Raw genomic sequence first — 144,179 nt, forward strand, 5'->3', positions numbered from 1 at the left:
ATTTTGTTTTGTGTTGTTATAAGCTAAATCCAAATCTATATAGAACAAACCATCTATTGTAAGTATAAATCATATTTAAAATTTAAAAAGTCTTTTTCATTATTATAAAACTTTTAATTTTGTTAACTAATTATCTAGTAATAGCACTATACATTTTTAATTTTAATTTGAATTCAATTATAATTTTTTGCATTATTGTATTTTCTTAAGTTGTCCATCGTCTTATGTTTATTTTATTTTACAGGCCTGAAGATCCCTTAGGGGAGAAACATTGTTGCCTTTGTAAATAAATAAATTTAAAAATTAACTTTGTCTCCAAAACCAAAATTGTCGAGACCTGTTGTGCCCAAGGAATAATCCTTGCATATATATATATATATATATATATATATAGAAACAAGTTGGTTAACTATATAAAATAAGTTTTTCTACACAGAGCACACCTTAAGGGCTTTTTTATAAAAAAGTTTATTACAAGACGTAAAAACTTGCAGAACTCAAGTTTTGTGCCTACGCACTCCTCAACTGCAAAACAAGTTCAAAATAAAGTACAACAAAACAAAACATTCAAACGAAAGTTTAAAATTTAAGCATAAATACATTATGACGTAATTTTAAAACTGTTAAAAATCTTGCAAAACGGCTTGTGCAAAAATTAACTTCCCAATCGACAATAAACTGGCCAAAATTCATAAAACTTCAGTAAGTGACTACAAATTTGAATAGAAAATTGAATAAGATATAACTAAGAAAAAAAGTTAAATAAAGAAAAAAAAAAGAATTTCAAATTAATATAAGATGAAATTAAAACTTATTAAATTTCAAAAGCGATTTTTTTATTTGTCTACAAGACAATACAAACTCGCTTCTTTTATTTAGGCATCTCTTATCTTTTAGTGCATATACAACGGCTGTTGCTTCTTTGAGACACAGCCTACATTTCGAGCGATTGCTGTCAGCTATAGGCTGTGCTCTTTTTATAATTTCCAAAGGGTATTCCAAAGTCAATGCCGCTGCGCTTTAAGCCAAAAACATACTTTAAAAGCTCAGTGTCATTTTCATGTATGCTGCCTTTAAAGTATTTTTTATGATTGGCATACCTGAATCTGAACTGAGTCGAGCACAGGCCGACGTAGAACCTCGTTTCAACGCCAGAGTTAACTGTAGCCCTGTAAAGTGTATTAATAATTTACATTTGTTCGCCCTTGTAATAATGCAGAGGAAAGAAAGCAATGCAACTGCAGAGATAAATGCATGGTGGATGGCAATTGTAAATTAACAAATGTCATCTATAGAGCGAAGCTAATAACATCGGAGAAAAGTAAGCAGAATGTTGGGTCATCAGGTTTATCGTTTAAAAGTAGGTACAAACGGCATAAATGTTCTTAAAACAACAGTAAATACAGACTAGAAACTACGCTTTCGAAATATACTTTTGATTTGAAAGATAGAAATAAAGATTTTAGCTTTAACCGGAAAAATAAGCACGAACAAAAAACAAATTCAATTTAAAACATGGCTGAACTCTCTGCAATATTAAAAAACACGAGATCTCAAAACCAAACTAAAATCTAGCTTTATTTAGTGACGTAACAATCCTTAATTTTTTTTCTTATTTTGTTGTACATTTAGATTTATGTTTTAAGATACTATGATAATAAACAAACTGAAGAGCTGTTCTGTCTAACAAAACAGTGAAACAATTGTATTTGTAAAACGTAGGGTTTTATTAATGTATATAATTTATTGCAAGAATTTTTATTTAAAAACAATATTACATTTGAAGAGTACATATACTAAACAAGAAAAAATCAAAATTTAATACTAAATTTGGCTGCAGACTTTGCAACTTAGAAAAATTCGAAATTGATAAATCAGACAAAACTATATACTTAAACTATATATTTCTAAACAAGAAAAGCGAAAGACAAAACATATGCACTCATTACCAAAAATAATTTCAGCAAAATTAAACCTAAATAAATTTTAAATCAAAGTAAAATTAAGTCGCGTATACGAGCAGTTTAAAACATTTTTCTAATACATACAGCCTTTTATTTCCATACTTAAAAAATTTTAGTAGAAATTACCAAAATTTTTTCAAAATGCACAAACTCTTAAACCATCATGGAAAACTCTCTGCAACATGAAAAAACACGAGATCTCAAAATCAAATCTAGCTTTGAATAGACGAAATGAACTTTTTAGTAACTGTAAACATTTTTTCAACGTTTATGCTAACTTAGTGTGTCTTATACTTTTTAAATATATGTTTAGTGACGTAACAATCCTTAAAGTTACTTTTGCTTAATTTCATGTACATTTTTGATTATGTTTTAAAATACTATTGTAATAAACTAGCCGAAGAGCTGTTTTGTCTAATAGAACAGTGAAAAATTTGTATTAATAAAACGTAGTGTTGTATTAATGGGTAGGTGTCAGAAAAGCACGGCCTCACTTTAGCATGGGTCTTCACCAGTGGCGTCGCGTGATCTTTTTGTTAGGGGGTGCTGCAAATTAAAATTGTCAAATTAAAAGAGGTTTCGCGTGGGGTGGAACGCTGGAGCTGTAGCTTCACCTAAAAAAATGAAAAATTATGCTAATCTTTTATTTATTTTAGAGTTTAAGCCTTTAAACATGCTGCTTTAAATGAGCCCCTGTTTTAGCTGTACAACCCAAACTACGTCAAAGTAACTTTATTTGAAAATTGAGAAATTGAGCTTTAAAATGATATAGCTTTTTCTGCTTATATCTTGAAAAATAAGAAACTTATGATATCATGAATTTGTACAAAAAATGTAGCCAAATAAGTACATGAACGTCGTTAATTTCCCTGCTGAATTAGTTTTTTTTTCAAATTTATATATTTGATGTTCAAAATATTCGTATAATTGGAGCTGCAAGCTCAATCTGTATCAGCTGCATCTTAAATGTATACAAGTTTTCAATACAAAAAATAATGAAAAGTTGAATTCTGGAGCTGCATGAACTTTCAGCACCATGTGAATTTAATCATGATTGTTGTTTAAAATTTATTACAACGCCAGAACAATAAGACAAGTTGGACTCTAGCAGAAGAAACTCGAGAAGGGAATACTCAAGCAGAGGCAACACGAACAGGAACAACTCGAACTGGGTAACTCGAGCAGGAGCAACTCGAGCAGAGAAAACTCGAGCAGGGAAAACTCGAGCAGAAGCAACTCGAGCAGGAGCAATTCGAGCAGGAAAATTTCGAGCAGGAAAAACTCGAGCAGCGGCAACTCGAGAAGGAATATACTCGAGCAGTAGCAACTTGAGCAGAAACAACTCGAGCAGGGGCAACTTCGTTTTTTTAAGTTACTTGCATGTTTTTTTTGCTTTTTGTTACTAGTTAGACAAGTAATAAAATTAGGTTAGTAAACTTATAATTGTTCAAATACAGAAACTTACATGGACATAAATAAGAATAAAAATACCTATAGTTGTTAAACAAGGGTGATGATATACAAAGGTATGAAACTTGTGTTTTATTTTATTTTATTGATTATTTAATTACACAAATATGTTCAATTTTTTTTTTCTGAAAATTTTGCTGTTTCTTCATATTACCTTTATGATTTTAATCTAAATATTTTAAACTAGGGGATTTTTTAATTTGACAATTTTAATTTGCAACACCCACTAACAAAAAGATCACGCGATGCCACTATACATAGATAAGTTTAATTACACAAAATTAAACTTTAGCCTGGAAAAGCAAGTTCAGCATCTAAACGCTTCCTTAGCCAATTGTTTTATTTAATGAAAAGCAAACTTATAAGTACATTAACAAAACTATATAAAATTAGATACTACGTAATAAAAGAATAAGAAGTATATTTCAAACAACATTTTGCAACATTATCAACGGGAGCATGACTATTAAAATTCGGACAAACTTAATTCATAAATTTTTTTTAAAGGGCCACAATTCTAGTAGTAATATATATTTTAAGAAATTAAAAAACGTATGTAGGTTTTATTAATATCTACAAGCTATTTCTTCCTTTTTAATAAATTTTTGAGATATGAATAAAATAAGTTTTTAAGTATAATAATTTTAAAATATCTCATAAAGTATTTATTTTTGCAAAAAAGAAAAAATTGCTTGTAGAAATTAATAATACCAAAACAAATAATTTTAATTTTTTCAAACATATAATACTTTTTGAGATATGGTATCTTAAACATTTTTTTAAGAATTTGAGTAGACGGAATTTGAATTGTCATGTAACCATTGTCAACACAGTTTTAAAATAAATTGTTTTAGGTAATGGAAACAGCCACTTTGTAATTCATTCTTTTTGTTTAAAGATTCTGATTTTTTAAGGTTTAAAATTTCTTTTTTTTTTCGCGTTGCATAATTTACATTCATTTTTTAAACTGCATTTTTTTTTCGTAATATTTCCCAAGAAATTTTAAAGTTAGATTTATCATTTCTAAGTTCCTATATGTATTGCGATAAAGTTGTAGCGTTGCCAATTTAAAAACTGTACTTATGTTTTATGTAGCGATCTTTAAATGACAATCCTTTTGTAAATACATATAATATTTTTGAATTCAATTTTTTTAACTTAATCAATTTTTACTGAGCCTGTTTGGAAGGGTTTTAAAATAGTCTATTTTAAAATGCGACTTAAGATAAAATAAAAGTTTTTTTACGTAGCTTTTTGCTACAATCATTAGCTAAATAAATCATAAATTACTGCTCAAATGTAAAATACAGGAATTAACAAAAAAAATTATGACGTAATCTTGAGTTTTGTCCATGGCGTGTTTTATGAAAAATTCTAACTTTGTTCCAAACTAACAACTAAAGTCTACTTAAATAAATTAACTTTAAGTTAAACAAATATCATTTATTAAACTTAAAGATTAGTTTATTTTTTTTGTCGGCAATACGATATATTACGATATTTATTTAAACAATTCTCTTGGTTTAATGCGTAAACAAGGGCAGTAGCTTCTTTCAAGCATAGCCTACAAACTTGGTTATTTCCATCGGCTATAGGCTTGTTTGTGTATTAAAATGCAAACACATTGACTTTAGGGTCGCTTTGGAGATGAAAATAAGATCACAGCGTCAATAACTTCATCTTCTACTATGAAAAGTCTAATATAAACACATTCAAACGTTGCAATAATAAAAATATTAGTACAATTACTTCTTAATAAGTTATCATTTAAATATAGTTCAGTTTTGCAAAATTTTTCTTTTGAAAGATAGGATTGATGGAACATATACTTAATTTTCTATAGACCGAATAATTTCGCTTTGATACCTTGATACTTAAACTTTGTTGAGAAAACAAAAAAAAAAACTCAAATTTAATTATACTGAGTGTGATAAGACTATGTCAAAAGTGATATTTATATTTTTTCATGTGTGTTTGTTTTGAGTTAAATAGAAGTTTCTAATAATCATAAAGTTATTGTTTTAGTAAGGCAATGCTTTATGTTGAACTGAATTCACTGTTTTTAAAACATACTTTCTTGAATTGTAAAACATAATTTCTTGAATTGTAAAACATAATTTCTAGTATTTTAGCAAAAATTGTTTATTGATTGTTGTTACATTGTTAAATCAGAAGTATTCAAGGATACAATTTTAATTTACAAAGTTTATACTTATACTACACAATTTAATTTCAACATATATGTATTAAATTTAAACATAAGTAAACTTCAAATGTGTAGAATAAACAACACAAAACTAAATAAATACTGTATGTGTTTTTAGAATACACTTTTTTATCTACTAATCTGTCGGGTATAATAAATATATAGGTATTAGTATATCATAAAATTTTAATATTCATAAACATAATGAAGTCAAAAGTACACAAAATTACAAAAAAGGCAATAGAGTTAGATTAACATAAATTCTAAAAAATAAATAGATTTGGGTCAAAATACCCAGAGAGCCCAGAAAAGTTTTGGTACAAAAATGTATGCAAAAGGAATTTAAGTATCAAACATTACGAGTTATATTTGGTTGAAATTGAAGACACGAAAGGTTACATAAACTTAAACAAAAATAAAGTTTTGTGTTGAAATTAAGCCTTTCTATTCAATTAACTAGTGTTTTTAGCTTATAAATAAAATTTTAATGATAATTAAACCGTCTTAAACTTGTTACTTAAAAAATAAGCAAACTAATAAATCTTTGAGCAAACATTACAAAATAGTTACATTGAGGCTTAGTACTTAATATTTTGTTACGGTAAAAACGAATGGCAAACGAAAAAAAACATATTTTTAAAACTCATACTGTCCTACATTAATGTAAATTATGAATTTGGTAAAATATTCGACTTTAGTGTTATCTACAGAATAGCTGGTCGCTTGCGCTTCGATATGATACGTTCTAGATTTTTGTAATTCACCTGCTGTAGTAAACAGCACTCCCTTGTGGCGATGGTTTCGAATGTTGAAAGGTCCACCATAAGTATTACGAACTGCAAACCTAATAAGTATATGTTTTAGAGATCTATGTAAAAGAGCCAGGTAAAAGTGAAAACTAAATTATTGTTTATTAGAACGGTTAATAAAAATAAAAATATCATGTAAACGATTAAAAAACTACCTTGTATTCATATGTAGTTCTTCATCGTCAGTGTAAACACTTAATCTGACTAAGTCTTGGAAAGGGGCGATTCCATATGGAAGTGCTATAGTTTTGTATTCTATTGCATACTTTGTTTCACAATGACCTTCGGTGCATCTTTTTACACAATGTCTGTGTTTAAATTCTTTATTTGAATGGTGTAAAAGTTATATATTTTACAACATAAACATTTGATTTATGATTCTTTTATGTTATATTTTTAATAACATTGTTTTTGCACTATAAACTACACTATAAAATGTTTCTTAATCATAGATAAAAAAAAAAATTAATATGAATAACTGTATTATATTTAAACTAACTAACCCTCCCTCTGCCCTTTCGTATGATGGAGGACAAGGAGTATCTATACAAGTTGCACTTCCTCTTAGATTAAAGCACATTTTGTTTTTTGGACATCTCATTCCGTTTCTACACTCATTTACGTCTAAAAATACAAATTACGTGGTGACTTAGATCGACAAGAGCGTAAATTTTTAATCATATTTAATTTTCACTGTAATTGAAAGCCTAAACACAATAAAAAAAAAACTATCGACTTATTGGTAGATATATTAGCATAAAGATGTTTAACTTTTTATACATAGTGGATCGCGTCTCAAACAAAAAATTTAATTTTTTAGCACAAACAGCTTTTAATACTTTTAATTCTCAAAAATTCTTAAAAAGCATAGAAATTTTAGCTGATGATCTTGCACTGAAAATAATTGATTAAATTTTATACAAAAATAAAAAATAACAACTTTTTAATGTTAATTTAATGTTGTGTTATTTAATTCAATTGTATCAACAAAACTGTTTTAATTGAAATGACTTTGTTACAGAGGTATCAGTTGGCTTTGGTTTCCTAATAGTTCTTTAAATGTATAATAACCAAGGACATTGAAAATCTTTTAAATTTATATATTTTTTTAGAAAAACAGTGCAGTTTGTTTTAAAAAACTAAAAATCCTAAATATAAATATTTTTAATGCTTAATTATTTTATATCAAACAATTCTTTATAAAAGTTTTATATTCTAAGGCTACTTGGTAACCAAATTAATCTTATTTGTCGAAAGACAATACAGAAAATTAGTTCTTCAAAAGACGATATTTTGCATTAAGTTGAGTAACACATAAACTAAAAACTCTGCTTCTTCAAATTTTATTTTCTATCTAGTTAGTTTAAAAAAATCTTATTGTTATTTATCTATAATAAAAATTATTTTTTTGCTAGTTACTATAAATATTCAAATCTAGAAACTAAAAATAGTGTTTTGCATAAAACAAATAGCTTTAAACATTAGTTTGAATTATTTTAAACTCAGAAATATATTTTCTATTAATTTTTTTATTTTTCACTTACCTCTACAATTTCTGCCATTTCTAGATACGCGGTAGCCAACTGGACAGATACATCTGTAGCTTCCTTGTGTGTTGTTGCACGCAAACTCACAAGGTGGTGGTTTAAGTAAGCACTCGTTAATGTCTTATACAAGTAGTTTTGTTTAACTTGATAGGAAAAACTGACTAATACTTAATCATAAAAGAGACTTCAATGATAGACTTACACTCTACACTCAAAAAATTTTAGTTTACAGATTGAAAAAGTTTTTAAAAAATGATATTAAGATACTTTCCTAATGAAGTCGAATTTAACAATAACTAAATACCTTAAATTTTTATATGAAACGATAAAATTGTTTATGTCTATGATGTAAGAAATTGAAATATTTCATCAAAGTTATAAAACAAGCTCACCAGCACAAGTGTTATCAGTTTCTGATTGTTTAAAACCTGGTGGACAAACACAGTTATAACCACCATGTGTATTTTCACAAATCATTCCATTTCCACATTTGTGTCTCGAATCACACTCATCTATATCTGTGTTTTTTTAAGTTAAAGAAAAAGCAGATAAAAATTACTTAAAAATGTATAAGTATTTGTTAAAGCTTGTTTTAATATATTTGAAATTAATAGTGTTTAAAAACATTTATCCTCTATATTTTTATAACTATGTTTTATGCTGGTATTGTTAAAAATAAAATATACCTTCACATTTTCCTATATTGTTCTTCACTAAACCTCTTGGGCATTCGTCAATGCAACGGTAGCCTCCTCTAGTATTTTTACATCTCTGATCATTTCTACAAACATTTCTTCTACATTCATTTATATCTAAATAAAATAAACATTGTTTAGACATAAAAAAAAATCATATTCAATATATTAATGGTCACAGCATCACAGTGGACCCGAATTGCGCTGAACTGGAAATAAGATTTTTTATTTTGTAAAAAATTGATTGCTTTAAAGTATTAAAAAAAAATTCTATGCAGCACAGTAATGTACTACGTGTTTTTTAAGATAAAAAAGAAAATAATCTTTTAGAACAAAAGTTATCAGATATAAAGGAGTAGAATTATTAAATATTTATGTTTTAAACGTTTTTTCTATTTGAAAAGAGGTTTATCTTAAACTTAAAATGAAGGCAAATTAAACTCAATAATTAGCTATTTTTGTGTATATGAGTTTGTTGATGTTTATTTTAGCTTGTTTTTTTATATTAAGTTTGTATGTCTAATAAAACAATTTCTACTTAGCTTATCACGTAACAATATAAAAAGAAGTGAGTATTTTTAAAATGTCATTGTACTTGAATGAAAAAAAAAAAATATTTTATCAAAAAGCCACACATAAGTTTTTTATTAGTATTATTAGAGTATAAGTAATCCAAAATATTTTAAGTATTTAAATTTGTACGGTCAATGTGCGCAGTTTTTTCAGAAATTTCGAAGGTTTAACAGGCTTAAGACCGAATAGTTTAACAAATACATAATTTTAATTGATTTTTTTACAAAAATTACAGAGAAATTTCGATTAAACTAAAAAATTAAATTGGTAATCAGAACTTAAATATATGTTTTTAAAACTATGAAAATAAAAGATTGTTCTTCTAAGTTATTTTTTGGATGGTTTATTCTTTCACGAATGATTTTCTCAGTTAAAAGACGTCCGAATTCGTTTATAGTAAAAACTCTTCAAACGACGTTGTATATTTGAATAAGTAAGTTATAAACGGAGTTTCTAAATTTTGTTTGAAGCTCTTTTTTCATTAGAACTATGCCTTTCTGATCACCAATTTTCAAAGAAAAATCGAAAATGAAAAAAAACTTAATATTTATAGTAGCTGACCCACTTTGAATTTATAAAAAAGTATTATTATTTATTTTTAAATTTTAGTTGATGATTAAAACCTTTGCATTTTCCTTTGTATAGTTTTTTATATCCATGTCGACAATCGCATCTATAAGAACCAACTGTGTTCGTGCAAGTATGATCACAAACTCGCTCACTAGATTCGGTACACTCATCAATGTCTAAAAGTTTTATAAATCAAAAACTTTATGAATATTTATAGTAGAAATATTTTTACAAATAGTATATATAAGTTTTCAACAGTATTCGAAAGCTTAAAGTTATGCTTCTACTATGGTGTTAAAACGTTTTAAAGTAGGAATACAAATACACATCCAGAAATAAAATACTTTGAGATGTATAAGTCAGTTTCAACCACCACTAAATTTGTGATTAACAGTAATTAAAAATTATTTTAAATTAGTAAAATTTGTTAAAGCTATCTTAAATTTTTAGTTGCGTTATTTAAAGGCAGAATCACTTTCACAAAATTTATAAAAAATACTAAAAAAAGTATTCGTCTGATTAAAAAAGTTTGAATTAGTTAATAAGTAAGAGATAAGTTTTTTTTTGTTTTTAAAGTTGTGTTTGTTATAAAACATATTCGACTAATTTATTTTAGAAACATTCTACTTTGTTAAGCATAACTAATACTGTCTAAGTTTTATATCAGAATCAGAGTAAAAACAATGTAAGTAAGGAGTTTTAAAGTAAGCTTCTTACAGTTGAACACTGATTATGAACTCACTTATTGAATTTAGAAATAAACTGCTAAGGTTATTATTTGAATGTTGAAAACATACGATATAAACAAATAAAAAATATATTTTATACAGATATATTTCAGTATTTTTAACGGTGAATATACAATTGCAATGATACAAAATTTATTCAAAACTTATTATTACAGCATAATTAAAATAAAAAATAACAGTCTTAAATCTCTTATAAAAACAACTAGAATAAAAATGACTTAACTAAAAAACGAGTTTAATAAGATTAAAGCAGTTTTTATTCTTTAAACTTAAGCTTAAATAGAGTAGTTACAGTTTACGTTACATTAAAAAAAAGTTATCATTTGAAACTATAAATTTAAAAAAAACCTAGGCAGGTATTGTCATCTTCAGATCTTTTCATACCAACATCACACGAGATGACGCACTTGTAAGATCCTAATGTATTGAGGCATTCGTACGTAGGATCGCATACATATTCTTCGGTTTCACATTCGTCGACGTCTGAAACAAATATTTTAGTTAAGCATATGCAAAATTTCTTGCGGTTTAGAAAAAAAAAAGTTAAACATTAATTAAAAGAAATAAATTTTGTAGCTTTAAACTATAAGTATCTTGGCTTTATGCCAACAAATTTTCAAAGAAAATTTCGATAATGAATTACTTCTTACTTCTAGTAGTGGGCCCACTGTGATTATATGATATTTAATGCAGTAAAAAAACAAGTAACTTTAAAAATCATTTTAGTATTGAAAAACAAACAAAAAAAAAAAAAGTAAAATTAACTAAAATATGTCATATTTTAAATTAAACCATCACAGCTTCTTCCATCTGTACTTATAATGTATCCAGGTGGACAGTGACATACAAAAGAGCCAGGAACGTTAACACAAATGTGAGAACAAGGTCCATACGTAGTACATTCGTCCTCATCTAAAGATAAACAACATTTAAAAACTAAAAAAAAAATTAAAATATATAATACAAAAAATTAAATTCTTTAAAATGTATGCTTTATACTAAAATCTAATTAGTTGAAACAGATATATCTTTTTCCATTCTTGATTACAAATAAAAGTCTGTATATATTTACAAACAAAGTTTTAAGTGAAACCTCATGATAAATTGTTAAAGTAGTTCAGAGTATTTTTATTACATAAAAAACAAACTAAAGTTTAAAATATTGTACAGTAGGATATAAAAGATACACAACTTCAATGAAACTAGATATATTTCAAGAAATTCTCGTCAGTAGAGTACAAAATTAACAAGAGATAATATTTTACAAACCTATATAGTAACCAAGTAATTATAAAGTAATCTAGAGATTAATAAAAGACAAAAGAAATTAGTAACAATTAAAATAATTTAAGTTTAGTTACGTTATAATTAATCTACAGTAAAACTAAACATAAAAAAAAGAAAACAACACTTATAAAGTATTACGAAAATAAAGAAACAGAATAGTCAAAATTATTTTGCTGACATAAAACAAGTTTCCTTAACAAAATACAAATAGCTTCTAATTTAATCAAATCGTAAACATCACTTAAAGTTTTGATAGTTTGAAATATATTTAGATTATAACTGTTTGCACATGTTGAATTGTTAACCAAATGTTCCGCAATCGATGAACGTTTAGATACATTTAAAACCTTGACCGGTACACCATCTTTTTTATCTGAAAAGCATTCTCTACACTCTTTGATACATGCTCTTTTATCCTTTTTCTTGAATGTCTAGTTGTTAATCCAATATAGCTTGCTTTACAACAGCAGCTGTATTGGTAAATTACCATACTTTTGTTTAACGTTGATATTGGATCCTTACCACCTAGTGTTAATAGTGTTTTAGAGGTAAAGACGATTCTAAGGTTTGCTGCATAATAAGTATTTCTTATCAATTGTCTAATTTTCTTTTATAAGACATATAAACTAAAATATGGTAATTTACCAATACAGCTGCTGTTGTTAAGCAAGCTATATTGAATTAACAACAAGACTTCTTTTGAATAGGATAAAAGAGCATGTACAAAGAGTGTAGAGAATTTTTGCTTTTCAGAAAAGAAAGATGATATACCGCTCAAGGTTTTAAATGCATCTAAACGTTCATCGATTGCGGAACATTTGGTTAACAATTAAACATGTGTAAACAGTTATAATCTAAATAGATTTAAAGTTATTAAAACTTGTGGTAACGTTTTCGGTTTGATTAACTTAGAAGCTATTTGTATTTTGTTAAGGAAACTTGTTTTATGCAAGCAAAATAATTTTGACTATACTGTTTCTTTATTTTCGTAATACTTCATCATATAAACATTTTATTTATGTTTAGTTTTACTGTAGATTAATTATAACGTAAGTAACTTAAATGATTTTAACTGTTACTAATTGCTTTAGTCTTTTATTAATCTCTTGATTACTTTATGATTACTTGGTTACTATATATGTTTATAAAATCTTATCTCTTGTTAGTTTTGTACTCTACTGACGAGAATTTTTTGAAATATATCTAGTTTTATTGAAATTGTGTGTCTTGTATATCTTATTGTATAATTACTGGTCACTTATGTTCCAATACTTGTTAAAATAAAGTTGAGTTTTTTTAACTTCAGTCATAAGTTATTTAAAAGTATTTTAAAACATATAATTTAAACAAACTATTGTTTTTAAAAAAAATTATACTAGATTTAAATAATTTTTTTTATGAGGTATTATTTTGAACAGCCAACTTTATGTTATTTATAAACTAAAAATAACTTTAAAAATTTACATTGTTTTTATGAAACTTTATTTGATAAACTTTTTTAAGTTTTGCTACTATATGTTTTCAAATTACCGCTACAGTGTTTTCCTGTTTTATCTAAGGCAAAGCCGTATGGGCAAGTGTCACTGTATTCTCCAGGTGAAATTGTAACTTGAAGACTAAATACCAAATGTCGTAGTCTGTAGTCATACTTCACCTCGATGTTTTGCGCAGAAAGTGTTTCAACTAAAAACGGCATCTAAAATTGTAGTAAAACTTTTACATAACAGCCTTTTCAAAAAAAAAAAACACCATTTAGATTTCATTCTAACTAACATATGAATGATTACTAATTAAAATTAATTTTGTAGAAAGTTTTGTATATAAACAAAAAATAAATTAATAGTTTAGTATGTTTATAAAATACATTTCCGTAAGATTCGTTGTACGAAATAGTGTGGTTCCAAGTGTATGGCATTATAAAATTGTCCAAAGAAATTAGTCGGTCAGAAAATGCGTACAACGATCCAGGACTGGTTTGTATATAATCTTCTGTGTAATCCTATAAGAAAATATTCGAAAATATGCGTGTTGTTTGAAAAGTATATTTACTTATTAATTAATTTTTTTTTAAATAGTTACATATGTACCTTTATGTCTATCTGTGTGTCAAGGTCAACCTCAGGAACGTATCCTTCTAGATAACTGTTCATTATCAGTTTTCCATTAGCATCTAGACCTTGGCATTCATGCTTCATTCGTACTATCTCACCGGCAGGAAACTCCACCTATAAGTATTTGTTCGTTTGTTAAACATCAGCCAATCTAAAAAAGAATTTTTAATAAGTATAGCAGTGTGTAAAGAATCAAATAAAAAATTAAAGCAGCTTGTAAACATGTTTGGATAGAAACTGTTAATCTTTATAAGATTACTTTACACTATCATTATTTAAAAAATATCGCTATATCATTTAAAAAAAGACCACAATTTTCCATTTTGTTATACGTGAAGGTTAGTAAACTTGCTAAGTTAGTAATCAAAAAATGTTTTTTAAGGAGGATATATATTTATATTTTAATAAAACCTTATTAACACTATAGAACATTATAAACATAATAATAATATATTGACTTGGCTGGAATAAACTAAAAATATCTAATAATTAAACTGAATTTGTGTGCATAGAGCTTGACGTTAACAAATCTTTATTAAGCATGGTGTTAGTTAAAATATTCGAAGCAGTTTTGTAAAAATAAAATTTTAGGCAATTAAATACTTGCACTTAAGTTATTTTGATCAAACAATGTTTAATTGAAAGCTATAATAATATTTTTATATTTATATAAGTAGCTATTTAATACATAAACACACCATTATTTTTCTCATAAAGTTTCCTTTCGTTAGCGAATATCCGTTGTAAGCTCCGTCAACTTCTTTAGCAACAGTCCAATAAATTGGGCTCAATACTGAAACCTGGCTTTTTAGGTATGCTCCTAAACATCAAACGTACAAGTTTAAACTTTTTTTGAATGAAACTTTTTAAAGATGCGTTTCTTTTAGAATAATTATCAAAAAAATTAAACAGGAAAATTTCTAATATCTAGTTATTTGTTGAAAATTTTAATTAGCTGTTTAGCTAACCGACAGTTGGTGGAATGTTTTCAATCCTAGCTTGAAAGTCAACATACCCATCATCTGATTTACTAACATTTGCATAAATAGGTGAACCTCCAAATTTGATATCGTTGATAATTCCAAACAAAACTCCAACTGCAGAGCTTGGCTCTTCTATATTTCAAAGTACTTTAAAACGTAATTTAAAAAATTGTAAATATATATATATATATATATTGTTTTACCACCGAATATTTGATTCATGTGTTGATATAAAAACTAACCATACAGAATTTTTCAAAAATCCTAAATGAAACAGTCAAAATATTTTATTACAGGTATATATATACCTTCACAAACAGTTTTAGTGCACTTTTGTGATTGTGTTTTATCACCAGCACAAGGTTTACCACCATTTTCAGCTTTTGGTTGGTTACAATATCTCTGTCTAGTTTGACTCCCCGATCCACAAGTCTTGCTACAGGAGCTCCATTGTGTCCAGTCTGACCAGTTTCCATCGACTTAAATTAAAAAGAAAAGTGCATATTATAAGAATAGCTAATGAATAAGCTTTTATTTTGTTTTATTTTACTACAGTAAAAATTGCTTTCTTGTTTGTTCATTTTTAATGAAGTTAAGCTTAATTTATAGGTTTATTGTTACCTAACAAAAAACAGTTTAAATGTCAATTATTTTTAATCAGTCATGTAAAACTTGGGCATGGTTGTAATCCACATCCTTTGACTTCGGCATCACTTCCTGTACAAAATCTTCCTCCATATCTTGGTGGTGGACTCGTACAAGCTCGGTATCTATGCATTTGGCCTCCTCCACAAGTACGGGAACACTCTTTCCATTCTCCCCATTCTCCCCAATTACCGTTGACTAAAAATTTTTATAATTAAACGTAAATTATAATTTCAATTTAAAAAACGATAATGTTTGAGTGTCAACAAATTTTTTTATATACTATTATATAATTTATTTTGAAAACAAACATACAATGTTTTGGTAACAGTAGTTTCTAGAGGAATACTTACTTGGACAAGGATCAGTGTTGCAATTATCAATTTGCTCACTCGACCCAACACATAATCTTCCTCCATTTTGTGGAGCAGGATCAGAGCAACTTCGCACTCTACTACGCATTCCTCCTCCACAAGAAGCGCTGCATATTCCCCATGAACTCCACAAAGCCCAGTTTCCGTTGACTTTATAATATTTAAACATTTAAAATACTATAAAGAAACAAACAATTAGATCTATAAAGTTTAAAAGCTCAAAAAAAAAACACAATTGGAAAAACAACCACACAAAGAACTCTACCTGGACAATCTCTTAGATTACATGATCTTGATGAAACTCCTACACCAGGACAAGTAGCTCCTCCTCCGGAAGGTTCCGGATCAGAACATGTTCTTTTCTTTATTTGAGTAGATTCACCACATGTTGCAGCACAAGGTAGCCATGACCCCCACGAAGACCAGTTTCCATCAACTTAATACAAATGAATAGAAATATATTAAATTGTTTTATTCTAATCTGGTTTGTAGTGTTCCATACTTCAAAGATAAAATACAGCAATGTATACTTATGATATAAACCAAACAATAGTCTGAGGATGACTTTAAGCATATAAATTTCAGTTTATAACTTATTAATTTATTGTTTAGTTTATACCATAAATTTAAATAAATAAAGATATACAACTATCGTCATTTACTTATTTATTTAAGTTTTGTTTCAGTAACAACTTTTGAAAAATCTCAGAGTAAATTGATTGGTAAAAACTAACAATCATAAGCTAGGCGTATCAAAAAGAAAAATGTTATTACCTGAACAAGTTTGACGGTTACAATGTTCACGTTCAATTGCTTCTCCTTCACAAGCTAGTCCATTAAACTGAGCTGGAGGGTCGTTACAACTTCTAGTTCTACTTCTTATTCCCTTACCACAGGATACTGAACAACTTTCCCAATCTTTCCATGTGCCCCAATTTCCATTTACTAAAAGAAAGTAAAGTTTAAAACGATTTGAAAAGAAAAACTAATTACAAAAAAAGTTTGAAATATTCATATTGAACTTACAAAAGTTTTAATTCACTTTCGTAGTTTTAAGTACTAGCTCAAATAAAAGTAAATGATTAAATTAAAACGTGTATTTTAAATCATCCTATAAAATTATTTATTTTATTTTAGTTTTAAAATATTAAATCAAGATATGTTTTTTTAAAGTATATTAACATACAAAAACATTTTTTGTAGTAGTAATTTTTCATTTAACTGTAGATTTTTTATAAAAAAAATTCTGTGAAATCGTTTACTTTATATGGTTTTCTGGAAGATTTTAGAATTAATAAAGCTTAAAAATCGTATAAGACTTTAGCTTTTCTACTAACTGTAACTTATTTACATAGTAATGTTTATTAAAGAAACATCGGTAATTTTTTTTAAAAAGTAACACAAAAACTTGTAAACTCAGTTTTTAATATTTTTCCTTATGTTCATAAACTTAAAAAACGATAAACTAAAACATCGGTGAAAGTCTACAGGGCCTAAGCCTTGACTTTCGTATGCCGTGAAACAATCTCAAGTTAACATAAGGTTTGACCATACCAACTCGATCATCAGACCACAATACGAAAGTCCATGATTAGGCTTTGTAGACTTTCGCCGATGTTTTCGTTGATCGTGTTCAATACGATTGTACCAGCTGTCTTGCTTAGTGGACAATGTATTAAACGTTGCACGACAAAAGACAATGCTGACGTCACTAATCAACACCAGCAAACGGTTGCCTCATGATTTATCATTTTAAATCCTTAGTAAATCGATGACTTTACGTTTTTCGGTTGTAACTAATAAATGATTTCTAATAAGAACAAATCCGGTCTCACTCTATCAAAGCTTGTGGTCTGATGATCGAATTAGTGTAATCAAACCTTATGTAAACTTAAAAAATACAAACTAAAAAGATTAACATTGATAAATTTATGAGCTACAATAAAAACTACCGAGATGTTTGAATAATAAGTTTTAAATTACAAAGTGTTTAAGTTAGGTTAAAGTTTTGAAAAGAATGAAGTATGTAGTTTAGTAAACTTTAAAAATACACAAAATAAATTTAAAATGTCATTACCTTTTAGTTAAAAGTATACTAATTAAAACATGAAAAAATGCGAAGCGACAACCTCTGAAAAATTTAAAGTAGAAATTAAGCAACACTTAGGAAAACTTTTGAAAGTTTAAGAATAAATAAAACCTTTTGAAAGTATCAGTAAAGTTTAGGAGTTGGTGATATTTATTTTTATTATTTTTATACATTTGTTAAGTAGTTTACTAGGTTTTAAAATCACAAATATTCAAAAATATAAATTTAAGCCTTTGTCAACAAAAGATCCTAGCGAAACAAGTTCACTTCAACGGAGCTATGAAATCAAGTTATGTACTTCTTGATTTCATAGCTCCGTTGAAGTGTGTTAATCCGTTAAAACACAGAAACATGTGTTAGTGTAATAAAGAAAGGATACTGTATAATTTGTTACTATAAATACAAATGTTTTAGTAAAACAATTTTTGACTAATATAACAGTTCAATAATTGTTTTAAATACTTACTCGGACATTGGACTTGGTCACATTCTTTTTCTTCAACAAACTCGTTAGGACAAGGGATTCCCCCATTAGCAGGTGATGGATTTGTGCAAAACCGGATCCGACCTTGAACTCCGTCACCACAAGATGTTGAGCAAGATCCCCATGTCGACCACTCTGTAAATCCACCGTTAACCTAAGAGTTAAAACATAAGTCCAGTTATTTAGCACAAATATGACAATAAGAAAAATAAACTAAGGTTAAGTTAAATTCTACTAACAGCAGACTTGACTTAAAGTAATCTTTCTACGCATTAACAACAGTTCTTTCATAAAAATACTGTGTATTAAATCAGTTAATTAAATAAAACTAAATACCATTACTACAACTCTTGCTTCTTGGTTAAGAGCGCCTAAGAAGTTGCTGACAATACAAAAATATGAGTTTGTATCGTCAAGGCGACTAGCTACCACACGAAGTGAGTTGTTACGTAGTAATGTTATTCGGTCATCTTCTTCAACAGGATTGGTTCCCTTGAACCAAACTGTAAAATTTAACAAATATTTCGTTCTAAAACAACTAAGTACTTGAGGTTTTAAAAAATATATCTAAAAACTAATTTTAGAAGTTTTTTACCATTTAGACTACTCAGTTCTGTAAAGTTAAAACTGTTTTAAATTAACTAACTGATGGCAGGGGTTGGTACACCTTCTGCTTTGCAATTTAAAACAATGGTTTCACCAGCATCTAATGTTACATCAGTAGGTCTGATAATCCATTGGGGAGGCATTTGCAGTGTTAATGTAAAAACACGCTCAGCCTGTAGTATTATATTAACTTAAGTATAAAAGAATAATAAATAGTACTTATAATTAAACACTAAATTCTTGAGTACTTAATTTGTTAAGGTTTATAACGTTTCTCTTTGGCACTTTAACAACACAGTTCTTCTAAGTTTTAGCTGGTTGTGTGGTACAGATCTAACAACAAGTTTTAACTTATTAGAACTGGGTTACTAATAAGGTTTATTTTAAAATCTATTGTGTAAAAACAAACTTTATTAAAACTAGCAACTAAAATATTGTTTACATCAACTTAATCGTTTTTATTTAAAAACTATAATAAAAAGATTTATGTTTGGTCTAAAAATTCGAAAATAAAAACACAGTAATAATTTTACTGTATAGAATAGACAGAAAATCTGTAAACATAACTTTTTAGAAATGGATAAATTTGTGAAAATTATTATTTACAAATAACTTAACAATGTTATGTAGTAAAAAAAAAATAAATAAAAAATATGATATAAGTTTAAGAACTCCCAATTATAAAAAAATTATGATATGTTCAAATTAAAAAAAAAAGTTAGTATTATTAAAAAAAAAACTTTTTAATTCATATTAAAATTACCTTTATTGAAAAATATAAAGTTATCTTTCAAAAAATTTTAGGACAACTAATTTATGTAGTATTTTAACTTTTCAAAAGTAAAATGTTCTATATTTTTATTAATTAATAAAATTTATTCTCAAAAAAAAAATGCTGTAAATTTTATAAGTTAAATTAATGAACTATTTCTATTAGCATTAGGTTTTGCAATTGTAGTTATTAATTCCTGTCACAGACAGTTACAGAAGCAAAAAAAAAAAAATTAGGAAACTGCTAATTAATCATATGTTACTTGTTAAATATGCTTTTGAGTTTAAAAAGTTAAAACTAACGCTCCCAATGTCGTTAGACGCTATACATGTGTAATCACCAGCGTCGCTTTGCACTGTTTCGAGTACCTTTAAAGTTCCATTTGAATACAACACGACACGGTTGCTTTCTAATGCCGACAAATCCTAGAGCAAAAAAAAGTTTTAAAGATCATTATGTTGAAGAAACACTTAAAAATTTTCATTCAGTACGAAGTTTAAAAAACTATATTCTAAAATTATTCAAAAATAAAACTTTTCCATCTTTTGTCCAAGTAATTTTTGGTTTAGGGTCAGCCTTAACGAGGCAGTGTAAAAGAGCATTGTCTCCGACTCTACTGATTGTTTTAGGATTTCTGGTATCATCGATGAACTCAGGTGGCTGGTCAACAGTGACGAAAGCAACTGCCATTCGCTTGCCTGCTTCATTAGATGCCTCACACATGTACATACCAGAGTCTTCTGTTCTTGCTTGTTGTACTTCCAGTCTATTAAAAAGTATGACGTTTTGTAAAATGCAGTGTGTTAAAGTCCTGATAACTTAAAATATTAGCTTTAAAATTTTAAAAGTCAAGCTTAAAAAATGAAACGATTTCAAACTATCTTTCTTAGTTTGAAAATATTATATTATTTAGGTTATAAAGATAATCAAATATAAAATATTAAGCTTACTATTTTTTTATCATAGTATGTTTTTGTTTATTTTTAAAGCAACTTACAAACTTTCTCCAGGAAAACTTGTCAGAGAAATTCTTCCTCCGCTAATTAGAGTGTTTTGGTACCTCCATGTAATAGTTGGAGTTGGAAACCCAGTAGCAGAGCAATAAAGACTTATTCTTTCACCATTCTTTACGTGGCGGTCTTCCGGTCCGTTTGTAATTGTTGGAGCAACATATACTACTACCTGTTTTTTATATTTTATGTTTTTAATTTTGCATTTCAGGTTAACATATATAGAAAAAATATTGTTAAACTAATCTAATTAGTAAAGCTGTATCCAGTCTAGTTGTTATTGATAGATAAAAAAAAAGTGTTAAGTTTTTAATATTTTTATTACTACTATGATTCTATTTTAAAGCATAAAATGCTTTAAATTTTGAAACTTAAGTTATTAAATGTCGTTTTAAAATAAGCTACAAAGTTTACTTCAAATTCAGCAGTTGTTCTTCCGACAGCATTTTGGGCTTCAACTACATAATGACCTGCGTCAAGTTGAACTGAATCATCAACATTTAAGCTTCCGTCTTGTAGCATATTTATGCGACTATCCAATGTGTCAACCTGTTTTTTTGACGATAAAACAAACATATTAAGTATTATAAACGCATAAATTTCAGTAGTTGCTATATTGTGGTATATATGTTATTTAGGTTTAGTTTTATGGATGTGTTTTACTAATTTCAAAATTTTGTAATAATATTTTTGACCGAAAGGTAAATGAAGCAATTTTTTACTTTATGCTTAAAAAAAAAAGAAATACCTTTAAATTATCACGTGACCATGATATAACAGGTTTAGGAACTCCAGTCACTGTAACTGACATTTGAAATGATTCTCTCTCGCTAATGACTATCCTTGACGGACCACGGATTTCAATTTTAGGGGGAGACTGAACCACCAAATTGATCTGTCTATTAATAACACCAGCGTAATTCTTTGCCTCCATCGTGTAAATTCCTACAAATTCAAACCCTATTATTTTATGTAGTCTTTTGATAAAAAAATAGGTTTAATATAACAGATTTTTATCTTTTTTTTATTGTTAAAAGTTAGACTATATTTTAATTTTTAAAAGTATTTTTAGGTGAGCTAGTATTTATATAATTGTATAAGATTATATTATTTTATTATAATCAATAAAAGAAGTTAGAATGTTATGATTGAAATTAAAAAAAATGTTTTAAAACAAAACCATTACCATCATCATCAAAAGTTACTACAGGGATCTGAAGTGTTCCTTCTTCACTATCCAATACAGTGTTGTTCATTGTCCATGTTATTACAGGTAGTGGGTAACCAGCTACATGTACTGGTATTGTGAGAGTCTGTTATATTTAATAAATGTAGTGATTGTATTGATACAAACTGTATGGCAAGATCATATATAAATTTTCAGTAAACGCAATTTCATAGCAATTTCTACTTACTGTAGACTTTAAGTTGTAAATAACATGTAATTAAGATAACATAAACAATAAAGTTTTATTTTTGTTAAGTAAAGATTAAAAGTCCTAGTTTTTCATTAGGAAAAAAAAAACTGATTTTTAAAAGTTTTAATTTTAAATAAACTAATATTACTTAACGCAGTAAAAAATTATTTATTTGCAGAAATTGCATACTGTCATTATAACTTAAAGCAACTACTAACATTTCCAGCCATAATTATAATTTTCGGAGGCAGTTCTTCTAACAATCGAGGAATAGTATAAACTTCTACAAGTACATCAGTTGAGTCAACACCTGCGACGTTTTGGGCAATACAAGTGTACATGCCTGCATTTTCTGGCTGAATATTAATATAAATTTACTTATCTTAAAAAAAAAGTGCTGTTTAGAACTAACTAAAACTTATTATATGTTATTATGTTGTTTACTTATGCTAAAATAATAAAATATAAGCGTTAAGACGACTTTGGATATAATTGGTTGTAGACAAGCTCTTCTCGATTCGTACCAACATCAGTAAGTTGACAAATAAAACTTAGAATAAACTTAACTCATATAATCAAAAAGTATTAAAACTTATCGTTTTAGAGCGTAAGACATCTTATATATGAAACAGTAAGTGCTGTTTTAAAAAATACATGCTGCTCAAAGTTTTTATTTTGCAAATTTTTTATATATACTAAATAAAAGTAAAGTATATAAAATAGTAAAATAAAAATCTTTAACAAAAAACTTGGTTTAAAATAGTTTTACTTGTTGTAACACAATTAATAGAAAGTTAAGTACTTAAAAAACTAATTTTATACCGTTTCGTTTGCTTTTACAAAGATATTATTTCCAAGCTTAGTTTCTAAATAAAATGTTTAAAGTAAAGCGTAATTAAGCTTAATTTTTCAAAATTAAATCTAAAATTTACAAAAGCAACTTAAGAATAGTATTCTAATTTAGAGGAGAAAAAAAGCATTTTGATATTGATATACTTAAATTAAAGAATACATAAGAACGAAATAGGTAAAAATTGTTGTAAAAAACAGTTTGCATATATCAAAATCAATTTAGTAAGAAGAAAAAAACATGTTTAGCAATTAAGCATTAAAAATTAAAATCAGGATCTGTTTTATAAAAATATAAAGTCAATGATAAAAGAATAATCTAAAAAGCATACTTTTTTCTTTCTTTCTAACTTACTTATCAATAAAAGTGTTTTTAAAATAGTTACGCTCATTTTACTAACAACTGACACTAGTTGTAAGTAGATTTAGTCTTAATTTACTCTAATCCTAGTTTACTGTGCTACCGTACAAAACAAATAGTTTAATATAGCTAAATAGTTAGAGTTAATTAAAGTTTAAACTAGATATATTCATTTACAGTTATAGGAATTAAAGTTTCAGCTGTGTGTGATGAAAAAAAATCTATGTACACAAGATTATCTGAAGGAAAAAATTCAGTACATTAAATAAAATATATTGTTATTCATATTTTACATCAAAGTCAATAACATCTAAGAACAAAAATTTAAATATTTCTAAACTAATAGCTTAAAAAGAGTTCAATGAAATCATTTTATAAGTTAGACATTTTTTAAGTTTAAAAAATTATGAGCTTTCAGTTGATTAAAATATAGGTAATACTTATATTATGCTTAAAAAAAACCGTTATAGCAGGAAACTGTAGCGTTCCATCTTTTTTAGTTATTGAATAGTCTTCTACATTAAATACTTCTTTTGCTTCTTTCCTCCATACTATAACAGGATCGGGTATACCAATAGCTATACAAGGAATATTAACATTATCACCTGAATGTGCTTTAATGTGGGGCTCCGATGACAAAATTTGAGGAGCTAAACGGACTTCCAAGCTAGTTTCGTATTTTGCCGTACCTTAAAAGTTAAATTAAGTTTTTTCTATTCTACTTAAATTAAAAAAAAAACAAAGGTAAAAAAAAATTTAACTAATAAATTTTATCTTTTTTTCGTTAAAAAGTTAAATCCGAAAAGAAGTATTTACATTTTATTTGAAAAACAGAGCAAATTAAACTTTTTTCTACAACTTAAAGAGTTTACAAGTACAAAACATTGTAAATTTCGATAATACAATGACTTTCATAATAAAAAAAACCAGATTTAGCTTGTTTCCGTTTCAAATAGGTAAATAAAAGGTTTTTGCAAAACTATCTGCTTAAATGCATTAAAACTACTTATAAATGTTAAAAAATTTAAAGTGTACTATAAATTTTTAGGAACTTTTAGTTAAATTTACAATTTTTTTTCATTAAAAATGATTTAGTACCAAAAGTAAAATGCAAAGTAAAGTTACATAATTATTTACTTTAACACTAACTGAAATTTAAAATGCCTTAGCCAACAATTTTATGAAAAACATTTAAAAACTTAACACATAAACTTTTTAAGGTAAAATAATAATAAAGGTGTAGAATAAGTAGTTTTTTGTTTATAAAAATAGATTTTAAACAAAAAAACTAAAAAGTCAAAAAGAAAAGGTAGATAGAATTTATGTATTAAAAACATTACTAACTAAACTACTTGTGAATATATATAAAAAAGAAACGAACTACTAAGCAAAAGTGAACTTTGTGGTTCTTTTGTATAATAGATACATCACCCAAACTGTCTTGTCTGATTATATAAAGTAGTCTAGAATAGCTTTAAGTATTGATAGATAAAATTCACTGATAAGTTATAAGTTAGCACAAAAGTATTTTACAATAATTATGTCTAACCTAAGTAATATAAATGAAAAGCTGCCTGCAGCGGGTCCTAAGCATAAGCGTGCTAGAAAGTCACCCCGCCTGCAAAAAGGTCAGGTTGACAATATACTCACAGAAAGTCGACCAGACCCAACTGAGACTTTGGATGTTGGCCCACCAACATCCATAGCTCATAATGGCGTCCTTTTCGGTGAAAACCACCAATCTTCTAAACAGTTAGGTGAGTTAGAGTCTGATAAAAGTTAGATTATCCCAGGAAAACCACCAGGTAAAACTATCCCAGGAAAACCACCAGGTAATGAAATATAATATTAAAACTAATACTTTGGGGTCACATCCTAGTCAGAATGACATAGATAATACCTATAAATTAACAACCTCAGATTTAAATACTCACAATATCATAGATAAAAATTGTAAAAATATAAATATAGGGTGTAATACTAAAAATAAAACCCATAGGGTCCAATTTAATCAGAATGACAAAAAGGGACAGTATAATCAAAATATTTTTGAGGGTAGTCCCAGTTATAAATATACTGTACCCACAAGTCATTCAGAATTCACATTTGAGCAAGAGCAACAGAGGGTTGAAATTAAAATCTTGATTCAATAAAAGCGTTTGCAAGAGTTACAGTTGCAACAAAAGAAAAACATACTGGCAACCATGAACAAGAAAACTCAGCAGATTGAGTTAGAGATGTTAGGTAACTCTAGTTATGAAATTACTATGCAACAGAATTTGTTATTACATGCGGGAGATACATCCTACAACGATAGGTATAGGGAACAAACATTAAATAAAAGTTTCAATTGTGCACTTGGTTTTTCTAAAAGTCTTATTTCCTTATAACCTAGGCATAGTAAAAAAAAAGTTTATGGTCAAAAATAGAATTTTAGAACTTGAATCCATTATAAAAATAGATATTGATGGTAACCCAAGAGATAAGTTATTTTGAAGATATGTGCCGAAGTCTTAAAATATTTGACCAACAAGTAAAGTACTAGGTTCTCACTTCAATCTGGCCACATAGGGACGTCAGAAATTATTATACTTCAGTTGACTATGAAAAGAGAGACTACCAAAGTCTGATAGATTATTTGTCAAACAGAGATGGCCATCTAGGGAGAGTTTTTTTGCCCAAACCTGATTTCAACACTTTAAATGGCCAGGCTCTTTAGAACTTGAAATAAAAAAATTAGAAGCTGAAATGAGAGACAGTGATACCCTGAAATTTTTTTATACATTTACCTTACTTCTGACCACTTAAAAGGAAAAATAAGAGAAATTCTTAGTTTAGATGTCAGCAATTTTAAACGCCGCTGCAGAAATATTTGTGATGCTCATCAATAGCGCACAAAAGAAGCAGCTAAAACTATAAGTTACAGTGGTTATAGGTCTAATCAAATAAAGGTTTTAACTTTCTACATGTTAAAAACCAAAGACATGCTGGTCAAGTCTATGATTTCCGCTCAAATGACTACTATGGTCAAAGAAATCGTAACGTAAAAATCAACAACTACCCTGCTAACGAGTACCAAGGCAAAACAAATGGTGATCAAAACAACACCGCCAACACCCAGCCATCAAACTTTCTTTGCATTAATCACAGAAAGTATGGGAATAACACATTTGACTTCTGCCAGCAAGAGGGAAGCAGAGAGTAGAGTGAAGAGGGTAGAGGAAGTGTAATGAACTGCTGCAAATTCCTTGCATTATTCATTGTTGAACGCTGAATGTTAAGATAAGATTTAGAGCTTGTTACGGTTAGTTGCAGCGCAAGACAAAAATGACCATATATGGAAGCAAGCTCTTGGAGCACCCAAACGAGCCAATAAGAAACAAGGCTTATTACTGATGCAAGATTTCATCAAAACATAACAATACAGTGTTATGTGAGCAATCCGTATGTTATGTATGTAGCTGGAGAGAAGTACTATTTAAAACATTTTTAGTTGAACTTTTTAATTCATGATTAAACGTATTGTTTAGATATACAGCTAAAGTTAAGTTGTATGTTAACTGCTTTAAATTATTTGAGTTAAATTTAAAAGTTTAACAATTATCAAACCTTTTATAGTTTATTTAATTCTTAGTAGTTGTTTTAAGTCTTTTTGAAATAGATTTAAATAGTTACCAGTTATTTAAGTGTCTTATAAATTACTGCATTAAAACTTAGTTTATTATTAAGTTGCACTTTTACCAAGTGATTTATAAAAGTTTTGAAAGTAATTTGTGTTTTTTAAATTTAGTGCTTGTATTTCTTGGTTCTTTTGGGTGCTTCAAAAGCTTGCTTCCATATATTGTCGTTGTTGTTTCGCGCTGCAACTTACCGTAAGAGCTCAAAATATTTTCTTAATACTCTGCGTTCAACAATGAATAATGCAAGGAATTTGCAGCAGTTCATTACAGTATTTTAAAATCTTTGATTTAGAATTTCTTTTTGGGTACTTTAATAAGAATTATAACTTTAAATTTAAAAAAAGTGTTTATTGATTGTAAATAAACTTAAAGTTAGACAATTAAAAGAGTCGAAAGAAGACAATTAGGAGAGTACTTAGAGTACATATTTTAAACAAACCAGCATTATTCGTTGCTACACAAATATAATTTCCTTCATGATCAACTTCAACAACTGAAATGTTTAAACTTCCATCACTTTCAACTTGAATACCACCAAAGCTGTTGCAAAAGTAATGTAGTTGTTTTATTAGTAAATATGTTGCTATTTTCCTAATAATTATACACCTTACAAACGTGGTTTACTTAAAATAGACAATAATCTACAAAATTTTCAAGCTTACTTGGAAACTTCGCTTCCATCTCTAAGCCAGATTATGTCAGGATGTGGTACTCCTGACGTCTTGCATGGGATTTTAAGACTATAACCAGGTTCTCTCACCCATTTACTTGGCCCAGATTCTATACTAGGGGGGACTGTAAAAGTAAGAATTTTTTAATGCATATGTTATTTATCAGTTTTTAAAGGTCTAAAAGTCAGGTGTCGACAAAGTTAAAATTTTATTGTAACTAATATAATATAATTTTGTTTTCCAAAAGATATTATAAAACTTAAATGTTATTTTCATAACATATTACTTAAAAGTTTGTTTTTTCCCTGGTCTAAGTGGAGGAAAAAAAAATAGACTAATCAAACCTTGAACATCCAGTGATATTTGTCTTTGAGCGGATCCAGCTTTATTTTTAGCTATACATCCGTAGTTACCTGTGTCTGAAACTGCTACTGATGATATTCTCAGTGAGCCCGAGTCCAGTTTGCTGTCAGAATATAATTGTTAAGTTACAAGTTTATATAAACAACGAAAAAATTGGAGAACATCTAAAGAGTTAAGCCAGAAATTTCGTGAGCCGTGAGATAAGCTTTGGTTAATATAAAATAATAACTTCAAGGTCAAGTAAATATTAAAAAAGTAATCTCTATTAAAAAATTCAAACAGATAGTTTTTGAACGCTTTTAAGTTTACTATTTTAAAACTTTAATTTTTCCTATTATATTTGTTATTTTAGTATTTTATCCATACACAAACACCTAAAAAACAAAGTTAAAAAAATTATATTTTTGTACCACTAGCTCATAGAATACTTAAATTACTTACAATTATTACTTCAAGTTTTAATATATATTTTTATGAAAAAATAACTAAACCGGTATGCAGGATCCTTTCTGATCTCTAAAACCTTTCCATTTTTACGCCAAGTTATTTCTGGTTTAGGAACTCCATATACTTCACACTCAAGTGTTACTGGGTTGTTTACTTGAACAGTTAGGCTAGTAGCACCGCCTTTTATTACTGGTGGTACTAAATAAAAAAAATATAACTATTAATTTAATATATTATCCATTACATCTTGTAGAATACTTTAGCAATAGTAAATATTGTTAATTTTCTTATCAGCGCGATTTTGGGTACATAAATTTAAGAAGCAAGGATAATTCTTATGAAACAAGCGTTGATACGAGTTAACGTAGATACTATTTATATAACGATAGAAGTCAAAAATTAAAGCTTGTTGTATTTTCTATGTCAACTCGTTCCTTCTATTTCATAAAAGTTTCTTGAGATCTTCGAATGAAATGCTTAGAGCTACACTTCACTCTCATACTTACATTGAAAGTTAGTTCTAGTGAATATTTTGGAAAAAATATAGTGTAACTTTAAACCGTGAACTTTAAGTGTTGTAACTTTTTTGTCTGAACCAGCATTGTTTGCCGCTAAACAGTAGTATTTTCCTCTATCATCAAGAGTTATTGATGGTATGATAAGACCATCCTCACTATATGTTGAATGCTTGTCGTTTTTAGTTAATAGTCTCCCTTCGTGCCTCCATATAACCTGTGTTGAACGTAAAAAAATATTTGTTTTCTAAAAAGTTTTTTTAAAACTGTAATAACATCTAGTATAAAAAGCATATAAACTGCAGGATACATTTTTTAAGTCTATGTTAACATAATAATTAATAATAAAAAGTTTTAGTAAAAAAAATAATAAAAAAGTTACATATTTAGATATGCTTAAAATTATTAAATTGTTTAAGATAGAGTTAGAGTAAATAACAAAAATTATATTAAACAATAGGTCAAGCTTAAAGCAAAAACGAAAAAGACTAGTTTAAGTTTTCGAAAAATGTAAACTCAGCTTAGTAGATCTTAGCACATGTTAAAATTTCACAAAAACATTTAAACTTTTCACGTGTTTAAAGTATAACAATTCTAGATAAGTTTCACATAGCAAAGCTGCCATCTTCTCCTAAACGTTAGATTCAAATAAACTTTGCTCTTAAGTTAGAGTCGTTTTAAATAAATATTCCTTATTTATAGCGGTACTAAAGTTTAAAGTATTTTGCATTTAATTCGTCAATAGTAGACGCATGACAATTGAAAATCAAGAAAGCATATAATTTACAACACGACCTCAAACTAACGAAAACTCTAATTATGGCAACTCTGCCACATAACTTCAGAAGCTTAAAACTGTCTTAATTTTGCCTTCATTTTAAAGTTTAATTTGTTTTTAGAAACTAATTTATCTGATATCATTCTAAAGTTGAAATGAGTAAATGAAACTGTTAAGCAAACATTTACTATTAAAAGTGTTTTTTGTTGTTTAAATTAACTTTATTATAACCAAACAAAAAAAATGTTTAACCAACGGCTGTAGAATACCAAAATATTTAATAAAAAAGAGAAACGGAACACAGTTAGTGAATACAAATTAAATCATCGGTTCCGGACTATATATTAGGTCAAAGATATGGAAATTTTTACTACTTAGTTTACTTCTGTTCGCTAAAAAAATATTTTCAAATAAAAACACGTACAATTTAAGCTTATATTACTGTTTAGTATACATGCTAAATTAATAGGACTTTGTAGACAACAAAAAAACTATACCCTTGGGGTAGGTTTTCCCGTCACAATACATGGAATCTTTACATAATCTCCGACATTAACTGTTATAAAACTATCACCATCTTTAATACTAGGGGGTGAGTATACATCAAGGCTTATATCTTGAGATGTTGTCCCTACAGCAATTTCATATTTTAAAAACATAATGATTAAATTTTTTTAGTAGTTTGTAAATATATAATTCTTATTCTTTCTATTTTTTTGAATAAAATTAACCAGCAATGTTTGAAGCAATACAAGTGTAAATTCCTGAATCATCAATTTTCACATAATTTAGTTGTAAGACTTTATTGTTGGAATTAAGCTGTAAAAAAGTTACCGTTTAAAATAAACTACTTAAATAAAACTAACTTTGTTAATAAAAAGTTTGTAGAATTAGTACTTTATTGTAAGTATGTTTAAAGTTGAAAATTAAACTATTTAGTTTGTTACTTACTTTCTGTCACTTTCGTAGATAAACGACTAATAAAAAAGTTAAAATTAAAAACAATTAAACATGATTTTAATAAAAAAATACTTTGGAAAATTAAGATCAAATACAAACCGATTTTCCTAACCGGTACCAACTCATAACAGGGGGTGGTACAGCGTTTGATTTACACTCTAATGTAACATTGTCACCCTCAATAGCAGTTACTACATCAATAACTCCGTTGATAGTTGGTGGTAGATTAACTGTTACATCATAAACTTTCTCTGCCGATCCCGAAAGTGATGTTGCAATGCATACATATGTTCCTGAATCTGTTAACTGTATAAAAAAACTTAATGTGACCATGAAAATAATTTCTTAAACTTTTAAACTTGCTAAGACATTACACCTAACGTTTTAAATTTATGAAGTGTAAATTGAACGCCGTGGTTACTTTTAAACTAATCAATCTATATAAGATTTATAAGATTTTTATTTCCGTTTCAAATTTTATTTGCTTTGTCTGTTTTCATACCTTACTGACACTTTTTATTTAAGTTAAGCCTAATTTATTTTCGCATATTTACCATACTTTTCTAGATTTTATTGTTAACTGATTATTTATTTTTCTTAGATAAAAAATATTTGAAGTTGTACTTGTAATAAAAAAAATTATACAATTAACTTCTTAAACTATTGGGTTTATTAGATAACCAGTTTATGTTAATTGATTTATATATGAACAAACTATGTTGTTGAAAATCAGTTACATAGTTCAAAACTTTTAGTAAACATTAGTCAAAACATATAACAATATTTTCTGAGAAAACGTTCATAAAGTTGTTTATATGCAAAAGTTTTGCCACAACACACTTTTATTTTCAATTGTGAAAACTATAGTTTTGTTAAAAACTACAGTTAAGTTTACGTTTTTTAATCTGAGCTTTTATCCTTTATTATTGATAAAATTTTGATTATCATGATAGTAAAACTCACAACTAGAGAGTTTAATAACTTTTTATCAAACTAGTTAGTAGTTAAGTAGTTACTGATGAGAAGGCGGAAAATATATTTATTTCACTAAGTTAAATAACCTTTGTGTTTTTAAAATATTTGTATTTAACTGTGTTAAAAAACTTAGGCTAAAGTTTTAGAAGAAAACACATAAAAACTAAAAATAAGTCATAAACTTTGAAGTTTCTTTACAAACTGTTATAAAAAAGTTGGTCATTTATCAATAACTATTAAATTTTTGCTTTTTATTCTAGCTAAAATAGGGATTCCAGCAAAAATTAGTTTGATTAAACTTTAATAAAAAAAAAAGCGAATAACTAAAAGTGGTTAGCTATTAATGGTCTTAAACAATTAATTTCAACTGACGGCAGCACTATCAATTCGAAACAGCTCGCCATGATTTAATACTCGATCTGAGTCAATGATATGTTCTTTTGCATCTTTTAACCACGTAATTGTTGGATTGGGAACTCCATGTGCATGACAAGTGAGCTCTAAGAAATCTCCAACATTAACAACCAGGTGATACCGTTCATTCTGACCCTCGATTGTAACTTTGTCTGATTTAGCAAAAAAATTAATTGTTGAAAGCAAACTGTATTAAATTTATTTAAACCTTAGCTGTTTCTTTTTTCTAAAAAACAGTTTTATTTTTTTTAGTATACGTTAAGCAAATAAATTTTTAATTTTCGAAACAGTTATTATATTTTAAAAATAACACTTAAAAAAAGAATTCTTTTGAAGTAAATATTAAAAAAAAAATTGATATATCTAAATTTTTACACCATTACTAAATGCAATGATTACTATAAGTCTTGTTAAAAAATATTTAAACTTTTTTTTTGTTTTAAAAGCAATATTCCCAAGTAGTCTGTCTGCTTATCAAGTGTGTAAGTTAAGTTGGTTTTTAATAATTTCTAAACAAAAAACTTAAGTTAAAACTTGGATACAAGTTAAAATAAAACGCACCATAAACTTCGACATTAAAGTTTTTGGTTGCTTTGCCAGCAACTGACACAGCCATACATGAATATCGTCCGGTGTCGATTACTCTTGAATCATGAACTCTTAAAACTTGTGCTTTGTTCATAGCTGTTATCCTATCTAAGTTAGAAAGATTATCAAGTGGTACAGAGTCCTGTAAAATAATTATTTTAAGTCAAAGGCATGTTATTTAAAGTTATTATTCAAAAATTTTGTTAACTACTTTGCATTTAAAATGAATAATGAAAAATTAAAACAAAAAAACCAGCCAACTAACTAAAAAAGGTTAAACTTGTATACACACTTTTTTAATATCCAAACAAACTACTAAAATAATTTAAAACAGAACTCAAAATACTTAGAAGGAGAACATAGTTATTACGCGTAATTTGAAGAATAGTTTACAAAAGTATTAAAAAATTATTGATTATGCTAAAACAGTTTTCAACTATGCTAACAAACAAAATCATTAAAATAAATTAAAATATAGTATACATAAAAAGTAAAATCATTCTATATATAAAGTCTTTTCAATGATATTGTTAGTTTAGCGTAACTAGAATAGTTTAAAAAAAAATAAACGTTAAATATTTAATACAACCTTTATCCAAGCAATTTCAGGAAAAGGAATACCAGTGAGCGAGCAATCAAGTTCAAAAGTATCTCCTTTCATAACAGTAAGAAAAATATTTTCATCCTTCCAATTAAATGTAGGTGGCACTACATAAAATATGTTATTATATAAAGCTTCGTTAAATAGATTATAAACTATAACAAAAGAGTTATATTAAATTGAAATGTTACCAAAAATAATCAGTAAAAACAAAAGCTTTATTAATTTTTTGAAATGTATGTTTTTATAAATTTAGTACATAATTAGGACAAATAAAATTATAAAACGGTTGGCATACAAAAAGGGTTTGAGAAACTAAAACAATAACACTTTTTGTTATTGTTTAGCAAGTTAAACTAAACAAAGTTACTATGCTTACCATATACGTTTAATTTAGAGAAATCTTCTACTTGTCCAGCTTCATTTAAGGCAACGCAAGAATATGTTCCTGTGTCTTGCTCCTGTTTTTATAAAACTATAATAAGGATCATTTATAAAAAGTTTATATTGTTTTCTGGAATCTTATTGGTTAGAATTATTTTCCTTGGCATACGACAAAATATGGCTAAGGTTGGTTATGCAACATTTAGCGTACTAAGTAGCTGGTAAAATGTTAAAAAACTGCATTATTTTCTTTTCTAGAGCATTGTTTTTAAATAAGCTTAATTTTCTGATGTTTAATAATGTTTCAATGTATAATTTTAGTTGAAAATACATTTTAAACTTTAATTAAAAGCTCAATTAAAAAAGTTTAAAGTAGTAACAACTAAAAAGATATGCAAGACTGAAAACGTAGCTTCAAAAAATAACAAGGCAAGACAAAACCAAAAGGAAATCTAAGTATTGTTCATGTGTAAATTAAATTGTAAATTTTTGGTCAATTTGTTCTTCTTTTTATTATTTTATATGGTTTTTAAAACATTGAAAACTGCAAAACTAAAAAAAAATATTAACTGATTTTATTTAAATCAATAGTATACATCAAAAAGAAAGCAAAGCTAAAATTTCATGTTGTTTATAAGCACAGCCTTCATAAGTGAAGATTTCAGGGTATAATAATAAAAAAAAGTTAAAAAAATAAATATCAGTATTTTTAAAGTTTCTTATAGATCTAACGTGTTTATGCATATTTTGAAAATAGGTTTGCTTGTTAATTTTATTTCCAAAAGTTGCTTGGAGTTTAAAATACAGACTGAACTGAGAATTATTAAAAACTAGACATTTTTGTAAGTATATATTACATTTATTTACTACTATTTATTATCAGTTTTAAACTTACTGTCGTTTGTGATATTCTGACACATTTTCCCTGATTAAAGGTTTGAACTTCAGGATTTAGAATAAGTGGAATTGAATTTTTGTACCATGTTATTCTTGGTTCTGGTACTCCTCCTGTAACATCACAGTTAAGTGTAGCTGGTTGTCCAACTATTACCTGAAAAAATATAAAGTGCTAATCTAAAACCAGCAGTTCAATAAAACAGTTTTTGTAAACATAAATAGCGTAAAACTTTTGTAAAGTGTAAAGTAAATCAAAAATACAACAATTACAAAAAATTCTAATGATCAAAATAAAATTTCATCTTTTAGCTTTAAATCATATTTATTCTAACATTAACAACACTAGTAGAGTTGTTTGAAATAGAAGGTGGTACAAATACTCTTAGATTGAAATTTGCATGTTCAACACCAACTTTGTTTTCTGCTTTGCAAACTACCTTACCTCCTTGATCAACCTTAATAAAATATTATTGAGAAATTAAGCTAGATTTTTTTACAACTAAAAGTTAACATATCTAGTCTTGCGAACAAATAAAACCATGGATAGCATAAAGAGTTTTAACAACCTATCAAGCAAAATACCCCGACATTTATTAGAGAAGAGGTAAATATTTTATACAAAATTTTTAAATAAACTACCGTAAACATTAAAAAATAATTTGACAAAATTCATACTTGTAAATTTTTTATAGTCATATGTTTAGCATTTTCAGATGTTTCAAAATCTTCTTGAAGTTCATTTACTGGTGCTCCATTGACAAACCAGAATATGATAGGAATGGGATGGCCTGTAACCTCACATTCAAAATGTGCATCATCACCTTCTACCGCGTCAACGTTTGTTCGTGAAGTAAAAATTTTTGGTGGCACTGATTTATAAATCAAGATAATTTTATGTAAACTATTTTTTACTTAATTATAACACCTAAAATACTCTTTATAAAAGTAAAATTTTATTAACATTCTTTCTTAAAAAAAACAAAAGAAAGAAAAATCATAAACTAAATAAAGACTTTTAAAAAGTTGCTTGGCTTTATTCAAAACTAACTATTATATTAAAAATGATATTTTCAGTACTTTGCTTTTATCACTAAACTTTAATCTTGGTTTCTTCTATAGTTGTTTCAAAGTAAAGTTGTATTTTATAAATCTACAAGTAAAGCTAAACTATACAATTGAAAGTATTCAATACTAAATATAGTTAAGTTTTAAGTATAAAAAAATAGTATTTGATTCAGGATTGTACTTAGCCATAATTATTTGCATTTTTGTCATTTTTCGATACATATAATTTTAATAATTTTGTTTGTTATAATATACTCAATATTTATGTCGTAACAGTCAAAAGTACGAAAGAAACATAAAACCATTTTATTCATATTTTGCTAATTACGTCATTTATATTGACATTAATTACAACCAATTTTACTCCAGATTTTAAATACGAATGTTACGTCATAAATATACAAGTTATCAAGTTTAAATTGTGTAAATACCATGCTGCAATGAAACTTAACGTGTATGCTAAAGTTTTATAAAACAAATGACTATATTTATAAAAAAAAAACATTTTTGTCGTTTTTAGTTTTGATTATTACGTCATAAATATTAAACATGTCATAACAAAAAAAAAAACGCCTCGAGATGTTATGTTTTTCTAAAAATTTTAGTTTTTGTTTTGACTTGGTCTGCAAATTTATTATTTCTTTATTTATTTTATTAGGTTCAAGCATTTTTATTGTAATCTAATCGTTTAAAAAAAGTATCCCCGACATATAGTTTTGATAAATGCATTAAAATTTATTAATTTAAGTGAATAGCTTTATCTATGGAAAAGTATGCTATAATTAAAATTTTATGCGTTTTTTTTTGAGAAAAAGTGTTAGTTTATGTAAATTTGAAAATTGTAATTTGTAATGCAAAGACTCGACTATCTTAACAACCATTAACTGAATTTTTATTTGGTTGTCAATTTGTTTTAGTACAGCGAATTTTAAATTAAGTAAGTAACTTGTGATCTAAGACTTAAGGTTTCTTAATAAATACTAAAAGAAATAGTAGCTACGGTTAATAGTTTAAACTTAATGCTAAATTAGAAAATATTCAAAAATATATATTTTTGAAGTTTACTCTCAACTTTTTTCTTCCTATTTAGTAAATATAAGTTGTGCTAAGTCTGTATTATAAAACATTGTTATATGTCTATTTAAGCAATAAGGAAATAAATTTTTAAACCTAAAACGTCTAAATTGAAGTTCTTTTCAGTTGATCCAGCAATGTTTTCAGCGAAACAAGTATACTGACCAACATCCGTCAAATCGGTTGAAGCTAAATAACAATTGTCTAGCATATGCTTAAAATTAGATAAAGTTTTCTATTATCAAAACTTATGTTTTACGAGCTATTAAAAATTAAATATAAAGCATAATGCTTATAACAGAACTGCCTTTTAAATAGTTTGCTTCGAACTTTTAAACTAGTTTGTATAAGTTTTATGAATTTAATAGTCTTTTTAAGAAAAAAGTACGAAAAAAAAGTATTTAGCAAAATATACTCACGTTTGTAACTTTTCTAAAAAGCATAAATATAAATTCTAAAAATGTTGGTTTAACTTTAAATATTTCAATAAAATAACAGTAACAAAACGTATAATTACATAAAAAAATAGCAATATAAGTCATAAACCGATCTGAAGTTTTCTTCCTCCTGACAGCAGGTTAGTATTTCTGTCATGACTAGTTATTAAAACTCCCTCCTTCATCCACTCTACAATTGCCGTAGGAACTGCATAAACTTCACACTCAAGTGTAGTTGAATGTCCCAGTACAGACTCGACATCAACAACTCGTGGGCCTGAAATAACTGGCGGTATGTTCACACTTACCTTGAAGTTTCTGAAATAGTTATAAGCTTAACAATGGCATGTTGAAAGTTAGTAGTTTTACATAAATGTTTTTATACTAGCATTCAGCAAAATACTACAAATATGGTTTAAAATATAGTAGTTATGAACTAAAGTTTACTTATAGCAGGTTAAGAAAGTTTAAAATAAAGTGTTAAAAACATCAAGTTATCAACATCTCTTAATTAAATACAAAATTTATTTATAAGGAAAAGTTAGAAAAATACGTGTTTGGTTGTAAGTTTTTGTTATTAAATCAAGACTCCAAAGTTCAATGAAGATATTTTTAATCTGAAGTAATGTTTTAATAGAGCTTTTATTATTTGTAAATACCAAACTTAGATAAAAATATAACTAAAATAAGAATTTCATAAATGTTATACATACTTTGATTGGATACCAGCCTTATTAGATACTACACAAACATATCTCCCAGCATCTGCTTCCTGGGCATTTCTAATAATCAAAAACTGACCATCATGTTTAAATGAAATACCATCTTCTAGACTTTCTAACTGTTTTAGTACATAAAATAAAAAAATAAAAACCTACATTGTTAAATCAAGTTGCTGAAACAAAGATTAACAATTCAAAGTTTTTTGTAAATAATGCTAAATAAATATAAAAACAAACTTACAACTGGTATATTTTCCCCGTTTTTAGACCATGTAACAGTAGGAAGTGGTTTAGCATTGTTTTCACAGCTTAACACAGCATTTTCCCCTTTGTCTACAACAACATCATCAAATCTCTCTTCTAGAACTGGTGCAATATATGTTATCAGCTTAAATTCTTTTTCGTCCTGTGTTGTTTATAAGTTTTAATATCAAATTCTATATGTTAGCTCTTTACATGTAAAACATATAAGCTAAAGAGCTATAAAAATTTGCAACATTGTAACACGTACTCTATCGATAAACTTTTAAAAGCGTTAGTGACTTGTTTTGCTCTAATCAAATTTAAAATTATTAAAATCACCAAAAAAATAATTTAACATGATTATAAAGAATTTAATTATTTTTTTATTCGACAAACTTTTCCAGCTTGATTTGTAGCGGTACAAGTATAAGTCCCGTCATCTTCTGTCTTAACTGATGTAATCATCATGAATCTTCCTTTAGCAATTAATTGTACTCCGCTTAAAGATGTTTTGTTTAAAACTTCTCCATCTTTTGTCCAGTCTAATAACTGTAAATATATTATTCTTTAGTTTTAAGAGTACTGTAACTTTTTTACGACTAAAATGTTATAAGTTTTGATACATTAAGATAAAATAAAGACAGGTTATGCTAAAATAAATTGTTTAGTAATTATGTTTTGGTTTATAACACATATATTTTTAAACTTTTTCTAACTTCTGTGCAATTGCATATAAAAAAAAGTTACCATGGAGAGATACAAAAAGTATTATTATGAAAATAAAGCCCTAATGATTAATAGTTGTCATCCTAACAAAATAACTTCTTCAGAAACTTTTAATACAGTTTAATCATTACTGTAAGATTTCAAACCGGAGTCGGTATTCCGCTAGCATCACACGCAAGAACAACAGGGGTGTTAAGGAAGGCTTCTCTTGTTTCGAATTTCGGCCCTAAAATGTTTGGTCGAACTTGTATTTGTACTCTAAATGCCTTATTGTCTTGACCGGCTTTATTCTTTGCTCTACAGTCGTACAAGCCACTGTCTGACAGCTCAGCATTCCTAAAAGGTTAGTAAGCTTTAGAAAAACCTTTAAAACTAAAAGCAGTTGTTCATGTTTAATAAAATATTTGAAATAATAAATTATTATGAAACAAGGAGGTTTTAAAAGAAGCTTTCAAAATAAAAACAAAATGGATTAAAACAAATTCAAAGAATAATTATTAATTTTTTTTTTTATTTTAAATTGCACAACCAGCTTAAAATTTTTAGAACTGTGTACTAAATTAACACAGGGAAAATCGTAAGTTTTAATAATGTAAAAACAATAATTTTTTTAAATTTTAAATTCAACAAACTTTTTCGTTTGAATCTTTTTTTAGAAACACCACCATTAGCTAACATAAAAAAATTAAAGTGTTACTAACATTTGCTTTATATCAAATAATAAAAACAGATACTAACAAGTTGTGATTTTTAAACCAGTAATTTTTTTTAGATAGTTTTAAATCATGTAGATAGTTTTAATTTTTCTATAGCATATACATTTTTATAATTTTCTCTAATTACCATACAATTAAAAAAATTCTATAAAACAAATAATGCTTAAAATTTTTTCAAAAACAGTGTGAAAATTTTGCATAGATTCAATTTAAAAGATATAAGTCGTGTAAGGTTGTATTTATCTTGCACAAAAGTGTTGGTGTTCTAAATACTGCTACTTGCAAGCTTTAAAAAGTAAAAACTTATTCAAACCTTAATGTTTTAATCAGGATGTTTGTTATTCTATGCTGAGTTTATTAAGAAAAAAAAAAGTTGTAGTAGTTTTAACTATTATATTTCATTTTAAAATTTACCTTATCAAAAGATTTTGCCCGTCATCAGAAGTCTCATATCTATCAAGGCTCTCATCAATAAGTATTGCATTTTTGTACCATTTTATGGTTGGTTTTGGGGAGCCTCTAACGGAACACTATTAAATTTGTAAAAAAATTAACGAATAACATTTAAAGTATAAGTAGTAAATGGATTAATAGTAAAAATGTACATATAATAACAAAGTTAATTTGAATAACAAAATGTAGTTTTAAATTAAGATGATGGACAAAACTTTTTATATGATAGTAAAAAAAAATACATGTTATTTACTTTTGAACACTAATAATTCTAAAATTTCTTTACTATACTGGTGTTGTAAACTATGTACTTAGATTTAAAACTCAACTAAAAGTTAGTTAAAATATTTAATCTAACTACTTTCACGTTTACATGTGGTAAAAATTTAGTAGTAAAATTTTATTAATGGGGCTTAATTTTACTTATTTATATCAGTCTAAATAAAACATTATTAACGACTGATTCTGTCACACTTATATTTAAATGATAAATCTAAGTAATACAGCAAGCTTACAGTTAGATTGAATGTAGTATCTTTGACGTGCATCACCGTTTGTATCACATTATTACCCTTTATAGATGGGGGAAAATTTACTAAAACTTGAGAAGATTTTACATCTTTACCAATTTTGTTTTCTGCTAAACATTCATAATCACCTGCATCAGCCGCTCTAATATAGAAACAAAAATATTGTTTGTTCATATTTAATTAACTCTTTATTTCATTTTAAAAGTGTTTAATTATTTTCTATATAGAAAACATTTATCTTTTGATAATTAATAACAATAAACTAATGCTTTTTAAGGTTTTCTAAAATTTTTGTGTACCTATGTGGTTTTTTTGTAATTAAGTTATTACAATGTTCTCGCGTATAATTGGCTAATGATTAAAAAAGTTAAATACATTTGTATGTAAAGAACTTTATTATTTCTACAATAAAAAACAAATATAGTTATAATGAATAATTTTAGAGTCTAAAATTTTAAAACTGAGTTTACATCTATATGACCACACTTAAAGTCTATTTATTTTTAATCCTTAAGTTTATTTGATACTGTAATAACTAAATATTAATAAGTGATGAAAATAAAAATTGATTATTGTATTGCTTTTTAATTAATACTTGATTTTTGTTATCTTCTTAAGTTTTTGCTACAATTTATTTGTTGTAATTTTTAAGTTCTGATGACTTTACAGGTGAAGCATTGTAAACTTAGTGATAATGTTATTGATAAAAAGTTATCTATATAAGCTTTTTATTAGTTAGATATGATACAATACTTCATAAAATTTCTCAATAAATAAAACTAAATATATTAGATTTCTTAAGCTTTTAGTTGAAAACATCACCACTGGGCTCGACGGACATATATAATAAAACTTATTCTTGATAGAAAAATGTTTATTTTTAGTTCTTTAAAAGATAGGAAACATTTTGCTTGATTTCCAAAATACTCGTTTTTGTTTAATTCTGCAGATTTAACATCAAGCAAAAAAGCTTTGCGTTTATTAAAAAGAACATTCTATGTTTCTTAAAAATAATTTTTTCTGGTCATACATTGATAAATTTTATTTGATATTTAGATTTACAATATTTTAATGAATAATGTTTTTTATTTTTATCAAAATAGAAATTTGATCAACCAGCTAGTAACTTCAAATAAATGCAAAACAATTATTTAATACACTCATTAACTTTACAACAAAATAAAAACACAATTTTCGAAGCTGTCTTACTAATTTTCCAATAAAAATAATAAACTTATACTAAAGTCGTGCTAAAATAATAAAAAAAATACGGAAAAAATTTAACTACTATGCGGAATTAAGTTAAGTTGTGACATACATTTTGTTTTAAAATTATAACTTTCCGGTAAAAAATAAATACATACATTAGAAATGACAGCAAAAAACAGTTATAAATTATCAATATTTATACTAAAAATTCAAACTATCCTAGGTGTAAGTGAAACTAGATTTTATTTTAACTACGTTTTTTTAATGTGATATCTAAAAATGAGCAGACATTCAATATAACTTTTAAAAATTTGAGTCTTATGCATCACAACATTTGTTAATCTTAAATTATTAATGTTTTTTTCTAACTATAACTAACTTTGCAGCGAGTACTTGTAAGGTTCGTCCGTCAGGGTAAATAACTACTCGGTCATCAGGTTTTACTAAAATACCATCCTTAAACCAGGTTAGCTTCGGGGTTGGAACAGCAGATATTTTACAATTTATATGAAAAGGTGAACCTTCATTAACATCTATTAAGCTATCATCTAAACTGTCAAAATCCGGCATAGCTGAAATATATATCCAAATTTTTGAATGTAGAATACTTAACGTAATACTTCTAATAGATGCATTTCATAATATTTGTATAGTATTAGTTTAAAAAAGTTTTAAAGATAAATTAAACATCTTTATTCATGAAATTAAAAACATATTAGGCAAATAAAAGTATATTCGTCAAATTTCTAATATAAACAAAATTAAACTTTTTTGTTATACTTAAATAGAAAATATATAGTCAAAAGTTATAAAATAGTCAAATGAATATTACTTTTTTTCAAAAGAATCTATTTAGTAAATGCCAAATTGAATATATTTTATTAACTATTATGGTTAAAAAAACAGTTATTGTGGTCAAAGGTTTGTTATAAATATACATGTTTAGTTTATAATAAAAAACATTGATATATATTTGTAAACAAATTAAAAAACTTAAGTAACCTAAAATAAAAAGTTGTATTTAAAATTTTCAAATTTTTATAAAATACTTGAAGTCTTAAAATTTGTATATTTGTTGTAAGTTTCAATCTGATCATACTTTTCTATTAGTCGTTTTAAGAAATACTCTTTGTTACCCAAAAATGTAAATGTAACCAAAAAAATCTTTAGAAAAAAAATTAGCTATTGCAAACAAATTTTTAATTATTTAAGTAACAAAAATAAACATCAAACTTTGAACTTCGACATCAAACACCTTGTCGTCTTCTCCGGCTTCATTAATAGCTGTGCATCGGTACCTTCCAGTATCATCAACTTTGCTTGTTTGCACCGAAAGAATCTGACCGCTTTCAAAAAACTTTCTACGACCGCTGTAATTAAAGAAGGTTTTTTTTTTCTTTGTTAACAGATATTGTTAAAATAACGTTATAAAATTTCGGTGATACTATAAGGAAATAAGTCTACCTCACGTCGTATGTACGATTATGCATTTATTTGTTATACGGAATTATAATAAGCTAGTTCTTAATCAAAGGAAAATTTAATTTTTTCAAGAGTAGTTTAAGTAATTTTGTAAACTATTTTCGTTAGTTCTAGATCGATTAAATCTAGCCAACGATATTTAATCAAGGTTTAAGAAAAAAAAGGTAGCATACTTTGAATGTTTTTTGATATTTTTAAAAAGAAAAACGAATTTTAGTTATATTTAGTTTTAAAACAAATTATACAGTAATCTTCCTCTATTGTACCAATGTATGTTTCTGTGTGTTAATCCGTTGTACATATGTTGGTACAATATAGGAAAATTACTGTATAATTTTTTTTAATTATATTCCAGTAAACTTGTTTCAATAGGATCTTTTGTTAACAAACACTTAAATTTATATTTTGAATAATTATATTTAGTTTAACTATATTCTTAATTTTGGTTGAAGTCCTGTGAACGTAAAACAAGCGTAGACAAGCAAGTACAAGAAAACAAATGAGAGTGAAAGTATTATTTTCCTAGAGTAAATTAAATTCGATTATATCTTTTAGTTAAATATATAAGTTAGTATTATCAAAATTTTGATTTATCATAAAAACATTTGTAATTTATAATGCTTTTGAATTTTAAAAAAACTATATATAAAGTAAAAGTCTAACATTTTTAATTAATTTCGAGTTACCTTAAAGATTTTATAATGTATTTTAAAGTGTTTAGAGTGATTTTAATTAGATTTGTTACGTTTTACAGTATAAGGCTAAGTACAAGTACATAACATAAGTACATCTACTAAATACATTAGATTACAATTCATAGACTGACAGACCGCAGTTATTAAAAAAATGTGGCTGTAATAAAAAACAAAACAAATAAAAGTGTAATAAATTAAGCAACAATAAAACATTAGTATATAGTAGATGTCAAACTAAGTACTAAATTCAAAGCTTCAATCACTAAAAATATTTTTTTATTATTATAAAAAAATTGTTTATAGCTGAAAAGTACATAGCAAAACGAAGTTTTCTGATCCCTGTTATAAGTGTTGAAATAATTGTTTTTTAAGAAAAGTACTAACTCTGTAATAACTTGACTCCTTCCTTTTGTCCAAACAAACGTTGGTTTCGGGTTTCCAGCTTTTAAAAGACATTTTAATTGAAATGTATACCCTAATTGCACTTCGACTAAATTTGGTGATGTTTGGTTTGAACCAATAATTGCTGGAGGCACTATAGTATTTATTGTATTAGTAAATTAACTATTTTAATTTTATTAATAAAAGTGTTAAAATAACTCAAAAATTTTATTTTTAGGTATAAATAAGTTGTTACAAGTATTTTAGAAAAATAAAGTCTTAAAAACTTTTATACTTTAGTACTTTATTCATCTAATTATAAAAAGTATATACGAAATTTTATTTATAGAACAATTAAACGTTTATTTTTTGCTGTAACACTTTAAATCTACTTAAAAAAAAACAAAAAACAATATGAACCTTGTACATGAAGAGTGAAGTCAAGAGAAGCGTTTCCAGCAGAGTTTGATGCCAGACAAGTAAATACTCCTTCATCCTCCAATAAAGTATTCCGAATTTTTAAGTTTCTGTTTACAAACTGTAGCTTGTATTTACGCTTGTTATCCGAATCTATTGAATTTCCATCTAGTTTAATTAAAAAGTTAAATTTGTTAGTTTGTAAAATAAAGTTATCTAAAAATATTAATATTTTGTATAGCATTAAAGTTTTTTACTGGGTAAATTATTATGCAATTTGAATTACCTTTTAGCCAAGTTATAGTTGGTGATGGTATACCGTAGGCAGCACATCTCAAAGTTGTCGGTGTTTCAACATATGTGGTAACGTCAGGTGGTGAGCTATTATCTCGATCAATTGATGGCGGAACTACATTAATTATATTGTAGAATATCAGACTAGTAATCTTTTTTGATGTTCTTAAATATGTCTATTGAACTGGAGTTAATTATCTATTTAAATTACATATGCATTTATTATTAAATATTTTGTACAAGTAGAAAAATTAATGAAATGCTTTTTTAAGACTGAAGAAGGTGTTCAATATATTTGACAACAAAATAACCAAAGAGCCTAATCTTCTAAAAGCTGTTTTTTGGTGTAGAGCTACACCTTTGCAACGAAACTTATACGTTGTATAGAAAACATAGCCATCCAGCAACGATTTTAAGGTAAAATTAAATTACCCAGATATGTTATAAGTAAAATACCAAAATCATAAAGAAGTAATGAAAAATTTATCTAAGGATGCTGTTATTATAATAGAGCAAAATAACACTCTCAGGTAGCGTTAGTCAAAGAGGTCACAAGCATTAGTGGAAATACAATATTTATATTAAAAGAAATATATACTTTACTCCACCATACTGTTTATTAGCCGAGACGAAAATACTACTCTTAGCTTAAACACACCTGTACTGTACCATAAAATTTTCAATAGAAAGGTGTTAAAAAAATTGTACTCGTGTATGCTAAACATGAAGAGCCAAACAATGTCTCTCAATAAGAAAACTTTCCTCTGCATCTAATGTAATAGGGCTTTAAAGAATTCAGTTTAAACTGTATAAACTTTCATTTATGTTTTGTTTCTATTGAAAGTGACTGATTGAGCTGGTATAATTTTGTAGACTAGATAAATAATTGTATCACAAAATAATTAGTGTTTTATTTATTGTAAAAATATATTTAAATTGAAAATTGATTAAGAAGAACTAATAAAAAAAAAATATATAGTTTGAAAAATGTATGTAAACTATGTAACACTGAAAAGCTTTAAATTTTTTAAGTGAAAGAGTAGAATAAGCTTCAAATTTTTAAAGTGAAAGAACCAAATTCTTTAATAAAAGAGCAACAAACTGATGTCTACATTACAATAAAGAATTCATTAAAAACAAGTGTTTTAAAGTTTGTTTATCATGTGTATACTATAATATTACGTAACATCTGATTTTTAAATATAATTGTTTAGTTATGTTTTAAATTTTCTCCAAAGTAAAAAAAAATCTTGCTAACAAGCGTATGTACACGCTGAAACAGCTGTACAGAGTAAAAAAATATTTTTGTTTACTAAATTTTTATATATATAAGTCTAAATAAGTTCCAAAAAGGCAAAAATTATAACATAAGAACAACTGTTTTGCTTTTAAGCTCTCAGCTGTTTAAAGTTTAGAATTAAAAGACTCAAAGCTCACAAAACAGAAGTAAACAAATTACACTAAACTAAAAACTTTTTGATGTAACTCTGAATTTGCACAAAAGGGCTCAGTGTACAAAATAGAAACTTATTTACTTATTATGCTTGTTCTTATACTTTAATAACAAAGTTAAATTTGAATATAAATCAAGTAACTGAACAAGTTTCTATATTGCATTTGGAAGGGCTTAAATATAGTTTATATATATAAGTATATTAAATAACAATGAGGCTATTTTTCAGTACATACTATCAAACTTTGATAGCTTTTAACTTCAGTTTTTACAAAACTACTTAGATATCAACAAAAATTTATAGCTTATGAAGAGATTTACCTTGTTTCACTAATTAAAAAAATCAAAATATGAAAGAAATTTTTACTTCAAGAATTTCTTTCACAAAAGTCTTACCTTTTATGTTTACATAAAACTTTTTATTACTCCCTCCAGCTTTATTAACTGCTTGACATGTATAGCCACCTGAGTGTATTAATTGTGCCGAAGTTACTGATAAATATCTGCCATTAGGTGTCATCGAGTAACCGCTTGTAGGGTTAACGGAGTCAAAAGATAAAGTAGAAGCTATTCGCAACCCATCTCTAAACCACTGTTATAAAAGTAATGTTAAGTAAGACACAATGTAATTTTACTTAAAACTTTCAAGTGTAGTTTTGTAAAAAAAGTGTATTGATAAAATAAAATAAAAGCAGATTTCATACAAAGTATAAAAAAGTATTTAAGTATCAAGACTATTTTAGTATTTGCTTTTTGAAAAAAAACATACAATAAACAAAATATTTAGTCATTTATTTGTTTTCGTTAATCACTCAATTCTACAAGCAATTTTATAAGCTTTTTTACAATTTAAACACTTTTATAATTAAAGAATTAAATTATTGTTTTTAAATGTTATTTATGTAAAGTCTGAAACCTCAATATCAGGTTTTGGAAACCCTTTCGCATTGCATTCAAGAGTAAAAGGATCATTTATGATAACGTCAATGTTTTGTAGATTGTTTCCGTCAGTAATATGAGGAGAAGAGAAAACTTCTAACGCAATGTCGTACATGTCCTTACCAGCTACGTTTGTTGCGACACAGGTGTATGTTGCTGAATCTTCGTCCTTTGTGATCATAAACTTTATGCACTAGGCTTAACTAAGTTTTACTTTTATATCGTTGACTTAGTCTTAGATAAAATTTAGGCACACCTTTAAGAAATTAACAGTATATATTGTAAATAAAACTGCTAATGTGCTTCATTATATAAGTTTGTTAGAAAAAAATATCTATATAAAAACATCTCTAAAGTTTTTTTTTTAGCAGCATTTTTAATAAGATTAATTACCGATAAAAAAGTTAATTACACTTACATTTGCACGGAATATTTTCAGATTTCTTCCTGCTGAATGAGTCCTGATATGAGGTGTTTTAACTAAAGGAAGTCCATTTACCAACCAATGTAGTTTTGGTTGTGGTACACCTTCAGCTTCACAGGATAATGACGCATTGCTACCCTTATTAACCCAAATGTTTTTATCTTCATTAAGAATGGTTGGTGGAACTTGAAAATGTATTAAGCCCAATTATTTTTTTTAACTAAATATTTATTTGTATAGTTGTGATTAATTCTAATAATACAAGAAGACTTAAAAATTCTGAAATTAAGACTTAAACAAAACCTTTAAAATTTAAATTTTTAGGTTTGAGCATTATTAAAACAAGAAACAAATTAAAACAACACCTACCTCTAACTTTAACACTGTACTTTTTTTCAGCAATTCCTACATTATTGTTAGCAACACATCTGTAGTTTCCTGTGTCAGAAACATCTGCATACTCTACTATCAACTTGCGACCATCATCATGAACAATAGCACTAGAATTAAATATATTTTTTGTTAACGAAATTTTGAACACTAAACTTTAAAAAAGGTTAACCGTTACAAACCTCTTAGTATATGATGTTTAGAAACTAGTTTATTTTATCTTCATAAAAAAAAAAGTGGGAATAGAGTATCCAATAAATGTACTAGTTATGTGCCACTAAAAATCAAAGCTGTTTACTACTCTTTTTTAAATTCTAATTAATGCATATAATATAATATTTTGTAAAGAATTTTGAAAGTTCTGTAACTACTTATAGGATTCAAAGATTTTAACATTTTTATTTCCTATGAGCCACGTAAACACGAGCAACTCAAAACAATGTTTTAGAAAAACATAAAATTGCATTTACGGTTTTTATTTATAATTTTCTTTAAATCTAAAAAACACTACTAAAATGTTTATCCAAATAATAAAAAGCATTTTACTTTGTTATTATGACGGCGTTTTAAACTTAAAGATAAATAATGTTAAAGTATTTGCGTAGAATGCAATTGTTTTTAAAATTTCGACGGTTTTGCTTGTTTAAATTTGTAGGATTTGGCGCCTTAGACAGTTATATCTTATATGTATGTAACAACATAAAAAAAATTAACTTGAAAATTTAATTTATTTATTACACTTTATTAGCAAGATCTTTATAAACTGAAAAGAATTTACAAGGTTAGCAGTTACATAACGGTATATAACAATACATTATCATAACGATAAACACATATATAGTTTAACTGTAAATCAAATCTATCAAAAATAAAGCATTAAAACTGTTTTGTAGTTTTGCAATAATTATTATTGCGAGTTTATTGTCAATACAATGGATACAGATACCAACACCTAGGCCAATTAAACTGAAAGAAACATAACAAAGAGATGAAAAATAGAAACAACACGAAAAGTTCATTTTGTTTAAAACAAAAATATAATTAAAATCAATTTAAATTTATAGATTAACATAAAAAGCAAAGTTTTTAACACAACGAGTTTGTTGCAGAGTTTTTGTGTATTTTTTAATCATATACAAGTTCATCTGTATAGTACTTAACAGTATAAACATATTTAATTGATTTTTAGTTTACTTGAAATTTATGTTAAAGTAATATACTATTATAATAGTTATTATAGTATGGCTTATTGAAACTGGGTATTCTTAAAAAAACAACTGTTTTTTTTTCTTCGAATATTTATTTTCAATTGAAAAATTTAGATCAATTATATTTAAAAGAAGCTTGCACAAAAATTCACCAAGGACTTTGCACAATGTTCTTAAATTATATAATACTTTTAAATTTTTTATAAGAGTAAGTTTAACTTTAAAATCTGCTTTGAAGTGAATCTTTCGGGTTAACAACTTTTACTTTATCTATAATGTTTTAAATTTTTGTTAAAGTTTGCAAAAGCTATATTTAATTTTTTGATTGATAAATTTTATTTTAACAAAAAGAGATATCTTTACTTTTAAATTGAGTTTTAACCAGTGGTAAAAACAAATGCTACAAACAAAAAGAAGTTACATTTAATTTAAAAATATTTATTGAAAAAAATTACCAAAAACAATGACAGAAAGGATATTCATTTAGTATTTATTTTTGTTTTTTATTTTTCAGTTGTTTAGTTATAAAACTGAAAACTATAAATACAAACTACCTTTTTTGAGTTAGACTATTAATTTTTTCTTTCCATTAAGTTTAATCAAAAGAAACATCTTAAAAACGAACTTGTCAATCTCGTTTTGCAGTGATCTCTGGTTTTTTAACCACTGTACTGTAGGATAAGGATATCCGCTGTAATCGCATAAAAGCACAAATCTATCACCTTTATTTACTACAACCTCGTCAGTAACATCACTATTGCTTATTTCTGAAGGCTTGTAAACATCCAAGTTGTACGTTTTTTTGGCCGTTCCAGCATCATTTAGTGCTTCACACGTATAAGTTCCACTATCCGAAAGCTTAAAGTAGCAGCTTAATTAACATTAGAAAAAGTAAAACGTAGACTTATTTGTTTTTTGACACCAAACTAAACTCTTGCAAATATTTAAAAATGATAAAAACAACTCTTAACTATTTTAAATACTATCTAAAGGTTTAACTAATTTAAAACATTAAAATTAAAGCTCTTCTAGTTTAATGATTATTAAAACTATTTAGACTTACAAATAACTTTTTATACATTCCTATTAAAACTTTGTACCTCGATAGGATCTAAGACCAGTGTTCTACCTTGATTTCTAATTAGAAAACGATTGAAAAGTTTTTGATCGATGATGCCACCAGTCCACTTTGTTTGTGGACGAGGTATTCCGTCAGCTAAACAATCCATGACTACTTTGTCACCAACAACTTTTAAAGATTTAATATTTTTATTACAAAGGTTAAAAACGTTTAACATGTAAAATTTTGTTAGGTCATAATAATTTATGTCCTAAAATTTTATTATCATTTTTTCTACAAACCATGCTCAATGTCGATTATTGGTTGTCCAGATATGACAGGAATGGTTTGTACGATTAGTCTAAATGTCTTTTTTTCTTTTCCAGCTATATTTACCGCTTCACAATGGTAAAGTCCAGTATCTTGATCCTAACAGGAATTAAAGTTTAAATAAGTAATAAAATTATACACTGTACAGAATACTTTATATAGTTAAAAATCAATAGTTATGATGTTACTAAAGACACCAAATTTTTCCGGATTTATATATAGTCTATGTTTTCTTGAAATAGCAAACAAACGTTAGCCGACTCAATGTCCAAAAAGTATCCGTCATAACTAATATTCATTCCTGGCCTTAGTAGAACAAGGCGTGAGTTTTTGAACCATTGAATTACAGGAGCTGGATACGCTGTGACATCACAATGAAGTGAAACAGGGTTAAACTCAGTAACAGTCACATTCTCAATTTTGTCATTGATAACACTTGGTGGTACTGTTTAAATATTAAGCTTTTTATCTACTGAAAAACGAAAAACACGTTACTTTATAAATATTAAGAATCTATACTATTTGATATAAATTATCTAAAAGTTTATACGTGATAATTAAGTAAAAAACTTTTTTTTAAAAGAAAGTAATAATAAATAAATATTGTTTATTTGAAAACTGTAAGTTGGACTAATAAAACTAATTTAACCTTAATTTTGTTATATTTACTTACTTTAAAAGCTTTATAAAAAATCTAAAGTAACAAAAAATAAAAAGTAAAAAGTTTGGAGTAAGTTATATAAATTTCATTAAGGTTTATGTAGAAGTAACTGATTAAAATACAAAATAAAGTTAAGCATCACAAACGAGTTATTTTATAAAACAAGCCGGTAGTTTAAATTACATATAAAACTTATATGTAATATTTTTTTAAGCTTTTTAATTTTTAACTTGTCTTAAGTAGAAATTATGAGTTGTAAAAAAACTTACAATAAACTTCAACTTTGAATTGCTTGGTAGAGTTTCCTGCGTCATTTGTAGCTATGCACTGATACATGCCAGCATCTGTTTCTTGTGCGTTAAATAGTGTTAACCGTGCCCCTAAAAAAAGTTTAAGCTGAAGTGAACAAGTTTCTATGGTATACAAAATTTAAAAAATATATTTTAAACACAAAAGTAAAAATGTTTTCAGTGGGAATCAACCAGATCGACGATCTAGATCCTGCATTTTTTCACTAATATCTCGATCCAGCCGGATCTTAATTTCAAAGACAGATCTAGTACCAGTTGGATCCTAGTTATGTGGATGCGGTAGATCACTTAATTTAGCTTATGCTATCCAAAAGTAAATCCAGATCAAGTTATTTGAAACCAATAGTAGTCAGTATGGTTATTTCAATAAAGTTTTGCAATCAAAAAAATTAAATAGATATTTATAATTATGAAAAATACGCAGTCTACAAAGATTTAATTTTTGTTATGTCCAACCCGCAAAAGATCTTGCCCATCAACTAAAAAAGTTTTCTAACTCTACTAAAAATGAAGGAAAAATATAATATTAAAGTGTACTTTAAAGTTTCAAATATAATTTTAAAGTGTACAAATTTATTTGAAAACAAGTTCCGGATCCGGCCGGATCGTTATTTAAAAACCAGATCTGGATCTAAATCCAGTACATCACAAGTTTTTAGTGATACCATGTTTAATTATAGTTGTAGATTAATCTCTACTTTTTGAAAATATAAATTTACCGTTAGAATCGTATAGACTTTTTGATAGCTGATTAACGTTCACTCCATTTTTAAGCCATTCGATTTCAGGCATTGGAAATCCTTTAACCTTGCACTCAAGTGTAACATCATGGTTAACAATTACGTTAATAGAAGTTATTTCACCTTCACTTTCTATGTGAGGTGCAACTGTTCCAATAAAAAAGTTTAAGTTGTTTTTGATCAAAACTAATACAAATAATCTTATTAGTTATTATTTTGTCTTTGGATAAGATAAACCAGTTTAAATATAAAAACAGTCTTGTGGTAAAACTTACAACGTTTCAAGGTTTGTATAAACGTAAAAACTAAACTAAGAACTACAAATTATAAGCTTATTTCATACCTATAACTTTAAGGTTAAAGAATTTTCTTGAATTTCCGGCAACGTTGTTAGCATTGCACCAGTATTTACCAACGTCTGACAATCTAGCACTTAGTACATGGAATCTTTGACGCGAATTTGTCAAAAGATACCCACTATCGCTAGAATATGTGTCTATTAGCTGATTGTCACCATTATACCATTTAATCTGTTAATGTTTACATTTTTATTATTAATAAAATAGTATATAATACTTTAAGACGATGTCATTCTACAAATACGTAAAAATACAAGCGAACACGTTATAAAATATACCTCTGGTGTTGGTTTTCCTTTTCTAATTCTGCACTCCATAATTTCACTTCTTCCAGACTCAATAACTTTTGTACGTTCTTTTGATTCTCCTTGTATTAGTGGAGGGACTAAAGCAAAAATAAAGTTCATAATCAATACTTTGTAAATAAGTAAGTATAAAGTTTTAGTGAAGTTTGGGACAGTTTAAATTTTTTAGGTGAGTTATAGTTTTACTAACCATCATTAATACTAAAACGTTGCTAAACTAACTTGCAACAACAAAAAACAACTATGTTTTTGTTTGATGAGTTTAAACCTACCATTTACAACAACAGACATTGTTCGATAGTCCTCACCAACTACATTTGATGCAATACATTTGTACGTACCCTCGTGGTCATCAACATTAGCACTATCAATCATCAAGACTTGGTTATTGTTACCGAACTATAAAGTTTGTTTATTGTTTTACTATAGCTTTTAGTTAATTTTTGTATACTTTGTGTTTAAAATAAGATTTAATATAGTTTATGAAATAAAGATTATAAGTTTATATGCTGCAAATTTATAAAGAACTACGTTTACATAGCAAAAAATTACATCTGAGAATAGAAACTAAAACTTGATATTTAAAACAATTAGTATCTAAACTTTTAGTTATTTTGTATTTCTCAAAACTTTTACTGAGAAGTCTTTCTACGTTTAAGCTTTATTGTAGTACCTTTGCAACATTTTTATCAATTAAAGATCCATCTTTCAGCCAAGTCAGTGTTGGAACAGGAATTCCAGTGGCAGCACACAAAAGCTCCAAAGAGTTTCCTTCTATGACCGTGTACTCTTCTCCATTGTTTGTTGGTTGTATAATTTGTGGTTGAACTGTGATTTACTTCTTTTGAGCTTTGTTTTATTCAAAGATATAAAACTTACTTTAATAACTACTAAAATGAGTTTTCGTGGTCTATTTTATAGAAGCTTTATTTTTATACATAAGACTAAAAAAGCAAAAGATTGTTCTCAATAATATTCATATTATTAAGAACATTTTAGTTCCTAAAATACCCTGATATAAAAATTCAATTGTTTTATTAAGTGAAATTTAATAAAAAAACTCAATTTTTAGAATAATTATAAGGTATTTAGACGTTATTTAAAAAAATTAATACCCTGAAAAATTAAAACTTACCATATACAATTAGATCTGTGTCTCTTGAGGCTCTACCTACAGTATTACTGACGAAACAGGTATATCGGTTCGCATTACTTACTAAAGTATCTTTAATAATAAGTGTCTGACTATTATTAGAAATTATTACATTTTCATCAGTATAAATTTGTTCTCCGTAAACTTCCCATCTAATTAATAAAACATTTTTTTCAAACCTTAGTAGTGTAATTAAAAAAATATATATTAATATATCTTATAATAGTTTTTGACTAATAGGCGTATTTATGGTAAGTATTTAAAATAATAAAACTTTGTATAGTAATTAGTTACAATTTAAAGAAACCTGATATCTGGAAATGGAATTCCATAAACTAAACATTCAAGTACTGCAACAGAGTGCTCAACAACGTGAACTTCAGGAGGGCTTCCTCCGTCAATTCTTGCTGGTACAAGGACATCAACATTATAAGTAATAGATTGTTCTCCAACTACGTTAGATGCAATACATTCGTACAAACCAGCATCTAGTTCTTCAGATTCTTTAAAAAATAAAAAATAAAGACTTGAAGTCTTTAACGGTTAATGAGATTAAAATGTAGATAAAAGTATACATTTCTAAGAGTAAAAAAATAACTTAACCTTCAATTAATAAAGATCTTCCGTCATTAGCAATAAAAACTCTGGAGTTCTGAAGAATTGGAAGTCCATTTTTTGTCCATGTAATTTTAGGCGAAGGATCTCCATGAGCGTCACATGTCAACCTAAAATGTCCACCAAGTAACACAGATATGTTTTCTATTTCTTCATTACCAGTTATACTTGGTGCAACTGTTTAAAAAAAGTTGAAAAGAACTAATTAAACGAGCTTTGATAAGAACTTTTTTAAAGCTAAGCTGTAAAATATTTAATTTACTTAAAATTACGATAATTTTTTTTATAACTTTGTAACTTAACTTAAAAACTTTCAAACACTAGCTAGCTAAATTTCAACTGAAGTGTTATTCTTATTGTATCATATATGTTTCACTTTACGAAACCAAGTTTATTACTCTCAAAATAGTAAAATGATCCAAAATGACTTAAATTTACTAAAATCAGGTATATTTAGCTGTTTTTTATAATAATAACTTTTATACTTTATACATTTATAAAATGCATAGTACTAAACTTTTAAAAACCACAAATTGTAAGCATTCATGAACAAAATACTACAAAAGAAAGAACAATACCTTGCACAACGACGTCAATTACTCGGCTAGCTACACCGGCGTTGTTTCTTGCAGTACATTTGAAACTCCCTTCATGATGTTTGTTCGCAGAACTAATAACTAATTTACTATTTGCATCCACAATCTGCAATTCTGATGTCAAATAAACAGAGTTTCCGTCCATTGTCCACTCAATAACAGGGTTTGGAACTCCACTTGCCCTAAATTTTTACATGTTTCATATTTTTATAAAGTTTGTTGAAAAATTAGTCTTTTGATCAGTTTTTAATTTATATTTAAAACTTTATTTTATAATTATAACTAAACATACGATATTATAAACTAAAATAATGAAAGTATATGTTAATCTTTTTTCACTAAAGTTAGAACAACTAAGTATAAAAACGCTTAATGTGTTTTTAGTATGCTGAGCATTTTAGCATTACTTATTAAAATAATAAAACATAATTTAAATTTATTTTTGCAAAGTTTTGTTAATCGATACTAAAAATTGATTTTAATAAAAATGTATATTTCTATTAATGTTAAATACAAAAGTTTTAGAACATCGTTAAAGAAAAAAGTTTTTAAATTTTTTTTAAATGCATCACTTTGTTCGTAAAGTTATACTATATTTAAGATTTTTTGAGAAGTTGTTTGTCAACTGTAACAGCAAAACTTTATATAAAACAAGTTTTAAATAAAAAGTGAAGAACATTTAACAAAACACCATTAATTTTTTTTTCAGGTGTAGGTATATGATTAAAACAATGGGTAATAAAATTCAAATATAAAGCACTACACCACAAGCTCCCAGTAGACTGAGATTCTAACTTATTTTGATCGAAACACGTCATACCGTTCCTACCGAGAAACTCGTTTAATAAAAATTAGTGAGTTTCAAAAAAAAAAATTCCATTTTGGAAAAACTAGCGCCATCGGGTACTGTTTTATTGCTGTGCAAAGAGTCATAACAACTTTTAACACGTTTTACACTTGATAAGACAACTCGAGTCTTTTTTCAAATTATTATAAAGCTAATAAATGACAAAAACTTACAGTGCCTAGATTTGAAATTTTATTTGTTGTGAAAAAAACTCAAATTTTCTTAATTACAAGTTTTTATTGATGATATCCTTAATTGAAACTTACTGATTAGTTTTAGCTAGAACCTTATCTAATTTATCGGGAATTTATAGTCCGATTGTCAAAGTAGTGTTGTCAAAACTTGTTATACAAGTTTCAAATCGTTTTTTTGTTTTCACAAAATTAATAAAAGTGCTATAGCTTAATCAGCTAAGGTTTTTATAACGTTTTATTAACATTTTTAGTTCTGTTACATTGAAAAGTATTTATGTATAACTTTGTTTATTTGAAGTTGTGTAAACTATACTTACAAACACTGTAACACGACCCGATCAAACTCATTAACAACTAATCTTTGGTCTCTTCCTTTTATTTCTGGAGGCACTGTTATAAATTAAACATTAAGAACGAAAATTAAGCATAAACAAATTTAATAGGATAAAGTTTATTTAAACACTGGTTTAGAATTTTATAGTTTTGTTTGTAAAAACCTTGAACAAACACATTGAATTCTTTATTGTCTTCACCGACTATGTTTTTGACAACGCAATAGTAATTAGAAGTATCACTGACTTCTGCGGAATTAATCACTAAAGTTTTTCCTCTATCTAGGAGGGTGTACCTTTTGTTACTTGTGTCTAACTCTGACTCGCCTAAAAATATTACACAGTTATTGCTGATAAAGTTTCATGAATAGTTTTTTGTTATAAAAGGAAGAATTATATAGAAATAAAACGTTATAAAAATCTTTATAGACAACTTAAATTTTAAACTTTAATGTTTTTCATGTTTAAAAAATTTTTTTCTTACTTTTTAACCATTTAATATAAGGAAAAGGAACTCCTTTTATTTGACATCTCATTGTAATTTTTTCTCCAATAACAGCAATTATTTCAACAACATCATCATTATTTTCTATTGAAGGTGGTACGTAAACATCAAGTCTGAAAGCCTGTTGATTTTTTATCTTAAATTACATTAAACACAAAGCTTAAAGCTTTCTTTGTGAGTAAAATTGTCTAAAAACTTAAATTTATTTGTTAAGTATTACATTCACATTACCAATAAAAAGTAAAATTATTTTTTAGTTTTTTAATCTGTTTGAAGTACATAAAATGTTAACTTAAGTACATTATAAGTTGTGGACCAATTTTTTAAGATAAATTTGCTCGCAGACCGCACTCTAAATAAAAAAAGTCTTCAGCGGACAGCAATTATTTAGATAACTGTAAAATTTAATAAATAAATAAAAACCTTTTAAACCACAAATTTAATAAGGTGAGCAAAAATAAAGCACTGATAATAACAAATTATCAAACTAAGAGTTAAAACAGTCTTTAATTTTTTTTAAATTGTTGTATATAGGTATAAAGTTAGTTGAAAAGTACATTACGGGCTGCAGATTAATGTTTTACCGATTTGGCTCACAGGCCGCAGTTTGACCACCCCTGACCTAAATAGTATATAATCTAATCATAATTGTATTTCTATTTAAAATTTGATTTTTCAAAAAAATAGATTTTATCTTAAATTGATTTTGACATGAACTGATTTTAACAAAAACTCTTTTCTTGCTTTCTGGAGTGTAGTGAAATAAATATCTAATATTATGTTCAAAATAGTATGTTCTAAGACAGGGGTCGGCAGCTTTTTGTAACTCGCGGTCCAATTTTCTTAGAGAAAATTGCTCGCGGGCCGCACTTTTTAGAAATAAGTCGTCGAGGGCCGCAGTTATTCAAAAACAAATATAGTAATTAGTAGAAAAATACTATTTAAAACAAAAAATATAACAAATTAAGCAGTAAAATAGCACCTTTAAGAGGTATAAAATTAATAGTCTAATTGTAAGTTTTTATTGCAAAACCGTTAATGTTTATATTTTTTAAAAGGTTTTTTTTTGCCTAAAAGTAGCTCGCGGGCCGCAAATTTTGGCTTTTAGGGCCGCTTTTGGCCCGCGGGCTGCAGTTTGCCGACCCCTGTTCTAAGACCTAGTGTACGAAAAAAACTTTCGGTTACCGAGTCGTACACCACTTGGATACAGTTTAACGTCTTGTTAATCTTGACTAACAACTTTTAGTTCATAAATTTAACTGATTTTTTAAATGTTTTAGTTTTTTATTCGTTAAAATCTCAAGCCCTTAAAAAATTTTTAACATTATTTTTGTTAAAAATAACTGAATTGAAATGAATATTCTGAAACAAAAGCAAATTTATATTACTTAGCTTTCCAACTTTCAACTTAGTTTTTTCTTGTAAAGTTTAAAACCTTTCTATTTTGCCCCACTTTGTTTTTAGCAACGCACGTGTAGAAATCAGTGTCTCCAACGAATGCACTTTGTATATGATAAACTTGCCCACTTGGATCAAAAAAAGTTCGACCATCTTCCACAGACAAGTCGTTCTGGTAAAAAAATTCAAAGTTTAATTTTTTTTTATTACTGTTTTTATTTTTAATGATTTTTCGAAACTGCAGAAAACTAATGTATGTTACTTAACAGTCTCCGTAACATTAGTAAAACTACAAAGAAAAATGCTTAGAAACTATAAAAAATGCTGAAAACAACTAATAAAATTTTTAAAACCTGATTTTCATCTCTACCTCGAAACCAAGACATAGTAGGAGGGGGGACTGCAGATGTCTTACAATCAAGTTCAGTGCTTTTTCCTTCTAGTACGGTGACATACTCTAAACCTCCATTATTACCCTCTATATCTGGTCTTTCTATTATAAACAATATTAAAGTTAATTTAAAAATTGAGTATTGAATATCATTTAAAAAAAAGTCTGTACTTTCATAAGCTGTATACTTATTTACACAAAAAAATATTTTTTGTTAACGGTAATTAAAGAGGTTATGTCCTTAAATAGTATTAGAACTAGTACAAGTTTAACAATATAAATAATATAAATATTTAAGTTATTTTTAGAAAAAAATTTTAAAGTCTATAAATAACGTCTGGAGAAAAAAAAAAACTTCTCATAAACACTTAATGAACAAACCATGGACTAGTACTTCGACAACTCTTTTTATATCACCCCTGTAATTTTCAGAAAGGCAAGTATAAATACCGTTTTGTTTATAAGTAATTGATTTGAATATAATAGTTCCTTCTTCGTCTATTTCAATTCCGTTTTCATTTCCTGTCAACTCCACATTGTCCATATACCATCTTAGTTTTATATTAGTTTTTTTATGTATAACTAAAAAACACATATCTTAGTTTCAAGTTTCAATTTATTTTTAGTCTTTCAAGAACTTTTTAATAAGTAGTTTTAGAAATAAACTAAAATACTTGCTTTATACTATTCAGTTTACTACAATATTGATCATACGAAGTAAAAAAATATTACGAACTGTGTTTTTAAAGTTTGTTGAACGACAAAAAAAGACTTTCAAAATTTTTGGTCATAGGAACTGGTGTACAAAGAACCTAGCTATTATCGAGTCGCACACCACAGATACTTTTTAACGTCTTGTCCAGGACTTATAATGTTTTATTACGCAACTATTAAGTATTTAACACCATTTTTCGAAAACTTTTACAATAATAAGTTGGGTATAAGTTTTGTAACAGGTTTCAATATAGAAGAACTCCAAGTGCTTACTCTACTTTTAATTTAAGAGTTTTCAAACACAACAAAAAAAACTTTCTAGTTTAAAAGTATTTGAGTGTGATGGCTAATAATTACATCTTCCCAAATTTCAATCACCAGACTTAAAAAAAATAAATTATAAAGCAAGTGTTATTTTAGTTTTAGTTAGAAAATAAATAATACGCGTCACGTCACTAACATTTTGAAACACAAACAAGTTAAAAACCAATTTTAATAAGTTTAAAGCTTTTATCTGTCAACTAATTTTCAAAGTTGGACAAACTTCTTAAACATTTTTAAAAGTTAGAATTTCAAAAACTTAGTAAAAAGTTTTTATTTTACATCTGTTTAACCAATTTGAAAGATCTCTTTTACTTGCTATTTTATACTTAAAGCTGTTAACGAATATTCTCCTTTTTAAATATAATGCTAAATATTTTGTTTACGAGAAAATCTAGAATTATAGTACCTAAATTTATCAATATTTTAGTTAAAAAATTTTGTTCGTTTTTCTACGTATTTACTCCTATTGTAAATTTATTTGACACTAAAACATATAGCTGAAGGTACTTTATTAACTTCTTAGTTTTTATTGTTAACTTAAAAAATAAATTAACTCTTAAAAAAACTGTCTGGAATACTTATTGCGTAAAGTTATTTTTTAAAGTTACAAAAAATTTCTGAAAAAAAATTAAATAATAATATATATCTTATTAATTTATAATACAAAATAGTTAAAAAGAAATATGTATTAAAGTTTGTTTCTTAGGACAATTTTGAAATCAAAAGTTATACCTAAATGTTAAATTTTTTTGCTAGAATCTCTGTTTTAAATCAATGATATTTGATAAAAAACTCACTATAGACATCATCGATATTTTGTTATAGTTCTATTTTTTAACTATTTAAATCTAAAAATGAACTTCAATTTAAAAATGTTTAAACTATTTTCGAACAATTATTGTAGTCTTAGTTTATGTATCAGACGTAGAAATACAGCCATTTAGCAATTGAATTAGGTTTTAGAGATTTTAAACCTCAGATTGTTACTATGTTGTTATCAATTAGTAAGAATTTTGGTTTGTTTAACATCATACAAAAAGTTAATTATCAGGAAAACTAATTTAATATTTATACGTAAAATAGGCTTGTTAACTATGATAGCGTCAAAAAGTAATATTTAATTAAATTCAAACTTTTAAAATATTAGTTATCCCCTTACTTTTCCACTCAAAAACTGCCATATATAAAATAATTTTTTTATATAAACAAACTTGATCTTATTGTTTATACACTTTTATAACTAAATATAAATACAAACTGTACAAAAACAAGTTTAAGTTGTTGTTGGGTTAATTTAGTTTTGATTGATTTAACACTTTTATGCGTTTCTTAGTACACAAAAACTATATTGTTACCTTACTAATGGCTTTGGATCACCAGTAGCATTGCAAGCAATCATGAAGGTTTCATACTCTGTCGGATTGACGATACAAACTTCGTTGTCGGAATACTGTGTCACTTCCGGGCAATCAAGGAAAGCTTCAATTTCTGGGAACTGCTGGACATCAAGTCTTGAATAATCTTCGTCAACACCTGCAAGGTTACGTGCTCGGCATACGTAATCACCATCATCTTCCAATTGAGCATTCTTTATGAGCAATTGACTTCTACCATCTTGAAATATATTCTATTGAAGAACTTTGCTCAAATAAGCATTGAATATCTTATATACTTCGAAATATTTTGAGTCTTACTCATACAGTACTAATAGATAAACTGAAGATAAATACTTTGATTTAAGTTTGTGGTAACAAAAAAAACCTCAAAAATAAACTAAACATTGTTATTAAATTAATTAAATTTAGTAATAATCTTAATTACTTTCATTTACAACTTGAAATCGTGAGTTGTAGTTATCATCAATAAGCGTATCAGCGTTGTACCAGTTCAAATCAGGAGAGGGAACTCCCTTGCTTGTACAATCAATAGTAGTATCCTCATCAACTAGGACCTTATTTTGTGGATTGAATTTTTTTTATTATTATTAGTTAAAGTTTGATTTTACTTCAAACTTGTTTAACAAAAAAATTTATTAAAGATAAACTTGTTTCTCAAATTAGAGAACATGAACTATAATTCTATAAGTCTAGTTTACAAAAAAAATTTAATACAATTATCGTAAACAATGAAGACGCGTTTACTATACCATATAAATTACTTTTTTTTGAAGCTTTGAAACAAAATAAAAATACCTGGAGCAGCTTCTTGTTAACCTTTACTGCTGGTAATTGCCAAACTTTTAAAGTCATTTGCAAATTGGCTTTTCCTGCGATGTTTGACGCAACACATTCGTAATTACCTGTAAGTAAGTTATTAGTTAATATTAAACTATAATTACTTTAAGTCGTCTTTAGTTTTTTATTAGCATTAAGTAATTACATTAACAAAAAAAAATCGATAAAATTAAATGCAAAAGTTATAAAAAAACAGTTACTAAAAGAAATAAACTAGTTTAGAACATTTTAATACAAACATGACTGTTTTAAATTTCAAATTGTAGTAATTAGTTCACTGATTTTAAATTATTTTTTGATTGTAAATAAAACAAACAAATTTAAATTTATAAAACTTAAATTGACTACCAAATTTCTTAAAAAACTGACATTCTATTAAAAGCACAAATTTTGGTCAAAGTAAACTTATGTTTATAACAAACATCACAAAACAATTTAACTAACAAGCTTGCTATAGAGAATAGTTTTTATTAAACAAAAATCAAAAAGTAAGTAAAAGATAAAGAGCTACAAAAACTTGTATTAACTAAATTATAAAACAAAATATTTTTTAGTACAAGTAGATAACAAAAAAATGTTTTAGAGTTTAAAAACCGGTGTGTTGTAGTTCTGCCGACGTAACAACTAGCTCTCCATCAGATCCAACATCCAATCCTTTTTCTTTGCCTGTCAATGCTTCACCGTCTTTAAACCATGAAACTGATGGCGCTGGTCTAGATGGTGTGATTGCGCATAATAGGGAAACAGTATCACCTTCGACTACCGTGTACTCAGATATAAATCTCTTTGAGTCGACAAGTGGACGGTCTTGAAATATTTTTACTTATATTTGTAATTGTACAAAGTATTAAAGTAATTAGTTTTTTTAAACAATAAAAATATTGAAAAAGTCTAACACTTTAGTACATATTTAAAAAAGTGAATTTAGTTGTTAACTGTAAAACTATTTATTTAAAGGTGTTGTATTATATAATTTTAATTAAAAGTCTGTATTAAAACTTTAAAATTATAAACATTTTTTCAGTAAAGTCTATTCAAAATAATATCAAAAAAGTATTGTATTTACACATATTTATATAAAACTATTTTCTTACTGTAAACTTCAAGCGACACTACTCTAATATCTCTTCCGACTGGATTAGAAGCTAGACACTGATAATTACCCCTGTTTTCTCCTCTAGGGTTTAAAAGTATAAGTGATCCGTCTTCACCTACAACGAAATTTTCATCTTTTACTATGACTTCGTTAGTCTCTAAGTTTCTCCACTCGATTTCAGCAGCAGGATTAGCATCGGTTTCGCATGAAAAAGCAACTTCAAAACCTTCTACTGTACTATAGCTGCTTTTGTCCACAGTTATGCTCGGTTTAGCTTGAATGAGTTATTTTTTAAATTATTTTTTTTATTGTTATAGTTTATAAGTATTTGAATTAGACCGTGTGTAATTTCGTGTAAGTTCTAGAAGTAAAACTTACGCGTTAAACATATCAATAAACTTACTCCAAACGTCAAGATCTATTTCAATTTTGTCTGTACCAAGTGGGTTACTGGCTTCACATACGTATAGTCCTCCATCTGTAACCTTTACTTCCGTAATCACAATGCTACCAGTTCTACTTAGCTGTGTTGGTAATAAAAAATAAATAAAGACAAAAGTATAACTTTTAATAACAACTTCAGCCTTTTTTTTGATTATTTCGCAATAAAAAATTAATTATATTATACATTTTAAAAATTTAAGAATTTAATATTTATAATAAGTTTCATGAAAAATAAGGAACACAACTTAATTAAGATATTTCTATAACAAAAGACATTGTTTTACTTTACAAATAAAAAAGTTTAACTTTCTTACAGAAACACGGCGAGTGCTTCCTTTGAAAGGTTGGTCATGCCTAAACCAGCTTCTAGAAGGTGTTGGACTACCTGATACTATCTTACAAGGCAGACTAACTGTGTCACCAACTAGCACATGAGGAGTTAAGTCTGTTGGTTCTATGCGAGGCAGTGCTAAATATATTAAAACTGTTTAAAAAAATCGAAATAAATTAAACATTAGATAGGAACTTCTAAGTAAAATAAAAAATAGTTACAGAGTGTACTAATTTTATCTCACGTAAAACCTGAAAAGAAATTTAATTTAAGCTATTTTTAAATAAAAAGAATATGTATATACTATACTAAAGAGACACCGTTTATACATGTTTTGGATTTTTTTGAATCAATTCTTTCTCAGAGTAATAAACTAAATATGCTTAAATTCAACTAAACAACAAAACGAAATAAAAACTAACAGGTTCCGGTCACAAATAGTTGAACAGTAGCCGATATTTTACCAAACTGATTTGTAGCAAAACAAGTGTACAGCCCTTCATCTTCTAACTTGATAGACGATATGTACAACTCATTATTTCTTCCTCTTTGGTAAGCTCTTCCTAATGATGTGAAGTCTTCTGTCGATCCTTTTTTCCAATTTATAGTTGGTTTTGGGTATCCTTCAGCGGTACATGGTATTCTAACTTGATTATCTATAATTCATAAACAGTTAATAGTTTTTTTTACGAATCTGTTTGAAATGTTGTATTTTTAAAAACGGTCTGAAAGTATTTTAGACTAATGGCAGAATTTGCGTTTTAATAACTAAAAAAAAATCTAGACAGTTTATTTTTTTTAAGTTGTTGTAAAACATCTTTTTGCATTTTTACTTTTAGCACCGTAAGCTTTACCTAAATCGAACCCTGAATCTTTTGGAGTGTCAATAAAAAACGGAAGTCTTCCAACAATAAGACGAACACTTCCTCTAGATGATCCGACTCTGTTGCTGGCTAAACACTGGAAGTCCCCTTGGTCATAAACTTCTAATTTGTGAATCAAGAGACCTTCTTCCTAAAACATAAAAATTCAAAAAATAATCAAAGACTACCAATAACTCTGTCTATCTTTTGTTTAAAAGGTTTTAGAATTGGTGAAAATACATATTTTTACATTGCTTCTTGTTAGTTCGTAAACAAACAATGTTGATGTTACTTAGTTAACTTATACAACTTAGGGTTATACGCAAGATCTAACAGTAATCTCATGATTGGAATCTGTAGCTATTTTCCTTCTAGATTTGTACCACTTTACTGTCGGCTTTGGAGTTCCCTTTACAATACAACGAAGAAGGGCTTTCTCCCCCTCTAACACTAACATTTCTTTCTCTGGAACTTCAACGGATGGTTTTGCTGTTTTAATAGTTTTAATAGAGTAGGTAAACTTCATTTTTTGATTAGAAACAGTTCCTAAGTGCTTTTGTATTTAAGTAAAAATAATTAAATGAACTTGCTGGACTTTGTTTTAAAAACAGGTTGACTTATAATAAACGCCAGATATAACAATACTGTTTAGTTTTTGTTATGATTTAGCAAACTATATAAAATTTACAGTAAAGTTTTGATAAGTTTTAACCAGTCTTAAAAATAGTTTATATATTACTTTATAATAATGATAAAATTTGAAAGTATTTTTAGCTTTAAGTGTTTTAAGGATAGTAAAACTTGTACATAAACAAACTTCAAATGTATAAAAAAAATGTTGGAAAACGTTAGAAATGTCTTACTTTTTTATTTAAATTGTATCCGAAACAAAAACAATCGTTTTACATATTAATTTATTATGTCTTTAGTTCAGCGGTTCTTAACCTTTTTTTATGTTTTACCCTTTTTTGAGGGTAATAGATATTTTTAATAGATTTTCTACTGTATTTAATTAAAAACCATAATTATTTTGTAAAGATATTCGTTTACTCCCAATATACAAAATAATGTTTAATCAAATGTTTTGAGTTCTAGTATTATCAAACATGAAAAATCGTAATGCTAAAAAAAATTATTTAATTTAAAAAAATACAGTTAAATACTAACTTCAAATTTAAAAAGATAATTAATAAACATTAATTTACATAACTTGTAATAAAGAAAATTTACCCTTTAAAACAGGAGAATTTACCCCCAAAATTTACCCCAGGTTAAGAATCACTGCTTTAGTATTTACGAATAAAAAACTTGTTTATAAAACTTGTTAAAAAAAAAGTATAGTAAATTAAAGATTAAACTTACAGAAACTTTTGATAGATTTAATAAAATTAATTTCAAAGAGTTTATTTTTTAATATTGTTAAAAACAATATTTTTACCTGTATAGACCCAATTTACGGATTTTGATTCAATACCAGCTTGGTTTGAAGCTTGGCATGTGTAAATTCCCTCATCTGTTTCTTCTGCGTTGACTATTTCAAAATTTCGACCGTTCCTTTTGATTCTTTGAAAATTAATAAAATAAAGAGTAATTATATATAAATCACTTTCTGACGTGATAAAACCGTATTAAAATGATATAAAATATTTCAATCGTAATAGTTTTTACCTTATTTTTCCAACATTTAGTAGATAAGTAGCTCCCTTCAACCAATTTATCTCGGGCTGTGGGTAACCAGATGCGACACAAGTCATAATGATGCTTTCTCCAGACTTAAAGTAGCTCGTTGTCGATGGACTAATTCGAACACTTGGTGGTGCTAGATTTTAAATAACTCATAAAATGCTTTAAAGAAAAAAGTAAAATTCAGTTAACCAAGTAAGATACTTTATTTAATATTTTACAAAAACACCTAAATTTGATAACAAAATTTTAATCGATATAGTTCTAAAATATAAATAAGCTTACCACAAAAGAAGCTTTTTCATACTAAGTTAATGTTTAAATACTCAAAATATAAATTACTATAGAAGTTTTAAGATATCTTTAACTGGGTTATTGTATTAATAAATAGTCTTACTTTGCACAACCAGAGGTACTTCTCCTCGCGTAGTACCACCTACATTAGTAACAATGCACTCAAAGCTCCCTTCATCGCTTCGTCGTGTTTGCTGTATCATAAGTGAACCATTTCTAAGTTCGACATAACGTCGACTTCCTAAATATCTTGATCCTTTCTTGACCCATCTTATTGTGTATTCCACGTTAGACGAAACATTGCAAGTAAGCACAGCTGTTCGACCTGGTTCTACTGATACATTGCCTGATATGTAGATCACTGGAGGACGTTCTACAAATGAAGTAAATATGATTTTTTTTATTAGATTTTCTATTATATTTAACTAAAAACCCTAATCGTTTTGTAAACATACTCGTTTTCTTCAAATGTTCAATTGTTAACTTTAATCAACAAAAACTAATTGAATGAAGAAATTAAGAATTCAAATGTTTATTAAAATTGTTAAAATGCCATTTATCTCACTGTCTATACATTTAACAGTTTTAAATTAAAACATAGATTCAATTTCAAAATAACAATTTAATATATATTTTTTAAATTAATATTTAAAGATTGATATTTTTTCAATGTTTATTCAATTTGTCTTTTGAAAAGTAGTCCACTTGTTACCCTAACTATTAAGTTGCGTTCTTAAAAAACTATTCACTAAGAAAAACCAAACGAAAAATAGCTACTTATTTCAAATCTGTTTTAATAAAGATGTGTGTGGGTTTATAAAAATAATTAAAGTAAAAAAAACCTTCAACGTCAAGAAAAGTGTCAGCGTAGTTATAACCAAGTGAGTTATTTGAAAAGCATCGGTACGTTCCTTCTGCCTCATCGGTTACTTCTTGAATTTTATATACGTTTGTTGCTGATTCTCTAAAATTAATACTTTATAAGAATGGTAACTCTACTTTACTTACTACTTAAAAATTACACTACTTGTTACTGTTTTTAAAACTATTTAATGTTAGCTTTTGTCTTTTGCATAAGTGTTCCTTTGAATTTTAGTTAAACTTATTGAATTTAACTGAACAAACTCAAAATGTAAGTTTAAAAACTTTTAACAGCAAAAACTAATACAATAAAAACTTTCTATGTCACATTAACAACAATTGAAAGTAGTAATTGTTTATGTCATATTTTTTTAATTAAAAATACAAAAGTACAATGTCTCGTTAGAGTTTTAAGTAATGAGTAGACACATACTTATGCTGTCTAATTTAAAACATAAAGATGCGATCATACCATTTCTAATACTTGTAATTGAATTGGTATGATCAAACTTTTATGTTAGTTTTTGTCTCAAGGCATAAACAGGCTTAGGCTCTGTTAGGCTTTAGCCGACGTTTTCTTTGGTCTAATTAAAAAGATATAAATTATTAAAGCATTTACAGTAATTAGTTTTAAATCGAATAGTTTTTGTAGATTTTAGTTTAAGGCCTAAAAATGTTTATGCGAAGTTAGCTGCATATAAAGTGTTTTTGCAGGAATTGGTTTTACTCGTTAAGTAAAAAAAACATGGGTAAAAATGCAAACGAATCAAATATGCACGAAGGTTCACTTTTGCAAAAAGACACTTTTTGTCGGAATAAAAACTTTTTTATTTTGAATACTTTTTTTTATTTACTTGTTTTTATTATACTTATTTTTCTTTTCTTTTTCAACTATCACTGTTATCCTTAACCCTTACTCTTGGTCGGTAGTTTGTTTTTTCTTCGTTATATATATTTTAAAATTAGTTGTTGTTATTTTTTACTTTATTATCTATTTATTGTACTATTACTGTTATCCCTAACCCTTACCCTTGGTCGGTATTTTTGTTTTTTTCAGTTATTTTATTACTATTTTAATTTTTTTTTTGATACTTTTGTGCAAAAATGACCGTTTGTGCATAAGTGTCCTTTCGTGCAAAAATATCTTCGTGTATACTTGACCAGTCCCTGAATAGCATAGAGCGAAGTATATTAACTATACACTTGCATAGAAATTAGTTAAGTATAAACTGATCGAAAAAAGGAAGTTTATTAAAAACAAATTAAACAAAGACTTTTTTCTCACAGTTTTTAAGCATTTTTCAAGGCCAAAAGTTTTCGTTACTTTTTAAAAAAAAAAACAATTTGTAACTGTAGTTGTTTACTTGATCTTATTCGTTTAAAAATTCTAAATATTTTGTATTATTTGTATTGAGTTAATGAAAAATAAAAAATAATAGTTCTTTGAATTATTTATCAATAAAACTACAAGTTTTTACAAAAAAATCAATCATCGGTCTACTAAAATTTTATACCACTTGTAGTGCTTTCAATGTAGCAGACATATATTCACTTATCTTACAAATACAGTTTACTCTTCTAATATACAGAAAAAAAATATACCAGTTTTTATTTTACGTCAACATAGCTTATTAAAAAGTTTAATCTGTTAGTAACTAGCTTTTTACTTGATCTTTTTTTTTATTTAGCTAAGTAATGTCAAATACTTAAAAAGTGTGAACTTAAAGATATTTAAGGTAAAATGTATTTAAAAAAAATTTGTTTTAGTTTTTTTAACCACCAAGTGGCGTAGGAACTTAAGCTCTACACAAAATATTTTTTTTTATAGTTTTCTAAAAATTTAATTCTATTTTACACTAATTTGCATTTATAGAATGTAATAAACTTCATTTAAAATTAAAACTTACTAGTTTGTTAGACATTGCTTGATAAAAGAAAGTAACTTTTGTTACAAATTTTACTTAATACAGTTTATAAATTTTATACAAAAGTTTTACTGAAAGAAAAACTAGATTTGATCAAAAAAAAATTGTTCAATAAACTTTTAGTCCATAGACATACTACTCATGATGATTGACTTAATTTAAAAAAAACTTTGCTAGATTACTTGACAAGCATAATAAAGTTTTGTTATAAGTATAAAGTACTGTAAATACTATTAAAAACACCGAGTCTAATGTGTTTTTATCACATAAATTAATAGTCGTATAGACAAAATAAGTTCATAAAAGTGGCAATTCATAGAGGTTTTCTAATTTTGAATATAAATATACATATAAGCACATTTTAATTTTAGACTACTATTATTTTGTAACTTACGGATAGCTGATAACGTCTGTTAGTTGAATCCATCTCTCATCTACATAACGCGACCATTTCAAGTCGAATGGAAGTAAACTTGTAACAACACATTCAATTTCGGCTGGTGAGTCAAAATAACCCGGCTGTTCTTCCAGCATATAAATTTGCGGTTTTTCTAATAATATTCCTTTGTTATAGACTTTCTAATAAGTCGTGTTGTTTTTAATTTGTTTAATAATGTTTAATTTCCTTAGAATTTTCAAAAGTTAACACATAACTACAAACTAATAGTTTTTAAGCGAAATTTATTTACCTGCCACCACGTTTAAAATAGCGTTTTTTGAAGCTCTGACGAAACGGTAACCATCATGTGTAACACCATGGACTACTAAGTAGTAAGGATAGTCAGGAGAGACAAAAGGGTCAACTGTATAAATGTTAGGAAGCTCTGGATCAGGGGGAGGCTGAAGTGCTATTTTCTGAAAGGGGAAAATTCATTTTGTTTAAAATAAATAAAAAACAGATAACAATAAAATATCTAGTAAGTTAAGTTAAAGCAAACTTTAGAAAAAATAAAGATATGGATTATAGTTTTTAAGCAATAATTAACCTTTTTTTCTACTCCAGCAGAGTCAACTAAACTTAAAGTTTGAAATACTCCAGGTTCTGTCAGACCAGTTGCATTCAGTAAGCTATAGGTGTCCATCTCTATAATTTTTACATTCTATGCTAAAACGTCATGAAAAATCAAGTAATACCAAAAAATAAGTAACTGAAAAAGTAAAGTTTTTTAAAAGTATGAATATCAAATAATTAGTAAGAACATGTATAAAAATAGTTTTAGTAGTTTAGTAGCAATTATCAAGGTATCAGTATAAATTTAGTTCCTAAACTACTAAACTTTTCTACCTTTAGAAACTACTTTTTAATAATAATGTTGCAATATAATTAAACTTAATTACCAGATACAGGCTGGAAGTCTGCGTTTGACCAGTCTAAAGTTGGCCATCTGGAAAATTTGGCCTGAAAATCTAGCACAGAAAGACCGGTTACTCGAAGAGAATGTTCTCCTGTTGAGCTTGCAACTACCTTCCATTGACCTGGCAATGGTGAATTGATGGTGACAATTAGAACAGAATCAAGCTGAAGAAGAATTTCCATGGCTCCACTTTCTTCATCTATGATGTTGCCGTTGGGATCGTACAATTTTAAATTTCTTCCTGTAAATATAGCATAATTAGATAATTTTACAATTACAATTAGCACAGACAGTCATAAATTTAGTAACATAAGTAATTAAATTAATTGCAACCACAAGCTTGTATTTACAAAGTTAATGGAATAATATAAAATTTCAAATTATAAGAACAAACTAGATTGAGTGTCTAAAACTAAGACGGTTTTATAAACTAGCCTTAAAAATTTTAAGTTTGTCAGTCAGACTAAAAACATTTTTATACCTCTGATAATTATATTTATTGACTAAGGTTTTTTTAAATACAATTAATAGCTGCAGAGCAATATACTTTTTATGTTCAAAAACTCTTTATTTTAAAATTACTAATAAACATTAATGTTTTTAATTTTAGTTTTACAACTTAATAGAAAAAACAGTAATTGTGCAAGTGCACAAAGTGTGTTTTTAGAGTTTTTATTAATCATTTTTTGTAAAAACCTATAATAAGGTTGAAAAAATATATATACCTTACAAATAAAAAATATTTTTGTGCGCCAAGTTCTTATGAATGAACAAATTAATAAAAGAATATAAATAGTTTCCCAGGTTTTTAACGTAAGTTATATTTAAAAGTTCTAAAGTTTAAAAAATATCAAGTTTTGTCTTGGTGAACATTAAATATAAACTTTATAAACATTATAATAAATACTCTTAACTCTACAACTAATTTTATTCTCATTAGATAGTAAAAACGTACGCAAAAAACTATTATGTAGGCACAGATATGTAGTGTTTTACATAACAGCGCGTTATTTATTTGAATAAATATTTTAATAACTTTTTGAGCTTTACTTTACTCTTTTTGAACTTTGTTTTAATTCTTAGATGAATATAACCAATTCAATATTAAAGCTCAAAATGTAGTAGTTAAGTTTTTAAGTTTAGTATAAGTTAGTAAACTACAGTTATATACTTATAAAGTTTCAAATCATTGTTAAACAGCAAAACAATAGTATACTGAACATAATTGTATATTGAACAAAAAAATTAAAAGCACTCATAATATTTGGTCCTAGGACCTGGTTTACGAAAAAATCTTTCGGTTATCAAGTCGCACACCACTTGGATACCTTTAAATGTCTTGTTCAGGACATGTTAACTTTGCTTAGCTTTGCTATAAAACTGTATTTGTATAAGTAATCTTATTTACAATATTACAGTTTACAGTTTTAACTGTGAAGTTATCTAGATTAAGGTTAGGCAGTATATAGCCTTATAGTAGTTGTTAGTTTGAAAATTTGTGCAACATAAACAAAACTATTTTTAAAACTAACAGAAGCCTACAAGTGTGGTACAAATCTAGTTATAAAAATACTGTAGTGCTAAATTCATCTTTATATTGCTTTATTTTGATGTTTAGAAATATTATAGCTATTGCTATTTATAAAACTAAAAAATATTGAGCTGCCCAAGTCTACTTGTAATAAATCTGAACCGTATTTTACAAAAGGTTGCCATATCTGGCCTAGAGAAAAGTTGCGCACGCCGAACTAAGGTGTTTTATAATTTCGATAAAACTTGAATATTTGCTGTATAAACTAAAATTCAGATTCAAGTTGTTTGAATTGTTGTTTAATTTAAAAAAATTTATAGCTGTAGCAGTTTAAATTTTACTTAGCACTTTTAAATTGTAGTAAATAAGTTAAACAGACGATTTTAAGCTTGAAACTTTAACAATAGATTATAAACAACCAGTTTTAATTGCAAATATTCTACAAAATACTCAACAAAAATTACTTAACAGATAATTTCAAACCATAATTTTACAAACCAGGTCCGCTTAGCGCAATGGTGACCTCTTGTAGTTCTGGATCGAAAGGAATTAACCATTCATTAAGACCACCCTCTTCATGATCACTTGCATGCAAGACCACTTTCTGAGCTTGAACTGAGACTTCGATAAATTTTACGACCTATAAAAAAGGTAAAACACATATTATAAATAGCAAACAAGTTGTATATTTAAAAATCACTTAACAAATGCATAAGTTGTAAAAATAATTATTAAGTTAAATTACTCTTAAAACATAATTTGTGTGTATGATGCTAAATTCTTAGTAATTTTATTTTAATCTGAAAACACCTGATTAAAACTCGTCGTAATAAAAAAGTTTTTCAGACTTAACTATAATTATTAGTAAAAGAATAAGTTTTAAAAGAGTTCATACTTTATTTATATTTTACGTCTTTATGTAAATAAATGGATAAAAATAATTATTTGATATATTTAACAACGAAAAGCAGCCTGAACGTTATAATAATATGAAAAAGTAAGTTTAATGAAAGTTATACATGGATAAATTTTTGGCCTGATAGTCAAAATATAATAAAGTGGCAAATAAAATACTTATAAATATTAAAACAAAATACATAAGTGTATTGAAAAGTAAACAGTCGTTTTAAAACTACATAAAATTTATAAGTTTGATAATTTTAAGTTTACAGTACACAGATAGGTACTAAAATACTACATAAGTTGTACTTCAAATTTATCAACAGTGAATTAAACTGTTTTAGAATTTTTAATTCTTAAACTTTGAAAAATTACTTATAATAAAAACTGAAAAAAACGAATATAAAATACAGTTTCTACACAACAACTCTTTAAAAATGCTCTAAATTGCATGTTAAACTAAAAAACATAAATTTTTTGTTAATTTTTTTAAAGTACAAATTATTTATTTTGTTAATTAGGTATTACAATCTGTATAATTTGTATTACTTTTTTTTTTTTCTTGATTATTTAATATTATTTCTACAACTACCTAAAAGCTATTTAAACACATTGAATCTCAAAATACTACCTTCTTACATTTTAAGTTTTACATGCAAACTTATTTTTTCTACCTAAATTAGAGTTAAACTTTATTTTGTTTTTGGTGTAACATAGTTTTTTCTGAGGTTAGTGATAAAGTTTGACATATTGTGTTTTAGTGTGAGTACTATTTAATTTTTTTTTTAATCGCTTTATCCTTAAAATGCCTATTTTTAGTTTTCTTTTTCTTGCGTGCTCAAACATTTCAGCTTATCAAAAAATAAATTTTTGTTTTATTTTTTGTAAATGACTACAGTTCTGTAAAATACAAGGAAGAATCTTAGTTGTATATGAAAGTAAAGTAATTGTATGATTGCTTAACTTGAAAAATATTAAACTTTCAAAGATGTTTGTATATTTTTTGTTTATCAAAAGATATTTAGTTTTTGCTTACCTCAGATACATCGTCCTTTGTAATAAAGAATACTTGCCCAGAACTTGTTGCGGCAATTTTCTCGTACGCTTTGTAACCATCATGTGTTTGGTTTTCACAATCTCCAGTTAATACAAATACCACCTAATTTGTTTGATAATGAGTTGTATTTACTTGGCAAAACTAAAATTAAAGTTAGCCTAGTTTGCTAGCACCACAATATATATATACAGTTGCTCGATTAAGAAGCAGTTCTTATGAATTAAAATTACGTAATATCTAATATTTAAAACCTCGTAAATTTAATATGCACAAATGCACAAGTTTATTAACTTAAGTTATAATAGAACTGTTAAGTATTAATATATCTTATATTGTTGTAATATCTTAGTTTAAACAATTCAGTTTTTATAATATCTTTACTTTATTTTATTTATTGTTTTTTAACTTACGTTCAGAAGAAAAACATGACTGATATACTTACTTGACTCTGCTTTCGCTGAATAATTTTAAGAATTTCAGGAAGTTGAAAATAGTCTTTAGATCTTGCATCAGTAAAAACATAAATGAAAGAACCTGGAAGTGAAATCAAAAGGGCCTCCCTATGGAATATTAAAAACAAGCTTAGTTTTTCTAAATTTTCAAACATAAGTAGTTTTATCATACAAAAGTACAACTAATTTTTTAAATCATAATATTTAGAACCCTTTTTGAAGTTATTAAAAAAAATTCCATAAGGCATATAATAATGAAACCAATTACATTTTAAGGCCTTCAAATTTACTTTTTACTAGTTTTATTTTAGTATACTTTTTCAATTAGAGTTTTAACTAACTTTTTTTAGAACGTTTAGATTTTTCACTTAGTTTTTTTTTTAAGTAAAAATATTTACGTATATGCATTTAAGCGCTTCCAAAAACTTAAGTAACTTCGTGTTTAAGTAACGCTTTAAAACATTCGAAACAAGTATAATAGCAGGGAAATTTAAATTTGTTGGCGCAGCTTTGTACAGTGGAATTAAAAATAATAGTTTGAAAGTTCTACTTGATTGCTGTGATGCTCATTTCCGGGCAGTCTCCCCCACCTTGAATGTACAGTTTTCTCAAGCTTTGCTCAAATTCGTCGGGGTCTCGTGTCACCGTTATAGGCCCGACCTCTAAATAGTTATAATGCCATATATTTATAATAGCTACAAGATTTTTCCAAAATATAATACAGTTGAGAAAGTAAAGCAGTTAAAATATTAATAACTTTTATAAAAAACGGTCAAACTTTCAATTAGGTCATTTTAGAATCAAAGTATAACTATTTGTTATTTTAAACTGTTCGTTTTTGTTAAACTTAAACTACGAATTTAGTAGTTTAGTTTTTGATTATATTGAATTTAAAATGCTTTAGTAAAATAAAAAAACAAGATCTTTTAAAATACTTACCTTTAATTTTTTGAGTTGAAGGTCTATAATTTAAAAATGTCTTTAAAAAATTAAGTTCAAAGTTTTTATTACTCAAAGATTGTTGTTTCAATAATTTAAAAGTTTATAGATTTTAAAATTAAAAACATTGCAGAGCTTGCAAAAGTATGAACTCGGAAAAAGTTTTGTTTACAACTTGATAATAAGTTTTACTAACGTGGGTCATGAAAAGGAACAAGAATGTAATCATGTAAAGGTTGTTCTGCCCTTCCTAAAGTTGTTTCTAGAATTTGCTTGGCACCTGCTGTAACTTGCTTTAAATCATCCCACATTGATCCTGTAATGTCAAAAACAAAGGCGAGCGAGGATGCTCCGGGTGGTACAGATTCGATATCGGCCGGAAGATAGGTTTTGCTATTGATATCACCGATAACAATTCCTCGTACATCTACTTCGACCCTACCTGGACGCCGGTATCTATAATGTGAATAAAAAACATCCTTAAAATATAAATCTATATTAAATTAACAATGTAAAAAAACGTAATTTAATTTACTTTAGCCATACTTTACTAGTATGAAGAATATGTAATATTTTTCTATTTTATGTTAAATACGTTTTACAATAAGTTAAACACCTTTTTTTCGTAGCTAATTTTTATGAATGGTAAGGTTTATTCGCTATATATGTTTTATAGTGCAGATATAATAAATTGAAAAAATTAACTTAGAGACAATTTATGTTTACTTAAAATATTATACTAAAACCATTTTCAGTTTTATAGTTTACTAAGTAATAAACTTAAATCAATTTAGTTATGAAGTCAATATTTTTACTTACCTTGTATATTGACACAGAGATCGATCATATAAAATGACAAGTATAATGAGAACAATGAACTTCATATTTGATAGTTTTCAGTCAGTTTTATACATACTAAGTGGGAGTTTTATTGCTTCTTTTTTATCTTTGTGAGTTGATATGATTTTTTTAGATTTAGGAATCTTTGAAATAAAGCTAAAAGTTCTCTACAAAGTATCCTAAAAAAGTTTTATTTAAATCAGAAATAACAAGTGTTAAATATATTATTGTATAATAATTATAAGTGATTCTGTTTGCTTGAATTAATTGAAAACTTGGAAAAAAAATTGTTATTTTTTACGTCAGATTTTTTAATTTTTAAAGTGCAAACTAAAAAAAATGTAAATAATAAGCTAATTTTACAGAGAGTTTTCTTTTTAAAAAACTTAAAAAAAGTTTTTTTTTAATATAGTCGTTATTTTGAAAACAAAGTTCCTTACTTGTATAACAAATCTGTTTATAAAAAGTACGACAAATGTACTAAATTTGTATTAAGAGTAGTTGTAATTTTATAAGTTAAATTTTGTCTATTTAGCGTAGCTTTAGAAAAAATTTCTACGTAATTTCACACACAAACAAAAAGACCGAAGAACCACATGAAGTCATGATAGTAAAATAACCGTGCTTTATTACTTGTTATGCATGCAATAACTGTAATTTACCAAATTACACGCTTCTTGAGTCTGAAAAATTACTTGCAACAACAATTTAAGTTTTTAATTTTTGATTTTTAAACTTCCATGATGTTCATTATTATGATATTCAGTTGCTTAATATCATTTTACGTTTTTAATAAATATTTTGTACTTATTAGCACATTACAGTTTAATATACTACTAAATCCAAAGAACAAAAAGTAATCGCTTAATAACAGCTGCACCTCAATTTTCTAAAACAGTTTTATTGACTCATCTATTAAACAAACGTCGTTTATTTCAAAGCTCGATGATTCAAATTAGTACTTATTTAGTTTTTTTTATAAATGTTCTAAATCTCGACTTTTTTTTTTAAAGCTTCTTATAAATTAACAAATATGTTATTGAGTTTTTAAGATAACGAACATTTTCAAAAACGGTTAAGAAAATACCACCTAACTTTTCAAAGTTGTTTATGCAATAAAAGTTTTTATGTGTTTCTTGTGTTTCTTGTGTTTATATAAAGACTTGATTTTCGTGCTTGAAAATCTTTTTAACATCAATTAAAACTATACTTAACTGCTGGTTTTTGTTTTTTCTAATCTTTTTTTGTCTAAAATATATAAAATAATAAGTATTAGAAATAACTTAAAGATACATAAACTGATCGAGTTATTGTAGGCTTTATTGTACCGTCCAGACTTTCATTAATTTTTATCAAGCTCCTACCAAGATGTTTGCGTTTTTTGCAGAGTAATATTCTCTCACTTTAAATTCATAATGTCTTACTCAAACTTGTAAGGTTTAATAATACCCATTTATTGCTTGTTATATTTCTGATGAAAACTCATACCATACTTATGTTTGAACATTAAACCCACGAGTGCCACTTAAACTTAGACTTTAACATTTCTTCAATAGCATTTCATACAACAATATTACCTTACTCATATATCATATGCTTTTAAGCTTCTTGCGATTTTTAATATTCACTATTTGCACTTCTTAAAAGTAAATAGTTTTTTTTTTCAAACTGCTATTATATAAATAGCTAAAGTTTTTTGTTTAATATAAATGTTCTTTACAACTTTTGGTTTTTAATTTATTTGAAAACTATTAAAAAAACATTATTTAAGATTATTTTAAATTAGATTGTCTTACTCTAAAAATAACTAGTCAATAAAAAAACTATTTTAAAATCAAAATAAGCCACAACTAAAGTACCAACAGTATTGTGCAGTTTTAATTTTTAAAGTATGTTTTCAAATTAAAAAAGTTGTTGATAAATTTTAAATGGTTTAAAATATATATATACAAACGTAAAACATTTACGATTTTTCAAAATGTAAAAAAAGGCTCAAAAGTTTCAGCAAGTACAGTAAGATTTGTTTTTAACTTAAAAAAAGTTAGAACTGTTGTAATAAATTAATTACATCACGACAAAAAAGTACTAAGTCAACAACAAACATGTTAATTTACGTTTAATCGACCGTAAACTTGTTTTTAATGCTTTGAGTTTAAAAATCATTTCGATCCATGGTCGACTAGGTTTTAATAAAGTTAAATGCATTAATTTAAAGCAATTAAAATTCTTAAAGTTTCAATAAAAATATCATTTAATTCAACTTGTACTGAAAAAATATACACAACTGAGGAAAAAAAAATCGATTTTGCTATGTATAAAAACTTTAATTTTAAAATATTTTTAAAAGAAAGTAGATGCTTATAATACTTTTGATAAAAATTTCAAAAAGTACTTCTATATATTTTTTTTTAACTGCAATCTAGAAGTATTATCTTGTTTTGTACACTGTAAGCTATATAAAAACATCTTTACAGTCCTGGAAAAGACGTCAAATGTCCTAGACAAGACGTTATTTGGTATCCATGGTGTGCGACTCGCTAACCAAAAGGTTTTTTGTGCACCATGGATACCATTCAACGTCTTGTGTTGCATTTCGTGCGTCTCGTTTTGTCGTTCAATAAACTATAACTAAAGTCACTATTAAAAATAAAATATTTTTAAGTAAATTTTTTCTAACTAGTATTATGTTTTGTTAAAGTTTATCTTGACTAGGTAGTTACTTTGTTCAATTTTTGTAATTTTTTCATTGTAAATTCAATCCTTTTAAACACTTAAACTTATTAATTTTTCTTATAACATCATTTTCTGTTCTACATCGAAAAATCACTAAAGATCTAAATATATTAGCATGTTTTAAACATGTTTTCAAAGTCTCAGCTTTTACGTTATAAAAATTTCTCCAACTAAACTTTCGCTCTTTAGTTTTTAAACAACATAAATCTAAGTGTTGTTTTATTAGTGTAAGTTTAGTTTAAAGGGACAAATTATAGTGAAAAAAAAATACAAAATGTAGTAGTTATTAGTGTAGCTACTGCATTTGTATATAAGTCAGTAAGATTTTTTAAATACAAAATTTAGATAATAAAGTTTAAAAATATTCTATTTTTCATATATTAATTTTAAATAAAAACTACGGAACTATTTAATAAGTTGTTTTCTATGTTTAATTAATTTAATTATTAACAGTTTTTGCTTTAACAATTTATTTGTTAATTTAGTTTATTCCTTAGGGCATAGCTTTAATTTTTAGTTGAGTAATTTAAACACAACAAATTTAAATAATAGTTTTTGCCAAAGTTTAAAAAATTAAAAGCTTTGTTACATAAAGACCTTAAAATTATTTGGTGTACTTAATATTTAGAGTTCTATAAAAGCCTTTATTAAAATCGATATAAGAGTCGAATATTTTTAAAAGTTTGATATTTAAAAATATAAAAGTTTTACAACAGATGTTACAACCGTCGATGTCAAAGTACCACTTTTTTTGTAGTATTCTGTCTTTTAATATTTTTTTTTAAGTCTTACTAGTAGTTCTTTTAATTAAGTACTATTATTTTTTTGCGAAAATAAAATAAGTAGTGTACCGCCGAAATTACGACAGCAACTCTTATCGTGCATAGTTAACTATTTTATACAAAAAAACTCATAGAAAATTTATAAAATTAGCTATTTAGTTTTGAATTTTTTTTCAAAATAATTCGGTAAACACAAAAGTTGTATGAGTAGTTGTATAAAAATTAGTAGAAATTTTTAAAAAAGTCTATTATTATTTTTTGAAGTTTTCAACTGGTTTAAAATAATCTTTATAATTTTAAAAAATTTTATGACAAAATTTTAAATAACAGGTAGGCTGTTTTAAATCAGGTATTTTTAGGTTTTATTCCTAAATCTTAAAACTAATTAGACTTTTTTTTTAATTACTTTAAATTTGAAAAACTAAATTGGAAAAAAACTGTTAGTGAATACGTTAGTGTTACATTTGTCCAGAAAAATCACTGGAACAGCAAGATGTCATTACTTACTGTTTGATTAAAGTGAACGATACCCTACTGCATTCACAAATTTAACCATGCCTAAGTTTTTTTGTTTGTTTTCGTACTGTTTTGAATTTTAAATCTTTTTTTTCATTATTTTTTGATTCACAGAATCTTTTGGAATTCTAGGTATATTTGGTTGCTATTTATCATTATAGCTTATCGAACGACAAAAAAAAAGCTCAAAATGTTTGATTCTAGGACCTGGTGTACGAAAAACCTTTCGGTTATCGAATCGCACACCATGAATACCTTTTAACGTCTTCTCCAGGACACAATAAATTAGTCCAGGACGTCATTTAAACATTTTTTTGATTAATAATGAAGTTGATTGATTTTAAGATTTGGAAATTTTTATTTATTTTTAACCACTTTTAGAGTTTAGTACAATTCTGTTAAGTCAAATAAAATAACAACAGTTAAAAATGTTTTTATATAAATAAGGTGCTGTTTGTATTGCGGTTGAGCAGAACAAGTGTAATCGAATCAAAAATAAAAAAGTACTCTTCTTTTAATTTAGGGCATAGTTTAGTTTACGTATTTGAGAAGCATTTAGTGTAATTTTATAATTTAAACATATACATTTAGTTTAATTTTAGTTTCAGTTTGTTCCATTAATTTTAATAACATTTAGTATAAAACACTTTTTTGATTTTCTTTAAATATATTTCACTATTTTTACTCAAACTGTTTTAAGCAAAAAACTTTAAACAGACTTTGAAAAAATAAACGTCATTAACTATTGTATAAATAAAATAGTAAACTACTTTACAATTAATTTTTTCGCTAAAACTAAATTCATCTACTTCATACTTAATATACTGGACAAAATATATCCATACCAGTGTTTATTAAAGTATGTGAAAACAAATGTTGTAAGCAAAATCAAATTGAGGAAGCAAAAATAAACGTTATTTCAACTGAAAAAATATCATTTTGTACTCTATCTGTACCTCTTATTTCTAGTTCAACTCAATGAAAACTTTGTAGTTTTAACTCTAGAAAAAGCAAATTGCGGCCTGCTGGCCACATTTAGTCCAAGACGTACTTTTTACCCAAAAAACAGCAGTTAAAACTTCAGAAGAAGCAAGTTTAAGCTATTTTCATAATAAAGATCTAATTTACACATGCGCTTACTTTACTTGTTAGTAAACTATGCTATTTTATGTTTGATTCATTACACTATTACTATTTTATACATTTTTTATATTTTAAGTCAAAATCTTTAAAAAATCATATTGTCAACGAAGAATTTTTGACAGTAAATGTTTCATATTCCTTATAAAAGACTCCGACACTTTTTTAACTAAAGATTTTACAATGTCCTGGACATGACTTTAAACCAGCGGTTCTTAACCTTTTTTTTCATTCTTACCCTTTTATGGAAGGTAATTATCAAACAATACCCCCATTAATAAAGATTTTAATTAGTCTAGGGAAATTTTCTTTTGTAATCTTAAGCTTATTAATCATTCAATAATGCATTAAAAAAAACTAAAAAGTTTATTGAAAAAAAGAAAATGTAACACTTAATACTAAATACCAACTTTTAAACAAAAAGACAATTAATAAACAGTAATTTACATAAACTATTATCAAGAAAATTTACCCCCTAGACCAAAGGAGTTTAACCACAGGATTAAATTTACCCCGGGTTAAGAATCGTTGCGTTAAACTGTATTTAAGTTATGTACGACTAATAGTCGAAAGGTTTTTTTGTACGCTAGGTCCTACGACGAGCTATTTTGAGCGCTTTTAGTTGTCGTTCAATAAACATTAAAATAAAGTTGTATGCTTATCAAGAACGTATTAAATATAAAAAAAAATTCAATTATTTAATTTAAAATTACTTAAAGTAAAAAGAGTTTAAAGCTAAATTCAATAAAGGATTCTAGTTATAGGCACAAAAACTTTATCTGAAATATAGATAAAACTCTATTTTTGTCGTTGATGTTAACAAAACATGGAAAATAATGTTAACGGTTGTAAGCCTCAGCTTTTTGATGAAAAACCAGGAACAAGGGTTCGTTACTGTCAGTAAGAGGAGTCTTTGCACTCTAACGAACAGCCACCACCCGCTAAAAGCTAAAAAAACCTATAGAAGAGTTTATTGTTGTTTTTGTGCTTAAATTATTGACAAGTATTTAATAGTTTTTAACATTAATTAACCGTTACCGCAACAAAGACATAATTCTTTTTTTTTTTGAATAAATCTGATGTATTTAATATACTTTTTAACTAAGTTTGAAAACTAAACTAAAATTGATATTATAACAGCATAATTTAAATCAGTAGTTTTGTACTACCATGAAACTTTAGCAATACATATATTGAAATATTTTAACAACTTGAGAGGTTTGCTTTATTTATGTTTGTTCTTTATTTTATTATATTTTTTAGCAACGAAACAAAATATTTTATTTTTTCTAGTAGTAAAAACCTACAACGTTTATCAATTTAAAATAAAACCTCTAAAAATTGCACGAGGGAGTCAATTTTGCACGAAAATACTTTTGCACGAGGGGAAAAATTGCACGAAAACAATTTTGCACGAGAGTAAAAAAAAAAGGTATATATAAAAAACAGAAAAAAAAACTAAAAGATAAATTAATTAAAAAAAAACAAAATAAAAAAAGTTACTGACCGAGGGTAGGGGTAAAGGGTAGAGTGATAGTTAAAATAAAAATAAAAAATAACTAATGAGAATCATTTTTAAAAAAACTAAAAAAGTTAATAAAAAAAAATTAATTGAAAAGAAAAAAAGCTACCGACCGAGGGTAAGGGTTAGGGGTAACAGTGATAGTAAAAATAAATAATAAAGAAAAAAAAACAATAATTAAGAAAAAAAAAAGTTAGTGACCGAGGGTAAGAGTTAGGGGTAACAGTGATAGTAAAAATAATAATTAAAAAAAAACTTAATGTAAGAAAAAAGAAATTAATAAAATTAAAATTAATAAAAGAATTTTAAAATTAGAATAAATAAAAAATTCAACCCGTGCTCGTGCAAAAATTTTACCTCGTGCAAAAGTGACCCTTCGTGCACTCTAGTCCCCTCGTGCTATTTTGTCCGCTAGTGCAAATTTGACACCTACCCTGTTACAGTATATATATATATTTATTTACTTATCTAATTATATAAAAACTATAATTTATACAGCTGTTTTATTTATAAATAATGTAAAATTTCATGTGCTTCTCAGTAAGCTACAGTTTATTATAACAGTAAACAGAAATTTAAATTTTGAAAATTTTTATAGTAATTGTGACGTAGTAATTGTACAGTTTATTGTACGATTAGCTGAATTTGAAATAATACGCTTTAATTGTTAATTTATGCTTTTTAGGAAAGTTCAGAATGGTTATTTTGGAAAAATGTTTTAAGCTATTAGAAAATTTTTTTTAGGCTGATGGAAAAATGTTATAAAATACTCGTGTTTGCCGCTTCAATTTTATTATGTTTTAATATTTAGTTGGTTTTAATTTTGTTAAAAAAGTATTTTTGATAATGGATGCATATGTATCAAAAATACTTCATATGATGGATGCATATGTATCAAAAAATTTCAAAAAACAACTGTATAAATTATAGTTTTTATATAATTAGATAAATATTTAGCTCCAATTTAATTTGTCGACCACTATCGACCAGAACTTTTTATAAAACATTTAATATATATATATATATATATATATAGAATTAAGTTATTTAACTTAATAAATTAAATTTTTCACACTGAGCCCACCTTGAGGGCTTTATTATTAAAAAGGTTTATTTAAAGATGCAAAACTCAAAGGATTCGAGTTTCGTGACTATTCACTGAAGCTGATGAGTGAATAGTCACGAAACTCGAGTCCTTTGAGTTTTGCATCTTTAAATAAACCTTTATATGTATATATATATATGTGTTTGTGCGTTTTAACTGATTTTATGACAGCTAGTCCCCTGATAAACAGCAATAATTGCAATAAACAAAACACGTCAATCTATTTATAGTTTAAAGTTAGAAACAATGCGTACAATAAGATGGGGTGGATCACAAAGTAGCGGGTAAGCACTTACTTAATTTTTGGTGACTTGAAAATCAAACTAAAAGTTATAAAAAGTTGTGTGTGAGCTAGATTTCTTCTTTTCAAAACTTTGTTCGTTCTTATTTACTTTATAACCCGAAATACTCTAAAGTTTTAAATCAAAATTTACGTCAGCTCAAACCAAGCAAAAATACTTGAGTTACTTGTAGCTGCTCTTTCATAAACATGATATAGTAACCATAAACATAAATAGTATAAGTTAAATTAGAACTTTAGTTTTACAATTTTCTTATTCTTTTAAATTTAACTGAACATTGTATGACATTAAACATTCTAATTAATAAGCGTCCTGGTCAAGACGTTAAAAGGCGTCCAAGTGGTGTATAACTCGATAACCGAAAGGTTTTTTCGTGCACTAGATCCTACAACTAAATGTTTTAAGCGCTATTTTTGTAGTTCAATAAAAATTAATAAATACACTTAATTTTCAGATAAAAAAATTGTGCTATCTCGTCAGTTGTTTACAAATTAATAAAATATCAGGTTTAAAAAAAAATTTATATTAGCATAATGTAACCGAATAAGTTGATTACAGACAAGAGTAATTAGCAAATAAGAAATTCAAAAAATAATAATAACCAAGCAATTTACTTATAATAAAAAAAATCTAAATTACAGTACAAACCAGTGTCGACGAATGGTATTTTCATTAAGGGTCGCGTAGAACTTGTACCAATTTAAGTAACCCCTTAATTTGATATTTCTTTTAAATAATTTAGTATGAAAAAAGTTTAACAATTACAAAAAAAAAAGCTTGCAAACAACATTTTATTCAAAAAAAAACATTTTTAACCGTTTTAAAATACAATTGTAAGTATTTTTTTAGTTTAAGTTTTATTGTTTTTTAGTTTTTTTCACCAACTCCCCGCCGCTGATACAAACAATAAATAGATATATTACAATTTATAAACTTATATACGAAAATAAAGAAACAATCAAAGTCTTTCTTTGTACACAGCTTAAATTTTATAATCTTAGACTTACAAATGACTTCTAGTTTAATCAAAATATAAACGCAGTAAAAGTTTTAAATTTATCTAAATCTATTTAAAATACAACTGTTCGCACATTCCTGGTTGTTCACTATACATTCTGAAATGGTAGATTGTTTCATATTGTAGTTTTTTGTTCAACAAAAAAGCTAGTAAAAAGTTTGGTCCAAAGACTTGGTGTACGAAAAAACTTTTCGGTTAGCACTTATTACCCTAGATTTGTTTACTTTTGTTTTATAGATACTTTTTCACTCTTTGGTAAATACTTCTGGTTCTCCTGCTGAATAGTTTAGATGTCATTCCGAAATATTTTACTTTACGGAAGCTTGTAAACTGGTACACTACCATATATTTTTAAGTTTGTGTATCGGATCTTTACCACCAGGTCTTAGTAGTGGTCTAGACGTGAAAACAACGTGGGGCTTGCCGAGAAGTACGAATTACTGATTGATATCTAATTAAACAATTCTTATTTAAATGTTAATTTAATTGATATGTATGCTTTGTTAAGAATAGAAAAAAATCATCAAGTTATTTTTAATTTTTTCTCAGAAAAAAATAATCTTCAACATATCTAAAACACTTCAACTTGTACTTAGAACTAGAAATAACTTTTTTTTCTCTTAACCAACAAAATGTTAGGTAAGTTTGGTCCTAATGACGATCACATAGCGATACTGTCGTCTTAGGAGTTCATTTTTGAGTCTAAAGTGAACTTGACCCAAATGACTTTTATTTTAAGCTTTTTGAAACTGTTTGTACTTTAAATTTTTACAGAAAGTCGACACTAATTTTAAAGACTTTTTCCAATGGAACATACTTTTAAAATACTTTATCATGAAACTAGGCATTATAGTATTACTTGATTTAAGAATTCTGATTTGAACCCCGAACGTATTTGAGACTTTTAAATTATAGATTATTTTTTGAAACTGCTTGAAGTTTAGCACAAAGATCAACAAAAAAACATACTTCTTTAAAGGTAGTTTTATTAGTGGTCAAAGCAGCTTACAACAAATTGGTAAATTTTATAGATAGTTAACCGAGTGTGGTCTGAATTCTTATTATAAAATTGACAATACAGATCAAGTTTCCAGCAAAACATCTTAGTATAACAAGTTAAAGGATTGTATTGACAGACTATTAGACAAAGCAATGTTAGTTTCGAGAGCCGATCACTACTAACCCGATCATTAATTACCACTCTTGACAATGGTACTCAGTTTCTACTACACCTTTCAGGACCAAGATCTGACCGAATCATCCTGTTTTCTACTTTGAAAAAATGGAGATGGACTAGTTTTTTTCTCCAAGGGTCACTTTTGCACGGAGAGATAATTTTGCACGAGTAAAAGTTTTGTAGGGGGTTAAATTTGCACGAACCTTCATTTTTTACGATTGGCATGTTTAGGACACTACTACAACCAACAACCGCCGCGAGCCGGAACAAGGTACTGCTTACGGATCAAGGATTAGAGGTAACATTGATAGTTAAACCACCGTGTTGGAAATGATTGGGTTAGAAACGACCTGTTTAGAAATGAAAGGGTTAGAAATGATCGCATTAAAAACGATAGTAAACCACTGGACTCATTTGAAAGACAATAATTCATTGCAAAGATAATAACATTTTGCAATCTTACCCTTCGTTCAAAAAAACGCACTGCAGGATAAATTTAGAAAGACAAAATATGTTAAAACTGATTTATATTTTGATCAAAGCATTTGACTAGTTTTAACAAACTTTGGATTTTAGTATTACATTTCTGGAAATTATAGCTAGTTAATTTGTTATGGTTTATATTCAACTAAGTTTTATTATCAGTAAAATATTATAGAGTTTAGTGTTTGTTTCGATGCTTTAATTTATGTTGTTATAGAAGTCTAAGAGTTTTGCAAGTTAAAAGTAATTAATAATCAATGAGTGGTGAGTACTTTTATGATTAATTAATTACTTGTATTGTCTTGAGCGTAATAATACATTTAAACATTATTAAAAAGTAAATAAGTATAAAAAACAAGCTTGGATAAATAGTGTGTGTAACTCTCTTAGTCAGAGTTTCTCAAAGTGGGTCAAGTGGCCTCCTTGGGGGGCATGAGGTGGTCATAGATTGAAATTTACACTAGATATTCTTGAGTTAATGATGAAGAGCAATAAAAGGATCTTAAACTTTTTAATAATAGTTTTTTGATTTATCTTGTTTGAGGGGACCATAGCTTTTTTAATTTCTTTAAAGGGGGCCTTTTGAAAAAAAGTTTTGGAATCCCTGTTGTGTTGCCAAACGCATACATACCAACACAAGAATGGAGTCTAAAAGGAATTTTTTGTATATAAACTATCAAATAAATCCTGGCCAGCTAATAAGACGAAGTAAAGTTAAAAGTTTGCTGTACTGTTTTTGAGATAGTTAATGTCAATTACCGCTTGACTACGATTCTCGTCCTATTAAGAACTAATATATTTCAAACAAACTAAGTCCTGATAATCCTTTTGTCTAAAAATTTTAAAATAACTCTAACTTAATAATATAGAAGTAAATAAAGAGATATTGTTTTTGAAAAAAAACTATTTAAATTTTCACTGTACATTTGCTGTACTGTTTTTGAGATAGTTAATGTCAATTACCGCTTGACTACGATTCTCGTCCTATTAAGAACTAATATATTTCAAACAAACTAAGTCCTGATAATCCTTTTGTCTAAAAATTTTAAAATAACTCTAACTTAATAATATAGAAGTAAATAAAGAGATATTGTTTTTGAAAAAAAACTATTTAAATTTTCACATTACTTATAATTGTAATGCTTCAAAAACATCATATCAGACACCACATATTTTGAAAACTAATTACATTTTTTCGACAAGATTACACACGTTCATCTTAACTTACCTCATAACTTCAGAAATACTATGAAGACATTAAATATGTCTACAAAATCTGTAACTTTATAGAATTTAAACAAAAAACTTATGAGAAATCGGATATTCATTAAATTAACTTTACATTTTTTTCTGAATATATACGAAAATTGATAATGTTGTTATTATATTTGCCTAATTTTTCAGGCTTCGTTTTTCTATTCTGTTAATGACTCAGAAAGTGTATAAGTGAATTTTTTTTAATTTTTCAGTCATATATTTTTACTAAAATTTTATACGTTACAATATGTTAAATTTTTACAGTATACTCACAATTCCCCCCACCCTTATACCTAACCCTTGGTCGGTAACAATTCTCGGATTTGATCGCGAGAATTGTGCGCGGATTGAACTGAGCGTCTTTTGTTCTTTCATTTATCTTAAGTCAATAAATCTATCTTTACTGGCTTTGATTGATGATATTCGATTATAAAATCTAATATCAAACTAACATTTTTCCATGGATAAGTGTTTATTATATAGAAATTTAAAACTTGCGTTTTCATTTAAAAATAACTTCATAAATTAGATCATTATTTTAATAAAGAAAGCATTTTATTTGGTCCATTAAGTGATATTTCAAGATTAAAAACTTATGAACCATATTTTTAGAAAACTTAGCAAAAATAATTTGTAGGAAAATAAGGCAACTGTAAAAACATATTATATATATTGTACAAATTCATATAACGCAGTTTAAAATATTTTTTTTTCAAAAAGTAAATTATTTTAGCACCTTTAAATTTATTTTTAACGAGATAAACTTCTTTGTAAACTAAGTCACAAAAATAGTGTTTACAACGTACTGTATACATTATATATTTTTATACAACTAAATGAACCTAAAATTTATTGACTAGTTAGATATCACTAAAATGCACAAATTAAAATTCTGTATAAAAATTCTACAACGTTTAGAACTTTTAGAATTAAACAAATACTACAGGGTTGCCACTCGTTTTTAAAAAGAAAAAATTCCAGGTTTACCAAATTTCTTCCAGGTTTTTAAAAGTACACATTGTTGGGTCTATTTTTAGTTATAAGTTCGTTCCTATAAAAGAAACTGTGTTAAATAGTATAAAAACATTGAAAAGATGTTGTAAAGTTACCTTAAATGTGTTTTTTAATAAAAAAAAATTTTGATGATGACAAAAAAAAATCATATTTATATGATAGATTTTTTGTGTCAAATCTAAATTTCACTACTGAAATATTAAATTTATTAAAAATTCCAGGTTATTTGATCAAAATTTCTCATATTCCAGGTTTTTCCAGGTTATTTTTGCCTAAATTGTCGAATATCAGGTTTTTCCAGGTAAAATGGCAACCCTGAACTAATACAATTTATAATATTTAGTTTTCCATGTTTTCAACGAAGTTGTATGGTTTTGTACTCTTTGTGTCGCTAGATCCAAAAGCAGAAGTTTCGTCATTCTTATCTAAAAAGTTATATGCTAATTGCAGTTAAATGAATTTTAATTTTTAAAACCTTAGGATTTATTTTGGTTTTATAGATGTTGTTTAGTTTTTTAATAATAGCTTTTAGATACACAAGCATAAATAAACTTTATGAACAAAGCTGTCAATTCTTCCGAAATTAACGCATAAAATATCTGATCCAAATAAAAAGTTATGAGTTAACTACTAAATTATGAAACTATTTAATTCATACACAGTAATTTTTCAAAAACACGTACCACAGTAACTTACTTTTTGATTTATTTAGCTTCTAATATTTTTATACTTGTAACTACATTTATACTAGTTTTGTTTTATAGAAAAACAAAAGATTACTTCGTAATAATAATTTTATACATTTAAAATTTAAAAAGTATTTCAAATGTTAAACTTGTCTAAAATAAAAAATCAGATAATTTACAACTTTCAGTTGAAGCTAAAATTTCTAAAACATGAATAATTTCTTTTTAATATACATGATAAACATATCTAATCTTCAGCAATGAAAAATTCAAAATATGGCAAACTGAATCTACCTGGCTAATAAATAGAAAGTAAACAATATTGTTATACGATATATTTTTTATCTTAAATTGATATTTTTAAAACTTATTCAGTCCGTCAAAATCAATGCAACACGAAATTATCAATAGTCTGTATGTACACTTTCTGAATTATAAACTTTTAAGAAGAATAAAGTTGTTTAAAATTATAAAAACTAGCATTTTTGTCTAGAATATATAAAAATTTAAGTGTTTTAAGATGTAAAATACAAAACGTAGATTAATACAGAAAAATTCAATATATTTTCATACCTTATTAAATCAAATAGGGATTCATTTTTAAATTAATATATGATCTACCTTAAAAACATTTGGTATATATTATAATAGGGTGGGAAATTTTTCAAGCCAGCCGGCCAAATTTACTAAAAAAGCCTTTCACGGAACAAACTTGTTAAAAACAAGTTTTCTAGAGCCGCGCTATTTTGAAAAATATATGAAAACTTAAAAAAAGCTGTTAAGACACAAAATTTTAATAAAATTATTTTTTCAGTATCAAAATGATCATTACTGTGTAGTTCACAGTGTGTACTGAAAATTAAAATAAATATACATTTTAAACCATTCATTATAAAAAAACTCAATCGTAATTATTTTCAAAAATTCTCAAGTTAATAAATACGTTGCGGCCTAGAGATTTCCGAATGGTGGGCTATAGGTTATATTGTAGGATAATTTTAAAATGATTATTTAAAAGAATAACCAATGATTATTTAAAAGAATAACCAATTTTTGATATCAAGTCAGTTTTGTATAATGTTTCTATTACAAATGTACAAACATAAGTTTTTCATAACCAATTCTTGAGTTTTAAAAAATATTGAAATCTATCTTCTTCCACATTTAAAGCAATTTACTTAAAAATTGCAGGCATTTTTCCTTAAACTGCTTAAGTTTGAAAACAATAGCCCAAAACTATAGACATAGATATATTTTAAATGAATTATATTTTTTTTTTAGTTTGCGCCTCATAAGAACTTAATAAATCAAATTTGGAGAGACCATTATGTCTCAAAAATTACTTTGAGATTAAAAAAACGGTAAAAATATTTATTTAGTTATCAGTGTAAAAAAAATACTTTTTTGCTATAGTTTACCTCTATGCTTATGGTCTAAACTCCAAAAGTAAATTAGAAATATTTCGAAGCAGAGATGAGTATATTTTTCTTTCAATAAAAATTACATAAAAATAGCCTATTTTTCTTGACATAACTTAAGTTCATTATAAAAACGATCCACAAAAAGAGAAATTACTTTAATTCAATTTAAGTTTTACCAAACCAACCTAAAGAGAACTATACTTGTATCTATTTTTCTTTTTTAAAGTAAATCTAAGTTATAATAAGTATTTTATCTGGGGTTTTATTTTTCGTAGACTAAACATAATAAAAATTACATCAATTGAAAAATAATAAGAAGGTTAGACTAAAACATCTTTTTGTGTTAACAAAGTGATTTTAAAACTTAATTCAAGTATTTTCCTGATGAATTCTGCATAAATATTATTTAGAAATTAAATTCAAAAATTGCAATTGACTTAGCTAATGCAATAAATAATAATTGACGATAAAAACACCTTTCATTTATAACGCATTTTAAAAAAACTCTTCAGAAAAGTATACCTTTAACTTTTGAAGGGTTTAGTATTCATATTATTATAATTTAAATAATTAAGTGTTTAAACAAAAAAGAATAAGTACTTTCAAGTTTAAAAAAATACTTTTGGAGACAAAGTTTCATCTTTTACACAATATTTAAAAAATTTCAAACAAACTAACCAGCTTTCTTCTGCTTCTTTGCTTTTATCTTTCCGAGCTAAAAATATTAATTTAAACATTATTTAGAAGTTATTATTCAACTTATTTTAAATTCTTATTAAATATACGTTGTTTATTAAAAAGTTTAAAAAAATAAATAAGACTTACAATAAAGTTTTTCACAAAGAAAAGGTAAATTTTCCTTTTTTAGTTTTGTTATTAATCTTTTTTTTTTTAATTTTACCCATTTACATATAAATTTTAAGATTATTTTTAACAAGTTAATACAAAAACTGAGGTATCTTTTTATATTCGAAAATAATTTGTAAATAACTGAAATAAAAAACTTAATACAGTGTAAATAAAATTATACTCTGTGTTTACTTAATTAACAAACATTATTAAAACAGTGTTACTTAAATAATTTTCAACCCATATATTTTATTTCACTAGTTCTTTACTGTTAGTTAAACGAGCAATACTTTGTTTTCAATTATTACTACTAATAAAAATAAATAACTATCTCAGTAATGAAAAAATATGAATTTTACTCTCTGTTTAAAACTTAAAACAAACAATACATATTGTTTAATCATAACCTTGTATTTTATAAATTATTATTTTTTATCGGAAAAACATTGATGCAGGGCAATATAAAATATAAACTGACATCATTTGGAGTTTCTTCAACATCCATTGAATCATTGTCATCTGGCAAAACAACATCTGATTGGTCAGTTTCTACAAACTGATTAGTTACAACCGGTTGTTGCAAGAGAACTGAATGGGAAATCGATGGGTTTCCCATAATATTACCGACTACCTGTTTGTTGTCATCATCCAACTGAGTCTGTAACAATAAAATATTAAAAAGCTTTGTACTCTGAGATGTAGTAAATACTACCTGTAGTACCAAAAAACTTACACGTTTATTAATCTATTTAATATTTATTTTTTATGAACTTATTGGCTAACGTAGTTTTTCTAAACATTCATTTGAGCACAATTTTTAACTTGTCTATTTAAGGAGTATCATTAGTTTGACTTACATTTTATAAAAAAAAACACTTAATACCATAATCTTAAAATAAATAGTCTTTTGAAATATGATTCGATAAAGTATAAACAGCTAAAAGCTCATAAAAAAACCTTGACATTTTTTTTCAAAGCATGTAATACTAATAATAAATTCTAAAATACCCAATCAAACTTCGGCGACAGGTTGGTGGCTTTTTTTTCATCTACAACAATATTGTTCTGTGGGGGTTGAGTGTAGTACAAAATCTTCCCACTGTTTGTATTCGAACAAAATTTTACTTAAAACATCTTAAAAAAAAATAGTAAACTTTGAACTCGAAACCGTATCTACATTCTAACTAAATGACATAAATATAATCTTCATGAAAATTATATAAATGTTTTTTTTTATTACAAGAACAATTTGAAAAAAACTAATCAATTTATCGAGGAAATACACAGTTTCGTTCGTTATTAGCAATTAATGGTTTCTAAATTTTTATACGAAGTATATATTTTCGGTAGTGTATCCAGTTACAACAACAATTGCAGTAATAGATAGAACAACTTCTTCTAAAAAATTGGATTATTTTGAGGATTTTAAAATTTAAAAGCTTTACTAAAATTGCATTGACTTGAATTTTTTCACTCCCTTAAATCATAAGCATATAAACTTAAATTAAATTTAAAATTAAAAAAAAACTACTCTTCATGGGATACGAGTATCCCGCGGCCGCAGTTTGCCGACCTCTGGTAAAGAGCAAAATATTTTGTCTCAACAAGGATATTGAAAAAAAAAAGTTCATAAAATAGTATAATAAATACAGCTAAGCTTTAAATAAACGTAAAATATATTTACTATTTTGTACATTAAGCATTAATAACTAGCATTATATTTATAATTTTTAAAACCCCAATTGTATCATAACTTTGCACTGTTTTATACGCATACTTTATATAAAAAATAAGGTAAACAATTCAAGTTTTAATAAAATATTTTTAAAAATTCAATAAAATTAAAATTAAAAGTTTATGGTAACTTCAAGCATAGATGCTATTTAGTCAAAATATAATGGTCAAATTTAATTTTGTATTAAAAGCAGAGCGATTATAAATGGTGCATTATTAAGTATAGCGGTTCAAATAATTCATCCTTTTCCTTATTTAATTAGTCCAGACTAGACACATGTCGATCAAAGTGTAAAAACCTTGAGCATTTACAATTGCTATATTTACAAAAAATTCAAATCAGTTCCGAACAGGGTTACCACAATTTTCCATGATTATAGTTTTAGTAAGTGTAGCGGTTTTAAATGTTATGCTTCCTCACTCTAAAACTGTCGTGCATTTAGTATTAAAATCTAAGGGCAATGAATAAGAGTTTCACGACAGCTAGATTTAAAAATGATTAAATATGATCATCTTGACTTAAAAATTAATAATTTTATGGCAATAAGCTCATCTCCACAACTGCAACTATGATCTCAGGTATAGGGAAACAGCCTCATTTTAAGCAAATACCTTATGCTTTGTAGACTTATACCTTATGCTACAAAAGGCTTATTACAGCTTAAAAATTTTGTTGAACTATATTTAGAAAAACTTCAAAATTTGAGCTTTTTGCTTGTTTTGTGGATGGCATCAAACAAACATTTTATTCCAAATAAACTATCTTCTGCCGTTTTTAATCAAAGTTTTTTTAAATAATAATTTATTCTATAAATATTTAAAAATCATTAGAGTATAGCAAAGCATGATATAAATGATCTTGAAAGATGGCGTGTGTTAGGAAGTATAATGTCATAAAATATTGTTTTTTATTATATTTTAAATGTATCACTAAATTAAAAACTTGAGTTATTAAACTACCCTAAATATTTTTTTTTAACTTTGAGCTCTCTGTTATACAAACATTAGAATTTCAATAATTTAATTACGTTTCATATATCAAAGACACTTTACAGAAAAAACCTCATAATATTAGTCAATACTTAAAATATACAAGACTGAAAATTCTTAAATTTCATAAGAAGTTTAACATTATTGTAAAAATATTAAAGCCTAATGCTTTTACTTAATTTTTGCATATTTTTTTCTGCTTCAGTTAATAATTATAATTCTTTAATTTAAGTTTAATTTATTATTTAACAATAAGCAGTAGTTTGATAAACTTTTTCATATATGACAAGTTATAGTTTAACAAAAATAACTTTATAAATATTCTATGAATAAATAATATGGGGTCTTAAAAACTAGCTCATATAGAATTTTGTTTTTAATTAAGCTATTAACAATTAGTCTTAATTTGTAAAAAAAAATATTTGATTGCTCAACAAGTATCAAAGACAATAGTTTGAATCAATTTGATAACTACTCATAACACATGAACAAAACGTTTTTATACAAGTAAAGCAGAACCCACCTTATATAATCGTTCAGTATTTGCTTAGCAGCCTGATTCATATTTGGACGACCACCCTTTTTCAACTTACCGTATTTTTTTGCGATCAGCATAAGAAACTGATCAACATTTTCAAAACTTCCAATATTGTACATCATCATAAGCTGTATAAAATTTATTTTATAAAATACATTTTCAAGCCTTATTTATTGAATACAAAAAATAATAACGCTTTTGTATTGCTTGATAAATTAGTTAATAATATTAGATAATAAGTAATATAATATAGAAATTTTAATTAACTTTGTTTTGAAAATAAGTAATTTTTGTAAAAAGCTTTCCGACAGACTGCAATAGTTTTCTTCGGCAATTTTATAAGATATTTTAATAATGACTAATGATCGATCTAATTTTTTTTTTTTGAGCTAAAAACTTTGTAAATTTTAGAAAACATTTCTGATACAGTTTAAAAGAAATGACATGTTGGAATATAAAGATTCTGAACCAAAAACTCCATAAACAAATTAATATTTTTGAAACAACGACAAAGAAGATAGACTGTTACTAGATTAGTCTTTTTAATCTTATATTTGCAAAACATTACTATGTAAACTATTCAATTTCTATAGACTTAAATGTAATACACATTATGGGATATTTTTATCTGCATATGAGACACACCTGATCATTATTACAGCGTTTTATGATTTCTTCAACTGCTGGTTTTGAATCGGCTATCACTTCTGTCTGTAAAATTTTTATTAAATTAAAAATTATAATGAAGCTTACAACATTGTAAACAGAACGTCTGTAAAAACCATAAGTAGTAACGACAACTTATTAACTAAAACTTAGTTCTATTGGAGAAAGCTTTTTTTCACTTACAAGTAAGTAGTAAAATAATTATAAATGCTACATTTAGATTGTATCTAATAATCTTACTTTTACACAATTACGAAGAATAACAGAAGCATCGTTATTTCCATTTTCTTTAGCCATGACTATTCCAGGAGTGTCTAGAATCTTAATATTCTTCGAACTAACAAGATCCTTTATACTTCTAAAATAGGTAATTTAATAACTTTTATAAATCTTTACACAATGGTTGCTTTAGGTTTAAATATTTTTTAATAAATAATAAAATGTGTTAGTTAATTTTTAATTAGTTAATTTTAATGTTACACAAACTTTACAAATCCTGAAGTTGATCCCATGCTACAAGCTTTTGCTCTTCTTAGACTGTTGACAACACTATTCTTACCAACATTTGGATATCCTATTTTGTAATTATGTTGCATTTTAAAAGGTTAAATTCTGTGAGTTATAATTAACTTATTATATAAAAATTTGAAACTAATTTGTATTAAAACTAAAGATATATTTTTTGTACTTACTGACTAAAAAACGTCACTTAATTTAATATACTGCATTTTTAATTTATATTCTTGATAATACATTTTTAAGTTATAGTAAAAAAGCAAAGGAAAAAAGGAAAATTCATATACAATACTGACCAATAACTCCAACTTTAATAGAAGTTCCTTTACCTCCGACCATACTTACAGTTTTAAACAGAGAATCTGCACCTACGCACTGTGCAGTGTTGGATAATATTTGGGTTTTTAAGCTCTTAAGTGGTTCTTTACATTGCATCTGCTGAAAAATTGTTTATATTTTTTAATGAAAAAACAACATATAAAATATGTATTTTGCTTGCTGTATATATAAAAAATACAATAATTGAAGTATAATATTTTCTATATAGCAATTAAGATAAATACAATTAAATTACAAATAATAATTGACATACCTAAAGGACGATTTGAAAAAGTAAAATATTATGATATTGTTAAATAAGTATGTATTTAGTTAATATAAGATAATTTACCTCAATACTAATTAAAAAATAATTTCTCAATTTCCAAGATAACAGAAGGTTGTATAAACAAATATATATATACACTTTAATTTTAATCAAAACTATGTATTTAGAAAATGTTTAGCAAAAGAACTATATACTCTGTATATGTTTTAAACTTGAAAACTAATATACAGACATTGTATAAAATAAAATATGTATTCCGGGTACACACAAACACTTTATAAGAAAAAAATTAAATCTATTAAACTTTAAAAAAGTAACATATACATAATACTTAACATATTTCAATCTCAAAAGAGAATTAATTTAATCCAAAATATGTTTAATAACTTTTTTTTTAACTTTTATAGCTCAAGCTTATCAAAAATTATAACTTGCATTTATAATAAAATTTTCAACTAACCAGCCTATCCATATAAGTTTGAGTAGCAGCCTTAAATGCAACCGTTGGATATTCGCTATTCAAATACTTAATCCATGCTTCAACATTTTTCTTTGGTACTAAATCTGTGGTGAGTATTAGAATAATATCATTAAATATTATATGTTAATTAAAGGATTGCTTCTTTTAAAAGAGAAAATAGCTAGAATCTGCTTAGACATGACTAAAATTTTGGGTCACTGGAAAAACTTACTTTTACTTAAAACATGTATCTAGTTATATATTATTTTAAAATTAACAATAAGACTATAAGTACGTGAGTGTATTCCCAAACAAGCTAAAATTTTAACTTTTTATTGTGAAACAAGTTTATAAAAAATCAAAGGGTTGAAATTTCGAAAAGAAATTATCACACAGCGTTGAAGAAAACTTGGTTATCTTTTACCAAATTTAAACGGCACGATATTTAATTAACTTGTTTACACTTTTCTGTAAACTTGATTAAAAGTATTAGAGTCCAAAAAAATCAAACCATTTCAGTAGATATCAAATTTGGTTTGCTTCAATCAAACTAATATATAAAATTTCTACTTAAATATAGTAAAAAACTTAACTGAATAATGATTTAATTACTAAAAAGTCAAGAAAAAAAGATAAAACATAATTAGTCAAAAGCCATAATCTACTTTGCTACACAAGATGGAGATAACTTCATTAGAACTGTTTTTAATCATCGCTAGTTTTTTATTTAATTTTAATGAAAATATCATATTATAAAGTTTATAAAAAAAGACTATGACTTTCTGAAATTATATTTTTAAACACTCAAATTAATTTAATCTTTTACACATAGGCTTGTTCTTAATTTAAATTAACTTAAATGCTTAAAATGTATTTCAACTTGCCTAAGTAAGTAAAACTCAGAAAAAGTTCAAATTTTCTTATTTGAATATAAATTAAAAATGTTATACTAAAACTGAAATAAGGGCATAGAGGGTAATGCTTATTGATATGATCTCATTTTAAATATCTTTAACTTAGATAACAGTTGCTTTGTACTGCTTTTAAAAATTCAAAATAAGTTTTGAAATATAAGGGTACGCAAAGCAAAAATTAATCGCTTCCAAAGCCCCTTAGTCTAAAATACAATTTATAATAAACAATTGTTTTGTACAATTCTTTAATTAAAGTAAATATATATTTTTTCTGAAATTTTTCAAACTGTTACAGTAGGATTATTCTTAAAATGCAAAAAATACTTGAGTAAATGAGCTAAAAACTTTTTTTTTAAGTAAATACATCCGTGCAAAATTTACTCTCATTCTAATATAAAATTATAAAGATTTATTAACCAATCTTATTTAAAAGTAGGATGATCTTTTTGTTAGCATTACTATCTAGAATTGCTTTTTCAACTTCTTTGCATCTGCATCCAAGTGGATCACGGGCATCCAAAACTTCAATTACAACATCTGCGGTTTCCACAACCTTTATAATAAGTTAAATAAATAGAATTTCAACAAAATTGATGTGGTGGGTTTTAACAAAAAAAGCAAACTTTTAATTAAAATATAATAATTTTCTGTTTTGATAAAAAACTAAAATATTGAAACTAACCGCGTTTTATCTACAATTATAAGACCAAATTTTTAGTTCATTTACATTTTAATTATTAGGTACAAACTTAAAAAAAAAACTGAGATGAACATTATGTTATCTTTTAAAAAACACTTATTAAATCTTTATTTTGTTAAGCTTTTGCTTATACAAATCTTATGACACACTCAAAAATATCTAACATATATATATTTCTACCATAGATATTACAGTGTCTATTTAGCACAGCGTCACCTTTCCACAAACTTTAGCACTTAATATAACTTTTGCACGTAGTGTCACTTAAGCACGATCAATTTTTTTAGATATTGAATTTGATAATAAATCAGAGTTTATTGAATAAAATGTTTATATTTCAAATTAATACAGTAATCATCCTGTCCGCACTTAAGCACTTCAAAGTGTGAAAAAAAACTTACCAAAACTACTCATTTTAATTTTCTAAAATCCTTTATTTAAATTCTACTTTAAATTTTGATTATTTAAAAGTTTTGTTAGAATCATAAAAATCATTACATAAAAAATTAAAACGCATCATAAAAAAAAAACAACTTTAATAATCTCTTTAAGTACATATTTTGAACACAGTCTAAAATTGCATACTAAATTTAGAAGTCTAAGTATTAAATTTTACTTTAAACCTTTTTTTATCATACTTGAAAATTTTATTAATTTAAGTTTTAAGTAAACAATTTATGGCAACTGAAAAAAAGTTTAGATTTGTTTTAAAATGACTAGTAGTACAATTCGTACAGTTATAGTTTATGCTTAAACTCGTAACAAATTTAAAGCTTGTTAACTATTTATTTAAATCTTTACATAGTTCGTTTTTATAACTTTGAACATAATAGTACAACTGCTATATAAACATAAAAAAAGATTCATGCAAAACGATGTGGTAAAGCAAAATGCGTGCTAAACTGTAAATATGTTCTTAAGTGACGCTTCTATGCTAAAGTGTCACTCTGTGCTAAAGTTTCATTCTATGCTATTCTGACCCATTTCACTTTATCTATAAATAAGCACATATCTATAAAGTATAGAGCACATTAAACTAAAATTAAATAAAACATCATACTATCCAAAGGATATATATTTTTTATATTCAGAAATGCTTTAAATTGGAATTAGTGTTGATTTAATTTGTTTGCGTAATTTAGGCCAAAGGGAGTTAAAACATTTTTTTTACAAAAAATTAACATTGACCTGTACTTATCTATATAGCTTAGATATTTACTATAAGACACTTTTTATAGAACAAAAAAAAAACTTTTGAGATATAATTAGTTTTGTATAAAAAGAATCTGAAACAACTGCATGGTAAAAAAAATTAGAAGGCTGATTTTTTGGGAATTTTGCAAAAATTACAAAAAATCTACTTCCTGCTTCACTTTTAAAGCAATTTACTATAAAAATTTTAGGAAATGTTCTATCTAACATTACAAACAACATGTTGGAAGCGGAGTTTCATGACCAAAATTTAAAAGAAAACTAACTAATTTTTTGTTTGTTAAAAAATAATAAATCTGTTTCGTGCAATTTTTCTAAATTTATTAAAAATTTGACTAAAAATTACAAAAACAATTGTTAAAATACTTGAGAAGGATTTTTAGTAAAATAGTTTATTTCCGCTTTTTTAGTTTGCAGCTCGCATTTAAAACTTATAAAACTCTTTTTTTTTATCGCCTAGATCTTATATCTCAAAAGCTACTTTGAATATTTTAAAAGGTAAAAAAAAACAACAGATAGCTTAGGTTTTTATGTGAAAATTAAAATTAAGAAAAATCAGTTATTTGCAACCCCCCAATAGCCTTAATAGTGAAACTATAATTTATTTTATTTAGCTTATTTTTAGCTGTACCAAAATTAACTTTGTAATATTCTTTATTTTTAAACTTTGAAAAACCTAAAACTTTATGTATATTAAAAATAAGATATATCTTGAATTAAAAAATGTTGTTTTGTACAAAAAAAAAGGGATAATGACAATTTCTAAACCGCAAATACATACTACTTATTTAACAATATTTTAAGTGACTAATTGAACCTACTTTTATTGACAATCATATTATATTTAAGAAGTTGAATAATCATATTAAATAATACTTTTTTAGACTAGTTGCACAATAAAAAAAAATAATCGTAGTAAAAAAAATATTTTACAAAGCTCAAACACATTTTCTAAATAAACTTTATATATTGAATAAAAGTTTGTCTTAAAGAAGAATGATACAAAATTTACAATTATAGTTCTTTTTTCATACCATTTAAATTTGTGTACAAAAAAGTTAAAGTTTCTAATTAGAAAAAAATTATACTGAATCAAAAATCTATCATTTATAAAGTAAATACTTTATAATAATTTACTTTTCATTTTTAAATAAAAATTTATGATTTTATGTTTAAGATAGTTAGTTTCAAAATTCGTCAGAATAACAATACTTCAAATAAGGTAACATTAAACATTCAAAAAATTAATTGATTCGAATTGTTTTCAAATGTTTGATAAATTAGATAAAAAAATTTAAACTCATTTAAATAATTTTATGCAAATTAAATATCTTAATTACTTCCAGATTTCGGTGGCAAAAAAAAATACGACCTTTTGAAGTATAATAAAATAGTAACTGCTCTTTAAATTTAAGTAAATCGAGCAAACTCTTTTAGTTAAGACAAAAATCTATAAAATTTATTTTAAAAAACTTTTGTAGAAGTTTGTTAAAAATAAACTAATCTTAGAAAATATTTTACTATTATTGATACTACGTTTTTTAATTTCTACAACCAGTAAAAAACTTATTTTACAAAATTTATTTTAATAAAGAAGTTAATTACATACATGTAAGTTTATATTTATTCAAATTTAAAGTATTTACTATTACTAGTATTAACCAAACCTATTTCGGCCATCATCAACAAAGTTGAGATGTTCGCGCCATCAACATTAAATAACGAGAAACCGCTATTGTGATCTTACCAAGTGGGCTTAAGTACAAAGTACAAGCGACCGTTTATGGGTAAAGTTGAAAAAATTGACACAGCTAAATCATTCACAGCCCAACGTCTCAGACATTGTCAGCTTATTATGAGAAGTCTGTGCTCATTTGATCAGTTTTAACCAGTATCTATTTCGGCCATCATCAACAAAGTTGATATGTTCGCGCCAATTTTTTCAACCTTACCCATAAACGGTCGCTTTAGTACTTTGTACTGAGATCACAAAAGTGGTTTCTCCCGACTATGCCTGCTTGATGAGTCCTAATTAGGACGAAACCAGTCGTAGGTTGTCTCGGATGCTTTTGTTGTTGGTCGTGTGAAGTTCATTATTTATATCTATTGCTAGTATATAATTTTACTTTTCACTAACTAAATCTATTTTTAATTGAAGACAAAATTATCAATAAATTCCAATTTTTAATGACAATGCAATAAATATACTTTAAAATGCACATAATTCACAAACCTTACGAAATTCTTTATAATAAGCATTTTTAGAAGCAACACTAGATAACATGCTAATATTGTGACTTTTGGACAGTTTTTCCATCATTGACTCCTTTAGAAAAACAAGTTTTAAAAAACACTTAATAGAGACACTTTAAAGAAGTTTAAGCTTTCAACACTAATTCAAACAACAAAAAATTTTGTAAGTATTATAAAAGCATATTTTACTTATATTTGGTACTTCAGCATTACATGTTGTATTCCATCATAATTGAAAAACTTTCAAATTTATTCTGCTTGAGTTAAATAAACATTATATTTTAAAACTTTAAGAGTTATACATATACAACTACTAGCATCATTAATTTAGTTCTTTACTATTAATGGACAAATTTTATTTTCTATAAACATGTTTACATTTGTAATATAAATCAGTTTTATCATACTTCTTATTGATATATTAAAACAATACTGCCTATTAACTATACAATATGATAAACAAGAAACACAGTTCAGTAAGCTAAATATATTTCGAGCGATTATCATCAGTTCTTTTAGCAAGCTATATCAGATTGACAACGAGATAACTAAAAAACAAATAAAAGGGCATGTCTCAAAGAGTGTAGAGAGTTTTTGCTACTCAGAAAAGAAAGATGATAAACCAGTTAAAGTTCTAAATGCTTCAAAACGTCTATCTATAGCAGAATATTTGGTAAATAACTCAACGTGTGCAGATAGTTGTAAATCAAATAGATTTAAATAATAATTTACTGTAGTAATGCTTTCAATTTAATTAAATTAGAAGTTATTTGTGTTTTATTTAGAAACCTGTTTTATGTAAGGAAAAAAATTTTGATTATACTGTTTCTTTATTTTTGTAATACTTTATAAGTCGTGTTATTGCCATTATATTAACGTATGGTCAATTATAATGTAAGTAAGTTTAAATGGTTTTAATTGTTACTAATTGTTTTTAGTCTTTTATAACTCTTTTGATTATTCTATTATTACTTTTCTATTATATAAGTTTGTAAAATTTTATCTCTTGTTAGCTTTGTACTCTAGTAATGAGAATCACTCGAAATATATTAAGTTTAGTAAACTGTGTGTCTTATTTATCTTATTGTATATAAATCAGTACTAAATAATCGTTATTTACCATATAGTATATAGTAAATAAAGACTCATTATAAACTAAATGTACTTATTAAAAAGAATTATATACTTTATTATTTACTATTTGTATTGAAAATTTTTTAAATACATCATAAAAAAGATACTCCTTATAGTATTTTAAAAACTTTGTAGCTCATAAGCTGCTTTAAATTTTTTTTTGAAACACTAGTCACAACAAAGCTTTTGTAACTTTAAAAAAAGTATATACTTCATTTTTAAAGACCCATAATTATTTAAACTATGCTAAACATTTGACGTACTAATGATGAGAACAGCTTTATCAGAGGTATATCATTTCATTATCATTTTTTTAGTACAAAGTTTTTAACATAATGCAAGCAAATATTCTACAGATAAACAAATGAAAAGTACCTTTTCCTGTGAACTTTTTTGGTACTCAATCGCATTTTGTTTTGCAGTATCAAGTGCTAAGTTTGTTTTAATTTGATTTCGTTGCTCTTCCTTTTTTCTTAAACGCATTTCTTCAGCCTAAAAATATGCTACAAATAAATTTTAGGTCACATGTTTTAACAAATTAACACTTTTCAAGTTAATAACAACCTTTATGTTAAAAACTTATAAAAAACTTTATTTTAAAAAGCTTAAGTTTTTTTACTGTTATAGTTTGTCTTGTTATAAGCTAAAGACTAACATTCTTTTTCTGCAATGCAGCTTCTCTCAATACTTCTTCTTTAAAAGGTGCAGAATTAGGAACTCCTGCATCTCTCTTAATTTGCTTAACCTTTCCTTCTTTCAAGTTTTTCCTAGCTTGTTTCTTCTGCTTCTTATTATGATTAGCCACCTTTTCACAAAACATAATATAAGCATTTGAATTAATTATATTTGTTTTTTATTTGACTTAAGAGTATGAAAAAAAATATATTTGCAAATTTGACAAGATGATAAATGTAGTTGTAGTTGTTACTTGCTTTAAGGATATAAACTTCCAAATACATTTTTGAATAAATTAAGACTTCATCATCTTTTTTTAAATTTTAGATAAAATTAGTGATCTACCTGATTCTAGTATTTGGATTTGGATCCAGCCTGATAATGCCTTTTTGAATTTGAATGGATCCTAATTTCAAAATAAAATTTGGATCTGCATCCAGCCAGATCCAAATTTTGAAAAAATATTTGAATTTGGATCCGGCTGGATAACTTCTTTAAAAATATCTATTTTTTAAATCCAATAGGTCACTGGAACATATTTGAGGATTTGAAACTTATACTAGATATTCTGGAGTTCATGATGAAAAGTAAAAAAGGTCTTAGGCGTATTAGCAGGTAGTTTTGAAAGTTACACTAGATATTCTAGGAAAATTTAAGAGATTTATAGGATCATACCAGATACTAATATTAAAATAAATTTTTATTCCGATCCGGCCTGATATTAATGTTTGGGAACCGACAGATTACCAGATAACATAGACTTCAAATTAAGATAACTGAAGCAAAAGAACAAAGAATCAACAGTGTCTTTAGTAGAGAAGTTAGTAAAAAAAAATCAAATTATTTAGAATATAAATTTTTGCCTTATTTGTTTTTAGAGAAACTTAAGTTAGGAACACAAAAAAAGTTAAGGGCATAGGGGGGGGGTAAACACCCTTTTTTGGTTTTTTATCTTATTTTATATAGTTTTTACTAAGCTACAAGATGCTTTTTACAGATTTAAAAAATTCAAAATAATTTTTGAGATATAGCCGGTCAAAGTCGGAGGCAACAATAGGATCCTTATGGGAGGCGCAAACTAAAACGGCAAAAATAGACTATTTCACTAAAAATCTATCTTCTCCTACATTTTTTGAGATAACTACTTCAAACTTTCAGGAAATGTTCCTTGATATATTTAGAAAATTCTGTCGGAAGGAATTTAAAAAAAAATAAAAAATAAAAATTTTATATAAAAAATAAACAAAAAAAACAGTTTTTTTTTTGTTTTTTTGTTATAAAATTTTTATTTTTTAATTTTTTCAAATTCTGTTCCGACAGAATTTTCTAAATACTGCAAGGAACATTTCCTGAAAGTTTGAGGTAGTTATCTCAAAAAACCTAGGAGGAGATAGATTTTTAGTAATTTCTAGTTATTTGCCGTTTTAGTTTGCGCCTCCCATAAGGATCCTATTGTTGCCTCCGACTTTGACCGGCTATATCTCAAAAAATATTTTGAATTTTTTAAATCTGTAAAAAGCATCTTGTAGCTTAGTAAAAACTATATAAAATAAGATAAAAAACCAAAAAAGGGTGTTTACCCCCCCCTATGCCCTTAATATTTTTTGAGAAACTAAAATAAATCTTAACATAAAACGCTTTTGGTAGTTTTAGACAAATGGAATCACTGAAATTTTCTAAATATAATTAGAGTGAACTATGAATGCTAAATATTCTAGTTTGTAATTTTTTAAATACAAAATGTAAAAAAACTTCAGTGTAATTTGTCTTTACTATTGTTTGTATTCACAGTATTCTTAGTACATGAATTACTTTTTAATATAATAAGTTAATCTAAAATAAAAATAACAATGATTACTTTTTAGGGCATTGTAAAATCAACAGAACCATAATTCAATTATTTTGGTTTATTTTGGAAAAGGAAATATAAGGATTAGAAAACTACTTTTTTTATAAAATAACTGTTCACAATAATCTTACATTTTTTCTGATTCTATATTTCAGACTACAGCTCATTCGCTTGCTTTTACTCTTGCAACCTGTAGAAAAGCACAAAAGTTTTAATAAAATGTATTTTAAAGTAAAAATTTCAAATAAAAATTAAAGAAAAGAAAACTAACGTGGTTTTACCATTATTTCACTTTAATTGGACTTATAAAACCTATAAAAAAAATTATATTATACAAACTATTTTTAAATTCTTTTATAAAAGATCTATAACTTAATCTACACTTCCACATAAGGTTGTTTGCTCATGGATAGTTACTAATTGTTTATATAATTAAAATTAAAAGTGTATACATACGTAAAACTACAAATATTTGAAAATATCTATGCAGATTTTTTCCTGTTTGTAGTAGTGGGAGACAGATTGTCTAGCTGGTCAGAAATACTTTCCACACCCAGTGCAACCTCTCAAGCAGGTTCTTTTGGTTGATTAAGTGCCAGATTATTTTCCAGGTTTGAATACTGAGGAGATATCGAGCAATTGTGGACCAGAAATTTTGTCTGGTTCAACTAAGGAATTCTTTAAAACCTGGGATGTTACAAATCAAACAGCTTTTGCTTATTATCTAAGATTAAAAAGAAGAGCAGAAGTTGCTGTAAAGCTAGCAAAAAGACTTATAAGTCCTTATGACAAAAAATCAGGTAGCCTAGATAGTGATAAATTTCTGGGCTCAGTGATTCAATTGAGGAACACTGCTGTCAGCAACTGACAAGTATCCCCTGAAATTATTCATTGGTGTCAGCGGCATGATAACTTTTCATTCTTAAAAAAGCTGAACAAATTTGTTAATCCTTCTGTGTGTCCTGTATGGAGAGAAGAATGGCGAAAAAGATTTGATAAAAATACAGTCACCAATAAAGATAGGAAGTTGCAACCTTATTATGTTAGCATTAGGTGTCTACTAAAGAACCAGGGCAGCACCTATCCACATAAGTAGGACAGTAGTGGAGGTGCTTTGACATTATCAGTTTATGGTGAAAATATATTGCATAAGGTTTCTAAGATTGTACAACCTAGTCTTGACAAGTTTGGAAACAAAAGCTTTCCATGGTTAGTAGAGAAATCTACCTAGCTAACAAGAGTAAAATGTTCATCATCAACATCCTGATTCTCCTGTAATAGTTCTAGAAGATTCCAACAATCCAAATACTGGTAAAACAAGTGAGATTGACAGAGGTGAGTTGAATAAGGAAGAGCAAATTCCTGCTCCTAAAGTTTCCATAAAAAATAAGGTGCGTTTTGCATTGCATAGGTTAAAATATTTCAATATACTAGGGAAGCTTGAAAGTGGAGTACTCAAAAGTAGTAATCACTCTAAGTGAAGTCCAGGATAAAGAAAAATGAGCTTAAGGATATGTAGAATAATTGAACTGTATTCTATTATTAATGTTTAAATTAAATATAAGTGTTTACATTTATACTTATTATTGTTACAAGTCTTTCATTTTTAATAAAGTATCTAAACACAAGAAGTTTTTATTGTAAAACTAAATAAACAAGTTCTGTATAAGATGCTTAATCTAAAAAAAAAAAACAATCAATTTACGAAAAAAAGTTTAGTACCATTACAACTTATGTTATAAAATACTTTTTCAAATAAGACTCTAATTCTTTTTTGTTAATCTTTATTTTTTATTTCATTAGTTTTTTAAAAGATTACACTAAATCTTGTTTATACTGTAAATACTAAAGGCATAGGGTGGTGTAACTTTTTTTTTAAATAACATTGGCTCTTATATGAAAGTTTTAAGTACAAACTACAAGCCAGTTTTCATAAAATTACAAAATCTTATTTAACTTATAAGATATTGTAATGTTTGTAAAAAGTTTCTGATAAAAATGTATGGACCACAAATCTTTTAGGATCAATTTTCTTGGAAATTTTGAAAATCAGTAAAAATCTATCTCAGGGTTGCCAAATGTTTTTGGCAAATTTTCAAAATTTCTTCCAGGATTTTTAAAAAACACATTTTAGGGTCTATTTTTAGTTTAAAATTAATTTTAAGGTTAAGAACTAAGTTAAATAGTAAAACAACATTGAAAAGATATCCTAAAGCTTCTATAAATGTGTTTTTTGTTTAAAAAAAATTTTGATGATGACAAAAAAAAATTTATCTATAGGATAATTTTTTGTGTCAAAACAAAATTTTACTACTTAAATGTAAAAGTAGCTAAAAATTCCAGGTTTTTTAGTGATTTTTGTTTAAAATTCCATGTTTTTTTTCAAAATTTCTCAAAATTCAGATTCTTTCAGGTTTTTCAGGATTCCAGGTTTTTTGGCAACCCTGCTATCTTCTCCTTCATTTTTTGAGCTAAAGACCTCAAACTTTCAGGAACCTTCCTTTTATAGTTTAAAAGACGTTTAATAATGCAATTTTAAAACTATTAAAAATAAAAATTTTTATATAAAAAAAATAATGGGTGTTATTTTTTTGATAAAAATTTAATTTTTTTTAAATCAAAAAAATCCTGAATCCAATCTTTTTAAATTTAATAATAGACTTTCTATAAAAATTTGAAGAAGATTGCTAAAAAATAAAGGAGAAGATAGATTTTTAATGAAATATGTTTGTGCTTTTGGTTTGCACCTTCCATTAGTATCTATTGAAGTCACTGACTTTGATGGCTTGTATCTCAAAAATTACTTTGAATTTTTTCTAGTTGTTAAAAGTGTCTGATAGCTCAGATAAAACTCTATAACATAAAATCAATTGGTTAAAATCGAGATGGAACCCCTATGCCCTTAATGAAAATTAGCTATAGATACTGATTGGTTCAATTTTGAAGTCAAAATAAATTTAAAGTTATTTCAGGGGGTGACCAGAAGTTATAATAAACTCATTCCAGAATTTTGAATTTTCTTCCATGATTAATGTATGTCATAAAAAGTTTTCATTGATCTATCAATCAAATTCTATTGGTACAACCTAGTTGTCAAGTCATTATACTTATAAAGCAATTCTACGCTAATTTTAAGCTAATAATTATTCTTTTCTTTGACAAAAACTTCCTTATTATAAGATTTTTGTAAAAATATTGTCGTTAAGTAAATTTAATAAATCTAAAAATCCCCTACAAATCTTAGTATTTACATTTTTTCAAAATCCTAATATGTTAAATGCTTAGTAAATAAATTTTCAAAATATATAAAATCTATAGTTAATAAATTATTTTAACTAAACTTACCTATATTTCATTTTAATTTAACTTAACTTTAAAATTTAACTTTTGTAAACTACATATTATTTAAAACTCATATTTCAAATGTAAATATTATTTTCATTTATGTGTGTATTTTTATTTTCCAATTCATCGCCCTGTATACTTTTGTTTTCAGCTTTTTTTAGCGTCTGATGAACTGCTCTGCAGGGAAACGGCGTAACGCAATAAAAGTTTAACAATAAGTTTATATAATTCAATAAATTAGTATACAAGACCAGAAGTTGCAGAAGTTGGTACATTTATTTTTAAAAGGTTTCCATTCTTTAAGCCAAAAAACTGTATAGAGTGACCTAAAGTTAAACTAACTAAACTTTTATAAGTCATCCTGAAATTTTGTATAATCTTTAAAAAATTATTAAGTTCATCAGCAAAATTGGTTATAAAATAACAAAATATTGTAACTATATCAACTAAATAGCATTCAAAATTTAGAAAAAAAATCTGTTCTGATATTATTATAACAATCTAAAACTATCTTAGTCTAATTTTAAAAATTTAAATTCAAAATATCTGGAGTTATCCTGAGCTGTCCTGAGTCAACTAAAATTTTCAAAAACTTCAAGATATCCTAAGTGATCCAGAGTGCGTTGCAACCCTGTTTTTATTATTTTAGACAAAATTTGTTTTTCAGATATACTTTGTGTACTATTTTTATTACATCTGCTGTTGTTCATAGCAATATTAAATAAATCTGGATATTTTGCTTCTTAAGTAATTGACAAAAACTAATAAAAAAACTTCTTAATGGCTCTTGAATATTTAAATATATCACAATATTGTCTCAAGGACTTAAGATCTAGAAAAATAAATTGAACATGAAGTCATAAAAAGTAAATAGATTATAGCAAAAACCTTCAAAAAAGCCCAAGATTTTTAAAATAAACCGAAAAAATAATCAAACTAGGTGGAATTTTTGTAGAATTTTAAATTAGCATGAGTTGGGAAATGAGTGCATGGCAACCCTATTATGTACCAGTATGTATATTTTATGTACTAGTCAAGTAAAGGTTGTATTGTTGATAAAAATTAGTGATATTAGATAATTCTAAAACTTGTGTTTAAACCCACTTTTTACATCAACTTATAAAACCCCTATCAATGCATTATATGCTAGTATTCTAAATTAAATTCTAAAGAATACTAAAATTAAAAGTAATAAAAATTATAAAATTTGTTTAGTTTTTACAGGTTGATAATCATTTACTTATTTATACTGAACAATAAATAACTTTAGAACATTTTTAATCAGTTTATTTATGATTTACATGTAATAAAGTTTGTATAAAAAAACTATAGAAAAAAGCTGTCTTCAACTGTTTTATCTTTTAAAAAACAAAAACAACAGACTCAGTGATCTTTTGTTTAAACGAAAGATCTCTGAATCTGTTGTTTTTTGTTTTTTAAAAGAGTTGAAACAGCTTTTTTCTATAGTTTGTTACATTGTATTACATGTAAATGACATTATTGAAAGCTGTCCAACTTCTAATATAAAAAAGGCAGACTACCTTCAAATCATTTATTCTATGTATAAACACTGTATAAATATTGCAGATGAAAAAAAAAAATTGAGAAGAGTCTTTATAACTTATGATTTTAAGGAGTTTCTCAGCTAATGCCAAATTAGGATTATTTGAAAACTATTCTCATGGAATTTTACTAACTATTGACAACCAGGAAAATTTAAAGTATATCCATTTGAAGATATAATATAATGATTCAAGATTAATTTTAATTTAATTTCATAGAACTTTCCTATTTATTGACACTAAACAAAGTTTAAAGTATAAACATTTGAAGATATAATGGTATGCATTTTTTAAAGTGAGCAAAGGTTGCCACTCTTTGTAGCAAAGAAGCCAGCCTAATTTATGTAAAATTTGTCTGAGTTTGTAATAAAACAGAAAAACTGAAAAGAATAATCTGGTTATCAAAACTAAATACATAAAAACACTAGAATAATAACAAAAGGACTTGCCAAATATGTTTGGCTAATTTTTTCCAGGTTTTCAAATTTTCCTCCAGGTTTTAAAAGTACACATTTTTGGGTCTATTTTTAGTTTAAAGTTTATTGTAAGGTAAAAAACTGTGTTGAATAGTATAAAAACATTGAAAAGATACTGTAAAGCTTTATATACACTTTAAATATATTTTTTTAATAAAACAAATCTTTGATGATGACAAAAAAAATTTATCTATATGAAAGATTTTTTGTGTCAAATCAAAATGTTTCTACTTATTATGTAAAAATTGTTTTAAATTCAAGGTTTTTCCTGGTTTTCTTTGAAATTTTTTCAAATTTACAGGTTTTTTAGCCTAAAATGTCAAACACCTGGTGTTTCCATGTTTTTCAAGGATTCCAGGTTATTTGAGAACCCTGTAATTATAGAATATAAATAAATAAAAATTATACTCAGATTTTGGAAAAATATCCAATCTAGCTTGAGTTCCCAGAAAATGTTTTTTGTTGAAAATTTGACACCATGATGTTTTTTTAATTAAAAAGAATATGTGGCCTGTTGGCACATGGAACCTAATGACAATTTTAATAAGTCTCTAAGTTAAATCTTGAAAAATCAAAACTCATGGCCAACACATTAATAAATAAAACAATAAGTTTGCAAAGAATTTAAACAATCTGAGTAAACTAGAACTTTATTTTTTTGCTAGCCTAAGTTTGTGGCAATCCAGTATACATAGAATTTACAAAATAATTTTAGTTTATTTTTTTTTTTTATTATTATCCCTAAAACTCCTACTGAACAACTTGATGTATTTGGCTTTTTAACATATTAAAACCATTTTAGTTACAGTATATTGTTTATAGTCTATTATTTACAAAAATCTTAACTTCAGTATTCAACAATTTTTAAATGATGTGAATTTATGATAAATATTTTATAAAAAAAACTCTAATTATCATTAGAAACTTTCTGTTTAGTCTTTTATAAATAAAAACTTTTGTACTTTGAAAAGCTGTATGACCAACCCTAATTATAGTCAATATCTCAAACATCCATACAATTTTTCTTAATTTTTTTATTTATACTAAAATATTAAAATTATATATAATAGTTTTCAAAAAAACTTTTTTTTCTACTTCGAAGAGTTGCTAAAATTTCAAAAATAAGTAGTTCTGTTCACTGAACAGCTGTTGTATATTCTATCTTGAAATTGGGTCAAAATTTAATTTTTGATAGAATTATTTGCTTTTGTCATCATTTTGTTTTGTGTAAATTTAACTTTAAACTAAAATTTTTGTAAAAACTTTTTATAAACCATATCTTTTATTTATCATTTTTATTACCAAAGTTTCAAAAAACACACGGTAAAATATTGTTTTTGAGTTATCAAAATTTTTTTTTAACAAATATTGGTTAATACTTTTTAACGTAAAGAGTGAGAGCAACTTTTGTCATTAATAAAAAAAATCAAAACTTTACACTTGTTAATTTGCTTGAGTTTATAACTTAGAAAGTATTTTTACATAAACATTCTATTGTCTTGCTTTTAACAACAATATTTTATCTAATAGGGGTTTGACACTTTTGAAGCAGTCCCTCTAAAAATTATGTACTTTTTACTCTGTTCGATTTTAGAGAAAAAAAACTAAGAATTTATTATTGTTATTTAATTTACTTTATTAATGTTCTTTTACGCTTATTTACCTTATTTATTAATTTTAATTTTTTTAACATTTGCTAAACTCATATAAACTATACATAACATAAAACATTTAAGCGAAAAATCTATTAAACTGAAAGTAATTTTTAGAAAACGACGCTTAAGATATTTTTTTTTATTAAATCTAAATTAGCTTTATATAATATAAATTACCTGTTTACTTTTGCTTTTATACAGAATAAGATATTGACTAAAACCAATAAAAAAATCTTATAGGGCTGCCTATCAAATTTAATAAAACTGTTTTAACGTAAAAATACAACAATTAATCAACAAAAAATTTTAAACACCATAAAAAAAATCAAGGCTTAAAAATTATAGTTAAAGGTCCTGGTGTATTAAATAACCTTTCGGTCACTCAGCTATACCGTATAGAAGCCAAATGTAGCTGAAACGCGGAAAATTTGTTAAAAAATGAGCTATTTTCCACAATAGCTGTTAGCTTAGCATAAACCTCTTTTAACCTAAATTTTGATTTTTATAGCAGAACGGCCTTAAGGGGCGTCACGTAAACGTAAAGGGGAATCCCGTTGTACAAAACATTTTGAAAAATAATTTATCAAAGTTTATAAACTGTAGTAACAATGCTTGTAACTACAAGTTGTAAGGTTTAAAATAAAAAAATTATACTGTGACAAGTTAAAACATTATAAAAAGTTCTAAAGGAAAACTGCTCTTCAAATAAATTAAATTTGGAAGTATTTAAAAAATGCTCATGCTCATAACTTTATAAAAAAAATCATAAATATTAAAAAGCCAATTTTTAGTATGTTTTAAAATTTCAATTAGTTATATATATTTTTCATTTTTTCAGGTAGAAAATTAAATAATGTATTTAAATGTAATTTAAACTTATTTAAACTTTTTTATATTGTTTAACAAAAATAAGACGAAATACTTTCAGCAAAATTCTAAGCTTAGTAAGTTGTTTATAAACATTGCCAAATCCTTAATTACACTGAAAATACAATTTTTTCAATTTACAAAGTGTTCAATTTAATGTTAAGAAGCAAAATAGAGGGTGAAGTAAATCTGATGGTTGTCTACCATAAAAAATTAAAATATCCTAGAAAAAAAAAATTGTGATTAAAGTCTTAAAATACTTAAAGATTTTTATCAAAAAGTGTTCTTTTTATTTTAATTTTTGTAATATATTTTATATATTTGAATGTTATAATGAATTTTTAAATGACTTGATTAAATTTCAAATTACTATTTATTCAAACATAAGTTTATAATTAAAATAAAGTTTAATTTTTTTTTTTTAATTTTTAGAAATGTCTCTTTGACTTAATTTTTGCACATTTTTGCTGGTCACAATTTACTCAAAAAAAAAACAACAGATTGAGTATTAATGAAATGGGTAAATAAGATTTCTTAAAACAACCTATCTGCAAAATTTAATTTAATAATGCCACGCATTTTTAAAGTCTAGGACTCTTTTAGCCATATACAAAGTAGCCTACAAATGTGCATAACTGTGTTAACCATTAAAATAATAAAATTGGTTAACATGTGTTATTAAGTTAGTCCAGTTTTATAAGCTAACTCTTATTAAAATTTCTTTAAAGACTCTCCTTTTGTAACAACTAAATATTTTAACTGTATACTTATTAATTATTCAAGAATTAGCTAAATGACTTTAGACTAGTAAAAAACATTTTAAGTATTATTTTAGAACTTAACAGTTATATAATGTTTTCTTTTTAATTTTTAACACTTAATCTACTCTATTTAGCTCTTCTTTGCTTTCTTAAATAAGTTCTTCTGTTATTTGATAAATATTTTTGTTTCAATTTTAGTTTTGATAAATCATGTTTTTCAAGAATTCTAGAAGTTATGATTTTATAGCTTAAGTTTAGAAGTGTACAAATTTTTCTAAAAACAGCTGTGTTTAAATCAAAATCTAAACAATGTCTTTTATTCACTGAAAAAAATTAACAAAGTATTATGTAAAATAATCCTAAAAAAGTTTTGTGTAATAAGTATATTAAAATGGTAGTTAAATAATTGATCTTAATTATCTAATTGTTACATAAAGGAATCATTAAGAACAGTTTTAATAAAATATTCATTAAAAAAATTTGATGGATTTGCTTCATTAAAAAAGTTTTTAGCTCACATTTCCCATATCCTACAATATATGAGCAAAAAATAAAATTATGCATTTTAAAGCATTCAAATAGTCAATATAATGTACATTAATTTTTGTGGTGGATTTTAGATAAAATGATTGTGCTAAAAATTAATGTTTCAGTTTTAAAATTTGTTTGTATCATGTAGAAATTTCACATCAGTAGATTAGTTTTTTTATAGTATCATCCATAAAGTCTATAGTAAGATTTTTTATACAACCAAAAACAGTTTCAATTAACTTTTAAGATATATTCAGTTTAAAAAAGTTTTAGATACATACTGCGTGTGGCACTCTTAGGCTAGTATGAACTTTTTTTGAAATCTCATGCTAGTGTTGATTTTTAAGTATCTCATACCAGTTTTTATGCCTTAATTATTTCTTATTTCTTACAAATATTGATTTTTAAAGTTCTTCTGTAATTATTTAGGTATCTTTTTGTATTTAAACTTAATTAGTATTATTTTTATTCGAAAATTTGCTAACAAAAACGTTTTGTTTCTATTTTATTATAAACTCTAACTAGTCTCAGGTAACACAGTCTGACTATTTTGCCTCAAAGAGTTGCAATTCTGATTATTATTAACTCAGCTAAATTATAACTACTTCAACTTAGTAATTAGAATAGTTAAAAGCAAAGTATACATTTGTAAATTGTTTAAAAAGTAGGAAAAACATCTATCTAACTAACTAATGAATTTTTATTAAGTATTAAGTAAAAAAAAATATTTAATATTTATTTTAATACCTTATTACTAACAAAACAATGTTTTACTCCTATATTTGCATATAGGAGATCCTCAGTTGTTGTTAACAAATCTGAAAAAAAATTTTGAACAAATAAATGGAAGTAAAATAAAATTAAAAACAAAATATTGAAATAGGCATTTAAGTCAAGAACTTTAAATTGATTAATTTAAAAGAAGTAACAATATTAGTAAAAAATATGTACAATTATGGTTCCCAAGATTTATTTAATCCAAAATACTAAAAAAATATTATTTGTTATTTTATGATAGTTAACTTTATAACAGCCTATTTAATATAAAGCACTAAAACATTTATTTGTCACAGCTGGTTAAAAATGATAACAGTCGAAATTGAAGCACCTACTAGGAAGAATAAACAAAAATACACTTCTAAATGGAAATCTGTTCCTGAGTTTAAAGGTAAAGTAGTTGATTATTGCTTTACATAAATAAGACTTATCTATTAAATACAGAATATGATTTCACTAATAGACTGGATTATGCCTGATGTTTCTAGTTCATACCACGTAAGATGTAGATATTGTAAGAAGAGATTACAAGCGAAATGCTCAAGTCTTAAGTACCATGCTAATACTAGCCAACATTTGAAAAAAGTTAGTTTTAACTAATCATCCTACCAAAAATTTTAAATAACAATTAAAGACATGTTAAGGGCTTAGGGATGTAGATCACCATTTTTACAATTTAGTCTTATAATATTGAATTTTAAGTAAGCTACAAGTTGCTTTTTACAACTTAAAAAAAATCAAATTACTTTTTGAGATATAGAAGGTCAAATTGGACGACAACAATAGGTTCCTTTTGGGAGGGGAAAACTAAAACAGCAAAAAAATACTACTTCACTAAAAATCTATCTTCTTCTACGTTTTTAGAGATAAATGCCACAAACTTTCAGAATATGCTCCTTGCAATTTTTAAAAAATTGTGTAAGAAGAGAATTTAAACAAATAAAAATAAATAATTTGTGACAAAAAAACAAAAAAAAAAACTGTTTGTTTTTTGTTTATTTTTTTATAATTTTATTTTTTTAATTTTAAAAACATTCTTTCTGACAAAGTTTTAAAGTACTTTAAACAACATATCCTGAAAGTTTAAGGTATTTATCTCAAAAAACGTAAGAGAATATAGATTTTTAGTGAAGTAGTCTTTTTTTGCTGTTTTAGTTTGCCCCTCCCAAAAGGAACCTATTGTTGCCTCCCACTTTGACCTGATATATCTCAAAAATTGTTTTTTATTATTAAAATCAGTAAAAACCATTATATAGCTTAAAAACTCAATAAAATAAGATCAAAATGTGAAAAAGTGTTTAATTCCCCTATGCCCTTAATACTTTTATTACAATTTTATTAGCACTGTTTTATTTTAAAAATAACTAAGTTAATTTTCATACTGATCTACTATTAGCAGTTAGTTTTTATAGATATTCATGATTAAAACTTCAGTAACAGGTTTTTTTATTATTTTTTTCATAAATGGACTAGATTATGCATGCTTGTTTTCTAATATATTATCATTTTGTATAAACTTTACCTGAACACAGTAAGCTGAAAACTGATTAAAGCGGCCATTGGTTATAATAAAATAATTTTGCTGAAAAAAAATTGTACAAAGTGTTAAACATAGTTTGATTTCTTTGTTTTAAAATTGGTTTTGTTGTTTTTCTGCTTGAAGTATTTAAGAAGTTATGTAAGTTTAAATCCAACTATTTTTTGACTATACAGTTTGAAAACTACTCCGAATTCTTCATAGTTTTGATAAAATTTTCTTGCAGAATGTTAGAGAAAAAATTCTGTAAGACTAATTTAGAGAAACTTTTTTAGCATTTTTCTTAAACTTTGTTGAAATAGTATTGGAAATTACAATAAGTTTATTAAACTTAAAATTTTTAACTTAATTTTTTTTATTTGATATTTTTTCAAGAAAAAAAGTGCTAATAGGCATCAGGATGTTGCTTATACAAACCTAAAATTAGTTAATTTCCTAATGATTGTGTTATTTTGTAAAATTGTATATAGAATTTTTATGATATTTGCTAAAACATAAAAAATGAAGATATTTTAGCACCAAGCAGTTGAAATACTTATTCTCTTTTAAAAATACTTTGTAATTACCATAAATACATCAATGAAATTTTCAAAAGATTATAAGTTTTAAATTGAGAAAATATACACTTTTTTTCAACTTTTCAAAGAATTCTGACATTTTTTTACACTAAACCAAAGAAAACAAAAAACCTAAAAAAAGTTTTTATATAAAAGCTTCTAAGGTATTTTTTAGCAGTTGATGTTGGCCTTAATTTTGACATAAATTTTAGGTTTTTTCAACTTATTTTTCTTTATTTAAAAAGTAAAAATTTGCTACATTTAAGCTTACATAATTTAATTTTATTAACTGGCCACTAGTGAGATATTTATATAACAATACTTTTATAATTTTTTTTACTGAGAGATTGTTTCTTCCAAAGTATGTTAAAGTCCACAGTTTTCATTTAATAAAAATGTTTAATATTGAAGAATAATATACTACACGACTTTTTTTGCATATGAAAGCAATTTAAATCTAATTCTATTCGAACATTTTATAAACATGATAAAAGTATTATCAGTAAACATCCAATTATTTCTAGTAATCTATTAAGTTTGATAAGTGTATTTTGTATTTGTATCAAAGTTGTTTTTATTTTTTATTTAACTTTTTTATTAAAATATTTGTACAAATTGATTAATTTTTAATGTTTTATACTTGAAAAAATTTTATAGCTCTCTACTTTGAATGATATTTTTTGTTTAGTATTAGTGTGTTTGTTCTAGTTCAACCTATTTAAAAAAACTTTTTTGACTTAACAGGAATTCATATCACTTGAAGCACTGATTTTAGTAAAGCCAATCGCAAAAAGTTGGTTAAGATTTCGAGAGACTGTTCCAATTTGATAGTGCCTGTCAAAGTTGTAAAACAAGTAGGATTTTAATTGTCCCAGGAGCACTCATCTCTTTAAGTTAGTTTTTTTTTTAATATTTCATTTATTCTAAATAACTCATCAGTGTTTGTAATTTATCTATTTATTTATTTTTAGACCATCTTCCCTAATTAAAAAGATACTTTGGTCTTTAAGTTAATTAAAAAAAAGTTTTTTATCTTTCAATTTTTTTTTTTCAACTTAATAAAAGTATGATTCCAATTTTCCACTTCATAATATTTATATTGTTTTTCTAACTCTTCGTTTTAAAATGTATAATAATATTATGTTTAACTACAATGGATTTTCAAATATTTAAATATTGATTTTTGAGTGATAAACAAGTTTTTGAAATTCTAATCTCTGTAAAAAGTTTCAAATACAAACATATGTAAAACAAAGCTTTTGTAGTAATATTTTAAAAGTTTTAAATAATTTACACAACCTTTTATATGTTCTTAAGCAAAAAACCTTGAATTTTTTTAATAATTTTTTTTGCAATTAAAAAAACATAAAATATATCAATTAAACTTAAATATAAATTTACTAAAATTCAAAAAAAAATCAACAAATTTTAAAACTTTTGTATAAATTTTTTTATTTTTATTAGAATGCTAATCCAAGTTTAAGTAAACATTAGAGATTGAAAATACTCAAAATGCTTTATTTTCTGTTATAATTTGCTCTTGTTTTGTGGCATGTAATACAACTTTTTGATCAGAAGAACTGTAATTTTTATTTTTAGTTAACTTTAATATTACTTCATGAATACTGTATCGGTTGAATTGAAGTTTAATAGATGCTAAAGAATTTTGAAAAAATGTATAGCTTGATCTTACTTTGTAGATTTTAACTAAATTATATGTTGTTTATTTAAATTATTTAACAAATTTTGAAATATAGCTGTTTAAAGTTGAGAGCACATTTAATTTTTAAAATATTTAACAAATGCTAAATTTACAATGATAGACAATAAAATGATTTAGATAATTATTTGAAGAAAAAAAATGAAATTGGTTTTGTATATGTTTTGTAACTATAAATATATAAATCTTTGTTATATACCAAGTATTTCATTTCCTAATTGTTTGCAATTTTAATTATAATACATTAAAAATAACATACTTCACTCCTAGGGCCACTTGAAGTAATTTGTTCTAAATGTTTTTTCAGGTAAACTTAAAAAAAATGTTTTTTTTAATTTTTTAATTTTTAATTAGTTCAGTACATATTTATTATTTTATTACCAACAGTTTTATGTAACAAATTTTGCACTTAATTAAATTTAGTTGTGTTCTAAATGTTCACAAAATGTTGTTCTTGTGTTTTTTGAAAATATAGAACTAATAGTTTCAAAACAACTTAAGTAATTATATAAACTACTTCTTTTTTAATTAAAGTGTGTTCAAAAAAATTTTTTTTTGTATTGTTAGATCTTTTAAATTTATTTAGTTTTGAACAAAAAAATAAAATTTCTGGTTATTATTTATAGTCATGTTTATTAAAAGATCAAACATTTTAAAAATTATATACTGTAGCAGTTACTTTTTAAAGTGATGTATGTTAAAAGATTAATTGTTTCAATAAAAAATTCCTCCTTGTATGGTTTTTTTTACATTTTGGTGTTATTTTTTAGACAGAAAAATTAATTAAGTGGCTTAAAAATAAAAAACAGTTACTGTTTAAAGCAATTTGTTTTAATTGCTTTGGAGTTTCTTTATGTTTTAAGCCAACTTTACAATCTACAATGTTAATACTGATGTTTTTTCTACTTATTTTTTATTAGTTAAGAGTTTATTTAGTTTTAATCTATTTAAACTATTTTTTACATTAAATGTAAAATTTTACTAACTTAGTATACAAACTTTTTTTTAAATTTTATAAATAGTAAACAGTTTTTTATTCAGTGTTTCAACTTATGAATTGTTGGTTTTGTTAAGACTTATTTGTCTTGTTGATTTCTGATTGACTAGTTTTTTAGAAATGCTTAAACAAATCAGTTGTATAAACCAAGCTTATGTAACATTTTAAAATATTTTTAAATTCATATTGTATTTTTATTAAACCTCTATTTTCGTTCAGATGTTTAAAATAATTGGATGTTTAAAACTAAGTTAAATTTTTACCTCGTACCTTGGAAGTTTTGTTTTTAATAGAACATTTTGATATTTAGTAGTTTTGATTTTAAAATGCACTTTAAGCTGTATCTTTCTATCAATTTTCTTCATACTAAATTTAAAGTTATTCATAATTTTTTTATCATAAAAGCTTTTATAGAAATGAAATTTTGAAACTACAAATGTAAGCTCTACTTTTTATGTGAAAACTACCTTTTAGAAAAAATAGTGTAGAATTTTTTTTAAATCTATTTGATTAGTCTTTTTAATTTCACAGTAGATTATTTGATGTTTTTTGACCTTTTTCTTATTAATTTTTTAAATTACTATCTAAAATAATGACATAAAACATTTAGTTATGAAGCTTAAATAGTATTACCTATTATTTTTATGGTTTAGTTTTAAGGAGTACCAATAGAAGCAATTTAATTCTAATAGCTTTAATCCATTTGTTTTTCATTATTATGATGAACAAAAAAGATTAAAAGACCAGCTTAAAATTTAAAATAAGTTCTTCTAGGTGTTTTATATTGTAAAATAAGTTTTACTGTTTATAAGATGTGTTTTTACTTATGTAAATAGTTTTGCAGGATTTTAGACAGTGAACTATTACAATTTATGCAATTAATATTTCTGCAATTACTTTGATTTGTTTTTATTATTTGTATTTTTTATATGTTGACTATGATAAAGCTTTAGTTTTTAATATATTCTTTTTGGGAACGGGTCTAAATTGCGCGAAGACAAAAGTGCACGAGGTTACTAAATTGCACGCGGGGACTAAATTGCACGAGAACGAAATTGCACGAGTGTACTAAATTGCACGAAGATATTTTTGCACGAAGACTAGTTTGCACGCGGGCACAAAATTGCACGAGGGGACAAAATTGCACGAAGACTATTTTGCACGGAAGGTCAATTTTGCACGAGTTACAATTTTGCACGGAAGGTCAATTTTGCACGACAGACAGTTTTGCACGGAGGGTCAATTTTGCACAAAAAATATCAGCTTAAAATAACTAAATAAAAAATATGTTAAAACCTTTTTTGTTTTATAAAAAAATAATAATAAGCATGTGCTAGTGTAGTTCATTTTAATTTAATTAGGTTTGAATTAATTTAATTTTTTTTTTTTTTTTTTTGATATATAGCCCTTTTTTAATTAAAATTAATTTAATGTGTTTAAAAACTAATATAAGTTATTTTTTTTTAATAAAAATAAAACTAGAATTTTATTATACTTAAAATAATCCTTAACTGAAAATAGACATGTATTGATGTAAACTTAAATTATATTATAATTATACTAAACTTAAATATGAAATAATTCAAGATTAAAAAATAAAAAATAAATTTACATGGGTAGGTGTTAAAATTGCGCGAGCGTACAAAATTGCACGAGGGGACAAAATTGCACGAAGATACTTTTGCACAGAAAAAAACGAGCATGCGAAATAGTGAAACAATTAAATAAATTTAGAAAGGAGAAAACCCGTCTTATGAAATTTTTATTGTGCATTGTACAGAAAGTTCTGTTACGGCTTTGTACTTCCATAAATTATACTTAAAATTGTTTTTTTTTTGTGTTATATAAAAGTTTTAAATCTAATTTATATATCATGATTTTCTATTTGTCTAAACTATATCTTAGTTGCATTACTATTTGCACGCGTTTTACTCTAATTTGCTCTTAAGTTTCTCCTGCTCTGTATTTTCTCTTTATCTAACCCAGACTAGCGAAAAAGCACCGTCAGAAGCAATTTTCTTTTTACTTTTTTAGAAGAAAAAGGAGATATAAGCTTTTGACTAAAATGAAACAAACAAAATAATACAACAGCTACAATTAGTTAATTTCTATTTTTAACAAAAAAAAAATTAATATAAACAAAACACTTTTTGGTAATTATATTTTGATGATGGTTAGAGTCTAATTTTATAATCTAGTTTTTATTTTTATTTATATAATTTTTTTTGATTGATTTTTGTTTATTATTTAAATTGTTCATTTTGAATTTTATAATTATTATTATTTCTTTTAGTTTTTTTTAATTATTTATTTCATTTATTAAGACTTTTTTTACTAATTTTATCAATGTTTGTTTTGGACTTTTATTTAAAGTATTTATTGTTTAATTTATTAATATTTAATTTTTATAAATCTTAGTTATTTGTTGATTTAAAAAAAAATATTTATTATTTAGTTAATTGATTTTTTATATTCTGACTTTTTTATTATTTATTGGAATCTAATTAACTTATAACTTTTTTATACTTAAAAATATTTTTTTACTTACTATATATGTATTTTTTTATTTACTATTTTTTTCATTATTTGATTTTTTTATTTTTTACTTAATATTTATTTATTCATATTTTTAATTTTTTATTGATTTCTTATTTTTTATTTTATTTCTTTGTTATTTAGTTATTAAATTTTATAATTTAGATTTTTTTTTTGAATATTTTATAATTTTGTATTTTTTATTATTAAGTTATAATTTTTTTAATTCTGATTTTTTTATTTTTCGTTATTTAGCTATTAGATTTTATAATTCAGATTTTTTTATTTTTTTTGAATTTTATATAATTTTTTTTCGTATTTTTGTTATTTTGTTATAAATTTTTTAATTCTGATTTTTCTTTTTTTTAAATATTATAAAAAAAATTCGTGCATAATAGTCTTCTCGTGCAATTTTGTCCCCTCGTGCAAAAATGTCTACGCGCAATTTTGACCCGTCCCTGGGAAGGAAACAAAACCCGTGCAAAATTGACCCTCCGTGCTAAATTGTCACTCGTGCAAAAATGACCCTTCGTGCAAAAGTGTCTGCGTGCAAAATTGTCTGCTCGTGCAAAAATATACCCTCGTGCAAAAGTGTCTTCGTGCAAAAGTGAGCCTTCGTGCAATTTTGTCTACGTGCAATTTTATCTTTGTGCAATTTTGTGCTCTCGTGCAAATTAGTCTTCATGCAAAAGTATCTTCGTGCAATTTTGTGTTTTCGTGCAATTTTGTCCCCTCGTGCAATTTTGTACGCTCGCGCAATTTAGACACCTACCCATTCTTTTTAGCTAATTTATAGCAAATTTTTTCAACAAGTTACTTAATATATTTTAGGTATTGGAAAAAATACTTAAATTAGCTACAAAAATTAAACTTTAAGCTAAGGTATTTTTTACATTTTAAAGTTTTCTGTATCCTAAAGGTAAATGTACTGAACTTGTATACGTCCAATTATTAGAAAAAATATCTTTTTTTTTCAAGTTTATCCAAAAATTATATTCACTGTAGGAATATGTACAAACTAAATAAACTAAAGAGTCTTTTGTTTATAAAATTTATTATAAAACTGATAAACAACCTTTTCATTAAATACACTTACTAAACTTCACTTTGTATTCAAAATAAAAGTCTAAAACTATATAAATATTACAGTTCAATACTAAATTAATTTATTTTATAAAATACTCTATTAATAAAAAAAAAATCTTTTATCCAATATTATCATTAAAATTCAAACCAACTTTTATTACAAAAAGGTAACATACTTTGAAGTTACTGTAAATTATAAAAAAAAATCATAGTCTAAACATTAAGTAGAATTTCATTTACAGATTTTTAAAAGAATCGTTTTTTAATAAAAATAGAAAAAAAATCTTATAATTTACTTTTTTTCAAAAAAAAAGTGTTTATTACTGCTATTTTGAGACTGAATTTAAAGAAATATAAAATTAAAGTTCTCAATTAAGAAATGATTTCTTTGATTAGAACATTTAGTACATTTAAAAGTTTTAAGTTTCGTTTTTCTTTAATTTTCTAATGTTTTTATATATTTATTTAAATAAATTATAAAAAAATTACTCATTTAATAATAATATTTTGAAGCAAATATTAAATTAAATTCACTTACCTTAAAATTGAAAAGTTAAATACTAAGCAACTTTTTTTAGTTTTAAATCCAAACTTAAACAGCAGTGCGAACTCAATATTTGCAAATTTAATCGACTGTGCGAACTCAAAAAACGCAATTTTAACTGATAGACTTCTGCATTTGAAAATTTTAAGTATGAACAAAAAACTGCAAGCAACTTTTAAATCAACTAAAAAATTATAATGAAATTTGTACTTTTAGTTTGCAAGAACTATTCTTTTAGTATTTTAGTATAAAGAAGTTAATTTCAGTAAACTGAAAGTTAATAAGAATAGCACTATAGTATAGTGTTTTATTTGTAGACTAATTCATTTACTGAAATTCAAAGAAAACCAAACTTAGCTCTTAGGCGATACTTAATGGTTAAAAATTTATATATGTCAATTTTCCTATAAAAGTTAAATGAGGGCAAAAATAGCCGAAAAATTCTGGCAACTATTTACTTTATCTGTTTTGTGTTATAAAATAGATATAATGTTGTATCACTTAACATAAAACACTTCTACTTTTGTCAAAAGCGAAAAATATATTAAACAGAGATAACAAACAACACATTAAGAATTTTATTGAATAACTTAACATAAAAATAAATAGTGTTTAAAAGGTAGAATTATTTCTGCTTAGAACAATAAGCTAGGACATATTGTCTTGTTTTGAAATCTAAAATTAGTCAAGATCTATTTAAATTTATAATATAAAACATTAATACTGTTTATTGAACGACATAAAAAATACGCTCAAAATATTTGGTCCTATGACCTGGTGCACGAAGAACCTTTCGGTTATTTAGTCGCACACCACGGATAATTTTTAACGTCTTGTCCAGAACTTTACTTTGTTTGTTTACTTTAAGACATTATCTTTGTCTGTTGTAAGCTATTAGATAAACAAGCTAATTTTTATTGTTACTTAACTATTGAAAATTTAAGTAATTTTGTACTTGTGATAGTTACGAAAATTTTGAATTTTGCCTGAATGATTTTTATTAAAAAAAATTAGTTTCATAAAAATAATAGCTTCACAAAGATTTATTAAAAGTATGCAGAAAACCTGTACTACGGGCAACTTAAGTTTTGAAGTGGAGTTTTTGGAAGTGCAGGCAGGAATAAAAGAGCTCGTACCGTTTATTTAGGTTGTCCCTTCTGTCGGCTTTGGTGATCGCGACCTTTTCTAATATGCAAGTACTGCAAATGCTTTTTGGGTTTTTGGCTTTGCCAATATGGTGGACCATTTCCAAGTCTATTTTTTAGTCAATGTTGTTATTTTCAAGCTTCTATATATACTTCGATATTTCTGTTCCGTTCTCTTTATAGTTTTAAAAGACACTAATATGGTTGAGCCATCTTTTTTTGAACGTACCACCCATTGAGCCCAAATATTTTTTTGTTTCGTTTTCCGATCTGATTGTCGCTTTATATATTACATTTTCAACTAAGCATTTATTCTAAAGGGGGCATTTGTTTTTTGTTCGACAGTTGCAAAATGTTTGGTTTTGTTCATCGTTTCTTGTTGTTAAGTATTTTCGATTATGTTTTTGGCTTAATTTCTTAATATTGCTCATGCAGCTATATGAAATTTTAAAATTATTTCTGTTTATCATTTTGTTTAACTTGTGGTCTTCTTTAAAATGTTTATCTATTAGTTGCAGAAAAGCTTTACCTATATTGATTCTTACTTATAACTTATTATACCAAGAGTCAGAAAACTGCGACTGCATGCAGATCCAGCCTGCTAAACATTAATTTGCAGTCTGAATTATATCTAAAGTTTATAGGATTTTTTCTATTGAATTTTGATTAATTTAAGTATTAGTATGTGAAAACATTTAAAATATCGAAAGAAAACTTAATGTGGTTTAAAAACGTAGAAAACGACAGGTCGACTTTAAAAAATAAAATATTCTTACCTTAAAATATAACTTCTGAGTTTGTCTGAGTGTTTCGAAAAAAAAACTCCTTGTATTTAAATACTTTGTCAACTACAGTTTAATTACTATACAGCTCCTGTGAACTAGAAACTAAAATTTGTTGATAACTGAAAATGAATTAAGTATTTTAATGTATCAATAGAAACAGTTAAATTTATTCTTTTCATAAACTAACTTTACTTCTTTATATTAAATAAAATAATAAAAATTAAAATAGAAAAAAATTATTGCAACTATAATTTTTAAAAGCAGTTGGTTTTAATTAATAATTATCTAAATACAAAGTTGTGTATTTTTGCGTCAAATAAATGTTTTAAGAAATGTTTTAATTTTTAAAAGCATATGTTTGTGCTTTTGTTTAAGTTTTTCTTTTGTATTTCAATGAACTTAGTATAAATAACTTTGTTCATAGTCTTTGTAAAACACTTTAAGTTATAAAATTGTCATAAACTCAAAAAATAACAAAAAATTTTATTGTGTTTTGCATTAAAGTTAAACTAAGAAATTATTGAAATCTGTCAAAATCTTTCAATATACTGACAATAAGTGCTCAAAACTTAGCTATCTGTTAAATCACTGCGGCTATCAAAATGTTTTAAGCTTTTTTTTTGGTTGCTCAATTTTTCATCAGCAATTGTTTTTTCCTTGTGATTGGCAGCAAATTAAGGTAAAAAAAGTAAGGTAAAAATCTAAAAAAAACGTTGTTTATTCCTGGGACAAAACATTTCTAGAATCTTCATAAGAAAATTTTTAGCAAAATTTAATAAGTAGATTGTGCTATTTAGTTTTTTACCTGACTTTAAGCTTGCTAATTTCTTTTAAAGGTGACCACCATATTTTGTACAACTTAAAGCTGTGTTAAGCAATTAGTTATTTTCTTTTAATGTAAATTAACTAAAGAAATGGTAACTAAAGTGTTTTTTACTGGTTGTGTCGAGTTTTATACTTTTTTTTTGATAAATATAACGTATTTGACCTTGTTAATACTTTTATTTAATAAACACTTGTATTTTTTTCTGTGAGATTATTGTGTTTAATAATGTTCAAAATAAAAAAAATGTAACCGTTATTCGTTGATATTTTAAACAGTTCATGAAATTTATCGCTATAAAAGCAGTATTCATTAAAGTTTTTATTTAAATTACTAATAAATTTTTATTATACTTTTCTTTACAGTAATAAAAAAGTAGCTTATAGTTTTAAACAGATAAAAGATAAATTAAAAATAACTTTAAAGGTGTCGTATACCTTTTATAAACTTTATAGTGTTATACTTACTATAGATAAATTAATGAAATGTTATTGTTTTTGAATTCTGCTAATTTATTGTTAAAAAAACACGCTTATTGTGGTATAATTCGCCAAAAAGTACTTTATTATATCTGTCTGCAAAGCATTAATGGCTAACATTTCATGAATTACATTTTAAAGATACAAGTTTAGACAGAAATTTAACAAAACGAAACTAGATTTTTTAAAAGTTGCTCTGTTTAAGCATAAATATAGCCAATTTAATTCCATTTACAAACATAATTATCTCTAATAGCTAGCGGTAAAAGTTTATGTTATTTTACACAAATTTTAAATTTTTCACACAAACTGCAAAAAAATATTTTTTTAAAGATCTCAAATTTTTTTATCAAAGTTATTTCATAAATTATCAAAATAGTTTGTTTTTAACATAATACTTGACTTGACCCACGCAACCAAAGTAGTCCTTTGAAAATCAAAATAAGTTTCGTAGTGATCTTGTTTTTTAGACCGGTCCCAATAAACAAGACTGTTTTAAATTTAGCTGATTTATTTTTGTTGCATTATATTCTAATCTAAGAAAGTTTTTATTTATAAAGTATGCTTCATGAATCGGTCTGTCTAAGACACTGGCAATTTTTTTGTGATTATTATTAAACTGTCATCAAATAAATAAAACTTATTTAAAAGTTACAAGCATTTTAAAGTGTGTTTTTCTCTAAGTTTACTGATGATAAGGGTAAAAATGTCGAAAGTACTAAATAATATATTATATTAAAAAGTTTGTAGATTTTTAAAATAAGAATCCTTTGATTATTTATTTAGTATAAGAAAATAAAGTTATTAAAAACAGTATATTTGCATAAATTATAATTAGGGACTAGGCAAAATTTGGCAACTCTGCTTGTGATTGAGAAAAAACGAAATTAAAAAACACTAACATTTTTCTTAATATTTTTTGCGTCTGATTTTTATCTATTTTAGAAGACTGAAGATTTTACCTTTACCTTTACCTTTTTTACTTTTGTAGACTGATTAATTATGGCTAATACTTTTCGAGTTATGTAAAAAATATTAAAACACATTTATTTATCAAAAACAAATACTTTAATTCAAATTAAAATAATTGAAGCTGCTTATTTCATGCTTGAACTATAAGTTAAGAAATTTATTAAGATATTAGTTATACGAATTTAATTTATAAATTTATAATTTATAAAACATAATAAAAATTAAATATTGAAAACAGTAAAAGAATATTTTATGTTTTATATCAGAATTTGTAAGTGTTTCTTAAAAATTGATGTGTTCGCTGAAAATTTAGTTTAGTATATAAATTTTAAAATTGTTCAGTTCTGGTTATATATAGTAAATTAGTTTATTGAACAATAAAAAAACGCTCAAAACATTTGGTCCTAGCACCTGGTGTACGAAGAACCTTTCGGTTATCGAGACAAGACACCTTTTAATGTCTTGTCCAGGACAAGATTTACATAAACTTAAAAATTTTTTTTTGTAATAGTATAAAAATTATGAATAAGTAAAAAAAGTTTTTTATGATAGTATACCAAATTTTTACAAAGAAACAACTCTATAAATTCATTATACTGTATTTTCATAAAATTTAAATAATTATTAAATTGTTATACCTTTATGTCATCGGTCGGCAAACTAAACCTTTGGGCCAAATACTATCCTCAAAGCCAAAATCTTAGGCCTGATGTAGTTTTCAGCTTAAAATATACTTTTTTAAAAACATTAATGAGAAAAGTTATTGTGGTTTAAGCTTAATTTTATAATATAAGCTCCCCAGAAAACGTTTATTGAAGCAAGGGGTAGGTAGAGTTTGAGACTGATGTTTTTTACCATATTTAACAACTACTCATTACTAGAACTCTACCTCTACTATTGCTTATTTTATTACATTTTTGGATTAAAGTAGTGTTTTTGTGTTGCTTACTTAAAATATTTTGAAACAACTGCTGCCAAGACCTCCTTTGGTTGGCCTGTAGAAAAAACACAGATATCTCTTTCTATATATCAATGAAATAAAATCAAATCTACATACTTAAAATATAGAGTTATTTACTAGTATAGTAAAATACTTAACTAATTATAAAAGATTATGATAGAAAGTTACTTCAATTTAAAGTTGACCAATGTCATCTAAACCTTAACAACTAGCCAAATATTTTAATCTAAAAGATAAAAATAGTTTTAAGCATTGTCATTAAATGCACAAACTAAATTTCCATTCAGTTCATTATATAGAACGTTGTCTGTACAAAATACTAATTGTTTTTGACATTAAATATTATATATATATATTATATCAGGGTTTCCACTTTACCTGGAATCCTGGAAAAACCTGGAATTTGAGAAATTAAAAAAAAAACCTGGAATTTTGAACAAAAATTACAATAATTTAGAAAATTGTTCGTTAACGTTGTCACAGTTAAGAGTTTCCTTGATCTATTTAGAAAATTCTTTTGGAAAGAATTAAAAAAAAAAAAAAAATTTAATAAAAAAAAAAAAAGTTGTTTTTTTAGTTTACTTTTTATGTAAAATTTTAATTTTTTTAAAATTCTTTTCAACAGAATTTTCTAAATATATCAAGGAACATTTCCTGAAAATTTTAGGTAGTTATCTCAAAAAACGTAGGAGGAGATAGATTTATAGTGATTTCTAGTTATTTGCTGTTTTAGTTTGAGCCTCCCATAAGGAACCTATTGTTGCCTCCAACTTTGACCGGCTATATCTCAAAAATTATTTTGAATTTTTAAAATTTATAAAAAGCATTTTGTAGCTTAGTAAAACCTATATAAAATGAGATCAAATTTCAAAAAAAAAAGGTGCCACCCCCTTAAAAATAATTTTACCAATCATGTCATCAAACAAGGTTCCCACTTTCTGGGTTTCCCTGAGTAGTCAAATTGAAAAATACTAGATTTACCTAATGAAAATGGATAAGTAAATGTAAATTTTTTTCCCCAACCTTCCTATGTCTAAATTACTAAAATATTTCATAGGTAAAATTATCTGTTTAAAATGGTTAGTTGCCAGATTTATATATAAAATATAAAGATATGGTCACAAAACTGGAAGTTTGTTTTTTAATTATGAAATTTTTAAAGTTGAATAATGTGATAAAATATTGTAATTTTTGTTTGGTTCTGTCACAGTAATAGAGTCACAGTACAATCAATCAATTAGAATCAAATATTTTGGTTAAAAATATGCTTTATGTTACTGAAACTACTGTAAATTGAAGCTGATTCTAATTTTTTTGAAAGAAAGACAATAGAAATAAAAAGTGAACCATATTTTCAGTGAATCTAAGAGTTTAGTTTAGTCCTTGTTATGTTAGTTTATTGTCCAACGCTGAACCCAGGCATCATAATTTGGGCCAATAACTCATAAAAAGTGATAAAAAAGAAGTACACATAAAAAGTTCATTTTATATATTGTTAGCAAACATAAGTGAAAATTGATAGATAAACATAAAAGTGTTAAGAATTTTTTTTATACATCTAAACCAGTATTTAATCAAACCCTGAAAAAACCCAATGAAATTTACAGAAAAAAGTTTTGTTGTCTACAAATATGATTGCTACTGCAAAAGTAGTTACATTGGTGAACTTCAAGATTAATTTAAAAGCAAGAATTGAGGAACACATACCAAAGTTGTTGTATTATACATTGGTTATAAACAAAATAAACTGAGATTGGCAATAAAATTTCTAATATAAAAGATGAGCTAAATGAGAACAATAACTAAAAAACTCTTATTTGTGGTCATAATTTTGAAATTTAAATACTTAGCGGTTTGAAATATTGTTCAAATAATTATGATTTATTCAGATTAAAGCTATTTTAGTAAATTAGGTTATTAAAAAATTCAAAATTATGAAAAAAACAGTAATTTTATTGTACTGTTGAATTATTTTTTTGAATTTAAACAATTTTCTGTTAATTAAATTAAAGTTTCATTTTTGTTTATTAGATAGCTTTTTATAAAATTAATTTGTTTAGGGGTGGGTAGTTTTTCTTGTTGGCCAGATTTATCATAAAAACGTTGCAGAATGGACTTGAAAAAAAGTCTTTGCAAGTCACATTATTATGTAATTGAACTGTTTAAAAAGCAAATAGTGTAAATATTAATAATTAACATTTTTATAAGTAATTCTTTTTTAATATAAATAAAATAAATAGTATATTTGACAACATCTTTATAAAAACTCAGTTTTAATTTTTTACTAGTTGTTTTCAAGCTAAGAAGTACATATAGCAGGTTTTTTAGGCCATACATTGCCCATCCCTAAATTAGTTTATACCAGGATTTTCAAAAAAACATTAAATCTTAAAAATACCTAGAAATTGACTAATTAGGCAATGAAAACCTTGAATTTGAGAATTTTGAAATAAAATTGAAGTTATAAACAAAAATCACTAAAAAACTTGTAAATACCTGGAATTTTAAATAATTCTTACATGTAAAATAATGAAATTTTATTAGATATAAAAGCCTATGGTGACAATTTTTTTTTCTATCGTTCAGAAAAAAAAATCAAAAAACTGTTGGCAACCCTGTTATATAAGTTTTGTACTATATTTGATACAGAATAGACTCTAGTTTACATATGTTTTGGATATGATGCATAAAGCATCAAGTTTTATATAAAATATATGTTGCTGTACTTAGTCAATAAACTAACAGAGCACTTAAAATTAAACTTAAATAAACAACATATTATCAAGTAATAAATTTAAACAAACGACGTATTATCAAATATTTGTAGTACAGTGATTATTCACTTATCCATACTTCACTTATCCGGACAGTTTCAGTCTAGAAGAAATTTTTGAAACTTTCAATTTTAAACACAAACGTTTATGTGTGATACAAAAATTTAAGCTTTCATACTATAAGAAATTTTAAGTGTGGTGTTAAAATATGACTTAAGATTATTTAAACTTTTAAACTTTTTTTGAATAGTTTATTGAATTCCATTTACTTAGAAAATGGATGTATAACTGTTCTTTTATGTTTGATTTTAATTCAAACTATATTATAAAAGCTGTTAATTTAAACGCTTATTGTTAGTGATGAGGTGCATGACATTTTTGTTATTTATAAGTTATATAAGTTTGACACACTCAACATACCAAGTTTTAGAAATAGACAAGACATAAAAAAAAGAAGAGAACGAGTTGCACTAACCATTGAATTTAAGCTAAAAGTTTGTAAAATGGTTATTAACATTATGCTAAAGTCTTTTATAACAGAGCAATAAAGCATAGGCAGGTTAACTTTGTAAGACATTTTGAAAATTGAAGAAAAGTTTAAAGCAGAAAAAGAGGAGCTGAGCTGAGCTTTTATTATTTATTATGCATTGCATAATAAACAGCTGTTATATTATTTCATGGAAAAGTTATTTGTTTTCTATTTATCCTGAAAAATGGGTATCCAGACATGTTTACAGAAAATCTTGCCCAACATGTCCAGATAAGTAAATAATCACTGTACATGTTTTTTCTTGTGTAGTTTTAGCAGTATTTTTCTTAGAATAATTTGGGAGTTTATCAGAAGTTGTTTAATGAGTTGTTTTATTTTATCTAATACTAAAATTTATTATATAATTTTTATCACCATAGAAACTTATACATTCAGGGTTGCCAAAAAACATGAAAAAACTTTGATTTTGATAAATTTGAAAAAAACATTTATTTTTGAACAAAAATCACTAAACAAGCTGGTAATTTAAACTGTTTTAACATGTTAAGTAATGCAATTTCAGTTGGATACTAAAAATCTATCATTAAGATATTTTTTTTTGGTATAATTTTATTGAAAAACACATTTAAAAAAGCTTAAAGTTTTTTATATGATATTTTACTATTTAAGTCAGTTTTTAAAATAAGATTTAATTTTATACTTGAAATAAAGCAGAAAAATTGTTGTTTAAAAAACCTCTAAAAGGTTTAGAAAAACTTTAAAAAAATTCAAAAAAACTTTGGTAACCCTGTGCATTGTAATAAAACTAAAATACAGTTTAACAATATTGTTTTCTACTGAATTTATTTAGTTTCATTGTAGAAAAAAACTGTATTTAAATAAAGTAAGTTTGTATAAAAACTAACTTTAAGATTTTGTTTTTAATTTTTCCTATATGTCTTGAATCTATGAGTTATAATAACATCTTTATGTGATACTTTGAAAGCAATTTTTCATTAGTTTCAATAGACCATATTTACATGTTTAATTTATTTAAATGTAATATAATTAGAAAAACTAAACAATTTTAAGTTAAGTAAGAGTTAAACATAACATTTTCTTTTTATAGTGTTTTGATGATAAACAATTTTCTTTAATGTGTTTTAACAATTTTATTTAAATATATTTTTTAAAGTATACTACAGATTAAATCTAAATAAATAATGCCAGCACAAGTTGATTGCTGCTCAAAATATTTTTTATTTGGATTCAATGTCCTTTTTTGGGTTTGTTTAATTATTATTTTTAGATATTAAACTATTTGTGTATGTTCTAATTGTTAGTTTTCTGATTTAAATTAGTTAAAAAGTTAAACATTAAACTAATAGTTACTAATTTGTTTTAAATTTTGCAGTTGATTGCAATGTTTCTGGTAGGTATTGGAATCTGGGCTTGGTTAGAAAAAGTAATTTTTCTTATAATTTTTAAATTAATAACTTACCATTAGTTCAAAGAAATTTTATTAAAATTTTTAACTTAGATGTAACCAAATTTTTCATTTTTTACCATAACAAACTTTGAATTAAAGTTAATTGGTTAAATAATTAATTTAATAAGATAATTTGTACACTTATAATACTAAAAAAATATATAATATGTAATTTATCATTTTTAAAATGTTTAACTTTAGAAACTTATCCTTTTTTTTAAAGTTTAAGCTAAAATAGTCATTTTTTGTAAGCATTAAGATGTTTTGTTTTTAATTTTAGGGATTTTTTGACGATGTAACCAAAGTTAGTGAGCTTCCATTTGACCCAGTCATAGTAATTAATTTGATTGGAATCACCATGTTTATATTAACTTTTGCTGGCTGTATTGGGTCTTTGCGAGAAAATATATTTCTTCTTAAATGTGTAGGTACAATAATTTATTTTTGATTTTGTTGATCTATTTATATAAATGTTACTAATTTAAACTTTACAAATGTATTTTAATATTATCAATACTTAACAAAGTTCTCTTTTGTAACATAAAACCAAAAAAAAAACAATAATTTTGTTTGAGCATTAAAATACCTAATTACTAACTAGTTACTAGAAAGTAAATATTGTTTTAGTTAGTTCTAACTTTATGCTGCATACTATTTTAAGCTTTTAAGAAACGTAATATACTTTAAGTTTTTCTACTTCTTCTTATTTATTAGACTATGTTTTACTAATGCAAATCTTATATTTAAAATGTACTATATAAGTTATCTGAATTAATTTTTACATTATCTTAACATTAACTATCATTTCTGCTTAAATTTTTTTCTAACATTTTGAAAATATGTTGTGTTTCAATTCTTCATAGCAATAATTTAATACAATAAAATTTATTTATAATTATATCAGTTTTCATTCTGCCTATCAGTCATATTTTTCGCGGAGATCATTGTTGGTATATTGGGTTTTGTGTACAAGGAGTGGTTCACAGATCAATTTGAAACGTTTATTAACAAGACTGTGGTTGATTACAGAGAAGATCCTGATTTACAGAACATTGTTGATTTCGCTCAAGGATATGTTTGTTTATTTCATCATATACCTAATTACAAGGATAAAATAATATTTATTTAAAACTAAACTATTTTTTTTACATTTTAAAATATTCCTCTAAACTTATGTTAAAATCTAAATAACAGTAAAATTTTTATTTTTTTCATAACAAATGCATTTTGTATTTTTAGTTCAAATGTTGTGGGGGAGCAGGTCCTGATGACTGGGACAATAACCCTTACTTTAACTGCACTCACACCGTCTATGTAAATGGTGCTGAGTTCTCGTTGGTGGAAAGTTGTGGTGTACCATTTTCCTGTTGCGTGCAGCAGGAAAGCGAAGGAGAAGGAACTGTTTCTACGATATTAAACACTCAATGCGGATATGGAGTAAGGAGCGATGACTTAACAGTAAGTTGCAAGTTTAATTATTGGCCTTTTTCTTAACGTGTAAGTATCGAATAAACTTAAATTTGTTATGGTTCAAATAAATTGTTACTAATAATTATGTTTTTAGTTGTGTATATTTTACCCATAGTTTTTTTAAAACTAGACATAAATATTATTGTCTAGATTTATATGTTTTTTTTTTTTCATTCAAAAGTCAACGTTTACTAAGAGACTGAAAGTTATAAATGAATAAATTATTATTTATTTGACTAATTTTAAATTAAGTTTGTTCTTATCCAATTTTTATTCACATCATGCTTTCTATAAAAACTTTTACTCTTTTAGATAGTACTAAAATCATCATTGGAAATTGTTGTGTTTCAATTTCTATTGATAAGAATTAAAATGATTAGAGTTTAGTAAACTCTTCTAAAATCTTTGAAAACTTTTTAATTTATATTTGTTAATCTATGACTAATAAACCTTCTGTTTTAGTAGGTTTTGTTGTAATGCGTATTTAGTACTACGTAGTTTGTACTTATAAAGGTGTTTTGTGTTATAAAAGTACCATTTGCAATTTGAGATGAAAAATTACTCATGTTTAAGTTTTTTTTTTTAAAGCGTTTCACTTTTTTATAAAAACCCTTATTAATTATGTTTAAAATAAAATTGAAAAGGAAATTAGTGCTTTTATTTTGGTTGCAAATTTTGCAATACTTATATTTAGCTTATTATGCTGGGTTCTTCATATTTTCAATTTTTTCAATTTTCTCTAGAGTTTAGGTACTTATTAAAACGGAAAATTAAGACCAGATTTATTTAAAATTTTATATTTGTACTTGATTTGCTGTTTTAAAAAATTTAATCACATAAATTTATTGTCAGTATATATATATATATATATAAAATAAGGTTAATGTTTAAGCGTAAACACTTTCAACTGAGCCCACTTGAAGAATTTTGGTAAACAGAAATGCAAAAATTCTACAAAAAAACAAAAAACAGTATGATGTAAGAATTGAATATTGTACATTAAAAAAAAAAGTTAGGTAAAAAAATTGATCTTCCATCTAACTAATCAAACAACTAAAATTCACAAAAACAACAGTTAAGTGACCATAAAGTACTTACAAATTTATAGTATTTTAAGAGGAGCTTTTTCATATGTCGACAAAACGAAATGAATTCACTCCTCTAATTTAAACAACCTTCCTTTTTCAACGCATACATAACGGCTGTTGACTCATTTGCATCTCTGTTTACCAAAATTCTTTTTTATTTTAAATTGAACTAGCTGATGATTAAAGCATTTAGCTTTATGAAACATATATACTACAATTTTTAAAATCGTATTTTTCCAATAAACTATTTAAAAGCCCTTCAAGTATATCTGTAGAAGGTGTTCAAGTTTGATAATCACCTTATTTTGTATCAAATATATATATATATCAATTTATACATCAAAACATTAGTTTATTTAATTAAATTGAAATAAAAGTATATTTTAATCAAAACCTTTAAAAGTTTATAAAATATGAAATGGATTGATAATCAAGTGTAAAATTAGAATTTCAAAGTTAACTAAATTTTAACACTAAAGAAACATTATTGTTAGCTATTGAAAATTGTTAGATATAAAATCATAAATTGATATGAATTTTCAGTAGTAAACAGTAAAAATACAATTAGCATTAAGGCTAATTAGTTACTTAATAAAACTATTATAAAGTGTTTTATATGTAGCTATTTTTTCAATAAATGCGGAAGTACATTTTATTGACAAACATTAGATAATATTTTAAACTGGTACAAAAAATATATATTCTGCTGATTACAAACTTAAATATGAACTTAAGTTATTAATAGTCATTTAACTGTAAGTAATTGAATTTTTTCTATAACATTAAATTGTTGTTGTAACAAGCTGTTTGAACATTTGATTGTTATGATATACAAAAAGTTTTTTAAGATGACTACTTATAAATTAAAAGTTCATGCATAGATCGTTTGATGATAAGTTTCTGTTTGTTTAAGTTTGCAATGTATAATCATTCTCAATAAAAAAAAACAATTTTACAACTTAAAACTTTTTGTTGAACAACACTAAAATTAAATTTATTAAAATTTTGTTTGAAGCTAATTAAATTTAATTGCATAAATTACCTTAGATTAAATTGTGACTCTGAACACCAGAAATAAAAATTTTAACTATGAAGTTTATAATAATTTTAAGTCAAATCTAAGCATTTAATTGTGGAAAATATTTATTATGTTATTTAGACATCTGCTTAATAATAATAATAAACTTCCCACTTATTTGTTTAGATAAAAAGTTTACTGTTTAAATGTGACACTAAACATTATTTTATAAATTTTTAAGTTATAAGTTAAATTAAAAAAAACTTACATTTTATTACTTCTTACGTAAAATTTTAACAAATTTTTAAACACATGAAACTCAAATAAGTTTTTTTTTTAAAGATGTTGTGGTTAATTAAGCTTTTTATTATCATTTTTATCATTATAAATACTTCTAAATTTTGTTTTATAAAAAAATGTTGCTTGTGAAACATCACTAACTAAAACTTAACTATTAAATTACTACTTTGATACAACGGTTTTTCAGTGTGTTATTTACTAACCTTTTTTAATTTAATTATAACTACTTGAATATCTCACGATACTAATCTTAAGTTTAAATATTTATTAAATTTTGTTACTAATTATAGACAATATAGCTCTTCAATATAAATATTTTTAATTATCTTTAACGTTTTTAATACTAAAATAAATTATAGTAACACAAGCCTTGCTAATAAAATAGGTAAACTGTATTAAAAAAAAATAAAAAAAACATTTATTTACTCAATGGTAACATTTTAAATTAATATTAATGTTAATCAATAATGTTTAGATAAGTTTTACTTGTAGAACCAAGAGCTTGTGCAGAAGATTTACACTGATGGATGCATTGAAAGTTTCGAAGGTTGGGTAAAAACCAACTTATACACTGTTGGTGGCGTGCTTATTGGACTTGCTCTTTTACAAGTTTGTTTGAAATTAATTTTTAAATCTCTAAATCTATTAGCTTCTTTACAATAGTAAAAAAAATGATTATGCCCTTTTAAGATTAATAGTTTCTAAAGGAGAGATGTTTTATATGAATTTAAACTTCAATATTTTAAGTTAAATTAATGTTCCTAAAAGTTGATAGAAATGTGTAGTATACAATAATTGTCATATACAGGGTTGCCACTTTACCTGGAATCCGGGAAAAACCTGAAATTTAAGAAATTTTGAAATAAAACCTGGAATTTTTAAGAATTTTAACATTTTCAGTAGTAAAATTTCGGTTTGACTCAAAAAGTTTATCATATAGATAAAAAAATTTTGTCATCACCAAAATTTTTTTATTAAAAAACACATTTTAAGTATCTTTTCAATCTTTTTATACTATTTAACATTGTTTCTTACCTTAATTTTATCTTTAAACTAAAAATAAACCCAAAAATGTGTACTTTTAAAAACCTGGAAAAAATTTTGAAAAAACAAGTGGCAACCCTGCATATAGAAATTTCAATAAAACAACTAAAAATGATACCACGCAATAGTTTTCTATAATAGTATCCTAGTTGTACTTCTAGTGATTTTATACTGAACAAACAGACCAGTGGTTTTGTTAAATTCAATTAAAAGTTGTAAATTTATATAAGCAATTTAAACCAATTCAACAATTTAAATTTTCAATTTAAACCAAATATGTTTTATTCGCAGTTGTTTTTATCACTTTTTTAATAAATACGTTTTATGTGTTTTAGTAATTTGTATGTTTTTTTCAGATAATTCCAATTTGTATCGCTCAAAACGTTGTTTCAGACATCAGTGCAATAAAAGCTAGATGGTAAAATTTTCTTTTACATAGTGTTTTTTTCTTATTTAATTTGTACTTTCAGCTAAAAGATAGTATTTATTATAGTTTCCTTCTTAATACTGATATCATAATGAAAATAATGTGTCTAAATTATCAAACTTCTAACTTCTTTAAATTAAAATATTGTGTAATTATGTTTAGAAATTTCACACTTCTATTTTAGATTTTTTTATTCATTCCTTGATAATTCAAGTTTTAATTGATTCTAAGTTCTTTTAAATGATTTTTGCAACTGATTATTTGTACTTTTTATACTCGTTCGTTTAACTTAGCTGCTTTCAACTTTTAATATTTGAATGATCAAGTTTTATTTTTTTGTGCAGAAGTTTTAATCATTAAATGCCTTCTATTGTAAATTTAGCTTCTTATTTGATAACATGAACTTATTCCAACAGCTATCTAATTTTTAAGTTTTAAATATACCATAAATTCTTAGTTTTCTAAAATTGATAAAATTATTTAGAATAGATTAAAACAATTGCTTATAAATGCATAAATATAATGTTAAACATATATTTATACATAGCGATGTAATTTACAAAACTGAATATTAATTAGATACAGTTTAAGTTTTTAAATTAAAATCCTTAGTGTGTTCGATTTTTTTCTTAAAAATATATTTTTTTACACAACAGCGAGTTTTCTAATAACTAGGTGCAGTTATTTGATTAACATAAATTTTGCATGATGCATGACAAGTATGAGTGACAGTATTTTTGTGTTTGCATGACATTTAAGTTTTTCAAAGGTCAACTGCTCACAAAGCTGGCTTCCACCACACTCACCATCACGGCCATCACAGTGCACAAGCTAGAAGCAGACAAACAGCCCACACATCGCGACAGAGTGGCCCGGCTCGTCAGAGTGGTCGTAGTAGACATCATCGTTCATCGTACAGCTTGGTCGGTTAACTGGTGTTAAAATGTGTGTATGGCTTGAATGTACACTTAAGTCTGTAAAGTGTTCTTATCAGAGTTTTTAGAAGTTCTGTTTTTCTTAGAAGGTTTTATTTTATTCAAAAACCTAGATATTTTCAAAGTTTTAAAACCGTAAAGGTATAAAATAATTATCAATTAAGTTATTTTCAACATATAAAAAAAAGGACTGAAACAAAAATGCTTTATATAAGTAGTTCTTTTTTTATCAAATATTTGAAAATACATATAACAATCAAAAATTTCATAAATTATTTTTTTGTTATTGTTATGTTTAAATTTTAAATGTTTAAAATAAAAACTATAATAAAAAATTCTCAGCTCTATTATGCGCTAGTACTAGCATTTGTTGCTTTTTTTTGACACAATTTATTTTTTGCACGCTTCCTAAGTTTTTCATACCACCAATTAATTGACGTGTACACTTTTTTAAGAAAAGAAATATCTTTTCAACGGTAATCATATTTTTTTGGTTTTTATTTCATTATATTGTAACTTCATTGCAAATGTATCAAATGTTACACTGTTAAATAAATTTGAAAGAAATTAAGTGTTGTGAATGCAATAGGATGATGATACAATAAGATGTTAGTTACTGAAGTAATTAAGCCGACACTGTGTGAGAAATGTTTATTTAGAAGATTAAAAAAAAAATTATAAGTTAGAATTTTATATTTTTAGTTAAATATATAACATGTACGAATATCTTTAAAATTTTTGTAGCAAAATAAATTATTTTTCTTTATTTTTAAACAAGATATCAATCTTTTTTAACGTAAATAAAAGGTTTAACACTAAGAATAATGATGTTTAGATAACAGGGTGGTCAAAAAAATTTGAATTTGACAAGGCAAAAAAAAACCTGGAATTTTGTACCAAAATTGTGAAAAAATTATTTGTAATTTTTTATAAATAATTTTATTTTTTAACTTTTTGATAAAGGAAAAATTGTAAATTTTATCATTTTTAAACTTAAAGAGGTGTATACAAATTTTTAATTACTAATCGATAAACTATTAGTTAAGTTATTATTTTGATTGCTGAAACTAATTTTATACTTGTATTTTCATTGTTTTAAATATCATAAGTCAGTCAACAAAACCTGTTTCTGACTGATGCAACTTCATTAGAGTTTAGATTAAGAGAAAAGAGCAAGATAAAAGCAGAGCCAAATAAAAATGTCTGATGCAATGTTTTACGCCCATTGCCCAGTGTATTTATAGTAGCTATAATAAAAGTCATTTGATTAGGTTTAATGATTTTTTAATTATGGTTGATAGTTTGGAATTAAATTAGGACAAACCTTCATTCAAAAAAAACTTAGATAATATAAAATATCTGTGTGTTTACAAGACTTTTTGATTAAGTGTTTTTGTTGGTTAGTAAAATTTTTTAGCATTATGTCATTTATACACTTCAGACTTTTTTGTTTT

The 144,179-nt window shown here is 25.5% G+C and overlaps 3 protein-coding genes across 4 annotated transcripts; 1 reads left to right on the forward strand and 2 right to left on the reverse strand.

Annotated features, from left to right (window-relative positions):
• Positions 1–5,808: 5,808 nt before the first annotated feature.
• LOC145848737 (hemicentin-1-like) lies at positions 5,809–77,516 on the reverse strand. Its single transcript, XM_082954038.1, has 106 exons — positions 77,323–77,516; positions 76,700–76,959; positions 76,115–76,226; positions 75,555–75,672; positions 75,092–75,214; positions 73,654–73,795; positions 71,608–71,865; positions 71,256–71,353; positions 70,959–71,124; positions 70,664–70,820; positions 68,326–68,447; positions 67,587–67,856; positions 67,175–67,325; positions 66,945–67,069; positions 65,841–65,995; positions 65,498–65,657; positions 65,066–65,299; positions 64,627–64,781; positions 64,272–64,392; positions 63,867–64,142; positions 63,367–63,579; positions 62,731–62,837; positions 62,360–62,489; positions 61,894–62,152; positions 59,882–60,051; positions 59,463–59,602; positions 59,147–59,281; positions 57,691–57,832; positions 57,372–57,533; positions 57,192–57,264; positions 55,816–56,015; positions 55,226–55,414; positions 54,930–55,125; positions 54,605–54,774; positions 54,143–54,297; positions 53,742–53,868; positions 53,443–53,549; positions 53,149–53,335; positions 52,785–52,952; positions 52,024–52,134; positions 51,345–51,538; positions 51,066–51,192; positions 50,804–50,952; positions 50,329–50,561; positions 48,475–48,605; positions 48,100–48,290; positions 47,659–47,850; positions 47,139–47,334; positions 45,282–45,404; positions 44,999–45,163; positions 44,582–44,732; positions 43,254–43,390; positions 42,400–42,592; positions 40,797–40,953; positions 40,243–40,358; positions 39,259–39,448; positions 38,783–38,935; positions 38,385–38,549; positions 38,135–38,262; positions 37,531–37,739; positions 37,081–37,173; positions 35,521–35,714; positions 35,178–35,300; positions 34,844–34,999; positions 33,944–34,025; positions 33,553–33,671; positions 32,937–33,105; positions 32,334–32,527; positions 31,086–31,292; positions 30,758–30,845; positions 30,524–30,657; positions 29,294–29,465; positions 28,778–28,931; positions 28,268–28,389; positions 27,915–28,047; positions 27,692–27,792; positions 24,035–24,261; positions 22,581–22,718; positions 22,131–22,257; positions 21,693–21,889; positions 21,359–21,493; positions 20,932–21,116; positions 20,469–20,700; positions 20,237–20,359; positions 19,203–19,335; positions 18,893–19,059; positions 18,539–18,710; positions 16,758–16,928; positions 16,249–16,419; positions 15,963–16,133; positions 15,637–15,807; positions 15,273–15,443; positions 14,950–15,096; positions 14,680–14,801; positions 13,958–14,095; positions 13,735–13,869; positions 13,401–13,566; positions 11,376–11,495; positions 10,932–11,066; positions 9,888–10,010; positions 8,683–8,808; positions 8,389–8,514; positions 7,994–8,116; positions 6,953–7,073; positions 6,605–6,757; positions 5,809–6,484 (listed from the first exon to the last, which is right to left on the reverse strand). Exons 1-106 carry the CDS (start codon positions 77,385–77,387, stop codon positions 6,277–6,279), a joined length of 16,584 nt encoding a protein of 5,527 aa, XP_082810164.1. The 5' UTR covers positions 77,388–77,516; the 3' UTR covers positions 5,809–6,276.
• A 12,472-nt stretch (positions 77,517–89,988) lies between these two features.
• On the reverse strand, positions 89,989–107,983 carry LOC145832353 (guanine nucleotide-binding protein-like 3 homolog). 2 transcript variants are annotated; one of them, XM_082939682.1, is made up of 16 exons: positions 107,868–107,983; positions 107,728–107,786; positions 105,728–105,877; positions 105,448–105,564; positions 103,919–104,011; positions 100,191–100,326; positions 98,860–98,963; positions 98,089–98,227; positions 97,763–97,850; positions 97,517–97,634; positions 97,256–97,321; positions 96,596–96,738; positions 94,357–94,447; positions 93,827–94,006; positions 93,178–93,214; positions 89,989–90,817 (listed from the first exon to the last, which is right to left on the reverse strand). In XM_082939682.1, the coding sequence occupies exons 1-16, from the start codon at positions 107,878–107,880 to the stop codon at positions 90,732–90,734; spliced, it is 1,620 nt and encodes a 539-aa protein (XP_082795808.1). In that variant the 5' UTR covers positions 107,881–107,983; the 3' UTR covers positions 89,989–90,731. The 2 variants fall into 2 exon arrangements, with proteins under 2 accessions (XP_082795808.1, XP_082795800.1); XM_082939674.1 differs by having other exon boundaries at positions 98,089–98,230; positions 107,868–107,981.
• A 28,163-nt stretch (positions 107,984–136,146) lies between these two features.
• Positions 136,147–143,242, forward strand: LOC145849606 (tetraspanin-5-like). The gene is made up of 8 exons (XM_082954617.1): positions 136,147–136,240; positions 136,369–136,419; positions 136,724–136,867; positions 137,348–137,518; positions 137,683–137,901; positions 140,812–140,928; positions 141,720–141,781; positions 142,560–143,242. The coding sequence occupies exons 1-8, from the start codon at positions 136,178–136,180 to the stop codon at positions 142,720–142,722; spliced, it is 990 nt and encodes a 329-aa protein (XP_082810743.1). The 5' UTR covers positions 136,147–136,177; the 3' UTR covers positions 142,723–143,242.
• The last annotated feature ends 937 nt before the right edge of the window (positions 143,243–144,179 follow it).

The sequence above is a fragment of the Thalia democratica genome, chromosome 1 (genome assembly GCF_965202585.1).
Source record: "Thalia democratica chromosome 1, ktThaDemo2.hap1.1, whole genome shotgun sequence".
Lineage (NCBI taxonomy): Eukaryota > Metazoa > Chordata > Thaliacea > Salpida > Salpidae > Thalia > Thalia democratica.

What these genes read in the sequence shown, in the direction of transcription:
- LOC145832353 (XM_082939674.1), bottom strand. An exon ending in ATACTGAACGATTATATAAG is followed by an intron (nt 94,448 to 96,595) that starts GTGGGTTCTGCT and finishes GAATACAAACAG; the next exon opens with TGGGAAGATTTTGTACTACA. An exon ending in TGTCGCCGAAGTTTGATTGG is followed by an intron (nt 94,007 to 94,356) that starts GTATTTTAGAAT and finishes TTATTGTTACAG; the next exon opens with ACTCAGTTGGATGATGACAA.
- LOC145849606 (XM_082954617.1), top strand. Translation starts at nt 136,178, where the DNA reads ATGCCAGCACAAGTTGATTGCTGCTCAAAATATTTTTTATTTGGATTC. An exon ending in GATTCAATGTCCTTTTTTGG is followed by an intron (nt 136,241 to 136,368) that starts GTTTGTTTAATT and finishes TAAATTTTGCAG; the next exon opens with TTGATTGCAATGTTTCTGGT. An exon ending in TTGGACTTGCTCTTTTACAA is followed by an intron (nt 140,929 to 141,719) that starts GTTTGTTTGAAA and finishes TGTTTTTTTCAG; the next exon opens with ATAATTCCAATTTGTATCGC.
- LOC145848737 (XM_082954038.1), bottom strand. Translation starts at nt 77,387, where the DNA reads ATGAAGTTCATTGTTCTCATTATACTTGTCATTTTATATGATCGATCT. An exon ending in GATCCAAAGCCATTAGTAAG is followed by an intron (nt 60,052 to 61,893) that starts GTAACAATATAG and finishes TATAAAACTAAG; the next exon opens with ATGGTATATGGACAATGTGG. An exon ending in TTGATAAAAATGTTGCAAAG is followed by an intron (nt 53,869 to 54,142) that starts GTACTACAATAA and finishes CAAACTTTATAG; the next exon opens with TTCGGTAACAATAACCAAGT.